Consider the following 125174-nt stretch of genomic DNA (forward strand, 5'->3'; position numbering starts at 1 on the left):
GCTGTGACCTGTCCCTGCCACCCAGCGGCAGTCGCGGCTGCTCTGCGGGCAAAGGGCTGTGTTTGTAAGAGGAGCTCTTACTAAACACAAAAATCCAGCTCCCTTCGCCCGAGCCTGTTGTGGTGCCGGTTCTTCTGATACAAAATCTGGGGCTTTTCGTCCATCAAAATCGGTTTTTAAAAAAGCTGAATTCCGGGTTGCCCTAAAAAGAAGGGAAGTGGTCCTCAAGTAGTTTTGACAGGATAAACTTCGTTAAAAAAATGTAGTAGGGTGCCCATAAGAGTAATATGGTAAATTGAGTTTAAATAATTTATAATTTTTAGATTATAAATATTACAAGTTTAAATAACAGGCTATTAGAAAGTGCAATAGCACTGCCCATTTTTCATATATAAAGAATTTTGAGCTGCTAAAGCTAGGAGCTGACAAAATTGTTCATTCAAATCATCCTTCCTAAGCAGCATTTTACTGATCTATTTTCAGGGCTTTCAGGTGTTTTCAAGTTCAGAGGGGCTGGCTGAGATCGCCATCCTGTTGCTGTTAGTGGTCCGAATGCTCTGTAACAAACCTTTATTCGCAGCAGCACGCTGGATCTGATACCTGCTGGAGGCAACGCTCCTCTCTATGCTGTCGTGGTTTGTGATTGCAAGACAAACAGCTTTTATCAGTGCGTTTCAGTGTGTCCTTGAGCCTAACCTGCTATTCCTGCCTAGCTCCCTGAAAAAGCTCTGCAAACGAAACACAGCGTTGGATTTAATACAGATTAAAATCAGAACGGCAGCTGCCTGGCGGTAGGTGGTAGTGTTAAACCTGTATTTTACAGGGATTAAAAACTGTCTAGACTTCAGCAGAAGTTAAAAATGGCATTCAGCGATCATCCTGTGTAGAGTCGTGTGTTGTTGTGTGGATTATCTGCTGTTAGAGTGGCCTTTGGCATTTGCTTCAGGGCAACTCAAGTTAATTGCTGTCAGGTAATGTATTTCTGTCTCCGAGTCATTACTAAAATTAACTGTTGGGATCAATTAATTCCATTTAATCAGTACACAGCAGATAGGAGTTGAAGGTGAGCTGGAAGACCTACACAAGCCCATCAGTTGCAGGTGTATTCTGCGTGAACTGTGCCTAACGGATATGCTTGAGATTTACACTTCTGAGATCCACAGGAAGCATTTTTGTTGTATTGCATTTAAGATTTGGAACCAAATAAATAAATAAAAGATTAATATTACAAAAAATTATCTTTCATTGCATGGAAAAAAAAAAAGATGTCTAGTCCCAGCTGGGTTTTGACCAGGTGTTGGTGAAAATCCCACATAGACTGTGTGGATTTCTGAGTATCATAGAGTAAAAAGGAAAACTCATCAGGGGAGAGAAAAGTTGGATTATTTCTCTAAAATTAGCAGTTGGGAACTGCCTGAAACTGCTGTGGGGAGGGGAGGCGCCCGGACTACATTTCCCATGATGCGCTGCACCCAGGGGTAGCTGGGCGCTTCTAATTTTCTCAGGACTACATTTCCCAGAAGCCCCCGCGCGGGCCGCAGCGCGGCGTTCCGCGCGGCTCCCCGCGCGCTGCCCGCTGGGAGTTGTAGTCCACAGAGTGTGTGTTGGGGGGGGCAGAACGATCGGCGCGGTGACTGCCGTCAGCGAGGCGGCGCCGGGAGGGAGGAGGAGGAGAAGGGGGGGGTGGGGGGGGTGTTTACGGGGCGGGCGGCAGCGGCGCCGCCAGCCAGGGCCAGGCCTCGGCAGGGGGGGGGGAGCGGCCGGGCCGGGCTAGGCCAGGCCGGGCCGGGCCGGGCCTCGTCTCTCCTCTCCTCACCTCAGCCGAGCGATAATGTCCGCCTGCCACTGCTGCGCCGCGGCCGCGCGGCTGCTGGGCTCTGCGCGGAGAGGTAACCCCTTCCTCAGCCTCCCCTTCCTCCCCTCCCTCCTCCTCCTCTCAGCTCGGGCCTCCTCCCCGCAGACCAGCCCGGCCGCCATCAGAGCCCTCTGCCCCTTTTCTGGGTGTTTTTTACCTCATGAATCCCGTCCCGGCGGCCTGGGAAGGGGCTGTGGGGGAAAGGGGCTCTCCGTGGGGTGTTTCTGGGGGGTGGCAGCGCGCAGCGAGCCTCCGAAAGGGGTTTTTTGGGTGCGGGTCGCGCTGTGGGGCTGCGGAATGCAGCTGCATGGGTTGTTTTCAGCCTCAACTTGATGGATTTTTCACAAAAACCTGCGCTCAGTCGGCCAAAAATAGTTGCGACCAACTTAATAGAGAGGTGAGGCTGGGAAAGCAGGAGGAGGCTTGCTGCTTTCCTCCTCGTTTTACCTTTTCTGCCCTGTTTCTGTGTGTCGTGAGCATTGACAGGCTTCTTGTACGCTTCTTGTAGCCAAAGGCAGACCACCCCGGAGTTGGGGGGGGAATTTTTCCTGCTGCCACCTCTGCAACAAGTTTTTGAATGATCAAACCCTCGGGAGGGGCTGAGCAGTCAGGGGAGACGATTTATTGCCTTCAGGAGGTGAGGCAACTCCTTGCAGGTGATTTTTTATCGGCATCTCTGACATCACCTGTGCTGAAAGGGTTTGGACAAGTCCTTTAAAACAGGCAACGATCAAAATTTACTTTGGAACTGTTTTTTGTGTCATTTCTCTTTTTTAATAACTAATAGATTTTGTGTTTTTTAGTCAGACCTAAGATTTCAAAGGGATGTTTACAAGAACAAACGAGACTAAAACACAGTTACGGGACAATAAGATTTTTACATGAGCTTTCTGTAGAATTTATTTTTAAAGTTATTTTGGTGCATTTTGGTTGTTAGAAGAGATCCTATCTTGCGATACAGTTGATGGGTCTGATGGTGGGGTGTTGCCTCACTGAGAGGGGAGACTTCTCTTTTGTCATTCTTCTGATGTCTTTGGGCAACAGATTCTCACAAAATATTTGAGGCTTGGCCCAGAAGTCAGTATTCCTTTCCTCAGCTGTCAATTTAAGGTTGATATTGCGTAAAGGAACTCCTGTTTTATCATAACCTGCTAACCTGAATGCCCTGGATAGAAAACATTGCTGCTACCAAAATTCGTAGGTTTGGTGTGTGTTCTTTAAGCTGTATTTCAAAAAAAAACCGGCCAAGCCCTGAGTGCAGCTCGTGTGTTTGAGGAGATACTGCCGCGCCAGCCAGCTGCTCTGCCTGAACACTCCCCGGTACCTATCAGTCGCTGGAAGTTGCCAGGCGTGGGGCTGGGATGGCTTTCGAAAATTTGCCTCTGGGCTCAATTATGCAAGCAAGCCGTTGCGATAACTTTCTTCCTACTTCATTCTTTAGCTGTACAATGAAGTTGTCCAAAAAAAAAAACACCAGAAAAGTCACACCTAGGTTGGCCAAACAAGAAAGCCTCGTCCCTGTGCCTAAATCTGATGTAGCAATAATATTTTTTCTTCTGGCTTAGCCTCTCCATACCCTCTGGAGCTCAGCAGATGTGGCAGGGTGAGTTTAACGCTGTTCCCTAAAGGCTGACCCACTCAGGCTTTCGTAAGAGGAACGGGAGAGAGCTTAAGAGCAGCACACTCGTTGCTGACTAGCCCGGGTCTGCTGCCAGCAGCCTGTCAAACGCTGGAGGTGAAGTCGCACAACTGCAGCCTTCGGATCGATAGTGGCACAGTAGGTAACGTAGCACCTACCAGCCTGGACACTTGTGAAGCTTCATAGGTCATCTGATAAAGTTTTCAGGGCGTTTTCTGTGTCATTCTCTTAAAATTAGCCATCTTTGGTACTTACGCAGTGCTTAGCAGTAAAATGTTTGGTGAGGCTTTGTTAGGGCTCTGTTCATTCTCCATAGGCTGAATGTCTCCTTGCAGCAGGAGAGTTGGGATGTTGTTTGTCACTCAGGGAAGTATTTCTTTTTTTTTCCCTCTTTAATTTAGAGGTCCTGTCCCAGTTCCCTTTAGAAGTGGTGACACAAATCCCTGTAAAGGCACCGTTTATGAGGACTGAACCCCCAAGACAGGGAATTACTGCAGAACACTATAACATCTTGAATGCTCGCCACAGTTTGTTCTGTACTGACAAGTAAATTTAGCACTCCTGATCCTTGGAGCTCCCTGGGCATATTCAGTCAACAGGACACAACAGCTTGTGAAAACGAACCCGTATTTTAAGATTACTTCTGGCATGTAGCAAGCCGTGTGTTTTCACAGGTTCCCCTGTGTTGTAATCTAAGGTGTTTACCTGTGTGGTGTGGCACTCGGCAGCGTTTAAAATTGGAAAATATGCTGATCATTAAACATCCCTGACACAATTAATAACCGCAAATTATCTTTAAGTTCAGGTATCTTAAGCAGCATATATCGTAATAAATAACTTCAACTCATTTGACCCTGTATTCCTGGTTATGACCTGGTAGAAGTCTGAGGGAGTTTTCACAGTCAATTTGGGCTTGTCTGTAGTGCTTTGCTTCTTTATTCTTTTTTATTTATTGTCTTCTAGTCATTCTTACCTCTTCCAGTGCAAATTAACTGTATTTCTCTTGCAATTTTTATTGTTTTATTTCTTTTTAGAAGACTTTTTTGGGCTTTCTGTAGAATTCTGGCACTTCTGATTTAACAGATTAAAAAAAAACAAGCCTGAACAACAAGTTTTTAATTATTTTTGCTATATAGTTCTTCTGTGGGTAGCAAGCAAGGAGCTCCTGTTGAGCGCATAAAGCAAGTAAGAAATGTGGCAGTTTGAATGAAAGAAAGATAAAAGATACGGATTCCAGACTCGTCTGTTTACGTTGAGAGATGTTGCAATCACAGGCATGACATCTGCTGATTCACATCATACCTAGCCATGAAATGTAATCTTACACGCCCGTTAGTTTCTCAATTAGGCTTTATTCCTGTTGGCAATAAGCTGTTTCAACAAAGGTAAGGTTATGCTGAATTCACTTGTGCCTGTCTGCAAAGGGTCAGTGTGTGCCAAATGCAATTCTACCCTTTAATTTTTCTCAGAACAACTTTTTTTTTGGTCAAGCATTGCTTCAGATTCCTGGAAATTAGTTTTCAGTAGAGTTCACAAGGGAAAGCCAAGTCTGGACGTGTGCTCTGTGTCTCTGAGACACTTCTTTGTAACTTTCCCTCGACGAGGGAGCATTTCATTGATCTTTTTCCACTTCAGTGTTGGAATTATTTCACGGTGCTAGGTGTTGAGTGTTCATTGTTCTGAGGAGCTGGTTCACAAGCGGGATATTCCCAGTCCCATGATGCAGTGAAACCATGCCTGATATTAGAGGACATGAAATTACTTTCAGGTCATTTTTGGATGATCCAGGCAACATTTAATGAAATAAAGGTCATCACATGGATTTATTTTGGATAACAGAAATTTGGGTGTTCAGAGTTAAGTTCTGCTGCTGCAACTTTTGAGCTCTATTTCATGTAAATCGGTTCTGGGGTTTGGTGACATCAGGGTTAGAACTAGGGTATTTTTAATTGACGTTCCAAAATTTGGGTCCTTATAGGTAAATACTACATTTTGAACAGATTGCACATAAGGAAAACACTGGTTTGGGGTTTTCTTAGTGATTTCCCTAAAGACTTGGATGAAAATATAAAGCAGTATATCGAAGTTATGTAAGTTCTGTATATGTAGTCATAGCCAGAATGCTTTTTGGCCAGATGCTATCTAGGTGGTTCTGTTATCTGACAGTGATATCAGCCAAAATGTTCCTACAGTGTAACGGTTGACGAAATTAATATTTTTACTTTCATGTTTTCATTTGTAGGTATTACTTGCGGTCGTACACGTGTCCCTGTTTTAGGAAAGCTTGGGACTTTTGAAACTTGTTCCCTCAAACGAATTCCTCTTAGAAACTTTTCAGAAACACCAGCGTATTTTGCTTCAAAGGATGGCGCAAGCAAGGATAGCTCTGGAGAAGGAAGCAAGGTAATCTCCATGCATTCATGTTTTTCTTTCATTTTTTTTTTGAAAATGTTTCTTAAATGTTTTTAGTAGATCCTTCCTTACTTAAAATTAGAATCTTGAAATTCTGCTAACATTTGGCACTTCCAATCCAAATTGCTGCAGCTGACAGCAAAGAAAAAAATGTATTGAGTTTGTTAGCAAACTATAGAAATGTTCCATAATGCTTTTCCCAGCTTTATTAATCTTGCCTACCATAAAGGGACACTTGAACTTTGTAGAATATTATAAATTCACAACAGTTTTCAGGAGCTCAGGAAAGAGTAGTAATCAGAACTTTTCTCCTCCAAGTCTGCTATTCCCCAGTAGGCTTTTAAAAGTAAGTACAGTTTCAAATGTTTTTGTTGTCTTAAATACAACTACCAAATCAGCGCTCACAACTTTATGAGGACACCACCTTTATTCTTGCTGGTAAATTTTAATCTCTTTCCATCCTAGTCTTTCTCTATAATTACGGTTAATCAACAGCTTCTTCAGATAAATGATTACCTGAGAATAAAATTGCTCTTCAGTCAGTAAACAAGATTTTGAGAGTTGAGGTGATAACTTCTGCCTTGGTATGGCATGTCATCACATCTGAGGCACTTTCCAAAGAGTTTTAGTCTTTTGTGCTTGAGAAACAAGTAGGCAAGTAAGGTTAAAAAAAAATAAAATAAAATATGGGAAAGTATCTTGGAAGAGGGAAGAAATCTTGTGTATGTTTCCTGAAATATAATAGCTTTTGCTACTAGTCAAGGTGTAAAGGCACAAAACAAATACAGATTTAAAAAATGTTAACCGTAGACCCCACTAAGCAGCATAACGTGGAGAAAGACAAGTAGGACTCTGTCAGGGAACTCTGCCTTAGAAGTCAGAAGAGAATTTTTCCAAACGATGTCTGAGATACTTGTTTTATAGGTCAGATCTGCCCTACAGCCATCTGCCAGCATAGCTACATCTGTCAAGGACATGCGGAGAGTTGTGACATCAGGCACACTTAGAATAAACACGGCTGTGATAATGAAAGTACTCTCCATAAGTATGATTTGTTTTCTTATGTAGGGTTAAAATAAGCTGTGTCGGAATGTACTATTAAAACATTCCTGACACGGTTTAGCTTGTTAGTTCCAGTGCAAATTAAACAGTTTTAATGTAGATATGGGATGCCTCTTCTGTGAGCATCCAGAATTGGTAGAAAGGGGAAATGCAGATGTGCAGACACTTCAGAATGTTTGTGTTGTGGTGTTGTCCTGACAATATTTACTTTGTCGTTCAGGTATTACAATATTCACACTACTGGCTTCCATAAACACACTGCTAAATGCCTAACGTAACAGCTCCACTGTTTGGAGCTAATTGTCTGGAAATCTTTTTTTAGAAGTCCGTCGGAGAAGGGGGTGGTAAAAAGTCAAGCTCTGGAAGTTCTGGGAAAGGAGGGAACCAGCTGCGCTGCCCGAAGTGTGGTGACTTGTGCACGCACGTGGAGACCTTTGTCTGTAAGTTTTGATGGATACTTTGCTTTTTAAACAGCCTCACGTGTAATTATATTAATGATCTAATACAGTCCTGATAGCTAAATTTTTAAAAACACATTCTGTGATTATTTGAAGTTCTACATAGACTAAAAAGGACAATCTGGCCACATTGGTGTAAGCAAGTATTGCCTCTGTTGATATATTTGTGTAATTTCCTATGATATGGTGGAGCAGAACATGGTGGTAGTATTTGGACAGTGACTGTAAATATGCATTTTTATAATTGTTGTTACACTTCATGCAGGGGAAGAGATGCTCATGTAACCGTTACTACTTTACTAATTTTTTTTTTTCTATTACGTATGTCGATGTCTGTAATTTAATGTTTCCTTTCCTTGCTAAATAAGTCAGACTAATCCTGCATGTACTGTAACCAAAATGCTTACACAGCAGAGGAATTAGTATATGACAGATGGCTTCCTCTGATGTTTTATTTATGGCAAAATCAGATTCATAATATATTCCAAATAGGAAACAAAGCCCAAATGGAAAATCCGAAACGTATCAGATGCCTGATGTCCAGCAGCGGTAGCAAGCTTTTGTTGAAGTACAGCCCAAATTAATGCCAGTTATGCATTTATGCACCTTTAGGTTTTCCCATACTCCCTGTGCTAATGAGAGCAGCCTAGAACATAGCTGGCAGAAGGCAAATGTCCCCTGTCAGTTGGTGGGGCTCAAGGAGGAAGTATCAGGCCATAATCAGGCTTGTGCACTGAGAAGCTTAAGAGCAGGACAGCATAAGCTTGTTTAATGGTTGTTAATATCGTAGTTGGTGGAAATGAGCAGGTGTGCTTTTATTCACTGCTACCTGTCCAAAACATATTATTAAAATGATTGGGCACTGTGAATCACAAGACAAATCTGTAGTAACAGTATGCTTAAATAAAAGGATCAGTCATCAGTAGCTACTTTTTTTTTTTTTTTTTTAATAAGTCTTTATTTGAAGCTGTAGACAACAAGCACTTCTGAATAACGTAACGCCCACTAATGTAACTAGAAATATAGAAATATAATCCTCTGGGATGTTCTATGCACTGGTCTCTTCCTGGACTCCATGTGGTTGAAAGCAGTGGAAGTAATTTTAACCTGATTTACCTTCCTGTGAGGTGATTCATGGGTAGACAGAGTCATTCTGAAACTGTCTCACTTCAGCAAGTGCAGAGAACGCATCAGTGGAGGTCGTGCTTTTATCTGCAAATACCATTCAAGCATTTCCCTGGAGTAGAACAGTCACTGGGTCCCTATACGGCTGAGATTCAATTTAGCATGTTTGCATTAGCACTAGGAATCTTTAGGCGTGCCTGAAAACTGTCATACAAAGAAAACTTACTCATACTAATACCATGGGAAAAAATGTCTGGTTAATACAGTCTCAGCTTTAAAAGTAGCAATATGTCACTTGAATCGTGGCATCAGAATGGCACAGGTAACGTTGAAACTGGTCAAATTTATCAGCTTGAAAGTCAAAATATGAAGAAGTCTGCTAGTGAATAATTGAACATAACTGCTTCTCTCGTCCTTGCGTGCTCTACTTTGAGACTTCAGGATTTTACAGCCTTAATTTAAAGTCTGTTCAAACTAAGCTCAGTGACACTCAATAACGGAGTACAGTGGACTTTCTCACTCTATTAATTGTTAACTTAAAATCTTTGTTGTCAATTTTATTTTCTTCATTTGCTCTAATTTCTCAGAAATTCCTCTGAGTCATAGTCAAGCTTTCTCTGGATGTGTTTCTTTCTGGCTTGGTCTGTCACTTTGAGTACACTGCTTCCCAGCCAAATCAAAGAATATAAAGCATCTGGAAAACAAAAGGGCTGCATTTAAGTCTCTTAAAAATACAGATGTTAAAAGGAAAAAATAAGTTCTGAAATGAATGGGTTGCAAGTTCTATTACACATGTTGTAACTTGATTTTCAGTTAAACATTTGTTGCTTACTTAGCAAAAATGATGATTTCATCCAGTTCTGGTTTGAATTACAGAACTCTGGAGCCCTAAATGTCAAAAGCCAAAGAAAAATAAGGAATTAGCATTTGTTTTGATTTTTAAATATTAGAGTTTTAGTCATTTTGAGAGGAGTAGGGAAAGAAAATACTGGATAAAAGCCACATTTATTAGTGAATTATTTTGCAGTTAACCATCGAGTGGACAAATCTTGCATGAGTAATTTTTTTTGTCTATGGTTTTCCAGTAATTAATTACTGAGGAAGAATGAAACATGTTAATAAATATGCCTTTGCCACATTTTTGCAGCAGTTCCTGTATTTTGGTTTGTGGAACTATGCGAGGCGTTTTGTGATCAGTGAACTAAGATGTGAGCCTCAGATGCAGTGAAATCCAATAGCTTTAAAGTTGCTTGACATAAGAAGCTTTAACAGGGAACTGCTTTTGCTGTCTCCAGCTGATGCCTTTAGTTCCCATCCTCAAAAGCAAAACTTCCCTGCTACTGCAGGTACCTAACAGGCTACACGCTTCCCTGCTCTTTTTTCCTGATGTCATTTTACCTCATCCGTTTGGTAGGCCATTGACACAGCCCTACAATTGTTTTCAAGATTAATCCTCCTCTTGTTTTGCCTTCCTGTGTGTGTTGTAGAAGCCCAGCATCTCTCTTTGGCAAGGTCAGCTTGTGGGGACTTCAGGAATCTTTATACAAATGCAGCTTCTGGCATGCTACAGTAATGTTGTCTGAATCAAAACCAGCACTTGCTTCTTTGACTATGTCATATGTATTTGCAGATATATTAATGATGCTGAGCTGATTTGACCTGAAAGCTCTTTTCCGTGTTTTTATGTGTCTGGTAACACGACATACGAAAACATGCCAGTAATTTAAGAATAGAAAAGTTGCTTGAAATTTTGAGTGTTCACTTCTGGGAAGATAGCAGTACTTGAACCTGGTTTCCTTCGATTTTGGAGCAGAATCTCAAAATTTTTGGCCCACAGCAGGAGTTCTGTTAAAACTCATTGATACTTGTTTCTAAGATGCTATGTAAATGGTAGAAACTGGCTGTTTTCTCAGTTATTTTGTTAATAAGTTATGAAGTTTGCCAGGGGCACCCCATACATCAAAGTTTCTCTAACTATTGACCCTGTTGGTCCTGCTGAAAATCAGAAAGTTCTTTTATAACCTTCCTGTGTGCTGCTTGGAGTAATTGATACAAATGCACTCTGCACAGTGATTTTTTTCATTGATTGATGTTTTATGAATGCATAAAGTTCTTATAACCTGCTGTTTATTTTCTTTTTCACCATCCCTGTAGATCTGTAAAGGGGGGCAAGTATTCTTGTGGCTATTGCATCCTAAAAAAGCCATTAGCATTGCCTAGGGAAGGACAACAGCCTCGTGGCACTGTAGCCAGTAAGGATACCAGGGGTCTTCTGAGTATTTTCATGTGATGCTCTGACTAAAAAATAGTTCTATGAGACAAATGTGTGCAAGCAGTTCTCCACTGCAGTCCCGTCAGGCAGATAACACCGATGTGTAGTGTTGCCAGGAGAATTTTCCAGCTGTTTTACAAATTTTCTTTGGAGCAGAGCTAATAACGTTGTGGTGGTCACAGTATTACGTGCTGCGGTATTAAATAATCTGTTACTCTTATTTATTCAGCCATAATGTGTATTCAGTATTAAAAAAGTAAAATGCTGATGCCAGCTCTATGGAAGGCAAAACCAAGCTATAAATAAGCAGCTAGTTTATTGCTAGAGGCTGTTAGTAACTCAGCTGGTACAAGACTCTACAAGCCATTTACTAAAAGATTTTTAAGACTTCAGAAGTTCTGACATTGAAGTTCTTCATGTGGTTGTTTTGCTACATTTCCTTTACTATTAATTTAATAAATTTTTTAATATATTTAGTTTTAGTCAGTGTTGTTGCACTCAATTTGTATTTAGCAGAATATAACAGTATTGTTAGAAAAGATCTATTTCAGACTATAAACTTATTTTTCTTTATTTTAGATTACTTCAACTTGGGTTTTCCCAAAGAAATAACGTAGTGCAAGTTCTAGTTTGCGAGTTTTGAAACCAGCCTTTGCAGCCCTTGCTTCTTGAGAAGTGATTCACAAAGTCAGCAGTAGGAGCGTTTGGATTTTGAAAGAAATGTGTTCTGTTCTTGACAACAAAAATAAATACGCAAATTCTCCAAGTCCTGACCACCTGCTGCATACCATAGCTGACTCCTGGTGTGTGATGCTGCGCTCCATGTCCTGGGCTTAGGTGACCAATTCAAGCATGCTCCGGAGCCTCACACAGCCAGGGGGATGCAGAGACCAGGAGCTGCCTTTCCCTGAACCTGCTGCATGCTGCCTTTGAGATTTATATCGTAGATTGTTTTCCCGCACTGTAGAATAGCCTGGCCTTAACCACAACATTTTTGCCTGCAGGTTTGAGCTATTAGCACTTCCTGCATAGTTAGAAGCCCTCATTAATTTTGCATCTCTCTGAGGTGAAGAGTTTCCTCTACTGAGCTTAGCGCTCCTGGAAAAGTACAAAATAGTTTTTGCTTTCCAGCCCCTTGTTTGGTAGCCATCCTGCATTGTGACTTTGGGCAAATTGCATTCCTTCTGTCAAATTTCTTAGTCCAAAAATTGTTCACCTTAGAAGCTTTAAAAGCAAAGGGAAAGTGTGTGAACAGAGTTGACTGTACAGGTGCTTGTCCTGTGTACTAAAACTCAGGCAGCTGAGTGAATACTGAAAAATTTCTCTTACCGTTTCATTTTGTTTTTTTCTGCAGCTTCCACTCGTTTTGTGAAGTGTGAGAAGTGTCACCATTTTTTTGTTGTACTGTCAGAGGCAGACACAAAAAAGAGCATCATTAAAGAGCCCGAGTCAGCAGCAGAAGCTGTGAAATTGGCATTCCAGCAGAAGCCACCTCCTCCACCGAAAAAGGTACAGTTCTTAATGCCACCCTGATGTTTTCCTGTATTACATCGTGCTAGAAGACTTTACTTCTTAATCTGCATCGTGTGCAATGGTCTGCTGTGACACAGCAACAAACAATAAAGGCGATTAGTTCAAGATTAAACCTTTTAGAGCTTTGTGATGCAGCAGACCGCTGATAAAGGAATAAGTAGATCCCATAAAAGTAGTTGGGCTTGTTTTCCTCTGGCTTTGTCCTGTGACTGAGGTGCAATACCTTAATTTCGGCCTTGTGACCCTGAGGCAACCTCAGTCCTTGCTAACCATGGTATCTTTAATTTCCTGCTCTGACCTTATTTTCTACACCCTGATTTTGGCAGCTTCTTGCCGTAGTTGCAAAACCTTTTGTGTGACCTCTTTCTGGGTGAGAATTGTGGCTGGATGGTGTGTGGCTGCAACCTGTCCACTGCTGCCTCCGCATTAAGTCACTTGGTTTCCTTCTTCCAGAAGGAGAAGAGGAAGCTTACTGTGTTCTGCAGTTCCCAGTGGATTGCAATGGTTTCTAAAGCTTCATGTGGCTTCTGGATAGGCCTCTTGTAAGAATTTAAATATACTTGAAATTTCTGTTTCACCCAAATTTGCAAAAGAAAAGGACAATGGTTTCAAATGTTAGTAGAAGAGAACTTGCAGACATGATCTAGTTATATAAGTCCCACCTTTTTTAGTAACCTTATCAACAGGAATCTATTTTGTGTTTTAAATGTTGGTTTTCTATTTCTCTGTTCTGTAATGTTCTCCAGGTTTTGTTACAGACTGAAATAAGTCAGAACTGTTTAGTCCAACTTTGGGGGTTAGAGCTTGTGCTTATATCCTGTTTTATCCCAAAACCACAGGGTTCAGCTTTGCTTAGTTATCAGGATTTCAGAACATATGCCAGAATCTTTGCAAACCTTCACAAAATAAAACAACGCTCAAATTTAGTTTTTGAACATCCTGTGAAGTCTTAGCTTTGTCACAATCTACTACTTTTTCTTGCTACAAGGTTGTTTAGAAATGTTACTAATACTGAATCATCTTTCAGATTTATAACTACCTCGACAAATATGTTGTTGGTCAGTGTTTCGCGAAGAAGGTGCTTTCGGTAGCTGTGTATAATCATTACAAGAGGATCTACAATAATATTCCAGCTAACCTGAGACAGCAGGCTGAAGTTGAAAAGCAGACTTCTTTAACACCAAGAGGTTTGTCTGATGTTTGGTATTCTTCTGGTCAAATAAAATTCACCCTTTCAGTTCCATAACTTACATTTTTGGATCTCTAATAGTAGTAGTTTATCTGTCATCCAGATCATCAGATTTTAGTTTAGTCATGTTTCCCAAAGGAAATGCTGACGGTCCCTAAAATGATGTTTGATAGACTTGAACGTTATTAGGTAGAACGCAACATTTTCAGAAACCCCTATATATATGCAAATTCACTGCATTCAGAGAGTATAGCCCAAAAGTGGACCAGTCTGTTCTCACTGCCTGAACAAAGTAAAGTTGGATAAGCACATACTGCATCAGTAAGTTCAGAAAATCTCACCTGAGAAACATACAGTTTTACCTTGACACTAGGCATTCAGTAACTGAAATGATTAAAATATTTCTATTAAATTTGAATTTCACTGTGTGTGAACTTCTGTGATTTATCTAAATGGTAATCCAGCAGGTTTATGATGCCATGGATATTGTCTACCTGTTACATAGGGTAAACAATAAAATATATAACACTTTTTTACTGGCATGTGTTAGGAGGTGTTTTCCCTTAAGTTTATAACGTGAGCCTCCTAAATTTTTCTTTCTAATCTCCTTTACTGCTTAATGGCTTAATCTGCAAGCAACAATGCAGATCACAAAGACAATATTTTGCATAGTGAATTTGATGAATAGCTGCCTTTCTAAACTTGCCTGTTGCTGGCAGCATCTGTTGGTCACCATAGTATTGTTCGATATCTAGCAGGTGTAGTTTGAGCTACTCTTGGCAGTACTTTTGCTGCTGGCTAAGTGTGTAGCTATGTTGATCTAATTTATTTTTAGAAGTAGGATTAAGTTGCTGTCTCCGATTCAAAGTGTACCTTGATTTTTTTTCTTAAGGTGTTTTGTTCCATATTCCAATTAATAGTACACTAAGCAAACAAATCTTGTTCTTTTTTGAATTTACTGAAAGAAATAATTAACTGGGGGGGAAAACCTCTTCTGGTAGTGGTAGGAGAGCAGTTTTGTACCTGGTAGAGGAAAGTTCCTGATCCTCCACAAAAGATAAAATGGTGTGCACCCAAAGAGGCTGGCAGTGAATGTTTATAGCTGAATGTATCTCAAAGTATTACCAATCTTATTTAGTAACACTCAGCTATAAATGCGTGAGTTTAAGGAAGTCTTTTCAAAATGAAGTTGTATTATAGCATTTTTTTCCTCCTATAAATGTAAACAAAAATCTAATTAGAGGTAATAGCCTGTAAATGTTTTTAGTAGTCATTTTACAAGCATGCAAGTTGACTTTGGGGCTAAATTTGACAGCAATAAAAACTAATTCACGTGGGGATTTTGTGTTAGAAATACCTTCATACGCAGTTAGGAAATGTATTCAGAAGAGGGCAAGAGGTGGAGAATTTATAAGCTTTTATAAACTTACTTTTTATTACTGTTTTCATCCTCTCTCTTAGAATTAGAAATCAGAAGACGGGAGGATGAGTACAGATTTACAAGTAAGTGAACTCTCTCCTCATGTCCTCCTCTGCAATATGTACTCTTTTGGTGTTAATGTAGAGTAGTGTTTAGCGACCATTAGTCAGAAATGCTGAGTAAAAAATCTGTTTTTCTTCTGTAATTAAACTTAGCTGGTGGCATTGAGCATATTTTGACCGAGGTGACTAGGATCTGACTCTTTATCACATTGTAGGCAGAAAGCAGGTAGAATGTAAAGTTACCTTTTATAAAGTTGGTTCAGTAATCACCTGTCCATTAGAATCATCCTCAATGGAACAAGTGAATGTTGAGATTTTTTTTTTAACTTAGATCTCTGATGTGATTGTATCAGTGCCGTACAAAGTACGATGTGAGGTAGATAATAAGGGAAGTTCTGTACCTGTTTTCTGCAGGGTATCTACACTTCTAAGGGGTACCATCACCTTGAACCTCAGTACTATTTCTTTGTCCAGGTGATGTCAATCACTTATTTTTGGTCCACCAAAACTCTTTCTGGTTATTGAACTCTGTCCTTAGTCAAGAGCAGATCAGTTTGTAATTCCAGTTACACCTCTTCAGACCATTTTTCTTAATCTTCAAAATTCTACTCTTCATGCCAACTAAAATAATAGTGCTATGGAAAAAGAATATTCAGCTCAGATTCCTTATCCACATATGAACCCACAGCCTTTAACAGCTGAACTAAGACAAATCTTTAAGTCTTGAGAGCAGGCTTCTGCATTGCTTTTGTAAATGTCAGTTCTTGTACTTTCTTGTCACAGAGATCAGTGGTTTGGGTTTATTTCCTTTTATGTGTTTATTAAAAAGAAAAACTGCAATGTAAATGAGTCAATTCATGTGAGGACTGAAAATTTCTCTAGCAGTTTTTTTAAATAATCCACTGTATCATTAGAAATTCTCTCCATATATGTAGATATATACTTCTGGAAAAATATGGTTGAAACTCGTATTTTTGTAATAGTTGCAGCAAATTTGTGTTGCTGACCTAACTCTAAGTTTTTGTACAAATGGGTGGAATTCACAGGAGAAAAAAAAAAAAGCTTTTATTATGCATTTAAGTTAATGATTTTATTATGCATTTAAGTTAATGACAAACCGTGTCAGTGCTTCAACTCTACTGTTACTGTTCTTTTCAGAGCTGCTGCAGATTGCTGGGATTAGTCCACATGGTAATGCATTAGGAGCATCGATGCAGCAACAAATGAACCAGCAAATACCTCAGGAAAAACGGGGAGGAGAAGTACTAGATTCACCCAACGATGACATAAAACTTGAAAAAAGTAACATTTTGCTGCTTGGACCAACTGGATCAGGTATACAGCTGCATCATTTATCCGTTTTTTATATTTTTTCTTAGAATTGAGTGATTTTTTTTTTCCTTATTCTGTGATTATTTCAATTTGGTCTTTGTAAAGCTAAACTGTAAATTCAAAACTGTGATTTTATGCTTTCATGTCACTGTATCAAGCTGAGCTAAATGGCCTTGAAAAGGAAGGAAGTCTGGTCATATTGTTTGGGGATTTTTTTTTTTTTGTGCCATTGAATACTGACTGATAAAAAGATGTAAGCTTCCCTAAGCTGAAATAAAATAAATGTAAAGTTTGACTGCTTTTTAGATGTCAAGTTGAGATGCTGTGGTTAGAAAGTGATGATGTGTCACACCTGGGACAGATCACTTACAGGTGGTTAAAAGAAATGATACCTGTGTGTTCATAGGCAATGGGAGCGTTTGTGCTGTTGTGATAGCGTTTTGCAGACTATTTGGGAGAATATTCACTAAATGACATTGGAATTCTGTTTCTCCCCAACTTCAAAGCAGGAGCAATGGCTCATTGCACTGCACCCTTAGCACAAAGGACTCCGTATTGACTAATATATGCAAGTAAATGGATTTTCTTTTGTGTATTGTATGACATCTTATTTGTGGTACAGTAAGTATTGGTCTTATTCAGAAATACAGCTTGCTGACATAAGCACTGTTTGTGAAAACTGGCTACATTGGAAAACTTTTATATCATTGTATGAACATGCTGATATCATTTTAAATGTCTAATGACAGTAATAATGATCCTATGGTAACTACTTAGGTTTGCGTGCTCTGAAGAACTATATGGCAGTTTTAACATGCAGTTTTTGTTTTACCAGGTAAAACCTTGCTGGCTCAGACTCTAGCTAAATGTCTAGATGTACCTTTTGCTATCTGTGACTGTACTACCTTGACTCAAGCTGGCTATGTTGGCGAAGACATTGAGTCTGTCATTGCAAAACTGCTGCAAGATGCCAACTACAACGTAGAAAAAGCTCAGCAAGGTAAACCTTTAAGTTTCCTGAAGTTCTTGAATAGATTGTTAACTTTAGGTGTTCTAAACCTGGAGATAACCGGTATTTCTGTAACTTAAGGTTTTGTGTCACATCTCTGGATTGCCACTTTGAAATCAGAAATAATAAATCTGAAAAGAACTCTAAATTTATCTTGTAGTTCTTGCTCTTGTTCATAGCTTTGTTTATATATTCGGGTCATACATTTTTGCAGTCTGAAATAGGAAGGTAGAAGAGATTGCCATTTAAACTGTGTGCTTCCCTGCTTGTAAACTTTTGCCTCTTAAAAAGTGGAACCTTCCTTCAATCCGTTTTCTGTAACTGCAGGAATTGTTTTTCTGGATGAAGTGGATAAGATTGGCAGCGTTCCCGGTATTCATCAGTTACGGGATGTTGGAGGAGAAGGTGTTCAACAAGTAAGTATTTCCGTGGAGTGGCTTTACTTAGTCCATCAAGTCTGCTATGTCAGATAGCATGAGACTGTAGAGTTACAGTTCTTCAGTTTCTTAATTATTAACCTTTGAAACTGTCACCTTTCCTGTTTACTTTCTTCATTCCAAAAAAAAAAAAAGCCAAGAGCAACTGAGGACTGTATTGCAGAAAAGTCTTAGTTTAAAAACTTCTTTGCAGTATCAGATAGCAAGTTGCATAACAGAGGCAAGAATAGATAACACTTTACGTTTCTGATGAAACCCTCAAAGCAGTTCATTACTCAGTGCAACTCATCATTTGGGTGGGAGTTGCATTAAAAGATTTTTGTCTGTCCTGAGAACTGATTTCTTTAGACACTTACAATTGGTATAAAGGCATAAGGAATTAAAAATTGAAGGAAAACCCATGAAGATATACACAGTATACTATGTGCTTTTATAGGGTACTGCACTTCTTTTTTTTAAAAATGTTGTTTATTTCTTCTCTCCTCCTTAGGGCCTGTTAAAATTGCTAGAAGGCACAATAGTAAACGTTCCAGAAAAGAATTCCCGTAAGCTACGTGGAGAAACGGTGCAGGTGGACACAACAAACATCCTCTTTGTAGCTTCTGGTGCTTTCAATGGTCTTGACAGAATTATCAGCAGGAGGAAAAATGAAAAAGTGAGTGTATCAGGCTGAGTTTGAACTGAAATTTTAATCCTGATCACTGTTCGCACAGTGCTGACTCCTGAAGGTCTTGCTATAGTTGTAAATCCACAAAGACTGTGTGTAGAGCAGTGGTTTTCTTTCTGTTATCTGAGGACCTGAGGTCAAGGAGCCTAAAAAAGGTAGCAAAGAGCAAGCCTGTTAGTAGGCTTAAGTAGCTAGCAGTGGTCTCTGCTTCCAGAGAAATTTTTAGCATATGCAAATAGAAGAAAGTTCAAAACTGTTGGTAGTGCGCTTACTGTGCATCCTTAAGTGGTTGCTTCTTAAACTTTTGTAAAGCCCTGTGTTTCTTAAAAACGGAGTAAGTGACACTTAGTTCTAGCAGTGATAACAGGATATATTTCAGGTGGAGTGTGCCAAGTATGGAACTGAGAAAACCTTTGTATGTCAGTAGAAAAAAGCTTTTACTTTTTTAATAGATAGTTGGAAATCTTGCGTAAATGGTGTTAAAAGCTATCATCTCATGAAAATGCTTAATCATACATTTTTTAATTGTTTTGTATACTAATATTTGGGAACAAAGTGTGTACCGTGTTTCTAACTAGAACAGTGACAAAAATCCAAATTACTGTTCATGATGATTCAGGTGTCATGTAGACATTCTTGCACGCATTTGTGTTGCTTCTGTAGAGCACTTCTTAGAGTCACTGTTACCTGGAAACTTCTTAAGATGTGTAGTAACCTTTTTATTTTAAGAATAAACTTTTATTCAGTCTAACATTTCATTCCCCCAGTGGGGTATTAACATATAAGAAATGGATTTTGTGCAAGGGAGATAATTTTACTCAAAGTAATTTCTTAAGCTTAAATTAATATATAAATGATGTAATCAGTCACTCCAGTTTTTATACACCTGCATCGTGACTTAGTTACATAAAGAAAACTTTATGTAAGCACAACATGTTTGTTTTGCAGTATCTAGGATTTGGGACACCATCCAATATCGGAAAAGGCAGAAGGGCTGCAGCAGCAGCTGATCTGGCTAATATAAGTGGCGAGTCCAATACACACGAAGACATAGAAGAAAAGGATCGCTTGCTGCGTCATGTGGAAGCCAGAGATCTCATTGAATTCGGCATGATTCCTGAGTTTGTGGGACGTTTGCCTGTTGTGGTTCCTCTGCACAGCCTTGATGAAAAAACCCTTGTACGGATTCTTACTGAGCCACGAAATGCTGTGGTCCCCCAGTACCAGGCATTATTCAGCATGGATAAGGTTTGCACTTCTGACAGCTTTTCAATATTATTCTTTATAAAATACAATATTAAAAAGCTGCCTCACTCTAAAGATACCGTGTTTTGTGGCTGAAGAAAACGATCTTACTGTACGTAGCAGCTTTGCAGGAAAAGGAATAACACTGACTCAGATGTGTATAGCCCCTGCTTTAAAGACTGAAATTGTTCCTACATCTTGCTAGATGACGAGGGGGGAAAACAGGCAACCAAACAAACCAGGTTTAACCTGACAATAAGCTCTAAAAACTTGCACATTGATTGCTGAGGCTGTTGTTCTATGAGGAGTTTACATGCACAACACCAGCATTGAGTAAGAACTTGGAGCTCTTTTGTTTTTTGATAGGACAAAATGGACAAAAATTTTTGAACGAGATTTTGTTAACTCAATAGCACGTTAAGAATTAAGTAGTTATAAGTGAAATAATTAACTAAACTTACTATTTTTCTGTATGTAGTGTGAATTAAATGTAACTGAAGATGCATTGAAGGCTATAGCCAGACTGGCCCTGGACAGAAAAACTGGTGCAAGAGGTCTGCGATCTATAATGGTAAGTAAATCAAGTTTCATCTTGAGTAAATGGTTTCATCTCAAGTAAATGAAGCTACCCATATTCATGTATGTGGCCTTAATCATAACAATTTACAGATAAAGCCTTACTTGGTTTGGGGTCTCAGATAGATACAATAAATCTCTTCCTAGAAATGTGTGTATTCAGATTTCTTCCATCAAGAAAAACCTTTATCCCTGAGAATCACTTGCTAACCATTTTATTTATTTCATTTTTGAAAATGAAGATGATGGCATACAGAATTTTTTTTTTTTTCTGTTTCCTTGTAGGAAAAGCTGTTGCTGGAGCCCATGTTTGAAGTGCCCAATTCTGACATCGTATGCGTGGAAGTTGACAAAGATGTTGTAGAAGGCAAAAAAGAGCCAGGATACATTAGGTAAAACCGTAATGGGAGTATGAGAACAGATGAATAATACAGTTAGGGATCCTGATGTTTGCCATAGGAACAAGTTTATAAACACAAAACCATGCACACAACCTAAATAGGATCCAATATCTGTATACTGTACACAGTTGACTTAGTGCCTATTCTGTCCTAGAGACTTTGGGTTTGTATTTCTTCAGTTTTTAAATAGAAATTAAAAAATAAACATACATGAAGTTACTTTAAACCTTGTGCGTGTGTGTATATGCCTGTAGAAATAAAGTAAATGATCAGGATCAAAAGATAAGAGTAAAAATCAGAAGTTTTAAATGTGCTGAAGTTTCTCAAGTAGAATCTTTCCTCCTTCTAGCTTCTACCACACTAAGGTATACTTTTACGCATGCTCCAGGCTGCAGCAGTTTTCTCCTCCATTACTCTTACAGCTGTGGAGAGCCAAAACGAAGCATCTATTGATTTGCTGAGCACTAGCTAAAATAATCAATGTGGTAATGATGTGGTAGAGCACTGAAAGCACTGGGCAAGTCTACGTTTAAAGGAAAAAAAAAAACTAATTTTAGTGAACAGGCAGTGGAGTAGAGAGGGAATGGGTCAGGCTTAAAAAAAAAAAAAAAAAAAAGAGGAATGATGTTTAGAAACTTCAGCTTGGTTTCTACCTCTGCTAGAAACTTTTGAGTGACTTTGTCCACTGAGATGCATGCTCTGCGTTTATCTGTGTCTTTGATGAAGCTTGGCTCGGCGTACCTCATTTCTCAAAGGGAGTGGTGGAAACTGAAGGTGTTAGTCTTACAGTGATGGTTGCTTTCTGTTATTGTGCAGAGCGCCAGCACTCGTGTTTGCTGAAAAATTAATATTTACAGCGTAAATCAGAAAATTTAACTGAATTTAACTTTTTGATTGATTTGATTGATTTCTTTTCAGTAATGAGACTGCATGCTAGCAGTTTAAGTGCAAAGCACCATTTTCAAATCAAAAGGTCATTAAGCAGATGGCATGCTTGTCAGAACATTTTTCATCATGGCACTTTACAGGTGGTGTATTTACCACAAGCTATGGAAACTGTCTCCATTTTTTCCCCCTCAATTTATAAAGTATCTGATCAGTTCGTTTTAATTATAGGGCTCCCACTAAAGATTCATCTGAAGAGGAATATGACTCTGGAGTTGAGGAAGAAGGCTGGCCTCGACAAGCAGATGCTGCAAACCATTAAATACTGTCAGAATGCTCTCCTGCATAAAGCGCACTTGGTTATTTCCTTAGGATTTGCCTCTGGCTTCACAATCTGATACTAACAGCATTGGATCTATCTCGGATATGATACGTGATGAGGAACCTTATTAGATAAATCAGATCGTGTATTTTACTGTGACATCACATTGATTTATTTGATGGACATTGTGTGGACTTGAATGGCATAATGTTCAAATATGAATTGTATATTACATTTGTTCAATTAAAATGTATAGCAAATATAGCAACACCTGAATTGCTTTTTCTAAAAACTAAACAGCAATGCAGGTACTACCAGTAGTTAGATTTTACAATAATGTTACTCTACAAATGGGAAAACAAGTTTAATAATTAGTAGAGGGTGAATAAACTACTAGCTCCTCATGTGACTCGCACGGGGTTGTGTTCAGGTCAGTGTTAGACTTCTGCTGGTGTTTGAAACCCAGCGGGTGCTGGAGTGACTTGTTACATGTGGTGTGGGAGGAAGCCCTTGCAACAGGATTTTGAAAAAACTAGGGGACACTTTATGGACACTGCTGGGAGACTTTGCTAAATGTAACACTAGCTTGTTACGTTAATTTGGATGCAATATCAAATACATCCTATTGCTCACCTCTCCATTAGGAGTCAGTTTTAGTCACCTGGAGAACCGTGAAAGAAGGTGAAGTTGACAATTTGCTCATTTTTTCCAGAAGGATAAATAAAATTTCCAGGAATTGGTAAGCCATCTGAGTTTGGAAGAGAACTTGGCATAAATTTTTAAATATTAATGTTCTAATATAGTACATTTTGTTTAACGTATTGGAACTATCATGCATCAATTTTTTGGTGCCAGGTATTTGCCCAACCTATCTTATAATGTTGAGATGAAAGAAGTAAATGTATAATATTTTTGATGTAATCAGTAGTGATTGTTCACATGACAGTGCTTTTAAGTTATATGCTCAAATGCTAGTATTGCATCTTGTGGTTTTGTCTTTGATTTTTAGTCTCACAGCAAGCAATCCTCCCTCTTCTGTTTCACATCAAAATAAATTCAATCCTTTAGGAAAGTCTTTGTAAAAAAACACTAAAGGACCTGTATGTTTTTTATTTGTTCCAGGAATTAAAATTGTTGCTTACAACTTGGTTTTGTCCTTCAGTGATACACGGATTTAGGTTTTACTGGGCCTTTTTAAATTTTAATTCACGCTATTTAAATAAAACTTGCATCATTCTTTTCCATCTAGTAGATATTTTCGGTAAGGAAAGGTACTGCAGATGTGTTGGCCCTGTTCTTCGTTAATTTTTGTCATGTAAATTTTAGGTGATGGTCCTATAATACTTGTGTTCCTACACAGAAAGCAGTTTTAGCCAGATGCAACAAATGCTTGTTAGGATTTCATGTTTTTTTCTGGTTAAATGACCTGTTAATGGTTCAGAAAAAGCTGCTTTTAGAATTGAGGACGTTTCTAAGAGATGCTTAGTCACCTCAAATTGAAATCTGTGGTGATCTGCCTGTAACTTTATCCTCATTTTCCTTTTTGTAGAGTGAAGAACATAACCAACTGCTTTTAACTCCAAATTCTTTAACTCTAATCCTTTTTTAAGTGGAGCTGGGGGGGGCGGAGAAAAACATTTTAGGCAAAACTGTTGAACAACTTAGTTTTGGAAGTTGTTTCGCCTTATGTAACCAAGAACTGTTTTTAAGGAAACAAATGCTGTGTAACTACAGTTTGTACTTCACTGCTGGCGTTTGAATAAAACAAAGTGGAATACGACAGAGAGAGAGATGTGTCCTCCGTGAGTGATGCTGGGCTGGACAGGAGTGGTGGTGACCCACGTGTGGCTGGGGGCTGTCTATATTGTTGTTAGACTTAAAGGTTTGTTTTTTTTTCCAGATTTTAGCTTTTTTGGTTTTAAATTGATGCAGATGAATGAAGAAAGGTGATGCTGGTGTGACTTAAGGGACTCCACAGTCCGTAAGATGGTACAGTAGGTGCTTATTCAGCACGGGGATAGTCCTGCCAAAGCACCTGACGTGGCAACTCGCCTTGGTTATATGCAGTAAAGAGTTATGTATGCATGAAGCTTCACAATACGCCTGTACGTCCCCATAACCTGTCCCCGCTTTTATTAAAACCAGTCCCAAGGAGCTCTTTCCACAAACTCCTCCTGTCTGAGGCAAGGGCCCTGCGCTGCTCTCCCCGCCCCGCTCCCGCCCCCGCCTCTCCCCAAGATGGCGGCCCCGCCGCCGCCGCCATTCCCAGGCCGCTTCGCGCCTCCGTTCCGCTCCTTCCCCCCGGGACCTTTTCCCCCCGCTCCTCCTCCTGCTCCCTCCTCGTCCTTCTCGGGCCGCCCGCTTCCCTTCTCGGCTGTGTCGGCGGCTCCCCCGCCGTTCCTGCTGCCCCCCGAGGCCGCTCCCTATTTCCCTGCTCCTCGCCCCGCCGCCGCCCCGCCGCTCTTCCCCCCGTGGCCCTCAAGCGAGCGGCCCCCGGCCGGCCGCGGGGCCCCTCCGGGCGCTGCGGAGGCGGAGGAGGAGGCTCAGCAGCGGCAGCGGGACGAGCAATGGCTGACACAGTTCCTAGCCCGTCACCGGGCTCCTTTCACTGCTCCTCGTCCTCCTCCGGTGTCCCTCGGTGCCAGCCCCGAGGCCGGGCGGCGGCTGGCGGTGATGGCGCTGGGGCTGGTGGCTCGCCTGGCCGCCGCCTGCCGAGCCCTGAGGCGGCTGGAGGCTGAGGGGGATGAGGAAGGATGGAGCGAGGCGAAGCTGGAAGCTGAGGCGGCGAGGTCGGAGCTGCGGGAGGCCGTGAGGCCCCTGAGGGAGCCCGGCTATCTGCAGGAGCTGGGGAGGAAGGCTGAGAAGGCGAGGAAGAGGAGGCAGCGCCTCCAAAGGAGGAAGCAGGAGGCTGAGGCGGCCAAGGAGGAGGAGGCCGCCCGAGCTGCCGAGCGAGAGGCTGAGATTGACCGGTGGAGAGCCAAGTGCATCCAGGAGGTGGAGGAGAAGAACCGGGTACGGCCTCGTCCTGCTGTCCCCTCACACCCCACGGGTGCTGAACCAGCCTCAAAACAGCCTTCGGCCGCATGGCTCCTGCTGGCACAGGATGTTCAGCAGCACTCACAGCCCTTGGTGGCTTCTGGAGAAGCCCTTTTGGAAGTCTCGGCTGTGCCACAGCCGTGTCCTGGCCTGGCGGGTGCGGTTAAATGAGCTCAGGTGCATGCAGAGGTCTCGGTTTGTGGTCCTGAGCTCGCAGCCTCCCCGTGCCTCAGCGGCTGCCGTGCACCCACAGCTACCCAGCGGCGGTCAGCAGGGTTTGGTGCCTCGGCCTTGCCGCCTGCTTTGTCCCTGCAAAGCTCGTTCGCGAGGTTTTCTGTCTCGTGGGGAAGCAAAACAGCTCCAAAACAAAAAATAACCAACCAACAAAGCTCTGAAATTAGGCTCGATGTGAAGTGTTGCAGGCACCTGTTGGTTGGCTGCTGGTCAAAGATTCTCTGCTCTAGGGGTGCTGGGCCGGTTGCTCTGGGGGTGCAGAGCAGCTGTAGTGAAAGGTTTTGCATTCAGACTCTGCCATGTTAATGGGCTGTAACCACACAGCTGTAAAACCTGTGCGGTTTATATTTATTGTATGTTTTTGCTAACTTTCTGAAGCTAAAGGCTGTTGGGCTTTATGAATTCAACAGCCATTCTGGCCCAAATTTATGAGTGGCAGAGCATTTATTTATTTTCTCCTAAAGTCTATTAGGTTTTGACTTTGATAAAGGAGATCAGATGCTTGACTGACTTGCTATGGTTGTGTTACTAGGAAGTTATTTTGATCTCCAGGGCTTTGCTCATCTTTTTAAAAGTACCTTTTCTTGTCTGTGAGGGGTATTTCATGCATTGCTGTTTTTTTCCTTTCCTTTCAGGAGCGGGAACTTAAGGCTGCTGCAGACAGTGTCTTATCTGAGGTCAGGAAGAAGCAAGCAGACACAAAGAGAATGATGGACATCCTGCGTGCCTTAGAAAAGCTTCGGAAACTGAGAAAAGAGGCTGCTGGCAGAAAAGGTTAATTAGGAGAATTTTTCCAAACTTTTCTACTTGTGCTTGCAGGAAATAATGTGATGTGGAAGGTGCAGTTTGGAAAAGCTGTTTCTCAATCAGTGGGTTTAGTTACGTCGTTATGTGAGAATAGTTATAAAATGTTGAACAGCAAATTGGATGCAGTGGCTGCATTCCTACATTTCCAAGCTCCTCCTTACCAGAAAATTCTTCTGTCAAGATAATTGTTAGCAAGGTTAGGCTTATGCTTCTCTGACGTGTTTTGCCAGCTCCACTCTTTAGTCTGCTAACAGGGCCTCTTCTGAATCTGAAAATTTTAAATTAATTCTTTTTCTCTTTAGGTGTTTGTCCGCCTCCCTCAGCAGATGAAGCATTTGAAAGTCAGGTAGAAAGTCTCAAAACGTTGCTAAAAGACCGGACAGAGCTGTATGAAGCTGAGGAGAGAGCATTAAGAGTTATGTTGGAGGGAGAGCAGGAGGAAGAACGGAAGAGAGAAATGGAGAAGAAACAGAAGAAGGAAAGGGAAAAACTTCTACAGCAGAAACGTGAAATTGATTCCAAGCTGTTTGGGGATCCAGGTAGATCCTGCGTGCCATACGTCACTGTATTTGTTTGTCTTAGGCACTGGGTTTAAATTACAGGAGCAAAAATAGCTGGGAAAGAAGTTATCTGAAATAATTTATGCTTAGAGGAAAAGATGGGATAAACAGAGAGAAATAATTTAACTGCTTTTAATAAATGTGATGCAAGAAGAACTGTTGAGCTCTTCATCATAGGCTGCAGTATATCTCAAGCTGACTCCATAACATTTTGCAAGAAGAGGTTGTAGATGAGCTGAAGTAGGAATAAACAGAGTAGATTGAAGACTTCCTGCACCCAGTGGATGCTTTCATTTGATGACTTGGTGATTTGTGATTCAAAAGATTCAGTGCCCATATGTTCCCCTTATTTAGAGGATGGAGGCAGGAAAAAGTTTTGCTAGCCTTGACTTTGCTCTGACAGCTATGGGAAGGATGAAGAGATGTGCAAAGCATCTAAATAGTCCTTAACACATTGTGTAAGTGAAGATCCCAAGTTAGGTTGGGGAGTAACAAATGAGTTGGCAAATCTAGGGCTTCTAAGACTTCTTACAATCAAAGGTGTCTCTGGTTTATTGAATGATTTCTGTCTGTGTTTTAACAGATGAATTTCCTCTTGCCCATCTACTGCAACCCTTCAGAGAATATTACTTACAAGCCGAGCATTCTGTAGCAGCTCTAATCCAGATCAGGTAGAAATAAAGATTTTATTTTAGTGTCTAAAGTGACAAGTACTGTTTGTTGGGACTGTAAATTTTTAGTTCTGTCATTAACTTCCAAGTATGATTATTCCTATTCATAATAATTAATTCATAATAATCAATTATTATTATGATTCTGCTTTTTTTTTCCTTTCTTTTTTGGTTAAGTATCTACCTTCTAGCTTGATGAAGTTGTATCCAGCAGACACTCTTGCGAAGTGGTGTGCACTTTCATGTCTAACCATTGCCTTTACTGTATCAGTATATTAAAATTTTCACATTTGTGCTTTGAAAAAAATGTTTCAGAGCACAGTTTACAATTGTTTTGTGCATTGGTTGGCGTGAACAAATATGTATGTAGGTGTATAATCTTACTGCTTCTCTCAAACAAGACTTTCTCTCTTAAAGGCACGAGTGGGATCAGTACTTGGTGCCAGCCGATCACCCCGAAGGAAGCTGCATCCCTCCAGGATGGGTTCTTCCAAGTCTCCCCACAAACGACACTTGGGCCACTGCTGTCAGATAATTTAAAAATAAATTATTTTATCTTTGAAGGACGATAAGGTCTCATCGTTGGGTCCCGTTTCTGGTTGTTAAGCCTGTGGCCAGATACTGGAATATCTTGACGAAAACAGTTAAGAGATGTTTTTGTTTTCTGACTCTGGAGGGAAATATCTGAGCAAGTCCAAAGCTGTCAGGCCTCTTGTGGCACAGAGTTACAATCCTGCTGTGAGTTTTTGTTAACAAATCTCTATCTTAATAAAGTAACATTGCTGACAAGGTTATTTGTGCTGGTATTCACGTGCTATTTTTAGTAACTTTTATCTTTATAAGCCTAAATCAAGATGTTGAAATCTCCAGAAATAAAAACGTTGTTTAAAAAAAAAAAAAAAAAAAAAGATCATTAGTAACATGTTTTTCTTTTTAAATGAAGCATGTCAAGCATTGCTTTCAAAATAGTTTCTGTATTTCTGTGCGTAGAAACGAACATAGTACAAGTTTAAACAAATTCTAAGTACAAACAAGATATAAGTTCTTAAAGCTTGATTAAAGCAGCTGTTGACATTTTGCTTTTGTGGACTAAAACTGGTACCACAACATGGAAAATATTACCTGTTGTGTTGAAATAAGTCAGTCAGACATGATTATATATAAATCTGATAAATAAGCCTGCTGGAAAAAAAATACAATCTGAAGTTTAACCTATTTAAAATATTTTTACCTCTATAGCTATTTTCTATAGAGACAGATCATTTATGTAACGTTTGATTAAAAATGCAGCTCTGTTTTCTAATTCTTTTTTGTACAGAATAAACAGAGAAAAATGGATTTTTTTTTCTCGTTTGAAGTGTTTTTGCTCCTAGGGAGAGATTTGTTCTAGTACTTGGCATCGAATACAACCCAAGCTATGCAGAGAGTTGCTGGCAAAAGGTTTGTATGAAGGAACTTCTCCCTCCTACAAGGTGACACAGGCTTATGGTTTCAAAGCCTTCCATGTCCTGGACAATTTGCTTAAAACAGCGATGGCCCATATGGTTTTGGGGCTCTGCTTGTCTACGCAGATTGCTGTGGCATCTTTCCAGTGTTGCAGTCTTATTCTCACTTAGCCCTAATGTGTGGGAATGGATTCAGTTATTCCAGTTCCTTACCTCAGCATCACAGCATTGTGTAATTCCTGGAGGAGGCAGCACATCATTGCCTACTCTGAGCTGATAAATTCAGCGCTTAACTTTGGGCTTCTGTGTAATGTCAGTGGCTGAAGCTTGGCATTGATTTCTGTTCATAAGGGAGCACTAACTAGTAATTTTTGACGGATCTAGGATTTGTCTAAGCACAGAAGTTTGCAATTCTTGCTCCAGTGCATATTGCACCACAAAATGCAGATCACCATGAAGTCCCCTGAAGATTTGGGTTCTGATTTGCATGTCCATACTTCGCCCCTTTCCAACTATGACTTCCAGCTTCATCTTGCTCCAAGGTCTTTATGGCTAGGTCAGGTCCTGGGGGTCTTATTTGGCCAAAAAAAAAAAAACACAGAAGTTCAAACAGCATAAAAACTCTTGCGGGACCAACACTTTCAATTCAAGAAGCTAAGTGACCAGAGGATGCTCTGCTTAAATAGTTAGGCTCCTTATCCCCTCAACATGTCTGGTGAGGCAGGCTATCCGCCTAAGCTGCAGTAATCTTGAAGCTGTCGAAGTCAGGTGCTTGTCTGACTGTGCAACAATTTAAAGACCCAAGCAGTGGATAAGCAGGCAGGGTAAAAGCAACCCTCTTCTCCCTGCCGTGTGAGACGAGCTACGTGATTGCATCCAACGGTAAGGATAACTTTATATGATCAATAAAAACAAGAATTGAAAATGCCAGCAAGTCATTAAGGTGTAATTCAATCTTACAGGCTTGCTGTGGTTTATTCTGTGTATTTGCTCTTGTCTAATGATGTCTGCATTAAAGCATTTTATATTTTAAGAGAGAAAGAACTTGAAGCCACAGCTGGAAGAGGAGTGGTTGAAACCTCAAAAAACTTGTAAAATACATGGGAGGTGGGGCATTGATTCTTAAAAAAAAAAGGGGGGGGGAACAAAAACAAACCTTTGTGTACTCAGATTCACTCTTAAGATTCAGATTTGTCTGAGTATAGTAAGGTATTTACTACTACTGTAAGTGCAACAACAAATATCCCACAAGAAGAAGGGTTTGTTACGAGTTTCCAGGACTCATTTGCATCCTGTTCCTTCCTGGGTCTCGGTGCAGTTTGGGTTTCTTGTTCTTGTAAGGCTCACCCTGTCCTGATGGGTGCCTGCTCCTTTGCCAGCCTGCCTGTAACGTGAAATTGGGCAGGGCTGGTTCGAAGCAGCAGAGGTCGGAGCGATGGCAGAAGCTGCTTTCTAGTGTGAGCTGTATTTACAAGTGACCCCATCTGCTCTTGTCTAGGAGCGTTTCCACAGTCAGTGCTCCTCACCCTGATGGATTTTTCCCCCTTTTTTTTTCTTTAAGCAGCTGGTTTGGGAGTTAATATCAGTGGGAGCCTTTCCTAGTGCCCGCTGTTAGCACAGTACCACAGCAGCTGAGGGCACCAGGGGCCTGTTCTGCTCCTGTATGAGGACAGCAGGACTTTGGTATGGCTTTAACCACGTTGATGCTGCACTCCACAACACAGCTTTTACTCTGTAAACGAGCCTGGGTCTTTTGGAGACCGTTCCAGGTGCTGCACAGCTGTCAGGATGTGTGGGTTCGCACCAAACCGGGCCATCCGCGGCCGGCAGGGGCCGCGCCGTGACGTTGACGAACTGGGGAAAACGGGGACAACGTGGCTTCGATGACAGATGTTTCCCTGCCCTCCCTTCGTCAGCACTTGCGTGGATTGTAACCTGGGCTGAGCCCTCTCAGGCTGGGCAGCAGATGGCTCCCGGCACGTTGCACGGCGCGGGCTCGCGGCAGCACACGTGCGGGGCCGGCCAAGCTGGTTAGGGGCTGCGGGGATTTGGGGCTCCTGGCATCAGCAGCTGGGCGACAGCTTCTCAGAGTTGTGATCAGAGCAACAAGTGGTGCCAAGCTATTGTGTGTTTTGCTCTTAATTCGAAGCAGTTTGTCTCATTCCTTTCCGAAGGTAAGGAGCTGCCTTTCTCGAATGCCGTTTCCCATTTTCCTTATTTTTACATTAAATTAACAGGCAGCTTTTTTGTTTTGTATACATTCAGCCACTTATTTTCTTTTTGTGGAGTGTTTATCTTCATCGTCATAGAGGCCATTCCTTTCTAAAGGGGAAAAAAAAAAAAAGTAAAGACACTTCCATGGCTACAGATGTCACACAAAGTGTTTGCCTTATGACCAGCATGGCTGGCGAGGACTGGGACAAACAGGCTGCAGATTCCAGAAGTCAGACGAAGACTTACCATCACTGCAGGTTTTTGCCAGTCGACGTTATAGAAAGGAAACTATTTTGTGCGCTGTCATCGCTGGGGACTTGGGACTAGATGTAAGAAGTAGTGACTTATTTTTTACTAAACTGAGTCATTTATGCAGAACCGATGGCTACACGATCGCAGTAATATTTTCCATGCCACCATTCCCAGTTCATCAGAAATTTTTCTCTCCCCAGCCATTCCTAATCCTAAAACACATCACGGTGCTTAAAACGAGCAGCTGGTTCTTAGAAGCTAATCTCCCCTTAAAATGGCTCGTTCAGCATCCCTCTAACACCGTGGCTTTCACCAGCATGAACCTTGGCAAAAGCTACTGAAACAGAAAATAGGAATAAAGGTAGGAGATAGGCATAAAGGTAGAAAATAGGAATAAAACGCAGGTGCTTCTGTAGCTCTGTGTTGGGGAGAGCAATGGACACCAGCCCAGTAACACAGCGACACGGGGATGGTTCCCCTGGTGTGACAGCTCCACGTGATGGCTCGGAGTGGTGTGGCGGCCACGTGCCGTCTCTGCCGCCCAGCCCAGGTCACTGGGAGGTGATCTCCTCCTCCTCCTCCTTCTCTTTCACCTCCTCCTCCCCTTAGGAGGAGCTGGCAGGAGCTCTACAGAAGCTTCTGTAGAGCGGTTTCTGTTCTACAGCTGGGAAAAGGGCTCAGTGCCTTGCTTGGGGAAGCAATGAGGCATGCATGGGGGTGGCAAAGGGGTGGAAGCGGAGGAGAAAAACGCTCAGGATCTCTGCTGAATGAAGCCATAAGCTTGGTCAGGAGACTCAAGCTCCAAATGGCAAAGGATAGTTTGGAGAAATCTTCCTGCTATCTAGGAATTAAGACTTTGCAAATCTGGGCGGTGTGCACAGAGTTATTCCTCTCTCCAAAAGATCGCTTGAAACAGCTCAGTTTTCTCTCCTTCCCCACAAAAATTGCCAGTGTTACCTCACTTCCTCACAGGTGCCAGTCCTTCCATTGACATTTTTAATCCTTCCCCTTTTAGACAGCAAGAAATCGGTGGTGATAATGAGCTACCTGGACGGAGTCCCCTTCCGGACAGCCAAGAGCCTTGAAGAAGACCTTGCGGGACAAAACACCTTTATTGATGCGCCGGCCATAGACCTTCCCGACTGCACCGACATCCTCATGAGCACCATGGTGGGTTGGCCTTTCCATGTCCCCTTCCACTGGGATGCTGACGGGGATGCTTGTTTTGGGGAAGGGGAGGAAGGAAAACCTCCGAGTTGGTGTTCTCCCCATCGGTTGTTGTTCAGTAGGAGCACGAGGAGGTGAGGACCGTGAGTTTTGGGGGTGGGAGGAAGGGCTTTGGTTGTGTTTGGGCTTCCTTAATCCCATCTGAGCCTGAGGATGGGATGGATGGAGGGTCTTTCCTCAATAGGATGTTTCATTTGCTCTTGAAAAAGGTCAATTTCATGCCCTGGTCTGGGAGCATTTTGTGGTCTGTAATCATCACAATCTCATTAATTTATAATGCTTAATAAATATTAATAAGTCTATCGGAGATGTGACCAGGCAATGCTGCCTGTGCTGGTAACTTGTTTCCTCTGAGGTTTTGTGATCTTCCTCATCAGCCAGTCCTACACTGCTGCCGAAAACACCCCTGGTGCTGTAGCGGCCTTGGTCACTGGGACATCACCACAGCACAAAATGGAGCTCGCAGGGGGTCAGAAGTCCCCTCACCCCCTGCTGCTGTGTGGCTGTGCCTCGAGCAGTCTCACCCGTAGATGGGGTCAGAGCACTGTGCTGGGGCACCCTGGGCCTTCTGCTTCCTGCGGCCTGCTCCAGCACGAAAACACCATTTTTGAGATTTTTCCATTTCCTTCGGGATTCCTCAAATCTCGAGCAGCAGGCAGGTGGCGGTCTGCAGGCCGAGGTGTTGCTGAGCTGTGTCCATCCCCCCGGCCCCACCTCAGGGGGATCCATGGGGACACGTCCATCTGTCCTGGAGGCAGGCGGTGGTGGGACAGGACGACATTCTCCACATGGTGTTTTCCTCGGGGAGGGTGGCTGGGGCAGGGCACAGCAGTAGCAGCAGCATTCCTGGGCCATGAATGTGCCTGCCAGGGCTGGAGGAGGCCTTGTTTGGAGAGCGCTGGGGCACGCAGGGCTTGCTTGTTCCCAGCAAGTGCCCTGATGTGAGGCTCGGACATGTTCGAAGCCGGGTGATGCGGACACGACCCCTCTGCCCTGCATAAAAAACCCTTTCCGCAGAGTTTTAAATATGACTGTAAGCAGTAATAACGCCGCAGCTGGATGTTTTCCAAGTGAAAATGTTGAGGGTTCCTCATAGGGATGAGGCCGGCGCTGCCCAGCCCTGCAGCCCTGCTGCCCGTTGCCATCCCCAGTGGGGTCTAATACAGGAACGACATGGCCTGGGTGAATTATTATGGGGCTTGTCCTGTACCCGCTGAACCATGGTGGTGTTTGGGGTGTGCTCACTCTCTTCTCCTTGCTCTCCCTCAGCATGACTTCTCACTGGAACGAAAGGTGCTCTACTGGCTGGAGGCTGCCTCTCAGCACCAGACCTCCCGGCACCGGCTCACCACTGACACCGTCCCCACGGCCCCACCATGCTGGCTGCTGCTCGTGGACGCCGCCGAGGGCAGGGAGACGGCTGGGGGCAGAGCTCGGGATGGCGCAGTGCGGCGCTGCATCAGCCTCAATGCCGCCGACCAGGGCAGAGGCAGAGCCTCCGACACGGAGAGCGAGGCCACACGCCCAGAGGAGGACGGGTACTTGGAAGATGATGAGTATTCCTCCACCTCCTGGGAAGAAAATGACCGGGATGAGAACATTTTCTGGAGGAGAAACCAGCATGTCTTTCAGCAGATCCGACCGAAGACATCGCCCGGCTTGCTGGAGCCGCCTCCGGAGAACGGCTTCAAGACAGCAAGCCCGGATACGGGCAAGCAGAGGCGGTCTTTGGTTTTGTTCAATAACATGAAGAACGAGCTGGAAGCAGCCAGGAGGAAGCTGGCTGCTTTGGTGCATCCTTTAAACAGAGCCACGGCCGAGAACGGAGGGCTCCCAGAGCCACCAGCACTCCCCCAGCGCTCCCGAAACAACAGGAGCCTCAAGTACGGGCCGGCAGCGGCCATATCCTGCGCGGGAGGCTTGGTGCCAGCCCCCCCTCCAGGGCCGGCTGCCCCCATGCCCCCCATCCGCAAGCACAAGCCCACGGTCCCGGTGAGCTGCTCCTTTTTCCTGCTGCTTAATTTTCAATTGATTTTTCTTTTTTTTTTTTTTTTTAAAGTAGGCTGGGTTTGGTGGCCTCCCCCCAGAGGTGCTCCTGGGTGCTGATTTCCCTGATCTCTATCTGTAGCTGGGCATGGATTTATTTAAGTTTGGTCTTTTTTTTGAGAGAAAGTGTGTGGTTAAATTGTTGTACGTGCCCCCAAACCATGTAATAACCACTTATTTGGGAGGTGCGCGTCCCAGCTTCTCCAAGGCTCCATGGGCATTGCTTTCAAGCCGCTGGGGAAGCACCGAGGGTCCTGCTCCCAGCAAGCTCACCCATTTCTGGGGAAAAAACAGATGTATAGCAGGGAAAGCATGCACGTGCCTGAAGGGGATTGCTCTATTTATGGGAACTTTCCTTGTGGTGCTCTAACTAAAACAATGACACTTGATGAGAAGCACTGGAGCAATGCTCTCTGCCGCCTGCCTCCACCGTGCTGGCTTGTGGACAGGCAGGGGGTTCTCCTGATGGCCATCTCGCATGGGTGCCACGGAGGTGGCCCCATCCCGGTTGTCCAACACGAGTTCCTGTCTGATTTTGCAGTCCCTCAGCCCCTACACCTGCCTGCCCCCGGCGCGGCCGCTGGCGTCCCGCAAAACCAAGCCGGATTCGGCGACCGACCTGCTCGCGGCGCTGAGCCAGGAGGAGCGCGACCTCATCGAGCCCGTCATCGCCTTGGGCTACCCGGCCCGCAAAGCCATCCTCACTCTCCAGAAGACCGGGAGGCAAAGCCTGGGGCAGGTTGGTGGAGCTGGTGTTTTTTTTGGGAAAAAAAAAATCATCTTTCCATGGTGAGAGATTCATCTTTGCTGCTTCTGCTCTGAGTGGGCTCCCTGCAGCCCTGTTCTTCTTTGGGGAAAATGCGGCCATATTATCGCATTTTGGTGTCAAAGCAGGGTTTTATGTTAGCTGGCATGCCCACAGCTTAGCTGTAGGAAACGTGCAGCGAGTGGTGCTCAGCTTGTCAGCGAGCGATAGTGGCCGGGTGCTGCCATCCTCCCCATCTGGTGTGCGGAGCGCAGCGTTCTTCTGTGCAGATCCTGCCCCCGTATATGGGAACTTTTTGCACATCGTTTTTTCTCGGCTGTTAGCTCGGTGTGACGATTTCCACACAAACACCCTGGGGATTTGCCTGGTCGCTCTCCAAAGCTCGAGATGCCCACGCTGGAGCAACCAGCGGCTCCGCGCAAGCGTCGCGTTCGGGTCACCGTGCGCAACCACCGAGCTTTTGTGAGAAACCCACTGTCCTAACCTGGAATTTAGTTTAGATAATTAACGTATAACCTCTTCCTACCCTGGTATCTGAGTCCTGTCTTGTCTGTGCCCCCAATTCCTGAGTCTCTGCCAGGCTGAGGAGCATCACTGAGCATTGTTGGTGGGTGTCCCTGGGAGCTGCCCGTGTGCGGGGCTGCGTGGGGCAGCTCCATCCAACTCACGCCTCTGGTTGCCATACAAAGATGCTCTGATGTTGGGTCTTTTCCCAGCTTCTGGCTCCTTCTGAGGCACCTCAGCTCCCCAGGACCCCAGGAGAGCGCTGCTACGAGCCCAGGAGGGAAGGGAAGCTTTATTTCATCAAGATTAAAGGTTTCTATGTAGGCAGGGAGAGGGAAATGGGAGAGCACAGCCCACGGTCGTTGTGGAGGGCCATCAAATATGTCTTGTAGCGATGTCTCTCTTTCCTGTGAAGGAGAATTTCCTCCTAAAAACACTGCAGTCTGCTCCCTTCTGTGTGAACACACAGGCTACCACTCTCTTGGAGAGGTGATTGATGCACCAAAATACCGGGTCTACCTTGTATCCTGGTCTCTCCACCAGACGTTCCCATCTTTCCCATTTAAGCCCAGCATAGCCAAGATGAAGAGCAAGGCCTAGCTGTTCAGGCAATCGTAACAAGCACAGAACTACCAAATTAGGCCAAGACCTTCCTGGAAAATATGTTTCAAGTTAAAAACAAGGGCTGTGGACGCTCTTCATTGCTTGCTGGTGTCACACGGGGTTTCAGCGTGTGACGATGACAGCTTCAAACACGAAGATTGACTGTGGCACCAGATGGTAGCCAAAAATTGTTCCGTTTCTTCGCAGTGTCAAGCGAAGCTGGCAGAGCCCACCCTGGGGGAGCTAGCAAACTTTTCTAAGTCTGCTGCCTTAACGAGGCGATGCCTCCTCAGTTTTGGTGGAAAAGCTTCTCCAAAAGGCTCTGTCAGGCTTAGGGTCGCCCTGACGTGATCTTCAGTGCTTCCTACAGGCCTTTCACCCGCTGACCCCATCCGGCTGTGGCTCCCCAAGGCTCACTGCCACCTGTAGAAGCTGTGTCCTTAGAGGCTCAGTGCTGGAGGAGTGGCACCAAATAACATGTTCACACAGCCCTGGCCATGTTTCCCCATTCCTTCACCACAAAATTGCCACTGGGGAAACATTTGGTGCTCGGGTATAGGAGGCTAACCCCTGCTTGAGGCTTTGGCTTCACGTCCAGGTGGGTTATAAGGACCCTCCTTGAGGCATCACCAAGAGCTGCTGCAGCAAGGTGGCAATGTTACGGGTGTGCAGAAGCTCCCTGCAGCTCTGTGTGCCCATCAGATGTTCCCTAGCACGTTCTTGCACTGGAAATCCAAGCACCGAGCTTGCTGGCCCTCCACCATGCTCCTCCTAGGGCGAGGAGAGCCTCCTGCTGCTTCCCCAGCGAGCCATCAGCCCCGCGCTGAACCCGGGAGGTGAGCAGGTCGAAGTATTTAAAAACCTGTTTTTGTTTAGTCTTGAGGATATAGATGTATTTTCTTTAATGATAAAAATCGCGGAGTTGACAGCGGGACAGATTTCGAGCAGCGTGTCGGATTGCCAAGCCTGGCTGCATTAGGCTCTGAACGTGGGGAGCATCTCTCCCTGTAACAGGGCAAGAAAATGCAGCCACGGTCTGTTTTTTTAGTTAGTAAGGTAGTGAGGAAAATTTAACCAGGTTATGAATGCCAATGACCAGTGAATAACTTGTGTCTGAGTTGAAAACCCACTCTTTAAGGCTTACATTAAAAAAAAAATCTTACCCTGCTGCAGGGGGACTAGCTGTTTAGCCAAGCTATATAAGCTCAACATTTGAGGGACTTTTTTTGGCCTTTTTGTGTGTTTTATGGTCTTTTACTGCATCCTTCTCCTTGGCTACAGCACAGCTGAAGAGGGTGGAGGTCTGGGAGATATGAATCAGCCTCTCCTTGGATGAAGCAGACACGGTTTTGGGGAGACCCCTGGGCTCCTCACCATCTCTCCAAGCAGCCATTTCCATATATATTTTTTTTCCACTATTGTATAGCTCATTAATTATTATCTGTCACGCATGTTTTTGGACAGTGAATGATTCTCGTGGTATTCCAAAGATACCGCTGGGAATTGTGCTGTCAGCACTCCAAGAACAATGAGGAAAGCCAAAAATAACTGTTTGCTTTCGGTAATGACAGCACACAGCCCTCCCCTGGGGCTGGGGGGGTTCGCACGGGTCCCGCAGGGGCCCAGGGCTGGGAGCATCAAAGGGAAGCAGGGGTTAGGGATCAGCGTGCACCTGGCATTTCACCCAGATGGGCTCTGCTTAATGAAAAAATATATATATATAAAAAAAAAAACAGCTTTCAGATGCTTGCTTGGTGTTCCGGATGGTTCAGATGTTTGCTCTGCCCCCGCGTCCCTCTGTTCCCACCCTGGGTTTAACCCTCCTCGTCTTCTCCTCCAGTTCCTGGGCTACCTCCGGGCCTGCGACCGGCTGCTGAAGCAGGGCTACGAGGAAGGGCAGGTGGAGGAGGCCATGGAAATGTTCCAGTACTCGGAGAAAAAGGTCAGAGCGGCGCGGTGCCCAGCCTTTTGTCCCACCTGCCTGCCTCCTGTGCAACCTCCTGCCGGGTCGGGGCTCGGTGCCCGGCCAGCAGTGAGCCCACACACCCTGCAGCCCGGGCTCAAGCCCCCAGGATGATGTTGCATGGCCATAAGGGCTCGCAGAGGATTGTCTCCCTTCTTGTTCTCTCCCTGCTGTGCGAATATGATGCTTGCACAGCCCTGGTGTGAATCCCATCCCCAGGCACACCACCATCCGTGCTCACTCCCTGCCTCCTGGCTGCCCATCGGCGTGTCCCAGGTGCAGGACCACGCGTCCCCTGCTCTGTTCTCCACCAGCATTCCCATTTCGGCTGCTGGCAGTTAAGGTTAGAAGGACCTGCACGGTGCACAGAGCCAGGTAGAGGAAATCCCTGAGCCACCTTGGTGCTGTCGGACGTGATACCGGCTGTCACGGCACATGGCATCACCCTGCTTGCCTCCGACGAGGGGTTCAGCACCGGGATGGTGCCTGATTCTTGGATCTGGGAGGTTGAGGCTTGCTGAGGACAGGGCCCGGGTGAGGTGTTGCAGTGAGGCCCAGGCTGAGCAAGAGGGGAAGCAGAAGAAATGAATTGCAGGCTGCTTTCCTCGGTCTGCTGCGGTAGTTCTGCAACGCAAACACGCGGCTGGAATTCATATTAAACTTTATAAGGAATAAGTGAGGTTAGAGGCCGACTTCATTAACTGTTTCCTATTTTTTAAAGTTGCCTAAAGAAAGACTTTGTAAAACTAGCACTTGGCCTGCTCCCTTGGTCTGCTCTGGCAGCGGGAGCTGCGGTGCCCTTCAGCAGTAACACAGCCCTGTGGGATCATCCAGCCCTGCCCGCTGAAATGGTGCACTGAAGGCATCCTGACAATAAAATCTCCCCTTTCTCTTCCTCCCCCTTCCAGGCAGCCGAATTCCTGCACTTGTTAGCTCAGTTCAACGACATGGGCTTCCAGCAGAACGAAATCAAAGAAGTCCTCCTGCTCTGCGGCAACCAGAGAGACAAGGCGCTGGAAGAGCTCATGATGAAGAGGCAGTGAAGGCGCCCAGCACCGACGGGCAGCTCCGTCCAGGACACCCAGCACTCATCCTGCTGCTCCATCCCCTCCCGGGCAGCAAGCAGCAGCTCACCAGCGTGGGTTCTCATCTCATCCGGGGACATCCATCACGCGCCAGTTTGTCATTGCGCCGAGGCTTCGCGTCGGCAGTGTTTATCTCCTCACCCACACACATCCACCCTCGAACAACGCTGCTGTTTAGATTAGGGGGGGGTGAGATCCAAGCTGCCTTTCCTTTAGGCTGTGTGAAAGCAGAAAGCCAGCCTTCTCCCTGCACCTGGGGAACGCGCAGCTCCTGCGGCTCGTTTCGGCAGCGCCATGTTTACAAATGGAGCCACGCACGGTGATATAAATCATCAGGAGAGGGTGTTTTCATAAAAGCCGAGTGCTTTCGCAGAAACACCGCTTCTTCCTTTCTTGGGAAGATTCTCAGCTGACTTCATGACGTTTGGGTGTTGTAATTGAAACCTAGCCGGATCGACTTGGTGTCTCCTTCTGAACAAGAAACTTGAGAAAAACGCACGGCTCGGTGAAGGGTTTGGAAGGGAAACAGGCTGCCGCTGAAAAACGGCTTGTGCAAGGCTTCATGCTCAGGAAACTTCACGAAATCGGAGCAGGGAGATGAAGGACTGGCTCAGCTCTGCCTTTCATTAGGCAAATTCAGGGGATGCTTCCCTAAATTGCGGAGACAGTGGCTCAAAATTAGGTTAAGTACAAACATTGGGATCAGGAAAATCTGGATGCCTGGGGGAGTTTTTGTGTGTAACTAAGTACAGAGACTGGGAGCTTCAGCTCACCATCGTACAGGATGTGTCTCGTGATTTGGCAGTGTAATGATGGGTAGTGTTTTCATATAAAAGAACATTATTTCCCCGTGAATTAGATACAGATGCAATTTCTTTGAGTAAAGGTGCTTGGAGGGGTTCTTATAAAAAGGTATCGGTGTCTTTTCCTATGAAAATGCCAACTGGCACAACGTATGAGGGACAATTCTTATTAATTAGTTGCAAAGTATTTACCACTTTTCCATTGTTTCTTTCCAAGCAATCTCCTTGCCCAGTGCATTAAAATGCATTAATCAAATTCAAACAATGTGTCCCTGCTCCACTCTTCTTTGGGTAGCTCTCAAAACAATGCATGCAGGTGTAGCCCTCCATGAATGCCTCCATCCTTGCCCAGTGGCAGAGCGAAGAGGACACTTTGCATCCAGATTTTGGGGGAACTGACCTGTCTGTACCCAAGGATGGGCGTTTAATGCCTGCAACATTGTGAATGTAAGTGAAAAGCAAAGTGAGGCACCTCCTTGTGTGGCCCCAGGAGATATCCTGCAAGGAAAAGGACGGGGAAATTGGTTGATGGAGCATGGGGTGGTGATCCCATCCCATCCCATCCCATCCCATCCCATCCCATCCCATCCCATCCCATCCCACCCCATCCATCCGTGGAGGCTGGCTGCGTCTTGCCTTCCTTGCAGCAGGTGGGAGCTCCCATCCATTTTTCCTGCAGGAGCCTTTGCTCGGGTTACACAAGCTTCTCTTTTCGATACGGCCCTTATAAGGCAAGTCCATTCTACAGACAGCTTTTCCTTACGTTCCTCCCTGCCAAGATGATGTCACCTTCAGCAGAAACTTGCAAAAGGTTAAGCTGTGATTAGATAGATCGCCTCGGCTCCGGCTGCAAGCTTTGGCGGAGCAAACCCCATTAAGATTCGGAGGGGCAGATAACGGCGCTGCGCTCGTGCCAGCACCGCGTAACATCGAGTGCTAAATTCTGGAGCAGCAAAGCAGATCTGCAGCATCGTGCCCACTCACTGTGCAAAGGCAGAACAGCCTCTCACGCTGGCTCATGATTTTTTTTCCCCCCTGCTTGCAGAGGTACAAACAGCATCTTTTTTCTGCCTCTAAAAATTGCCTCGTGTTACGCTCTGTACCGCGGTCTGGGTGGACGGATGCAAGCAAGTTACTCATCTCTTGGGAACGTCCATGCCCCGCTCCCCGGTGCCAGCCAAGGCTTGCCTTTTCCATCAGGTGCTCCACTTAAAAAAGATCTTTTTCCCTTTGCAAACCTGTGAACTGTTGGGAAAACAGTGCCCGAAGGTGGGGGAGAAGTTGCACGGCTCGGTTGTTCCGGAGCTGGAAGGAATGGGAGAGGCTGCCAAGTTAAACTATCTTGGGTTAGTCACAGAAGCTGCCATAAATATTTGAGTAACAGAAATGATTTTAACTTTATTTTAATGGAGGCTTTAAGCCCGCTCTTCAGCTTAACGTGGTTTAAAGCAGCGTGCTCCCGTGCGCTGCTTCCAGTTGGGAGAAGACAGCACGAAATGTTAATTGGCCTCGTCTGGGAAGGGAGCAGGGATTTGACTCGATGGGATTTATGCTTGCAGCGTGCTCAGCTCTTCCGAATTCCTCCTGGGGTAACACAGGAGGTTACAGAAAACAAACCCGAGGGGAAGGAGGGGGAAGGCAGCCTTGTCGTGGGGAGCCAGCGCAGGGCAGCTGATGCTGATGGGTGCTGATGGCAAGCTTGGGTTTTCTTGTTTATTATTTATTTATTTATTTATTTATTTTTCTCAAATGCAGTCTGTTTCAAAAATGCTGAGAACTTGGCGAGGGCCAGCAGTGTGAGTGGTGGAGTCGTCCCAGTTGGTGTGCCCTGACCCCAGGGGAGGGGAGCAGGAGCACCCTGGTGCACGGGAGCCCGGATGGGCGATATTTGGGGTCTGCTGCCAGCTTAATTCCCTGTCCCTATCCCACCCGAGGGACAGCAGCACGAAGCATTTGCCAAGGGAGGCGAGGGCAGCCCTTCTCTGAACATCCCCAGAGCAAAGCCACGAGCTGGCAGGGGTCTGACAGCCTCCAGCATTTTGGGATTGTGGCTGACCGGGATGGCTCAGCTGGTAACGGAGCTCTGCCAGCTGAGGACACCTGGGCACCTCTCCTCTCCTTCCCTTTTTCACACCCTCTGTGTCTCCGAGGTTTGTTATGTCCTAAAAAGCCCCCTCTGGCTTATAAAAGAGGACAGCTAGCCCCTGTCTCTGCGTTGTGTCTCCCTGGAGGAGTCAGCAGCTTGCTGGTGCCCTCGAGGACAGGAGGGATGCTTCCCAGAGAGGCACCCCTTCACCCCAGAGCACGGCCTGTCCCCGTGCAGGTTTTTGGAGAGAAACCCCAATTCTGAGGTCTCTCCCCTCCACCACCTCATGCCCCTTTGTCCCCCTATCCCGGGTGCAGCCGGTGCCTCCCCGGGGAGCTCGGGGCTGCCTGGGAACCGCGCTCCTGCCAGCAGCTCTGAGCGGAGCCGCAGCTGAGAAAGCATTTGGTGTGTGGTCGGATAGCAAAGGGGACAGGAGGGAGCGCTGACGTGGGTCCCCCCTTCGGAGGTATTTCCCTTTCTGAAGGGAAAAAGGAAAAAAAAAAAGCCACGAGAGAAGAGTAATGAAAACCACAGGGCTTTTTACAGCTTTCCCTTTAATTCCAGGATGTGAAGACTGATTTCCCAGCGGAGCAGAGAGCAGGAGGGACGCTGCGCACCTTCAGAGCGGGGCCAAAATCGGTCAACCTAACGTCTGCACCTCTCCAGAACCCGTCCTCTGCAGGAGCCACAGGGCTCTGCACGCCGTTGGCTCACATTTGGTGGGACTTGGCGCACGGCTGCTGTGACATCCTGCGGCCCCTTCCCCTCTGGCAGGGCCAGCGTCACCTCCAGGTCCAACGCGCCACCTCCGTGGACCCGGGCACAGCTCCGCAGAGGAGGAGAGGAGCCCAGGGGAGCGGCCAGGCGCGAGGGGAGCACCCTGAGGTGGGCCGGGGCCGCCTACGTGGCGACGTCGTGGTCGCGCCGCGGCAGGCGCAGGAGGAAGGTCTGCAGGGAGCCGCTGCGGGGGAAACCCGCCCGCTCCTTCTTGAACCTCCAGGTCTCCTCTTCCACCGAGTAGAGGAGCGTCAGCATCTTGTTGACCGTGTAGACTGTGTCGCCCTTGATGAGGGCGGTGAAGAGGGCTCCTTTGCTGTTCAGGAACTGCCCGGGCAGAGCCGTCCACTGCCGCGAGGTCAGGTTGAAGCAGTCGATGACGCAGCGCAAGAAGTCGTCCGAGGGGCCGTTGCGCATGACGTAGAGGTTGTCGCGGTGGGCCACCATGCAGTGCCCGTAGCTCTGCTGCCGCTTCAGCTCGGTGACGGGGAGCCAGGCGTCCTGCTGGCTCTCGTACTCGTAGATGACGGTGGTGTCCAGCGGCTTCCACAGGCAGACGAAGATCTGCCCCAGGGCTTGGGCGCAGGGCGCGGCCGAGCTGGGCTGCGGCAGGTCGGAGACGAAGGTCCAGGTGTTGGAGGACACCTCGTAGCGCTCCACGGACTTGAGTGAGATCTTCTCGTACTCGCCGCCGATGGCGTAGAGGCAGCCCTCGTGGCCCACCAGCCGCACGTCGTAGCGCAGCTGGTGCGGGCTGGGGAACTCGCTCCAGGCGTTGGTGTCGGCGTCGTAGCAGAAGCTGCTCTCCACCACCTGCTTGCTGGCCCCGTAGACGCCCCCCACGATGTAGATCTTGTTGTCCATGGTGGCCATGCCGGCTAGGAACGTGCTGGCGCTCAGCGGCAGGCACGAGAGGGTCCTCCACGTGTTGGCCTCCTCGTCCAGGTAGCAGATGGTCCTGGAGAGGTCCTCCAGGAACTCGAAGGTGGGAGTGTGGGCTCCCACGGCCACGAAGGAGCTGGGCAGGAGGGCTTCCACGTAGGCCAGCAGGTCGGCGGAGAGGCAGTCCAGGTAGTCCTCCAGCTCGGCGTAGCTGTCCCTGATGTAGAGCGCGGCGCGGTGGAAGAGGTCCAGGAGGCCGAAGATGGCCGCGGCCTGGTAGAGCAGGATGCAGTTGTCGGAGTTGATGGTGTTGATCAGGTACTTGGCCAAGGGCTTGGCCTGCAGGAAGGCGGCGCATTCGACCGCCTGGAAGGTCTCCTCGCCCCCCAGCACCGGCCGCTCGCCCGCCAGCACCCGCAGCATGGCGAGGAAGCCGGCGGCGCTCAGCTCCCCCAGCACGATCTCCTCCTGCTTGCTCTCCTTCATGCCCGAGCGGAACAGGGCACGGAAATACTCGCTGCTCTCCACCAGCACGGCCTTCTCCACCGAGAACAGCTGCCCCTCCACACGGATACGCACGCTGGCCGGTGCCCGAGCGCCGTCCTCCTCCGGGGTCATCCTCGCCCGGCTCTCGGGGGGCAAGGGGACAGCCCCCGATGCTCCTCCTCGCCGTGCCCGGAGGCCTCCTCCACCCTTGGGCGTCTTTGCCGTGCTGCCGCCGCTCGCTTGTAATATAAATCCCCTCGGCTAAAGATAGCCCGGCTCGTGATCGGCCCCGTGGGCAGCCAGCGGCCCCTTTCCAAGGCATCCGCCACGCTCGCCGCCCACCCTAAAGGCAGGGGGGTCTCCGGCGGGGGCTGCGGGTCACGGTGGGGCTGCTGGCGATTTGGGGCATCCTCCCCGTGAGACCCCAAGGGGCCGCTTCCCACCGCAGGCGCCGGGCATCACAGGGAGGGCTCCACGTGGTTGTCGTCCAGCTGGGCCGCGCTGCCGGGAAGAGCAGGGCTCTGTACTATTTTTTCCCTCGCAAACATCAGTTTTATGGTCACGGGGGGGTAAGGGACGTCAGCAAGACTCAGTGCCTTCCAGCCCGGCCGTGGGAAAGGGGCTCTGCGTGGCCAAGGGCAGGGAGAGATGTTTACGGGGGAGCTTCCCTTTGCAAACGGGCTCTGGGTCTCCCTTAGGTAGGAGACACTTGAGCAACAGGGGCAAAATTCATCCCTGGCACACGAGCAATGAAAACGTGTGCTTTGTCTGGGGACCCCGTGGCAATAGAAATGAAGTGCACAACTGCCCGAAAATGAGAGCCCCCTGGGGTTCGCCCCGCAGCACCCAGATGCAGCAGAGCCTGGAGGGGCTGCAGGTGGAGACAAAGCCACCTGCGACTCACGTAAAGAAAAAAAAAAAAAAAGAAAAAAAGAAGAAAAGTGTCGTTTGTGGCATGTTGCTCATCTGCGTGCTGTTCACAGCTTTTTCTGGTTAGAAATCCCGTTACGCATCCGCTGCGGGGTGCAGAGGAGGGCAGGCACCACCTGCAGCCCCTGATTACTTCAGAGCCATAATTTAAGGCAAGCAGCCTGCCCTGCCCCGAGGCATTTTGTCTCTTTCTCTTTATTCTGGCTGGTTTGGGTGTCCCAGCATGGAGCAGTGGGGTGCCAGGGGGTGGCAGTGCTGTGGCCCTACTGGGTTCCCCCCAAAGACCCCACACGGGCAGAGGACAAAGTTCCACAGCACCCTGACAGCAGGCTGCTTTATGGCAACCTCTGCCAGAAGATTGAATGGTTTAAAAAAGAATAAAAATAATCTGGCTCTGATGCCTTGAAGCACACTCCACCTGTGCCCAAAGGCGATTTGGGGCAGGGGGGTTGCTGCCATCCCACCAAAATCAGTCCCTGGAGGGGCTCTGCTTCCCACAGGGGACTGACCCTGTCCGTTTGTCCATCCATCCAGGACAGCAGCGATGCTTGCAGGGGCTTCCACGGTCACAAACTATTTTGGGAAGGTTTAAAAATATCCTCCGTGCGCTACCGGGCAATCATCCCAGCGGCGCAGAGCCCCGCACGGCCACAGCAGCCCCCGTGCCCCCCAGGGCGACCCCAGCCCCTCCATGACCCCCCTGGGGGGACGCATCCAGCCCGGGCGGTGCCGGGCGCTGAGCCCCATCCCAAATGGCTGCGATTGCCATGACAACGCTGACTTCAGCTCCCTCCTCCTCCTCCTCCTCGCTTTTGGAGCCCGTTGGGCTGATGGCTCGGCGCGGTCAACAGCGGCGGTGAGTCCTCCCCTTGGGATCGCGTCTTTTTGGGTGGAAAAAGGAGATTTTTTTTCCCCCCGCTGAGCCTGCCAGCGGCAGGCGGTGCCCGTGCCCGAATGCTTCTTGCAGAGAAGGAGCCGGGGAGGACGGCGGCCGTGCTGGCACCGCGCTCCCGTGCGCTGCGTCTGCCCGCGGGAGGTGCAATGAGTGTGCCGGCCTCAGCCTGGGTGCTGCAGGGCTCTGGGGGGGGGGAGCCGGGCTCTGCTTTGGGGTTGTAGGGTCCCAGCGAGGTGCTGGGGAAGGGGACGTGTAAAAGTGGCCACCGGGAGCTGAGCTGGGGGGTCCCCATGGAGGCGATGCTGGCGATGGTCCCCCCGCCAAGCGCCGCTGGGCACCAGCAGGCACCCTGCTGCTGCTGGGGGTCTGCGGGGCTGCCCTCCCCGGGGCGTTGCACCAAGGGGACAGTCCTTGGGGCGGCTGGGGACGCGTGTCCAGCCCGGCCCCGGCGCGGCAGCTTGCCTTACAAGGAGTTTGGCTGGGGCGCGAGCGGTGGGAGCAGCACTCGCCTCCGCCTGCCTCATTCATTGGGAGCGCGGGCGGCGCAGGGGCCGCTGCTCCCCCAGCCCCGCCGTGGCCTCCACGCACCCGGCGAGCCTCGGAGGCACAGGTGGGAGGCTGCTTTCCTCTCTTTCTCCGCGGGTAGAGGGTGGAAAAGGGGGTCCCTGTCTTGATTTTTGGCCCCAGAGGCTGCGGCTGGAGGCGAGCGCATCCCCTCACCGGGTGGCGAGAGCGGCTGCGTCCCTGCTGCCCGGCGGGGAGGTGGCTGAGGGTCCCCACGTCCCCCCTGCTCTCTCCCGCAGGACCCAGGATGTCCTCGATGTTCGGCAAGCCCCGGGCTGGAGCCGAGCGGCCGCCCCAGAGCCCCCTCGCCGAGTGCAACGTGGCCATCCTGGGGTGCCGAGGGGCTGGCAAGTCAGGTGAGAGCGGGCACCGACGCGCCCCCCGGGCTGCCCAACGCTGCCCTTGGCTTTTCGGCACCCTTGGGTGCCCACCCAGCTTCAGCTCCCAGCACCCTGCTCTCCCGGCTCCTGCCCCATTGCAGCATCCCTGCCCCGATGCTGTGCACCAGCCCCGAGAATTTTTTATTTTTATTTTTATTTTCCTCATGTTTGGGAGAGGAAGAAGTTTCTCAGCAATCTTCCCGGAGCGGGTCAAAGCCTTTTGGGTCAGGCCCACGGCCGTGGCTGGGTTCGTTTGCTTTGCATGCAATGCCTGTGGGTTTTTTTTTAGGGTTATTTGTGGACGTTTAGGGTAGCAGCAGCATCTCTGCTTGTGCAGATCGGGGCCAGCAGGCGGGGGCTGAGCGGGTCCTGCTGGGGAGGGCTGCGTGGGTCCCCAAGCATCGGAGCCCAGAAACCCTCCCCGTGCCCCACCAGTGGTGCGAAAACCTCCCAAAATAACCCAGAATGGCTTTATTATTTATTATCCACAAGGCTCTTGTGGGAAAGGCGGGCAGGATTTGGGGAGAAGAGGTGCATTTTGGCTGGGAAGGGGGGGGTGACAGAGTGAGGGCACCATGGGGGCACACGGGGCGCTGCTTCGAGGGGTGACCGTGCTGTCCTCACCCAGCCCTTCCCCTCCCGCAGCCCTGACGGTGAAGTTTCTGACCAAGAGGTTCATCAGCGAGTATGATCCCAACCTGGGTAAGGCACCATCTCTGGGGTTCTCTCCCCTCCCTGTTTTTTTCCCTGCGTGTCCCCGATGTGCTCCGGCAGAGCACCCTTCCCACGTTTCCCACGAATATGGCATTTAAGGAGAAAAGAAAAAAAAATAAAGACCTGAAAAGCAAAAGAAGGGCTGGATTTGACCCAAACCAGCCTGTAAAAACAGCGGTGAAAGCGGTGCTCGCCCCTTGGGCACATCCCACAGGGAAAATCAGCTCCTTGCATCTCCATGCCAGAGGCAAAACCCAATTTTTGGGGGGTTTTGGGGGTACCCGTGCCTCCTGCTCACTCTTTGGGGTGTTTTGCAGGAGAAGGGGATGTGTAGGAGCCGGCATCCCTGGGGGCTGTGCTGTGCAGCAGGAGGGTCTGGGCATTTTTTTCTGCTCCGTTTGAGTAATTAATAACTATTTTCGTAGGCCTGCCTCCAGTGCGCAGTGAAGAACTGTAAATGATTTATCAGGGACATTAGGGAGATATGGACCCTGTCCAGGAACTAGCTCCAGCCCCTCATAACTCTTAAGAAAGAAGGAAAAATCCTTTATTCAGATCTTGTTTGTGGTTTCGCGGCGGTTCTGCCGTCTTCCCATGGCAAAACCTTCCCCAAACGCATCCCCTAAGACCCAGCCGGGAGAGGGCAGCTTCCAGCTGGGGCACCCCACGGGAGCCCCCCTGTTCCTAAAGCCCTGCACCCATTTCTAAAGAAAGGAGCTGCTGCTTTTGCCTGATTTCTCAGAAGCCAGCTCCATGGCAAGCCTCAAGCAGGGGCTTTATCTCGCTGGGTCGTATTTAGATAAGGGCTGAGCCAGGGCGCAGCCACGGTGGCCATGGTGGGTTGTTTCCCGTCCCCATAGGAGCCCACAGAGGGGACAGGGGGTGATCAGCCCACCACAGATTTGGGGGAAATCTCATGGGGGTGAACCCTGGAGGGAGCTGAGGGTGTTAGGGAAGGTTTGGCTGCTGTGGTTTGGAGGTGCTGAGGATGCTGCTGGTGTGAGGCTGGAGGGGGACCCAATTTCCAGTGAAACGAGGGCACGAGGTGCTGAGCTGTTTTGTCCTAAAGAGCAAAAATAAATCAATCCCATCTTACTTTTTGCATGCAGTAGGAGAAAGCTGCCCCCTACCAGGTTTGCCGAGCGGCATCGCCGCTGCGCCCACCTCCGGCCACCCCAAATAACGCCCGTGTAGGAAGGAGCGAGGCGAGAGGACGCTCCTCACCAGGAGCTTTGCCCACCGCATCCCACCCAGCCAGGGCTTTGCTGGGTGTTGGGGAACGTCCACCCCATCCTCACGGCCCCATTTCCCTTGCAGAGGACACCTACACCTCGGAGGAGCTGGTGGACCAGCAGCCCGTGCTGCTGAAGGTGATGGACACCGCCGACCAGGTGAGGGGCCGGGCAGCTCTCCCCGTGCCTCCAGCTGCACGGGGCCGGCTCTCACCCCGCTCCTCTCGCCCCCAGGACGGTCCTGGGAACTGCGAGCGCTACCTGTGCTGGGCCAACGCCTTCCTGGTGGTCTACAGCATCGACGACAGGGAGAGCTTCGAGGGCTGCCGCCGCTACCTCGACGTCCTCGCCCGGCATGCGCGGGGCTGCCAGCACGAGAGCCCCGTGCTCCTGCTGGGCAACAAGCTGGACATGGAGCAGTACAGGTACCCGCAGCCCCTCTTATCCTGCTGGGGAATTGCTCGCAGATCCCTCCCACTTGGGTGAAAAGCTCAGATTTGAGGGTTTGTTTTTTTTTTTTTTTTTTGTGGTTATTTCCACCCGCGTTGGCATTTGTCGCATCCTCGTGCGTATCCGGGGCGGGCTCTGCCGCCCACGGGGGGGATGCGCTGGCACGGAGCCCACCCCTGCTTTCGGTGGGATGTTTTTTCAGCTGTGTCATGAGGCAGCGTCAGCATGCTTTGGGCTTCGAGCTCCGGCTCCTTGCGGGCCGTTTGTGCTGCTCTGGGACACTCTGAGCTTGTGTCCTGCTGGCCCTCGACTCAAACTTCCTGATTTGGCCATCCCCAGAAGGTCCTGCTTGTGGGACCTGCCCTGTCCCCTTTCCACAGGGATGTGCTGGCCCTGCCATCACCCCCAGCCCCCTTTATCCTCCCTTGGCACACCTTTTTGTCCCCTGCGTGCCCCAAGACACGTGGACTTGCCCCTCTCCCCTTCCCATGCCATCACACCACCAAGACGAGCGCCCCGAGCGAGGCTGCGCCCATCGTCCCCCGTCCCCCTTCCGCAGGCAGGTGACCAAAGCTGAAGGCACATCGCTGGCCAGCAAGTTCGGGTGCCTTTTCTACGAGGTGTCGGCGTGCCAGGACTTCGCGGCGGTGCAGCACGTCTTCCACGAGGCGGTGCGGGAGGTGCGGCGCGAGGCGGAGCGCAGCCAGCCCCTCCGGCCCCTCTTCATCGCCGAGGAGCGGCCCTGCCTGCACGTGGCCACCCCGGCCACCTTGGCCACCCGGCAAGGGCTGGCCAGCTGCACCCTCAACACCCTCTCCACCGTCAACTACAAGGAAATCCCCTCGGTGGCCCAGGCCAAGCTGGTCACCGTCAAGTCCTCGCGGGCTCAGAGCAAGAGGAAAGCGCCCACGCTCACCTTGCTGAAAGGCTTCAAGATATTTTAAGGCGCTTCCCCGCGCAAGGGAGTGGTGAGAGATCCCCGTCCCCCGGCTCTGCGAGGGGCTGGGAGCATCGGGAGAGGGGACCTTGTCCCGTAGACACGTGCACAGCCCTGCCTGGGCGATGCATCTGTGGATTTGGGCACCTCCCGGGGCCGGGGAGCATCGCTGGGAGGGCGAGGGCTGACCCCGGGGCCGTGCGCTGGATGGAGTCGGTCAGGCAGAGGTGGGGAGCCCAGGAAGGATGAAGCAATCCCCAGACACAGAGGAGCCCGTGTCGTTCACCTGACAGGTCCCCTCGCCGAGCAATAAGAGGAATTTCTTTTTTAACCTGAACAAGAAAGTGGCGGATAATGTTACAGCTGACCAAAGGTCTCAGGTGTCCTAAAATTGATTCCCATGCATTGAAATAACTCGTACCAAAATAGCTTCTTTTTTTAACCAACTTTTATACGACAGCGTTCCTTTTCAAAGGCTTTGCACGGAGAGATGCTTCACTGACCAGGACGCGTTCCTAAAAGCTTTTTGTCTAAAAGACTGGTGTGATGTACTTCCCAAATGTCTTAAATTATTTTGTGGCCTCTGCATGCGCCCTGTGAGGGGCGTGAAGACAATCCTAACAGAGAGCACCGTGCGCCGTGACCAGGCTCTGTCTGTGCCCAGGCCAAGGGCTGTGTGTTGGAGCTCATCTGCTGCGCCAGGACAAATGTTCTGCTTCTCCCTGGAGTTGCACGGATCTGCAGAGTGAAACACCCCCCTGGACGTTTGTACATATATACATAATATATATATATATACGACCTTAGCGACGTAGAGAGAGATTCGATAGGGGATTTCGATCAACTTTGGCAAATATTTTAATAAAGGTGACTTTTTGAAAAGAGCAAACCCTCCTCTGCTTCGGTGTCGGTGTTTTCCTGAGGGCCTGTTCCCCAGCTGACCGTGGCGAGCCCCCAGCCCCTGGTGCCTCAGCCCCCAGCCCTGCCAGCGCAGGCGGGCGGCATCTGGGCGAGGGGGCGATGCTGGAGGGAGGGAAGCCTGGAGGCAGCTGAGAGCAGCGGGTAAAGAGCACCCAGATGGAGCTAAAATATGGGAGGCACAGCTCTGAGGGTCCAGAGCTACTTCTGCTGATGCAGCTCTGCTGCTTCCTTTCTTTTTTCTTTTTTTTTGTTTTTTTTTTCCCCTCCCCAGGCTAAACTGCATTGTTAAATTTCCCCATCTTCAGTGTGAATCGAGACATTTTGATGCTTTCCTTTGAGGATAAATGCTTGGACCCCAGCCGCTGTTACATGGCATCCTCTGAGCTCTCCTTGTACAGCGTGGTGACCGTCCCGTCCTTCCACTGAACCAGCACCTCCCCTGCCCTCTCCTCCTGCAGCGCCGGCTCCCGCGGCTGTGGGCTGCCCGGGTTGTACTCCTGCACCGGTATCAGGGCCTGCTTGGCTTCCAGCTCGGCTTGCTGGGCAGCTTGCACTGCTTCTTTGTACATGTGGATCTTCCTCTTCCTGCAGGAAAAACATGAAAAAGAGATAAGGAGAGAAGCAGCGAGCTCGGCCCACGTTTGGGGCACGTGCCCGAGGTGCTGTTACATCCATCCCTTTGCGTGCTTGGCCCCGGGAAGGCGTTAGCTGCTTAGGGGGAAGTGCTGCCAGCCATGCTGTGTCACCAAAGTGCTCTGAAGTGTCTGAGTACACACAGCCCCAGTGTTTACACTTGGAGAGCACAGCGCACCACGCTGCTTAAAGCAAGGCAGTAACACCCAGCAAGCTGTCGTTAAAATGAGAGGATGGCCGGGCAGACCTGCAGCATCACTTTTAGGGTTATCTCAGGGTGAAAGCTCGGCCCCTCGTGTGTTTTCTCGCTCCAGAAGGCAGCGAGTTACTCCTCAGATGCAGGGCTGAAAGCACTGTGGGATCGCAGATGGCTGGGGAGTTCTGCTTCAGTCCTGTGTGCCCCTATATTTATGGGTGGGCACCCCAAATACACACATTTAGCGGCATTTTCCTCCCAAAACCACTCTTGGGCTGGCCAGTGCTTTTGCACATGCTTTACTGGTGAGGATCCAGGGCACAGAGAAGTGAAGGTGCATGTTCTGAGTGGCACATGAGGAGAGCAGGAAGGTAAGGAAGGTTTTATGGTGAAGCAGGGGTCAAAGGAAGTTTGTCTTTGCTCTTCTCTCCATCCCTCAATGCTTGTTCCTGCCCAGCCAACCCCCCATGTCATCTGTTTGAGGTCCTTAGTGCACCACCACACCCTGAAATTTCCTCACTCACCTGTTTCGTGTAATGTTAATGCCCAGGAGGACAAGACCCAAAATCGTGGCCACGAAGGAAAGCGCGAGGACGGAGTAATTCCACGATGATGCTGGGGGAAGGACGGAGAGGCAGCATTAGCATGCACAGAGCAGGGGTCTGCAGAGCCCAGCCAGGTGCTTTCCAAGCTCATTAATCTGCCCCACATGGGTTTTCCACTTTTGAAAGCTGTGAGAGGCTGTGCCCGAGGGTGGGAGCAAGGCCGAGAGGTGCAGCACCCCACCACGAGCACTGCTCTAAAAAACCCTCCTCTCTTGCAGCCTTTCTCACCACTGCCACGCTCAGGAAGGTGGATTTTGCCCCAGAATACGGGATGTGCAGTGTGGATGGCAGCAGATGCTCTGCCCTTGAGTTTTGTGGCTTTGAAGTTGACCCTCGGGGCACTGACCCACTCATATTGATCTCCTCCCGTCACCCTGCCAAAATCACTGGTGATCTCAGACCTTTGCTCTTTTGGCAGCACATGCCTGGAAAGAGGCTGAAGCCCTCTCTGGGAGAAGACCCTGCCACAGCAAAGCCCCAAGCCTGACTTCACCCATGGCCTGCTTCTCTGGGAGGTGAGGCCGAGGGTTTATACACCTGGGGTAAATAACCTCCTCAGATAATTCCCTCAGGCACCTCTGCTAGGCAGGAGGGTTCCCGGCCAAGGACTGTGCATTTCTGTTTGGACTCAGCCCAGGAACATCTGCAGGACTTACGGTCTTCTGTGCGGAAGAACCACAGCAGATTGCTCAGCTCTTCTGGATCCATACCCGCCACGAGGGTGGAGTTGTATGCTGTGTGGTCGTACACCTGCGTGCTGGTGAGGGCTGCATAGAAGTAGCTGTCTTGCACTGCCCTGGCTGTGGAGGAGAAGAACAGAGAGATACAGAGGTCTTTCACTGCAATATTTCAGTCAGGAAACGGCCCCCGGTGCTGCCCACGACACCTCTCCAAGCAGGCAGAACCAAGCTCAGAGTGCACAGCCTCATTTTAGGTACTCAGAAAGCAGAGGGTGCCTCTGGCTGTGGTGTTTCTGCAGGTCCCATCACAGTGGGCTTTTCCAGGGCTGGAAAGCCCCCAGGATGCTGACTGTGCCCTCCCACCTTCCCTGGCAGTGCAGATGCACCACCAGGACCTGGTGGGCAGCACTCACCTGCTTTTTCCTCACAGACGTTCCGCTCCGTGACACCTTGCCACCACTGAGCCTTGAGGCCTCTCACATTATCGAGACTAACTCCTTTCCTGCTTGCCACCAGGTAGCTCTGGCTGCTGCCCAGAGGGGACAGCAATGAGTTGGAGCAGTCCCAGCCCGTGGAAGCTGTGCTGTCACAGGGGCTTGTCTGCACCCCGCTGTCCTCCAGCACAGAGAGGCAGCTCTGCGTGCCGTGATTCTTCAAGGAATCACCCTGCCAAGACCAGTTCTGGAAATTTGAATCTGGGTCACAGTCCTCCAGCAGTAAACTCTCGTCCATCGGGCTGGCTTGTAAACACAGCTTGATTTTGGCATTCTTCATCAGAAAAGCTTCTGTGTCTGCAAAGAAACCAGAACGTGAGCGTGGCCACCCTGTCACAACATGAGTGTGTCACCTCCGTGACCATCAGGTGTCTTCCCTGGTGTCAAAGAGGTTGCAATGCTGCTGTGAGCAAAGGCTTAGGGTGTAGTTTTCCCCATGGTCAGGCTGCTGCTGACTCTCACGTGTGTGCCTCCAGCTCCTGTGAGCCTGCCCTGCACACAACGCTGTGTCGTGGCCCCTGCTGAGCTCAGAGTGGGTGAGAATCTGTGAAGAGGCTCAGCCTTGGCATGTGTCTCTTCCTTCACCCACACTGCTGTCCTCTAAGCCTTTACCTTGCAGCAGGAAAAAGGGGATTATCCAGAGTATCCTCATATTTGTACGTGCAGCTCGGATGGATCACGACTTCACCAGCGTTCAGTGTGCAGATGCCTGGGAAAGAGAGAGGTGAGAGGCGAGGAACAACCTCGCAGTACCTTCCTGTAGCTCCCACTGTGCAGTGCCATGGGTTTTATCAGTGGTGCCCTGACGTTATCATGCAGAGGGAGTGGAGAGAGTGAGCCAGCATGTTCCTTTTCTGGTGTCTACAGAAGACGAGACAAGAGTACAACTAGAAGCGACGATCTTCTGAACAACCCTGTGCTCATGCTGATGCCCCTCCCTGCTCCAGCTTTGTATTCAGAAAGGGGACTTGATGTCCCTGTGCAGCTGGGCAATCTTTTTATTTCTGCAGATGTGAGTTTTTGCTGCCAGGATGGGGTGCAGACACAGGCAATGGCTCTGGGAGCCACTGGGGTCTGGCACAGGGTGGGTCTGGCACAGGGCTGGGGTGGGACCCCTCGCCTGGGTGACCCTGTACAGGTGGGAGCTTGGTGCTAGAGCCAGCCCCTCCCCAAATAACCTGGCTCCTTCCTCGCTCCCCTGCCATGATCCCAGAGAATACGTATTTTGTGGGCAGTGATGATCTGCTGACGGCCCAGGGATGGCAGAATAAGGGTGTGGAGACGAGGAAGCAGAGGGCTCAGCTCCAAGAGGAGGACTAGCCAGCTTGCCGTTGAGGCAAAGGTATCTCCCATCCCTCAGGGAAGCAGAAAGCTCCTCCTTGACCTTTAGTCCCTCATTTGTCAATGGCATCAGTCCAGCTTTTATAGCTGCTTGTCCAACTCAGTTCCTCAGCCTCCTTTGGAAGGACCTGAGCAGAGCAGAGGGCTTCCCAGCCCCCCTGGCCCTGTCCCCATAGCCTGGCTGTGTCTGCACTGCCCTCCCAGTGCATGATGCAGGCAAGGCCAACTGAGCTTGGGCAGTTACGTCCACGTTGCCCCTAAAAGAACAGCTTGGGCGTAGGCGTTTTGACACCTGAACCCCAATATGTGGCCACCCAGCTGGTGGTCCCCGAGCCGAGCTACTTGTGGGTGGAAGAGGCTTGAGCACAGGCTCTCAGCAGGGGCTAGCACTGATGACTAGGGTGTTCCCCGGAGGACTAATGACTGCCAAGGGAAGGAATGGGCTCAGGGACAAGGAAAATCGTCCACTGCAAGTTACCTCGTGACCGTGAGGTTGGACCTACCCAGCCCACTGCTCAGCCACGAGAGAGCAGAGCTGCTGTCACTGCTCGCTGGCCTCATCTGAACCGTCACCCGCTCGTAGGTGAAGAACACGCTGGCCCCACAGGCGATTAATTATTATATGAAGACCAAGACCTGTGTGACTGCCTGATACTCACAACTTTCATTCTCACTCGTAGCATGGCCCCGCACTGCCTAAAACTGTTCCCTGGAAATCGCTCGCGAGCATGTTCCGCGGCGCCAGGCGTGTCAATAACACTCCTGCTGACTCCTCAGGCAAGCGTTCGTCCTATCGGTTATAGACCTAATGATTGCTACTATTTCCACCCCCCCTTCTCAATGTCTTCACAATTCAAAGTTCACTTTTTATAGCCAACCAGGCATGCAGGCTTGCTCCCTCCTGCCAGAAAGCTGCCTGTTAGCGATGCTTGGAGGATAGGGCTCTGAAATACCTCACGTGCCCCCCTCTGGTTCCGTATTTCAGAAAATATGAATAAAGCTGCTCCCCGCAGTTAGGTACGCCAATTACCTTGCAGTCCAGGTAAGCTTTAGCTATTGACATGGATCACTCCACAGAAAGGAGGAAATAGAGTGCTGATGCCAATGAAACCAACTTACAAGTCTGCTACACCCTAATAAGAAGTGCCACTTGAACGTGTAAAGTCTTCCCGTGCAAGGCTTCTGTCTAATCATTTGCTCGAGCAAGAACATTTGACATGCAGGTTGCTCGTTTTCTCCTGAGGTGCTTCACAACCTGCAGGCTACCTCCTGGTATCTGCACTGCCGCTGTCGTGCACAGCAGGGACACACGGGAGGACTGCTAAAAGCAGCGCCTCAGGAAGAATACAGTGGCAGAATGGGTATCCATCTCGTATTAATAGGAAATATAGGTAAAAGCCTTTACAGGAATCCTGTTTTTGTAAGGATCTTCGATACCCACGTTGAGCTGACCGAACTACTTTGGAAGTTTCATTCACCAAAGTGCTCCCAGGTCGGTGTGCCTACCCCAGCGGAGAGCTTGCTCCAGTCCTCCACGTGTGGCTGACCCAGGTTCTCCAGTAGAGAACGAGTAACAGTGAGTCCCACAAGGCTGGGCACCCACTGGAGAGTTTGGATCTTTTAAAGTCATCTCCTCCTGCCATCCTGAAGAGCTGCTCTGCTTTCCATATCCCAGCTTGGGTGAGCACTGCTCCAGGACACGAGGTAAGAGGGTGATGCCTTCTCCACTGTTGCCCTGCCCATGTCTCAGCAGGCACTCTGGCCTCTGCTGGATGGGGCAAACCCATAAATTCAGGCCTTAGACATCTCTAAGCTATGGGATTTGGTCCCTCAGCCCTGTGAAGACAGAGGGTGCTTCCCAGCTTGGGTACAGCATGGAGAAGTCAAAGAAGAGAAAGTTCATGCATTTTAGGCATGTTTGGAAGGAGGTGGAAGGAACAAACAGGCCAGCAGCTCTCAAGAAAACATTTTGCCCATGCTATTTTGAGTTATATTCATTCCTGAACAATGTCATCCTTTTTTTTTTTTTCTTTTTTTTTTTTTTCCTTCCTATTTTCAAATGGGATGTTGACGTGCAAGTTGCAGCTCTATGCTGCATGTACTTCATAAATGGAGTTACTCGCCTCTTCCATCCCAAATCCTCTGGTTCAAAACCAGGATCTGTGGAATTTGGTGTCATCCTATGATACCTCAAGAAAATACAGAAAAATGGCAAGAGACTGCTTCTTACTACTAAGATGGAAAAAAAAAAATCTGGAAAGATGATGAAGCACAGCCTCTGGTAGGATGACAACGTCCTGCTGGTCCTCCTACTCTGTACTCATTACACTTTATGCTTACGGTGTCCCAGTCTTTGTAAATTAGTGTCCTCTTGCCCTCCAGGCTGTCTCTCTGATAGTTATCTTAACTGACTGTGTTAGAATGTGACAGTTACTCCAAATACTCTATCCAACTGGGATGCCCTGTCTTTGGGATTCATACAGGACATACAGTGTCACACCGTGGAGACACAGATGGACAGGTTTGTGTATGTAAAGGTACATTGAGGACTGAGATCACTTAAAGAACACACTACAATTGCTTAGCATTTAAAACATTGAAACAAGAAAGCAGACTGAAGTATTTTTCAACCTTTGTAAAGCCAGAAGTTAAAAAGCAAATCTAAGTTATATTAGGTATTTTCCAGGCTGTTTATATGCAGGAGTTATCCCAGCCTGCTTCTCCCTTCCCATTCATTCTCTTCTTAAATATGTCACGCAGCCTTTACTTAAAATTATGAGGAGCTGAGCTTCCTAACCAAAAGAAACGAACCCATTAACAATAGCTATAAATTAACCCACCAGCTAGCGCACCAGGAATGTCAGCTAATCTCAGCCAACTCACCAGAAACACGCAGTTCCCAGGAGAGGGGCAGCTACATTTCTTCTGCGAGCCCTGCCGTCTGAAGACGTCTGTCCTGAGCACCCGTCAGCGCCTTCCTACGGTGACAAGGTTGCCCGTCGTCCTCCTCCTCTCCGAGTGCTACGGGCTGTGATTCACTCTGCTCCTGAGTCATGCATGAAGGCTAGTCCAACAGGTGAGGTTTGCTCCGGTCCCTGAAAAAAACACACCTCTTTAGTGGGTCCATTTACAGCACAGGGTGAACGACCTTTTCCCAAAGAATGAACCGTAGGAAACATGCAGTTTATTTGCTCAAGCTATTGGCATTATCAGTATTAAAAGAGCATGCCGAGTAAAATGGCACTGTAATAAGTTACCCCAGGGGTTAAAATAAGGGATACTGTTCGTTCTGCCTGGCTCCGTCCTCACTGCATAAAGGAAATGTGTCCTGATAAGCAGGCAATCGCCCTTTTTTTTTTTTTTTTTTTTTTAAAGTGAATAGTCATTCTAAGGAGCTTGGAGCATCTTAAAGAGTGCTTGGTTTTGCACGCAAACGCAAAGCACCCATCAGAGATTGTGCCATCTGTGTTAAAGGTAACAAGCATCTGAGTTGGCCAAGTTAACAGACTGCCAAGAGGCTTTGCAGCTCGAGAAGTCTTGTGTGGTGTCTTTCTGTGCCAGACACATTTGGGGAAGAGGATTCATTTTCAATACAGTCTTGGTGCGCTTCCTGATCCATGGATATCCAAGCTGGATCCCTCTCAGTAATGGGCTTTGTGCACACAGCTAGCACTGGTTAGCTTCAGCTTAAGGGGAGTCTCCACATGTTCACTCTGTTCTTGGTGTTTTCCAGCTTGAAATAAAGTGCCTTTGGCATTGCAGCCCTGCTCCAGAATGATTAATCTTTTGAATCCCACTCTACATCCGACTCAGAGCTTCCCCTGGCTACCCCTGTGCAACGTCACCCAGAGACAGAAGGGTTTCACTGGTCAGTGTCAGCCTGGCAGGGCTCGGGTCAGGGCTCGCACTCAGAGACACATCCTCTTGGAAATGAGGAGGGACAGCACACCACGCTGCATATCATCTTCTCTTCCCTCCTCATTTCATTTTGGGTCATTTAAAAAGACACCTGGCCAGCGTAGCACAGTCTCCAAGGAGAAGGATGGAGAAGCTAACCATGGCAAAGAAGGGGCTGGATCAGGACAGGACTGCAAAGCCCCAGCAGGTCCCTTTTCATCCCAGGTTCCTACATAGCTTGACTTAATAGATAATAATTTAGAGATTTTTGGAAGCTGGTCGCGATGGTGTTGGGCATTTCCCTAATCCAAAGCCTCTGAAGCCATGGCCAGAAACCTGACCAGCAGAGGCAGAGTGCCTGCAGCCCCTGGGAAGTCAGGGGCAGCTTCAGCAGCTCTGTAGCACAGAGGTCTGGGCACTGTCCTGCCTCGGTGCTGCTCAGAAGCAATCTTTTCAGCAACCAGTGTGAGTGTTTTATTTCAAGCTTCCCCTGACAACACTGGCACTCTTTAATGAGAGATATCTCTTTACTTCTTGGAGACACTTTCAGTGTCTTTGGCTAGGAAGCAAAGTGTAGATAGGACGTTGATTTGTGTTCTGCTTCCTCCTAAGATTTGTCTTTACTACTCATAGGAAGAACTCCTTTGACCTTGACATTTTAATTTTGCTTATCTTTTTTGATCCCTTCTGTGTCTTTGACCCGAAATGCCTGGTTACAGAATAACTAAACATTCAGAGTATTTTTTTTTCCATGTACAAAAGCAGAGTTCAAATCCAGCAGGAAAGCTGCTTTTCTTTTTTTCTTTTTCTTTTTTTTTTTCTTTCTTTTTTTTTCTTTTTCGTTTTTCCCTTTTTTTTTTTTTTTTTGAATAATTTATTGCTTTCCCTGCTGTAAAAAACGCACCCAGACAAATCTTTAGTTAAATGTCATGTACACTGTGGACAAGGCATAGAACAACAATAGACTGTTTGAATTATATGGTTGCATCAGAGCTGAGGATGGATTACTTGGGATTAAGTTATGTTAGAGTGAATTTAAGTCCACTTCATAAATGTAAGGCAACTGAAATATTAATTATTTCATGAGTAAGCCTGGCAGAAGCCCAGCATGGACTTGAAGTATTTCCAGGAGCCTTAACTACAGACAGAACTGAGAATACCTCTCCAAGGCTTAAATTCACCTCACTTCTGTTCAGATAGAAGGCAAAGCTCCTTACACAGTGCAGATGTGCCACTGGCACTTTTCACTTTTCATGTGCTTGGATCTAAGAGCAAAATATTAATATTGAGCAGCACTTGAGTGCTGGGTTTAAACTGCCAGCTTTTGGATGGTGCTTGTGCCTTTTAAACACGCGTGGTATGTTCCTGGCTGTTCTGAAGGCCACGAAGTGTTGGTGATAAATCCAGGGTTTCACCCAAGATCTCAGCGGATATTTTCCTGCACCACACAGAACATTTTCTTCAGTTTAGTCCATGCAAGGGCGTAATGCTAGTGATGAGAACAATCAATGTTCTCCCACACCATCAGCCTTTGCTTCAGGTCTAAGCCAGCCACTGCACATCTAGCCACGTCCATCAGTCAATTCTTTCCCGAATTGCTCCCTCTGCTTTTGGAAAACATGAATATTTTCAGCATCTGAGATAATTATGTGGTCAAATTACACACTGTGTGAAACACTACTTCCTCTCTTGTGGAGCCTGATAGCAGTAAGTGCCTGATAATACTTCTTGCAATCTCTTAGTTTTGTGCAACAACTAATTGTTCCTTGTTTACCAGCCCCGTACTATTAATGATCAGACAGGCTCCCAGCCTGCCCTTCTCCTCACATCTGTTTTGCAAGCAGAAATATGCAGGTTACTGTAATCTCTTCTTGAACAGAAGCCATTCCTGCATCCTTGTTCCCCTCTTGTTTATCTTTTCTTTTTTTTTTTTTCTTTTTTTTTTTTTTCCCCAGAAATATACACACCCTGACATGAGCTGACTGGAATTGCACAGAGTGGCCTGGATGTTACAGAACTGAGGATTTTCATGGGGCTCCACTAATAACAGAGCATTAAGCTTTTTGGAGCAATTGATTTTTATGCGTTGACACTCAACTATGAAATTATCTTGGCATTTAATATTCTCCTTTTCTTGGAATGTATGGGACATAATCACCACATTTAGGATTGTTTGGCTCTTTTATTACCTTTCTCATTTACACTTTCCCATCAGTTCTCCTATGTTTCTACCAGTGGAGATGGAGGCATACTCTGTGTCAGAAGGGAAAAAGCCCTGATGATGGCCAAACAGATAAGAAAGAGGGAGTAAAAATGCATAGTGCTATTTAATGTGGCACAAAATCTCATGTTCCTTAATAATCCTTCCCTGGTGCATCCTCCTGACATGAACTGTCCTCTTATTTCCACATAATTTACATGTTTTCACTGGCATATATAAATTGTTCCCAGATTCTCATGTACTCTGTTTGAGAAATGCCTCATGTCAAAGGCACTAGGCTATGTCGTCATTTAGATGTATAGGGAATTGCGTGTGTAATTTACACTAAATGAACATCCACACAAATAAACCATCTTCCCATGGGGGAAAAGAATGTCCTCAGCAGAATGATAAAATATTTTGTTTCTTATGTTATGGGAGAAGACAGTTCTTTAAGTGATTATCCTGACCTCATGACTTACAAGAAAACATTCTTCAAATTATAATCACTGTTAAAACAAAGCTGTCTGCTGGGCCAGCCACAGAAATTAACACTGCAGCTGCCCATCTGCGTTGGAGAAAGGGAAGAACCAGTGGCTGCAGTGTTAGCACTCCTTTTTGCCTGGATATTTCTTTGTGTTAACTCAGCACTGATGCCAAGCAGTAAATTTACATGAAGATGAGGGTGGAGCAGCACGGAGTGGGCTTCTCACTACAAGAAGGACATTGAAGCCCTGGAATGTGTCCAGAAATGGGGTACGAAGTTGGTGAAGTGCCTGGGACACCAGCCCTGTGAGGAGCGGCTGAGGGAACTGGGGGTGTTCAGTCTAGGGGAGGCTGAGGGCAGAGCTCATTGCTCTCTGCAATGACCTGAAAGGGAGGTGTGGGGAGCTGGGGGTCGGCCTCTTCTCACAGATAACCACTGATAGGACTACAGGGAATGGCCTCAAGGTGTGCTAGGGTGGAAATTAGGACAACTTTATTCTAAGTGGTCAGAACGGGTTGTGCAGGGAGGTGGTGGAGTCACCATCCCTGGGGGTGTCCAAGGTTGGACGTGGTGCTTGGGGACACGGTTTAGTGGGCGACATCGGTGGCTGGACCAGCTGATCCTGAAGCGATTTCCCAACCCTAATTACTCGGTGATCGCACCATAAAACCCCGAGGCGTGGAGGCGGCACCTAAGGCTGACAGCCCTCCTCCCCGCCCCGACATGGCGGCCCCGCCTCAGCGGCGCCATGTTGTGACGTCCCCCCGGGGGCGCCGGAAGCGCCGCCATGCGGGGCCGGCTGCTGCGGGCCTGGCGTGAGGGGCTGAAGGCGGCGGGCGGCGGGGCCCGGAGGGAGCCGCCATGGAGGGTGCTCTTCTTCGGCACCGACCGCTTCGCCGTCACTGCCCTGAGAGCCCTGCAGGCCGCCAGGTACTGCTCGGTTAGCGCCCGGAGTCCTGGCTGCCGCCATTGGGGGGGGGTGTGGGGAGGGGCTGGGGGAAAGGGGGTGAGGGGGGTGAGGGAGGGCGAGGGCTGGGGGGGCACTGAGGGGAATGGGGGAGGGCTGGGGGTGAGGGGAGGTAGGGTTGGGAGAGGGTTCGGGCTGAGGGGAAGGAGGGAGGGCTGGGGGCGGAAGGAATGGGGAAGGGAAGGGGCTGAGGGGGTCGGGGGAGGGGCAGGGATGGGGTTCAGGGGGTGCTGGGGGAGGGCAGGGCCCGTGGGTTGGTGTGGAAGGGAGGGGAGGTGCCATAGGGTGGGATAGGGACCGTGGAGATACGTGTGGGACCGTGGAGAAGAAGCAGGGATGGTAAGGGGACGGGGTTTGGAGGGGGGGTGAGGATTGTGGAGACTGGGGACAGGGTTTGGGATTGAGAGGGTTTGGGGTTGAAAGGGGAGGCTGGGGTGGTGAGGGGGCTGGGGACCATCTAGTGGATAGGACTTGAAGAGGTGGGCATTGTGGAAACGGACCGCAGCAAGGGGTGGGTGTGAGCCAGCCTTTGTCTCTCCTTAGCTCTGCCTGCATGAGTCCTTCAGTGCTTTGTCCACCTCAGGGAGCCCAGCAAGGACTTGCTCGTGTCCAGGTTGGAGGTGGTGACCCTGCCCTCCCGCCTGCCCAGAGGCCTGCCCGTGAAGAGCTGTGCCCAGGAGCTCCAGCTGCCTGTTCACGAGTGGCCGCACACGGGGCCTGTGGGGCAGTTTGATGTTGGTGTGGTGGCATCCTTTGGACGGCTCCTAAGCGAGGACCTTATTCTGCAGTTCCCATAGTAAGTGGGTTGACAAGACATCTGTCACTGCTTCATTAGAAAAAAAGAGGCTTCACTTCTGAATGTCACTGTAATCAGTGCCCGTGATTTGTAGCAGGCAAGGTGAGCTTCTTCCCAACGGTTATCTGCTTAGCCTGAGTCCTGCTTCTATCTCTGTGTTGATGGAGAGCTACGGAGATGTTCAGCATAATACATTTACCTTATTTCCTTCTCGTCTCCCTTTCTGTCTTCACTGAGAAGCTGAAGATTATGTAGTGTGAATTTTCCTTTAAGTGCATAAACCAGTAACACGTCAGAAAGTCTGAGCAAATAATTCCTAAGGTAGCCTCAGTGTAATAATCAATGCTGCACACCCATTTGTATACATTTCAGTTCTGTTCCTGTTCTAACTTTAAAATACTCCATTTCAGTGGCGTGCTGAATGTCCATCCCAGCTTTCTCCCGCGATGGCGTGGTCCTGCACCGATAGTCCACACGATTCTTCATGGTGACAAAGTGACTGGGGTGACAATTATGGAAATCAGACCAAAGAGGTATGTTAGACGTGTTTCTCAAAACAACTCGCTGCTGCTGTTCTGTGTAATCGATAGTTTCTTTAAAACGTATGTGTTGAAGGGTTTCAAACTTGAATATTGGAAACTTTAATCTGACCGTATCAGACTTCCCACAAATACAGTATTTAATGAGTTCATGATTTGTACTCCAGACTGCTGTATTAAGGGCTTTTAAGAAATAGTTTTTATTGATGGAAGTACTCAGTAGTCACGCCAGGCAAAATGCTGCTCTTTTGTAGAAATTGATTCCCAGTAATCTTGTTTCTTTAAATGTGTAGCCAATATTAAAGCTGTGTCTTTAGCTTATTTCAGAAATAAAGTATAATAATGTAAATAATAAAAAGGATTTACCTTTTTATTGTAGCAGTGTGTAGCAGGTTTGGTAGCACCTTCAGCCTGTTTAGATTGTTGCCAGCAGCAGCAATCCCAGCCCTGTTCTCTAACTTTTAGCATTATTACAGGGAGCAGACACAGTACAGATAGTCACACAGCTGGATTAACAATTTGGTGTGATGTTACAGAAAAGAGTGAGTTTTCAGACTTCAGAGTTGCCCGTAACATGTGACTGTAAGAGAGAGCAATAAACTGCTTGCCAAGGGATGAGGGATGTATCATCTGTTTTTTAGCTTTAGCACAAACTCTCGCTTGGATGGCTTGTAAAAACACGTTGTCATAGCTTGATCTTTTCTTTGTTAGATTCTTGACTAACAGTAGATCTCAGAAGTGTGAAAAATTCTTCCTGAATATCTCAGGTTGTTTCTTTTGAAGTCTTGTACTTGTGAACTGTAAACTTGGCTTTGTTGAAACTTGAGTATTGCTTACCTATATAAGATGTATCCAGCTTTCTTTTGCCATGTTGGGCCAAATATTAAAATTTAGTTTTCTTGCACTGTCAAATAGATGAACGAAAGGTAACGAGTAACGGAGTTAATGTATTTAATGTATGCTTTTGAACTGTTAATAGAGTTTTTCCTGCAGTACACTTGTGTGTTTTCTGCCTTGTAGGTTTGATGTAGGTCCAATTATTAAGCAAGAAGAGTTTGCTGTTCCTCCCCACTGTACTACAAAGGAGTTGGAAGAGATACTTGCAAAGATGGGTGCAAACATGGTAAAGTCATGCACGCTACTTGCCACTTCTGATGAATACTTTGCTTTTAACATTTGTAACCTACTATTTTAATCTTGTTCTGCATTGACTGTAATTGTTAGGAGGAGAGTGATCTGAAAATTAGTGTTTGTGAGCTCTTTCTTGTAGTAAGAGGAAAGCTGAGTGGTGTGTAATGAGTCATCGGTGATGGTCCTGTGTGTTGCTCTTCTAGTAAGTGAGGAACTTGCATGCTTTGTGTGGAAACACTGCAGTTGCTTCTTTTGTTGAAACAAATATGTGTTTTTCAGCTTAAGTATCAGCTTCCATGCTGTTCTAGGGTGAACATCAGACTGCTGATCATCCAGAAAAGAATATTTGTTTGTTTAATTGTGATTCAGTAGAAATAATGTATTTACTGTGTTTGTTTATATTACATAAGGCTTCTGAATATAGTGACACAATTTTCCTTAGAAATTTTCCCTTATCTTATGAGGAAGTTTTACTGATGAAAAATTAAATCCTGCATTTGTATTTGCTAAAATTCTGTACAAAAAATATTTTGCAGCTCCTGTCAGTTTTGAAACACTTGCCTGAAAGCTTAGAAAATAAAAAAGAACAACCAAAAGAAGGAGTAACATTTGGTAGGTACACATTTTATCTAATACAACTTGTTCGTTTTTTTTCTTTTTCTTTTATAGCTGAAGAACTGATTATTCCTACCAGGCTGGGTTTTATTTGTTTAGATACTTTTCTCAGTATGATCTTCCCGCTGCTGCCTCTGGCTTAGTCAGAGGGAAACTCCCCTCAGAATTCTTCAAATTTGCTACATCAATGTTTGTTCTTTCCCAGATGTTTCATGTGCAACATCAAATCTCTAGCAATGACATGAAATCTGATCTGATTTATTACTCTTCATGTTTGTAATACCAACAAAAGTGCTCAGCTGTGCTTGTAAATATGCATTGAGTTTGCACTGTGTACTTAAGAGGGCAACTGGGAATAAAAGATAAGTAAGCCAACCTGGGTTGTTACAAACAACAAATGGAGAAAAGAACTTGTAAAGTACTTAGGGCTAGACTGTGAACCTTCCATTTATCAGGATGAAACCAATACAGCTATTTGTGTGCAAAAAGATGCAAAACAAAGTACTAAATCTTTTCATTTCTTATTCTTCTAGCTCCTAAAGTATCTGTAGCTAAGAGTTGTATAAAATGGGAAGAGCAAACAGCTGCACAAGTAATTCGGCTGCATCGTGCAATAGGAAGCATGGTAAGAGTGGATTTTTGTAACCCCTTTTCTGTCCTCCAGCAGATCTGAGTTTTAGATATTTTAACTGATGGCTGAAACTCAAGTTGCTTCTGTTTCCAGTTTCCTTTGCAGACACTCTGGAAGGGTAGTCCTGTTAAGCTTATGGATTTTGTGGAAGTGGATAATATTCCTGGTTTTGCTGGTACGTACTCTTAATTAAATCTGTAAAGTTAAATTCTTGGGTCTTTGTAAGCATTAGCTTTGTACAGATTGTTAGTACAATCTTGTACAATTTTGTACATTGTACACAGTTGTACTAAACAAATACTGCTTCCTGGGACTCCAGTAGAACTAAATTTCACATCTGTTCAGATTCTAGTAAGTTTGTGAGCCCAAAGACAAGCGTAAGATGAATTTTAAGGACAATCCTGCTTTGTGATGATGTTGAGTGAACAGCAGGCATAGTCCTGTGAATCCTGATATTTGAGGATTTTAATCCTATAATGAGTTGAGAGATCCTCTTCTAATGCCATTGTCTGTGGATCTCTCAAGAGGAAAGCTATCCCTGTGTGTACTGCACTTAAACCATTTTCTGTAGTCGCCAGTGAGTCTGAGAGCCTTGTGTGTTCTGAGTGCTGATGTTTGGCTACTTGTGGATGAGACAGGGAGCAGTGCTTGAGAATGACTGTTCTGATGCTTTCCAGCTCATTTCTATCTAATAAAACACAGAATACAATAAAGTATTTTCAAGCAAAATAGTAATTCAGGGTAATTCCGCTTAAGAGGTGTGTTTCAAACTTTTTGCTTGCTTATATAAAAATGCAAGATGTTCTTGCTTTGCTTTTAGACCAAGTATTAAATGATGATGAAGCTGTTCCTGGTTCACTACTATACCATAAAGTGTCCCAAACGCTGATAGCTCGTTGCAAGGTAGGCTTCTGCTTGTTTTATGTGAGGTTTTTTTTAATATTTTTGTGTAGCTTAGCTTTTAATTGTCTGTTGTTATTCACTGAACTAGTTTAGCTTAGCATCATTCTTTTTATTTGATGCCACAAAGAACTTTTAATTTTCACAAAGTCTTCTTGTTTGCAAGTGAGAATTTTGACTCATAAAGTAAACTTGATGGCAGTAAACAAAATGTGTTTGTAAGTCAATGTGGTAAACTAAAGATTATTATATTTAAACACTTCTGTTTTTATTTTTAGGAAGGCTGGGTTGGAATCAAAACAGTTGTGCTAAAGAAGAAGCTTAGAGCAGTTGACTTCTACAATGGGTACATGCACTCCTGGTTCCAGCAGAGCTCGAGAACAGTTCATCAGGAATGCAGATTTCAAACACTCAGACTTAGCCCAGCAAAAAAGACTCTCAAAGAGCGAAATACTGGTGCAGGATATAAAACAATAGATGTATCTTAAAAGATGTCTCTAAGTTAATAGTAATATAAATATATTTCAATGCCCATCTATAGTGTTTAACTTGGTTTAGGGTTTTCCTCCCCAGAATGTTTGATGTGACCGTCATCTGCGTATTTTCATCGTGGTGCTGATGATGTTCATTTCTTTTTCCCCATTAAGGAAGAGGATCTCTGAACGTTGAAGACTGAATAAATTTCTGTTTGTGCTGTTGGGTAATAAATTTATTTTTTTACGGTGCTTTCAGTTTATTTTGGGCAAGCTGTGCACAGTTACCTTAATCTAGAAATATTAAAATCCCTGTCTTAATATTTAGTTTCACAAAAGCAAGATTCTCAGAACAGAAGCTTGTTTCGTTGCAAAATCATATTTGGAGCAGTGTAAAGTTGGTTATATGCCTCTGTCCGTTCTGTTTGCTAGGTGGGATTTTCTGGGAAGTCTCATATTCCGTGTGATCAACCATTCATTTTTTTCTATTGAACCAGACCAGATTAGAGAACTAATCTACAGATAGGTCTTAAGAGCTGCTGCAGCCTTATTTGCTCAATTTATTCCCTTCTCTTAGCTTCATTTTTATGGCATTGTCACAGAAATTTTGTAAGCCTAAGAAGAAGAAAAAAATAATTACAGGACATGCCCTCTTTTGCATGTACTTCTGGCTCTTTAGATATTTCAGGGGATTTGTGTCTTTTCAAACACTCCTGTCTGAAAGTTAAAACTAAAGTCGTGTTGAATTCATGAGGTTTACATCAAGGTGACAGGAGCTTGACATGCTTGAGTGTGACTCATTCAGAAAGAAACCAAATCTAAAAAAAAAAAAGTTGTTACATAACATGGATTAAAATGCTTCTGAAGAAGCATCTGTTAAAGCAGATGCTGCAGTATTCCTCTTTCAGTGCCATTGGTTCAACAATTAATCTGCCTCTGACAGGTTTTCTGGAACGCGTGATCCTCCAAGAAACCCATGCCTGTAAATGCGAGTCAAAAGCTGGAAACAGCAGTAAGGTGGGAGTTGGAATTCTCTACAGAAAGCCCCTTTGTCTCTGACCACAGATTCAAGGGTGCAACTTATGCTGCAGTAATTTTAAAACTTTTGAGAAAATTATTTGGAAGTTCTTGTAACTTACTTGCGTCCTTTCCTGTTTCTGAACCTGCTCTGGCATCAAAATAGCAAAGCTTTATCTGTATCCCAGTGTGGGTCCAAAGAAAGATCCTCTGAAATCACTTCAGAATTTACCAAAAATACCATTCCACTCTTCTGCTGTGTTTAAATTATTCAGAGAGCAAAACCCTTTGATCAGAGTGGTGTGCACCGTGTAGCTTTGCATGCGTTTCCAAAGTGACGTGGAGCAAAGCAATGTTATTGCTGGGTGGCATTAAAGCTGGTAGCTGGAATATCAGTTTCCACCTAGCAGCGTCTTAAATGTTAGCATCGGGGATAATCTGTAGGGCAATTTGTATGTCTCTTGCCAACAGTTTTAGATCTCGTGTGAGATCTGTTGCTGTTAGTCACTGGTGGCAGGTGGTAATTTCTGTTCTAAAGCACATGCCAACAGTGAAGAGTTTGTGTTTTACAGGGAGTTTGAGATGGCATGCACTCAGAAACCCACTAGATGGGGCTCACTGCATCTCTTAAGGGGGAAAAAGAAGGTCAGCTCGGCAAAAGATCTTGAAAAATCAGATTCAGAATGTCTTCAGCCACTTGTTTAATATCAAATAATGCCTAAACAGTGAGGTAGCCAGGATACCTATAGCTTTTTAATTTAATTTTCTCAGAGTTCTTTTCTATACAAGAGGTTTTCAAAGATTAGACAGTTCCTTGTAGCTTAACAGTTAATTGTCCTAGCTCAAAATATGCATGGCTTTACCCCAGTTGTTTTTATGGAGGAAAAGAGACTAAGATTAATTTATTTTTTATGGAGGAAATCTTTGACGTGCTATTTTTGACATGGTAGAGAAGCCTTAAAGGGAATTGGTGTTCCCCAGGCAGCCGTTAGCCAAAATATCTCTCTGGAAACTTTGCCTTCACCTAGCTCTGTAGGGATTTAACCCAGTAGGTAATGAAAATCTGATTATTTTTGCAGAACAGACAAAACAAAAATGGGGCATTCACTGATGAGGTGTGGAATAGCATGTCAAGGTTGGCTCTGGAACATAGGCAGGGTGATTCAATCCCCAGGACCACTGCCGAGGTCAAGCACAGCCACCCTAGCAATTGGAAAGTGATACTAATGAAATAAAACAGCTGTCCTCCTCTCGGAGAGAGGAAACATAGCAGAGGTATTCACAGACCCAACATCCGCTACGGCTCAGTTTAAGATCAGTGAAGCCAAATTGCTGGTAGAACTGCAAAACTTTTGGATACCAGAAGGGCTCTGGTGTTGGACGGGGATGATTTCATCTTGAATTTCAAGTGAATGTTAAGGGGAATGATGTTTCCTAGTATGCTGATGACTAGCAGTTGGATGCATCTGTTCTCTAACCAAACCCTACTACTCCCTCTGCTTCCTTGGAAACTTTATTCCTGTCTTCTGCTGAATAAATTTCAAAAAGTGTAGGTGATTAATCAAAGGAATACTCAAGACTTAAAACTGTTGTTTGTAACATCCATGAATAATGTGAAGGTTGAGGCTAGATGGGAATCTCACTTCTTGTGTTTATCCTAACTGCTGACAGCCTGGTAGCTTCTGGGAGGCAGAATTTTCCCTTTCTTAAAAACAAGGGGAGGGATAGGTCATCAGGGTTGGAAACCAAGTAACCTTAATGGAAGTTTCTGTGCCATTAGCCCCAAACTTACTGATGTTTAGGAGCCAGGTCTCCTGCTCCAGACTGCTTCTCGAGGTTGGTGGTCTGAAAGTTAATGCACAGGGAGGAGCTGAGTTACAGCCTTCCTGCATTCCTGGGGCTGATGCTCTCCTTTGATATGTGGGAGTGTGCCTGAGGTTTCAGGTTGCAGAGGGGACACTGCAGAGCACTGACCGTAAACACAGCGCCAAGGAGCTGGAAGTCAGAACTCACTATAGCATAAAACTTGTGAGAGGGGTGGACGCTAGGATCTGTTGTAGCTTTTCTCCTAGAAAAAAAAAAACTCTTGATGTCTTTGGCGTAGTGACTTATCAGTGGTGAAGAAGTGTTAGCACCGAGTGGTGTTTTTTGGCTGGTTTTCTCTTAATAGCACGTCAGTGCCTACATTGGAAACCTCTGTCTTGCTTTGCATCCAATGCACTCTGCCAGCAGCCTCCTCTGAGAGCTCAGGGACTCTGAGCACAGAGAGGTTTGTTCCTCCAAGTTGGAGTTTAGCTGCAGTGGGGGACTGTCTGGGGAAACTTGGAGAGCTTCTTGCTGTTTGATGGATGGGCAGAATTTCAGGTCGTAGGTCTGTGACCATTTAATTGCTGCTAAACAGAAATTTCTCCCCAAGAGACAGAGCCCTGAACTCTGCTGTTTGGTTCTGCTGAGCACCCGTGCGGTGCAGGGACCAGCCCCTGAGCCTGCTTTCCTCTGTGGAACTCCTGGGTTGGTCTGTAGAAGTCATTTGTGTTACTTCACCCTCGAAGTGATGAAACCAGGGCCAGGATTTGGCTGGCTGGCTGCGGAGGAGGAGGGGAGCGGAGAGAAGAGGCATTTCTCTGCGAGTCTGCAGTGCAAGCCAAGAGCTCTGTGGGAAGGTCCGAGCTAATGCTCCCCACTGGCTGCCTTGGCCCGAGCCCGCGCCAAGCTCTTGCAGCAGACTAGACACAAAAGAAAACACACGCAGTCTAAATTCATTGGTATGAGAAGGATGTGCCAGAGTATTCCACAGCTCTTTTCTCGTTTCTCTTAGATAATTGTCAATTTACATAAAAACATGGATTATAAGGTTGTTTTTTTTTTTCTTTTCAACCATAGTTCAGGCTGCGTTGGCACTGCACAGATCTATGTTTAATACCTGAGATGCTCCATGACACACCTGAGAGCCTGTTCCAGAGCTTGCTAAAGGCTACTGAAACATTCACCAGACCCTTCATGAGCTGTAGGTAAGACACAGAAGAGATCTGTAGCAGAACTGTCCTCATATCTGTAGGAGAGGATTGAGTGATAAGAGAGAGGGAAATCCACACTGGAGCATGTTTGAATTCAGCTTTAATTCAGGAACACTGCCCACCTTTTTGTGTTCTCTCCGTGAAGATTTCAGTGTTGGAGGCTTAGAGGCTTGCCTGCACCCAAAAAGTGTATTGACAGGAATACATTTGGGTGTAAACACAGTGTATTCTGTGCTGGTGAGGTCCTCAATTGCTCTCTGGAAGTAGTGGGGGGGAGGCTGTAGGGGTTTGATAGGGCAGTGATGGGTCACTGTCTGTCTGACCCCTTCTGTGGCCATGTGTGCTTTCAGCTAGGAGCAGCTTCTTACCCAGCAGTGTGCCGTGCACTGCTGCTGAACATGGAGGGGAACCGAACTGTTTCTGTACTTCCTAGCCATGTTTCCACGTTCCCTGACTTGCTGTCATCCTTAAAGCCCTTTCCCTCCCATCTTGTCCCCCCTCTGGGAGCCCTGCTGCTCCCTTTTAGTGCTCATCCCTGCTGCTCTGCACCCCCTAACAGTCGCTGCCTCTCCCCATCTCACGGTTCTGGTGCTGCTTGCGGGTCAGAGACTGGAGATTCCCTGAATGCAGCGTGCTGTGGCAAAGCCCTGGACTAAAGGGAGCAGCAGCTACCCACCAAACCACTTTCCCATACCCAGGATCAGTCTTGCATTTAAAAGCTTTGACCCATTTTTTGAAAAGAAACTCTGCAGATTATTCTTCTGTCAGCTCTACGCATGGTTTATTTACTTGGGCATGTCAAACACAAAGGGAATACAGCATTGTCAGAATTACAAAATGACTTTTATTAATCTACCCTATTGTAGAGCAAGGATTTTCTTCTCAAATAATGCAAGAAGCAAGAGAGAGACATAATTTTATCCATGTGGAGCCTACAAATCCACATGGCTTCCCTGTGCTGTCAAGCATGTGAGTTCTTAGAAATGCAGCTGCCGGTAGTTTAGCTTGAATACAGTCATCTAAAACAAGCTAGAAATAAATAAAATACTTACATTTCAAGTACAAAACCTTGCAGTTGAATTCAGCACGAGGAAATCAGTTTATTCCTTTTCATGTTATCAACTACTGTACAGGTACTTTGGCTGGCAAAGTCTGCAGATGCAGACCAGGAGAATGTCTTATGTACACGTCTTAAGTGAGCTGTGTGTTTAATCCTCTCTTTAGGCTACCGTGAAGCTTTTTAAAGTCAGGCAGAACTTTTTTTTTGGATGCTTTTAATAAGGCAGAAACCCACTACAACTACTGGCCCCCAGTTTTGGCCTTATCTTTCCTTTCTGGTGCAATGTAAGAAGAAAAAAAAGAGGCACCTTAACCGCTTCTCAGAAATAATGACATCTACCTACTTTGAGTGAAGTTACTTGCAGGTGGATGTGCCTTTCAGGCTATCTTGAATCAAATGTGATTGACTTTACTGAGACTCCTGTACAGCTCTAGTACGAGGAAGGCCGTTGACCTCTCATCGGGACCCTGCTTTGGGGGATTTGGCGGATCCCCAGCGGCCTTTGGAACGCGGGACTCTCCCTCGGGGGTGGTGGCACCACTATGGACTGCTGGCCCGAGTTCCTCTGGGACTCAAAGATGCTTTGCTCGGCTGCGCTCCTCTCCGAACAGGTGAAAGTCAACGCGACGCCAATATCGCTCTTCATGATTCTGGAGGTGCCGTCGGACGTGCCATCGAAACACCTGCCCAGAGCGATTTCCTTGGCAATCCTCGGGTCCTGGTCGGTGACGGTGTAGATGCCGTAGTTGTGCCCCAGCGGGTCGAGAGGTGCCAGCATCGTGTACTCACTGGAATCGTTGTTGGTAGCCATGGGGAGGTGGTTCACCAGGTACTCGTGGAGCATGCTGTTCACGCTCTCGCGGCGGCAGCTACCTTGGGGGACGACTTTGACGAGCGTGCGGTCCACGCGGTCCTGGTCGAAGAGCATGCCGCTGCACTTGAACTCCAGGCAGGCCGCCGACACGTCCCGCTGCTCTGAGTCACGGATGCTGCGCACGTCCCTGATGCCGTAGAGCTTGCCGATGGTACGTGGATGCGTCCCGCCCATGTTGCGAGACCTTATGTTCACTTCCTGGGGCCCGTTAATTTTTACTTTAATGTAGCAGGCCCTAAATTCCATGGGCTTAGGCCACCACGCCAGGTAGTCGTCGGTCCAGCTCATGAGGTCGTCCTCGCTGAAGGGGACGGTGTTGTAGTCGTACCGGTCTCCCTCTATCCTGTAAAACCTGAAGTGAGCAGCGCTGTATGGAGCTTCCTCGCATTCTTTTAGGTTTTCGTAGGCATAAATAGGGCCATTGTTCTCATCGGCGGAATTGGTGCTTGGCTTGGCCATGTTAATGCTGAAAGCGGTTTTCTTGGTGTTCGAGTCCTCGTGGTCCGTTCTCCTGTAGTTGAGCTTGTTGAGATATGGCTGTGGGACCCCAATAGCATTAGGGTTAAGTTTGGGAGCGGAGGCCACGGCTTCAAGTTCTTCACCCCCCAAGCTTGCCAAAATATAAGCTGCGTAGGCCTCTGGGTTTTGCTCGTCACAGAAAGCTGGCACGCAGGCGCCGTTGGGACCAGTAACAACACTGTCAAAACGACCCCATGCCCTGGGGTTGGAGGAGAATCCTGGTTCTGGCTCCGTGTTTATAACAGAAATCACTACCCCTTGGATCTGCTCACTTGGCAGAAATCTCTCACTTCGGTACGCTCGGACTTTGACGTAGCACCGTCTGCTCTCTGGGACGTCCAGGTTGAAAAGCCGCCTTTCTTTGATCTCCATGTTTCCCACCAAAAAGGTTCTCTCCTCTCTTTTGCGCCGCCTACTTTTCTCCAGGTTGAAATCCCCTTCTTCCTCCCATAATCCTGTCTCGGGGTTCAGCGACCAAAGCTTCATCTCTTGCAGGTGCTCAGGCATTTTGATCTGAGCAGCGTCCAAATGAACCTTCACCTCCTCTGCATTAAGGGACTCGGTGCCCTGTTCATCAGTGAAGTCCACAGAAAACATGCCGTATGTGCGGAGCGGGAACACATCTCCCTCCTCATCTACAAAGTTCAGGTCGCTTTGTGTCACAGCAGCTGCTGAGATGTTTCTTGGGTCCAGAAAAGTCACGCTGGCTTTCACTTTGCCTCTGTAAAGTTCTCCGTTCTTCCTGTAAAACGAGTCGGGAGGAATTTCTAATTCGGCAATTGGATCATCATCTTCCATTTCTCCCAAAGAAATCACGTTGGTTTCAGTGGATTCCAGCGTAACAGGGGCTTTCTTCCTTAGTAACTTAATCTCGTGAAACACAGCGCCTCCGTTTTCCTTGAAGGGCAGAACCTTCGTTGTGTTCACGAACTTCTGCAGCCGATCCACGAAAGTCAGAACCAGCCTCTCGGTGTCTGCGGGGATGGGGATGGAGAAGGTTCCCTTGTAGCCGGTCATGCTCACTCTCTTGTTCCCCATGTAGATGTGGCCAAACCTCAGCGGCTCGCCGTTATCTGCTGCCGTGGCCCTGCCTCGAACCGTTATTCTGGTCTCGGTGCATTTCTTGCAGCCGCATTCTACGGTGACCTTGGTGGGCAGCGTGTACCCATTGCATGAGATCTCTCTCGTTTCCATCTTGGCTGCCCCGCAGCAGTAGGCAACGTTGTCCTTACACCGCAGTCCTTTATCCAGCTTCCCAACGCAGGTCTTCGCCGGGCATTTGCCCACGTCGTAGTAGAACGAATTAGTTGCCTTCTGGAAACAGTCGTGCGGAAGACGGATGAGGTGGCTTTGGGGCTGGGGGTTGCAGGCTGCCTCTTGTCTTCCTGTTGGATAGGATTTCTTAATGAGCAGCAGGAAATAATTGTACAGTCATCTGTACGTGGTCTGAAGCCCTCAGAGCTAAACATCGCTTCCCCCTCGCAGGTTTTTGCAGCGATAAAGCATATGGTCTGCAGAATTTTGTTTAGCTGAGTTCATCTGGCCTTTGTTTCAGTGGAGCAGGTGCTCAACTGTAACTCGAGGTACGTGATTAAGAGCTCTGCTGGTTGCAGGAGTGTCCCAGCTCCTACTTCCCTGCCACTGCCATCAAACAGCCTCAGCTAGATGTTCTGCAGCTGCCCTGGCTTTGTGGCTACGGACAGACCTAGGTGGGTCCCAAGATTTCAAAATAAATAAAAAATTCACACGCCAGGCAGCAGTTACAGTGAGAAATGACCGTGCCCAGCAAATGGAGTTTGGCAGGTCATCTGAAATCCAGAGCTCCAGTCTGTGGAGAGCATCTGGCTGATAACCAGCTCACTCAGGCTTATCTGCTAGCGGATGTGTGAGATAAAGGCTGAATATTTTTTCCTGTGCCTTTTCTTTCCCACGTGTGTGACAATTTCTGAGCACTGGTTTCTGCACCCCACTGCCTCCCCAGCTGTTTTGGAGTGCATCGTGTGCGTTTTTCTTACCTATTACAGAAAGCTTGGCAGACTGGGACTTTGCTGAACCCCCATCGCTGCTGGCCTTGCAGAAATACTCTCCCGCCTGGCCTCTGTTGAGGTTCTTCAGAATCAGGTTGTTCTTATATTTGTATATGGAGGGATCCAGCAGTGAGCCGTTGTGGTACCTGCCAGGAAGAGGCAGAGAGTTAATGGGATGGAGACTGATTAAATGACTGGTACAAAGCAAAGGCTGGATCCTGCCCACTCTGCATGCTGCAATACGGATTTTGCCAGACCTTTTCCATCAGCTTCACCTCTCGTATCACAGAGCAGCTACGTCCCAGGAGCTGCCCTTTCAGTATTGTGGTCACACTTAAAAACATCACTCCACGGCATTGAAAGGGGTGCTAGTCAGGCTACAAATCCTTACAGGGACTTCACCTAAAACCAGTTCCAGACACAGCTGCCAGTCACACCTGGTGAGATTTCTCAAACCCCTATTTGAATGTTTTTTCCATTAAGTCCCTGTGCAGATTACATTACTGCACCTGTGAGAAATGCCAACTCTGCAAATCTCCAGGAACCCATCAGTTGTAGCGGTGGTTTCTCTGTGTATTTAAGCACACTGTTTTATAGCTTTAAAAAAAAACAACAACAATGCCTTGATGTAGGACAGTAAGGAGGTAAAAATCAAGTCTGTGCACCAGTTAAGACTTCTCCCTACCCTGAGAGTATGGGATCAAACTCAAGTTCCTTACCAGAGGTAGCGGTCGGGGACTGGAGTCCCCACAGCATCACAGCAGAGCGCCACGCTCTGCCCCACTCTCCTCGCCTTGTCATCAGGACTCTTGACGATGTAGGGTTTGCCTGCAGGACAAGGAAAGGCCACCTCATTAGTCTTATTTCTGATAACTGCATAACGCCTCCTGCTCTCAGCTGTGCCGGACTTTCCCCATCTCTTCAGGGCTACCTGATCTTTGCAGCTGCACTTGGAGCGCCAGGTTTCTTCTGTTGGTCTCGGGCACGGTGACAGCAGCCGTGGCGTATTTGGCTTTCTTTATTTTGAGGGTGTTTTTGCCATCGGGACAGACCCCGGGGATCCTAAAAGTGCCCTTGTTGTCAGCTGTCGTCAACAGCTTGAGTTTCTTGGCTTGCAGGTAGACCCGGGCATCGGCAGCGGGCGAGCCATCCTCGAGGGAAACCTTTCCATGCAGGGTCACATCCTCACACATGCAGGCGTCGCAGTCGGCGTTCACCCGGCCCATGGGGCACGTGATATTGCAGGCTGGAGGGGAGACAAGCAGGTCAGAAAGCAGCCCCAGGCCCCATCACGCTCACAGCACGGTCTCGTGCCTGCTTTTAATTTAGATGCAATAAGGCAGATAGGGCATAAGGAATAAATTGTATCCCAAGCATATTTTTTTTTACCGATTATCAACAGCTGCGCATTAGAAACACGGGGGTGGTGTAGTGCTGAACCTCACAATTAGTAGAAAGCAGCCACGTGGATATAATTACAGCTAGCAACTTTTATTTACCGTCCCCAAAGGGCTGAATTTCAGGGAAACCTGAATCCAGATCTGCACGTGAGCTCTTAGCTGAACCCTGGCAAAATCACAAATCCAAAAGCCTTCCACTTTGTAGGTTTCTGTTACCAACTCACCTAAATGTCACAGCAATGGTGTATTTTAAAAGCTGTCTCCCCTTACTCAACAGTATCCTGACTTGTTCAGGACACAGGTTACTTGCTAAATGAGCATTATCTGATAGGTCTAATGAGTGGTCTCCCAAACAGTGATTCTGAAACGTTGTCGTTGCCTATAGCAGTTAACCCTAAATAATTCCCATTTCTTCCCTTTTGCAAGGGTTCAGGTCATTCCTTTATGATCACAGAGCATCCCTGTACAGCAGCTCTGTGATTTTTTTTTAATTGCTCTAAATAAATAAAAGAAATCAGGGAAAACCCGAAACAACTTTCTTGGAGAAAAAAATAGACTGTTTTCAGAGTGATTTGCTAAAAAGGGGGATATAAGAATGATATAATTAATTATAAGCTGTGAGGCTATAGCAATTCAGTATTTCCTACTCCTCTCCTTCCTGGGCCTGGGTGCATGGAGGCAGCAGGCTGCAATCCCTGACTGCACTTTGGGAGCTGCTGCTGTATCAAGACTACAAGTTTTTCCTGTATCCCCAGGATCTTGATGGGTTCCTGTTGCTTCCCTGCATCTGGATCCCCCTCATCTTGCTGTTTGGCTATCCAGTCTCCGTGCTCTGCTCCCTTGGTGTGTTCCAGCCCTGCCTGGTTTTGCATCCCTCAGAACTCTGGCAAGGAGAAAGATGGAAAAAAAGGCCACGGAGGGAGAAAACCCCCCGTGTAGAGGTAAGATCAGGAGGTAATTGATGTTATAGGAGCACCTGAGCAAACGTGTCCAATGCAGAGCCGCCCTTCCTCAGTTGCTTCATTACAGTGCACGCCCCAGAGGCGTTCAGCTAGGCAGGATCTGGTACGCTTCTGCACACCGGTTTGGCCACACTTTGCCGAGCACTCGCTCCATTTCGACCATGGAGACAAAAACCTTTTTGAGTCTTGCACCAGCGGACCTTGAATAACATCACGGGTGTGTTACTGACACGCACGTTACATTTTGGCTGCCCCAAAACAGGCAGCTTTCTTAACAGCTCCTATATAGCTCCGAGTATGCGCTTGTATTTGGGTATCACGCACCACATGGATTAAACAAACTCAAAGCATGGTCAGGGAGCTGGGAAATAAAGCACGAGAAGGCGCCTGAATGCTTCTGACTTAATTCCCTGCAGGCTACCGAATTCGGGATGATTAAGATAAACTCAAGGGGTGCAGAGTGCACGCAGCTCATGCTTAGTTTTGAATAACTTTGGCTTAAAGGAAATCAAACGCACATTGTCATTTAAATGCTGTCTGAGGGGCAGTGCTCACCTGCGTTTCAAATGTGGTTAAATAAAAAACAAAAAAAAAGGGTAAAATTGTTGGTATGCTCGTATTGAATGTCTTTAAGCATGCTCCAGCATATGTTCTCTACAGGGGAAGCGTGTGTCTTGTTGAGATCCCCAGCTTTACTGTCTGCAAAACAGAAGCCTGAGCACGCTGAGCATTTTGGGGACCAGCTGATTCGTAAAATACAAAGGGGTTTACAGAAAGTTTAGCTTGCGGTTAGATGTTTAAAGGAATTTATTTAAAAGGCTACTAGATGGTATTAGTCTAAGCTGCCTGAATGGATGAGATCCACTCCAAGCGTGTGGTTTGGGCTTATTTTTAAATGACAATGTTCTAATAATGTTTACGAGGGTGCACTTGTGACTAAAGTTTCTAAAAATGAGGTCTCTTGGAAACGCGTGCGGGTACCACGTCATCTCCCACACCTACTCTCCCGCCAGCTTTGTTGTAACCCAGGTTAGGTTATTTGCTAGAAAGACAGACGGGCTGAACTGTTCGAAAATGAAACTGGGACGTACTGTGTCTGGCATAGGCGAAGGTCGGGGCTCCCCGGCGAGAGCTGCTCCTCGTACCTGCGGGCAGAGGACGTGCGCTGTGACCCTCGTGGCTGCACTGAGCCCAGCTGAACAGCCCAGGGAGTCCTTGCACACCGACTCCCAGAGGTAAAAACAGAGCTGCTGGCTCCCTGCTTGCAGCCAAGGGCAGGTGCTGCTTTGGCGTTGGCCAAAACCTCAAGGTTTTGCTTTATTTCTCCCTAGAGCAGCACAATTTAACACCTGCTCTGCGAGCTCTAGCCACGGCACGACTGGGAGCCATCCACTTGGAGGGGAAATTTGGGAAGCTGCAATTTTCCTGACAGCTTCCCTAAAAACCCCTCTCAGCTCACAGAAGGGAGAGGTGCAAACCCTCTGCCTGGCCGCCCACGTCCATATTTTCTGAGCTTCCAATCTCCCCTCCATCCACGGCTCAGCCCCACGGGAGTGGGATGGGAGAATGAGAAGCCCACGAGCCCCCACCCTGGGATGCAGGACAGACGGACAGGCCGCTGGGGGGACAGACGCCTGCCGTGGGGTGGGAGGGCTGGGTGTAACGCGCTGTGCCCTCGCTGCGCCGTCCCCAGCCTCCTGGGCCAGGCTGTGGTCATGCACTTGACCTTCAGCTTTCCAGGAGAGGAGCCAGCGGCGTGTGTCAGCGAGAGCCCAAACCCGACAGGAGGTCACGAGTGATTAGCATTTATTCCATTGCCTCAATGTCCCACCTACTCCCATGAACCGATTTGGTTTAAAATTCAGGTTGGGGAAAAAAAAATAAATACACGCAAATATCATTTTTCCCAGCAAGGGAAAGGCACCCGAGGTGGGAGACAACTCACTCTCTAAGCTGAGCATCACCAGCGGGCTGAAGGTTTTCTGTCCTATCTGGATCCTGCCGAGGTTTTGCCTCAGAAGCCTTTGACCTAGGGGTCAACAAATTAACAAATTGGAGATTAAAACAGATTAATAATAAGTTAATTAGATGTGAGTGGTCGGGCATGGCTTGGCCGTGCTCAGAGCCCTCCCCGTGTCCCTCCTGCTGGGATTTCCCCCGGTGCTGTCGCATTTCAGGCTCGCTGCCCTTTGTGTTGGAGCAGCTATGACCAAATCATCTTTTTATATCTGGAGGCATAAAGCACATCCTGCCTTTCCCTACATGGGGGAGAAATGAACCCGAGGGGATGAGCTCGGCCTTAAACCGGGGAGCTGAGCCCAACGCTGCCCAGCGCAGGACGGGCTTTTTGGGCACGTCCCCGCTAAGCACTGACCCTCCCTGTTCTTATCCCCTGGGCATCCGGCCAGAGCACTTCAGGGCGAAATTCTTGTATAGCCTCGGAAAACAAATCCAAAGAGCCTGCAAGCACGTTTCTCTGCAAAACCCTCCCGAGCAGAGCGGGCAGGGTCCTGATGGCTCTGGAGAGGAGGATGCGGTGCCCGCCCTCGCCGTGCCCACCCATGGCATTGCCCGTGTCCCCTGGCTGGGGACAGCACGGGGACAGGAATAGCAGGGGGTGACCTTCACCTAGACCGGCCGTGGCTCCCAGGAGGAGCAGCAGCAGCAGCAGCCATCCTCTCGCAGTGACCATGGTGGTGTCCGGAGCTGACCGGGGGCTTCCTCGAGTACCTGCAGCCGTCCTGCGCCTTCCCCAGACCTGCAGGGAGAAGCACGGCCGGGTCAGGGCTCGCTGCAGTGCCAGCCACCTGCTTCTGGGATGCTTCTCCCAGTGAAACACCCTGCAGGGCCACCACCTCCCGGCCTCATTTGGCACCCACCACCCAGAAGAAATCGCAGAAGAAATCATAGGGGCAGCCCGTCCACCCGGCCAGCAGCTCCTGTCCTCCTGCCCCCCGGCGGAGGTGGCACATCTGTGCCGTGCCCCGCTGCTTCTCACCATCACATCTCAGCCCTGCTCCCCAAATCTATTCTGCAGAGCTCTGCTTTTTAACGACATCTCCTTGCCAGGCCATTTCGCAGGCTAAGTGTTTCTGCAGAGAAATATTTCTTCCCCTCAGCCCCCACGCCCCACTCTGCCCTGTCCCACTGCTTGCGGCAAGTCCAAGGAGGGGAAGGCTCCCGAGCACCTCTGAGAGCGTAAAACCCCACACACAAGCCAAGCCCTTACAGCCAGGTGCCAAATATTTTCCTTTTTCTTTTATTTTTGCATGCAGAGGTGAGGGGTTGAGGCTCTGTGTTTCTCTCCCCCAGCCCGGCTGCTGCAGCTGGTGTTTCATAAATCACGTAGCCCTGTGGTTAGCATTTGATTTCGGAAGGTACCCGGCATCAGGGCTGCTCTTATCCACACTGACACCAGCTGCAGCTACAGGTGCTTTGTTTCCACACCCAAAATTAATGAATTTGGGGGAAAAAGCTGCTGTCAGTGCTCAGTGCCTCAGTTTACCCATAAAATGAGGCTGTCAGCAGCAGCAAAAGCACCTTGCTGCTTGCAGGCAGCGTGAACGAACCTCTCGGAGCGCGGGGGCTCTGGGGATAGGAAACGCTTTGATTACAGCCCAGCGGCTCCCAGTCAAGCACAAATAACGAGCAACACATGAGCGGGATTTTGTGGGCTTACGGCGGGGTCACGAACTTCCAGCCAGACAATAACCAGGAAAAATGAATGCGGGCGGAAAGCCCGATTCCCACTCGCAGGCTATTTCAGGAGCTGGCCGCCACTCCTTCGGCGCAGGGTTTCGTGCCGGTGCGGGAGACACGTCCTCCCCCCGGGGCAGGTGGGCTCAAGCCCAAGGCAGTGCAGCCCCGTGGGAGCAGAGAGCCTTCGTCCTGGAGCCCCGTGCCAAGCCCAGTAAGCGAGCAGGAGGTCGCACTGGGATGAATGGGAGCCCCGCGATGCCGCCGAGCGCCGACCCGAGCACGCCCCGCATAGACCCAGCCATCAGCCACCCTCGGGCTTCCCCCAGCGAGGAATTCCCACCTCCACAGCCACAGCCACTTGTAATTACGCCTTAATTACCCAGCAGAGTTATATAATGCCTGCTACGGAGAGAGGAGGGGAAAAAAAAACTTAGCAGGATTTTTTTTTTTTTCTCCTTTTTCGCTCTTACCTACAAAAAACCATAAAAGTACTCAAGGAAGGAACGTCCCGTCCTCTCGCCGCCAGCCACGCTGAGGTCCGGGGGAGCGAGGGCTCGGAGCAGCTGCGGGAAGAAGGAATTTGCAGAGGAGGAGAGCAGGAGCAGGAGGAGAGCAGGAGCAGGAGCTTCCCTGGGGCTCGGTGCTGCCGCTGCAGCGGGCGAAGCGCAAGCCTCCCCGCAGCCTGCGCGCCGAGGTGGCTTATATAGCGCGGCGTGCGGCTCCGGAGGTGGCACCGCGCCACGGGCCGCCAAGCAAAAGCAGATCGGACGAGAGGGGAAGCTGCAGGCTGGACAGCCCCCGGCAAGGTGATGGTGAACGCAGAGCTCGGGGGAACGGAGCCCTGCCCCACTGCAGGAACGTGGCTGTGGCTCAGCATGGGGATGTGGGGGCTCCGTGCCGTGTCCTGGGGTGGTCCCGTGGGTGACGGTGCTGTCGCTGTTGTTAATCTGGGCTGTGGGGCTTGTACTGGGTCCGGACACAAATGGGATGCTGGTGGTAATTCTGCGCGGGGATATCTCACAGGTGGATATCTCACAGGGTCCTGCCCGTGTCTCGCTGCGGTGAGGATATTTTGGGGGTCTCGCCTGGTCTGGGGCAAGGCGGTGCCCCCCTGGTGCCTGGGGGCTCCCCACACTCAGTGGGTTTGGGGCAGGGCTGTCCCCCTTGCTGTCCTCTCCCCCCTGTGCTGGATCTGGCCGGGACCAGGTGAGGATGCTGTGGGGTTTTGGGGGTTTTGGGGACGTGGAGGGATGCATGTTTCAGACACCTTGGGGTAGCCCCGAGCTGCAGAGGAGGGATGACAACCTTCCCGGGACCCTCCCTGTGGATAAATCCAACCACATCTCGCTTGAACCATGGGCAGAGCTAGCAAAGACCCTAAGGAGAGCCCCCCAGAGCAGGGCAACCACATTTTTTCCCCATATAACTCTGGAAATGAAGCGTGGAGCTGTGCAGGGTCACGCCTGCCCCGTGGCATCGCACGCACTGTGTTGTGCTGGGGATGGGGACAGGCAGTGGGGTGTGGGATGGGATGGAAAGGGATGGAATGGGGTGGGATGGGACGGGACGTGATGGGACAGGCTGCCCGCTTAGTAATGCTTCCCGGCCCCGCTGCCAGAGGGAGCGGTGCAGGAGGGACATCGATCACGGGGTCACATAACAAAATAATCGGAGGTGCCCGGCGCCGACTCCTGTTTCTGTTGACGAGGCAGAAGTAGCAAACAACTGGGATGTGCCAGAAAGTGTCAGGAGGTTTCTCCGCTGGGTGAGGGATGTCCAGCGAGCCGGAGGCTCTGAGATACAAACACGGAGCTCGGCCACGCTCAAGCATCTTCCCCTGGCTGTGCCATGCCAAAATGTGCTGGGGTGCCACGAGGAGAGGTGCTGCAGCCCGGCCCCACCTGGTTCTGCGTCAGAGTAGAGGAATTTGATCAATTAGCACCAGATTTAACAGCATTTCACCGCGGCAGGCAGTGGGTCTCCCTGGGCTTGGCTGCTGGCAGCCCTGGCTTCTGTTCCCAGCCGTGCCTGCATCTGGGTCTGGTTTGCACAAAACCCACACCTCCAGAAAGCCCGGCAGTGCCAATTCTCAGCATCCTCACTGCGGCCACGATGCCAGCCCCAGCAGCTCCTCAGCCTGCTTCCAGCTCCGACCACAGCCGGGAGATGCTTGGAGGGGTCAGCGGGATGCTGCCGTGCCCCATGGCCGGCAGGGAAGGATGCAGCAAGCCTGGACAGGCTCGTGTCTTCCCTTCCATCACTGACGTTTTCCTGCATGAAGCCAAGGTCTTGAGAAGCCACGTTCCCCTCCTGCTCCCCTGCCATGGAGGAGCCCCGGGGAGGCTCTGCTGGCTCTGTTTTTTTCCATGACTGTCTCACCGATGTGTAATTAGAAGACAATAGTGCATTTATGTGAACACGGCCGTGCTGAATGCTTCCCCCCAAACCGGTGCCAAGATCTCACCTCCTCCCTCCCCAAACTCCTTTGCTGGATGCCTCCATCGCTCCCCTCCTGCCCCTCTAAAAAAAAAAAACAGGGGAAAACAGGGCAGTGATGCTCGACCTGACTACTTGTGCCTCCTGCCCTTTCGATACAACACCGGCACAGCGACCATCACCAAAATCACCATGCTCAGGGCTCCTATGGGATTTGCACCCTGCGGGGTCCATGGGGCTGTAGTGGAACCAGCAGCCCTGCTCCTCCCCGCCCGCGCCCTCTGCGCCGCACCGAAGGGAGCTGATGCTTTTTTTCCCCTGCTCCGTGTTCCTGGGCTCGCTCCTGTTTACGGAGGTGGGAGCTCCAAGAACTGATTGATGACTTTGTTCCGTCCCGGGCGCGCTGGGGCAGGCTGCGTGTTGCAGGGGGGCGAGCTGGGAGCCGGGGTTTCGCGAAGCGCTTGGCTCCCAGCGCTTCCCCAGCCATGCTCCAGGGGTGGCCGGTGCCGAGCTGTTGTTTTTTAAGCCCTGTTTTTGACATCCCGGGACTTGGAGCGGCCGCTTCCAGGGTTTGGATGGAGACGTGGAGATGCCGTGGGTCCCCGGGGCTCGCCCTGAGGTTTGAAGCACCAGCGCGCCCGCAGCCGCCGCGATATTGTTCCGCTTAAGCCCTCCTCCACCGCTTCGTCAGCACAAAAGCAAACCCCAGCTGCCTAAAAGCTTTGGGAAAGGGCCCAAAAAATGAACTACTGTAGTTTGTTTTTATTGCACGGATGAGAATTTATGGGCTGTGGCTGGGACAAAAGGAGCGAGGCGGCGTTCCCCCCCCTGGAAGAACTTGCTCAGAGGCTAAACCCTCGCCCTCGGCCCTGCGGAGCTCGCCTCCACCTGCAGCATTTACGGAGCAGACACATGAGGGATTGCCCAGATGCTTCAGAGAACTGATGGCAGAACACAACTGGGCCCCCTGGGCTGGAAAATAGGGGTGCCAACTGCTTTGTGACCAGCAAAAGGGTTTCGGTGGCGCTTCTGCACCTCTTTTAGGAGTGTTTGGGGACTGAGCAATCCCTGCTGTGCGCATCCCGGCCTGGCTGGTCACTAGCTGGTCTCTGACAGCACCAGGAATGCCTCCACAGTGAATCCCTTTTTAATTACATGACCGATCTGGGGAAATTAAATCAAGAATCACAGCTCGTTTAGGCACGGCCAAGCCCTTCCAGGCCCTCTGAACACCACAGGTCCCGTGCCACCCCTGGAGCGCTGACTCCCAGGGGACCCCGCGGTGCCACCTGCCACCACCACGCCAAATTTTGCCCACCCCACCCCGCTGCAGGTGAGCAGCAGGGCATGAATTATTGCCCAACGCCAGGTCGGTGAAATTCTTGCAAACACTGGGTAATGCACAACGGGAGCACGGCGAGGTCCGAGGCAGGGCAGCGCCTGAAGGGGGGCATTTAAACCGCGGAGGAAGAGCAGGGGCAGAGCTCCAGGCCGCAGCCCTCCGGGTGTTTGGTTTAGCTGCCTGCTGGACAAAGGCATCCTGTGTGGAAGCACATGTTGGCTCGGGCAATTAATTAATTGCTGCTGAAGACATCTGTAATTTATTGCTCTTATTTACAGGCATTAGCTGCGGGCTCGGATGCGCTGGGAGCCAGGCTGTGTACACACACCGGTGGCACGGCACGGTGGCTGCCTCTGACCTGCCCTCGCTTGTGCCTTTTCCTGCTCCAGATTTTGCTGATTTTCTGATTTTTTTTTCTGTTTTCCCAATCAGGTCGAGGCGGGCAGGGCTGCAGCTGATTTAAGCTGGTAAAGCACCACCTGGTTTTTCCCCAACTTGAGCATGGAGCTAAAAGCTGCTCAGTGGCGTGCAGGTGAGGCTCTGCTCGGGACTGGCAGCAAGCGTGCCCTTTTGGGTTGGATATTCACTCTATTTGTGAGGTGCTGTAAAAAATGCTCCTGTTTTCATGACTACAAAGCCCTGATATCAAAAAAAAAAAATATTTTTTTTAGTTGATCTCATTATATGCAATTATTTGCAAGTGTTGTTGAAATAGCAAGATTTTGTGCTTTTTTTATTGGTGATTTTTATTTCAGATTAATCATTGCACCAAGCTGTGTGGGGCTGAGATGGGACAAATGAGGCTGCTGCTGGCTTGCAGGGGACCAAGTGTCCGCGCTCCAGCTTTGGAAGAGTTTGCCAGCAAGTGAGGGTGCAGAAACACCTGCCTTTCCCAACAGCATCTTCTTCCCGTGTAATCACAGGGCAACTGGAGCCACCAAATATCCTGCAGCCTCATCCTTTCCCAAAAGCATTGATATCCTTGCATGAAGTTCACCCAAGGACATTTTTAAACCCAGGAAGCTGCTCGGAGAGGCAAAGGTCTGAATAAAACAAGGGGAAACAGATGCTGGGGGAGGCTTCTCCTGCTCCTCCCTCCCACGGGGCTCTCAGCTTTTCCCTGCACCGATGTGAGAGGTGCTTGGGATGGAGCGGGTCAACACCTGGATAACCTCCAGTGCCCTTTGGGAATTGGTTTGCAGGTGGTGAACCCTAAAAAAGCAGCGAGGGGCCCCAGGTCCTCCCCAGCAGGGCTGGAGGAGGCAGTGGGGAGCGCTGTGGCTCGGCTCCATCCTGTCCTCACTCCTCGGGGCATGAGGAGCTGTGGTTAGAGTTTTTCCCGTAAGAAAAATCAGATTTGGGTCCAAAGACGCTTGGGAGCATGGGAGAGAGGAGGGTGTTTGGTGAGCAGAGCAGGGTGATGTGCGGGGAGAAAGCCGGGAGGTGACGGAAGCGAGGCGTAAAAATAGAGAGGATGAAAGCGGGCACAAAAGGCAACGACAAGGACAGCAACTAAAAACCCATCCAAAAACAAGGGCAAACTTGTTCGCTTCCGTGGGTTAGTCACAATGAAAACATTTGGATTTCATAACTTGTTCCACCCTAGGAAAAATACCCAGGTTGGGCAGCGAGGGCCTGGCCGGGTCAGTGCCGGTGGCGCTGCGGCACCGAGGGGGACCCGTGGCACCAAATCCCTGCTGCTGCTGGAGCTGAGCATCGGGGTTTGGCCTCAGGAGGTAAATTCATCCCTCTTGCCCACTTTAGGGATGGGGAAGGGTGTGTGAGAGAAGAGAGCATCCTCCTTTTTAGCCTGCTAAACTTTCCTTCCATCCTGCCTGGCTCCCTATGGGTATCACGGGGAATTCAGTTGGATGCCTGGGGAGGGAGAGAGAAATGAGTGGCCTGAAGTCACAGACTCCATCCTCTTGTCTTCCCATGTGATGAAGAGGTTTCCTGAAGGCAGAGAGCTGCAGCACAGCTCTGGGCTCTGCTTCGTGAACGGGTGGTGTTGGGGCTTGGTGGTGCGGGTGGGTGCAGGGCATTGCGCCCCAGTGGCGATATGCTGGTGAAAACCCCCAGGAGCTGCTGCTGCAGGCAGGACGATGAAAATCTGGACAAACATTTGGAAAGGGCACTGTCAGCATGGGATCTCACCTTTCCATGAGGTCTTTAACCATCCCAGCCAGGCACGTGCCTGGGGTCCCCGCCACGACTTGCTGGGCTCAGCGGCACCAGGACCACCGGGTTATCAAACCTGAGAATTGCCGTGGGGCTGAGCATCCAGAGCACGTTTTTCTCAGCTCCGGGGGCAAAACACACCTGGAGAAGGGGCTGAGTGCTGCAACCACTGAGGCTGAATCCAGAAACGGGGCATTATTTCGCAAGGAAACATCCGAGGGAACCCGGTGGGTGACAGGGAGCCCTCCTGGGTTATTGCACGGGGGATGCAATTTCCCTCCAGGCTCAGTGAGGACAGGCACACACACACACACTCCCCCCTTGCTTTCTGCAGTGAATATTTATCCGAACTGAGGGTGATGCCCTGCCACAGCTGGTGCACAGGACCCGTCCCCAGCCCTGGCTCCGCGCCGCAGCCCAGATGTGTTTTTAATGAGCAGGATGAAAACGGGGAGCTGCGCGGCCGTCTGCTTGCCTTGTGAACTTTGGGTAAGAACAGAAGCCGTTCCAGGGCTGAGCTCATCGCTAACCCCGGGAAATGACTTCATGGACGCTGGTATTTACTCACAAAAACACTGCATGTCAGATGTCCCTGACTAGACTTTCTGTTTCGGGTCCAGTATGAGACAAACATTTCCTTGGACGAGCTGCTCCAGAGACAATTCGAGGCTTGGATTAGGAAAAGGAGAATTAGGGGAAAAATGTCTGCATCTGAGAAGTCTGAAAAGGGGAGTTTTTCGGAGCAAGCAGGGATTTTTGGACACCCAGCCCTGCAGAAGCACCTGTAAGGGAGCTGGGGACGTGGGTACGGGTGCTGGGTGCCACCGCGGGCTGGCTCCGCTCGCCACATCCCTCCTCCTCCAGGCAAAAAAAAAACAGTCCTTGTTCTTTTGTAAGGCCAGAGGCCAAACAGCCGGAGTTGCTCCTGGGGGCGGACAGGCAGGTTGTTCCTGCTAGTGCAAAGCCAAGGCCCTGACAGTGATTTTTGGGGATAAGCAGCCGCACACCCCATGTTTGTGCCGGGTTAGCAGCTCAGGGGTGGCATCCCGTGCTGCGTTCCCTTTTGTACGAGTTGTCTGATGTGAAATGCACCTCTCATGCTTTTCTTTTTTCAAAGGTAACCCCCTGCAGCTCCTGGGAGGCCCCAGGGCAGCGTCCCAGCCCCAGGAGGATTTGGGAAGAGCAGGGGCCAGGGGCACGGAAACAAGCCCTGCCTGCCAGCGCCGTTTCCTAATCCCGCAGACCGACAATGTGATGGCTAAACCAGTGCTGAGCAGACAGCATCCAAAATGACCTTTGAGGAGACAGGCAACAACAACAACAAAAAAAAGAGAAAACACAAGAGGTTTACTGTGCAAACACGGGAGAAAAATAGTCATTTTTAACAAGGGGCCACACCCTTAAAATAAGACTTATTAGTAATGCATTCCCAGGACATTTCTGCATGATGGCATGCTACAAAAATGCTCTCTGAACAGGGACCAAGGGCTTTATTGTGGCATGAGCAAGGCTTACATTTCCCGGGAAAAATCCTGTCCCTCTCTTGCATCATACAGTGGGGGACAGGCAGGACATTTCCAGACAGGGAGGCAGCCAGCTGGGAAGGAGGACAAACAGGGAGCAAGCTCCTGGCTTGCTGTTTAATTGCCTCAGTGCAGGTGCAAGGAGCTCAAAGAAAGGGAAAGGCAGCACGAGGATGGGGGGCTGGATTCCTCCCTGCTCCAGCCAGGAGGAGAACACGAGGAGGTGGCTGGGGCTGCTGCAATAAATGGGCTCCCACCCGATTCCTGTGCAGTTTCTGTGCTTTTTTTTCCCCGTCCCCTCCTGCTCTGCCTGTGGTGGCTCTGGGGGTCCCTGGGGACAACCTCCCGAGCTGGCACTTGGGGAGGAGGGCTGGGAGAGCTGGGCTGGGTCTGGTTTTCACCATTCCCTTGGGTGCAGAACTGATGGGGGGGCTCAGAGGGCTGTGGTTTTTGGTGGTCCCTTGGGTGCTCCGGTGGCTGCGCATCCCCTGGGTCTCAGGGCTCTGCCGCACGCTGCCTTCACCCAAAGCCACCTGCCTCTGTGCTGTGCAATCTGACTTCTAACCACATAGGGGAAACAAAACAAAGCAAACAAAAAAAACCAAACAACTCATTTTTTTTTTCCTGTGCCCAGGAGAGCTCCAGCAAGCAGGGGAGGCTCAGTAGCGCCTGGCCCATGCAGAGCAGGATCCCAGTGGTCCCCAGGAGCCCTCCTCTCGTAACCACTTCTCATCACCAAGCTATTACCAGTCATCCCCCAGATCTTTTGCTTTTCTTTTCTCCCCTTTTGCTGGATGGAGAAGCAGCGTGCCCCGTTCCCCATCCCCAGCCTCACGGTGCCTTTTAAGTTTCTGTGAGCTCCGTGTCCATCCCAGGGCTTCGTGTCGCTCCCACGGCGTTACGCTGAAATCAACGCAAGAAGAACCAGATGGGAACTGAGAAAATTGAGAGAAAAGAGTCGATTTATTAAAATGGCAAAATGACCTAAGTTCTTCTGTGGGTTTAATCCCCTCCTTATGGCATTTCCAGCCTGGGCACATAGCTGTGCTCATCACTGGGGCTCACGGGGAGCCGGCTGGTCCCGGAGCATCACCGGGGTGTGTGCGTGCCTGTGTGTGCTGCGAGCCTCTCCGTTGTCTGAGCAACAGGACGTTCATCACCAACCCCAGAGATAATTAACTCATTTTCCTGTATTTATAGCAAACCAACACGGCGAGCGTTGGCACTTCTCCCTGACGGGGCCACGCTTGGCCACCCCACCAGAGGCACCAACCTGAGCGCTGCCCATTTCTCGCAACCCAGCAGCTCCATCCTCTCCCCGCTGCCTGCTCATTAAAGCCCAAAGCGGGCAGCTCGTTAAGCCCACGAGGGCAGAGGTGCCCACCCCTGCTCGCCATGCTCGGGGTTTGCTGCACGTCGCCGGCGCAGGGGCTGTTTGTGTCGGTGTTGCCTGCTCCAGATGCCAGCGCCTGCATACGCCTGTGCTAAAAAGAGCGTAGCTGCTGGCGAGGGAAGGTTTTTGCTGCTTTGGAAGGGCTCTCCGCAGGGCAGTGCCGCACGGATGTGCTGATGCTCGGTGCTGGAGCAGCCTGACGTGCAGCCACGGCCACTGGAGAGGCAAGGGGCATTTCGCTTCACTTCGGGGCATGTCTGTGCCAGGTAGGTTCCTGTCCACTGGGACAAATCCTAGCGTAGGTTTCTCCCAGCCAGCCAGCAGATCAGCACTTTTTACTGCTTTTTCTGCTTGTTTTTTGGGTTTTGGGGAGGGAGGGGATGGATGCGGCAAAGGGGGCTGGAGGAGGGCAGCTGGCTGCAAGGCATCGGCGTCTCCATCCCATGGAGCTGGGGGGAAGGTTTGGTCTCTGCGGCTTGTTTTATTTGTGCAAAGGCAGGGAATGTGATAATTTGGTAGCGGCAAGCCAGAAGGTGCTCAAAATGCTAAGAGAGCTCCTGGCAGGTGGGAGCGTTAATGTTCGAGTGCATGAGAGTTGGGAGGATTTGCCCTTGAAATGCGGGCTGTCCCCAAGCTGGTTTTGCTCGGGAATAAATGCGCGATTAAACCACACCCTGGGGGACCATTGTGGTGCTCATCACCCCAAAGCCACCCCAAAATGTGCCCACGTTTCTGCCTTCACCTCCTGCTTCTCCTCCCAAAGACAAATCCCTGTGGGACAGGGGCGTGGAGCAGGCTGAGGGGCACCCGCTGTGGGGCTTTGCCTGCACCCCACAGGGTGCTGCTTGGGTCTGGGGAAGGTCCTGGCTCCCAAATACCACCACAAGCCTCTCCTGAGAGCCTCTGCCAGTGCCTGGGCAGCACAGGATGCCCCTTGTCCCCTCCTGACCACCCCTAGGTGTGGGGTCCATTGCAGGAGATGGAGGCAGACCACCAAGCTTTCACCTGCTAATGGAAATCGTGGGTTTTTAAAAAAGATGTGGTCTGCTTGCAAAGAAAGACATGCCCAGCCAGGCACTGGTCCCATGGCCCCAGCCACCGCTCCACAGCTGCTCAACAGCCTCGCAAAGAGCTAAAAATACGTCTGGGCAGGGCACACGGGCAGCATCACCAACAAGGGCAGCACGGCACAGGCAGGGAGCAGAGAGCCTGGGGGTGCTGCTGGCACCTCCGCCTTGCTTCCAGCCCTTCACATCCCACCTTCTCCCCATTCCTCCCCAGTTCCCAGCTGCTTTCCTTGAAGACACACCGCATTCCTCACCCCCAAACAGGGGGTCCCTTGGCCACTAGCGTTTCGGCAGGGCATGAGCCAGCCCCACGCGCCTCCCCGCCACCTCCCCGCGGACGGGGACCTCAACGCCTCAGCCGCTCGCTGCCCCCAGCACTGGGTCGAGCCCCGGTTCACGCAGGCAGCCAAGGTGCGCGTGGCCATCACGGCCGTCTTCTTCTTGCTGGCGGCGTGCAGCAACACGGCGGTGCTGGGCAGCCTGCTGAGGAAGAGGAGGAAATCCCACGTGCGGCCGCTCATCCTCAGCCTGGCGCTGGCCGACCTGCTGGTGACGGTGGCGGTGATGCCCCTGGACGCTGTGTGGAACGTGACGGTGCAGTGGTACGGCGGCGAGCTCTCCTGCAAGCTCCTCAACTTCCTCAAGCTCTTCGCCATGTACGCGGCCGCCCTGGTGCTGGTGGTCATCAGCCTGGACCGGCACGCCGCCGTCCTCCGACCCTTCGCCCGCGCCCGGCGCCGCAACGGGCTGCTGCTGCGAGCCGCCTGGGCGGGCAGCGTGCTCCTGGCTGCTCCGCAGGTAGGACTGGGCAAACCCTGTAGGGTTTGGTTTTGGAGAGGGGCTTCACCAACAAGTTTGTCCCAGTCTGTGGGTTTCGCCTTTGCCAGCTTGGCTTTGGTGAGCAAATTGGTGCAGTTGCTGCATTGGTTCTGCACCTTGCTTATAGCTGGAGGTCATTGTACCCCATTAGGGTACTAAATTAAACCTAGGGAATATTCAATTTTCCATTATTTTTTTTATTTCTTATCCATGCGGCTCTCAGCTCCCCAAAATGCATCCCTGCTCCACTGCAAAATGTGTCAGACTGAGCCAAGACAAACCTCAAACCTAAGCAGTTACTGCCCAAAGTAGAGTGTGGTGCAGCAGAAAGCAGAGAGGAGGGCACCTGAGGGTAAATCCCACCTCTGCTGCTGAAATGATGAGATAGAAATGGGATCTCACAGACCCCAGATCCCACCAGTCAAGGCCAAGCCCAAGAGCCAGGAGCCCAGAGCATCTCCAAGGGTCCGACAGCAGCAGGGAGGTGCTCGCTGTGCACAGCCAGGAGCGCTGCCTGGATGCGGTGCTCTGCCCCCAAACCTCCCCACCTTGTTGTTTGGTTCTCGGTTTCAGCTTTTCCTCTTCCACCTGCACACGGTCCCGGGAGGGAACTTCACCCAGTGCGTTACCCACGGCAGCTTCCGAGCGCAGTGGGAGGAAACCCTCTACAACATGTTCACCTTCACCACCCTCTACATCACCCCCCTGAGCATCATGATCATTTGCTACACCCGAATCATCTGGGAGATCAGTAAGCAGCTCAAGGTCAACAAAGGTAAGCAGGCCCCAGCCCCTTGGGGTCCAACCGGTGATGGGACCAGAGGGAACGGCCTCAACTTGTGCCAGGGGAGGTTCAGGTTGGAAATGAGGAAACATTTCTACTCAGAAAGAGCGGTCAGGCACTGGGATGGGTCGCCCAGGGAGGTGGTGGAGTCACCGTCCCTGGGGGTGTTCAAGGAGAGGTTGGGCCTGGTGCTTGGGGACATGGTTTAGTGGTGACGTTGGTGGTAGGGTGGACCAGATGATCTTGGAGGTCTCTTCCAGCCTTAACGAGTCCATGATTTTATGCCTCTGTCACCAGGTCTGGTAAGAAATCAAAACGACCCCATCTCCAAGGCGCGCATGAAGACCCTCAAGATGACGGTCGTGATCGTCGCCACCTTCGTCATCTGCTGGACCCCGTACTACCTGCTGGGCTTGTGGTACTGGTTCCAGCCCGCCATGATCCACAGGACGCCTGAGTACATCAACCACAGCTTCTTTCTCTTCGGCTTGCTGCACACGTGCACCGACCCAGTGATTTACGGGCTGTACACCCCCTCGTTTCGGGAGGACGTGCAGCTGTGCCTTAGGGGCCTCGAAACGGCAATCACCAGGCACGAGAGACACAAACCTGCCTCAGCCTCGGAGAAAACCATCAAGGATGGGGCTGGAAATGGCAGGGGGGCTTCGGGGGGCTCCAACGGGACAACTGTCAACACGGTGTGCTGAGGAGAGCCACCAAAAGGGGACGGGAGGCACTGCCTTGGGGCTGCTTTGCCCCACAGGGGCCTTTTGGAGATGTGGGTCTCTGGCCAGGAGCAGGGTGTGGGGGGTATGGGCAGGAGGGGCACGAAGAGCTACAGTGGGGTGTTTTGGTGTGGTGTGGGGTTTCTTCTGTTTTCTGGAGACAGACAGAAGGGAAAACAGTCCTGGCTGCCTCATCCTGGTGAGCAGGGTTGGTATGGATGTGTCCTTTGCCTCAGACCCCATGCTCAGCTGCCACAAGCAGCTCGCGAGGGCTGATGGAGCAAAACCCACTCTTTCTCCTCTTTTTTTTCCCCCCTTTCCCATTAATACGCATTTGGTTTGCCCCAGCACCAGCATCCCACCTCTGCCCCCAAGCAGAGACCCCGCAGGTGCTGCCCATCTGCATCCCCAGGAGGAATGTGCTGGGGAGCAGCAGTGGGTGGGGGGCCCATCAGCACCCATGGGTGCCAGCTGGGTGCAGGCGGCTTCAGCTGCATGGCAAGGAGAAGGAAGGAGCTGTGCTGTGGTGAGTAAATTGGGTTTTATTTTATTTTTCTATCCACCAGTGTGCCAGAAGTTGCTTGTGGAGGTGGAGGCCTCTTCTCTGGGTGTAGGCTGATGAGTTGGGTTTATTCAGCTGTGTTGTTCCCTTCTGTGCAATTAGAGATAATGGATCATTTCTTTTCATCACATACTGATGGGCGTCAAATGCGTTTTTCTGCTTTTGAAGACAAACTTAGTTTGAACCAGGTGGATTTGGGGGTTTTTGTGGAAATCCTTGGACCGTTTGGGAGCTCTGGACTTGGCAGGAGGCGATGTCCTGGGTATTTTTGTGGCCACTGTGGTTTTCAGCGAGCATCTGGATTTTATCAAGGTGAGTGAGCTTTGTTGTAATAACAATTCTTGACTTGTGGTTGTGACAAAGCGTGGTTGCTCACAGAGTCAGTGGGGTTTCAGTCGGAGAGGTGTAAGTGGTGCTTGCTGGGTGGCAAGGGTATGGGAAGCCAAAGTGCTCCGGGTGACACCAGGCTGGGGACAGGTGCTGGGCACTCGTCTTTCCCTGTGCTAAACATCACTTATGCTAAACATGCTGCCCGAGGAGGGGAAAAAAAATCAATTAGAGCTGCAGGAGCCCAGGCTGGCTGGTGGGGATTAATGTGAGCCCTTTAGAAAGAGTCCAAACTCCAGCGAGATGTGTAATTGCCGTTTGGCTTTCCTGGGCTCGTTCTGCTCAGGGTTAATTAATTACACAGCGCTAATGGAGCAGGGCTTGTGGATGCTGGGCTGTCTTGGCTTGACTGGTGTGAGAAGGAATTTCTTCTATGGCGATGGGGAAGACAACTTATTTGTCAGACCCTCCCTTGGTCTCACTGCACTGCTGAAGATCCCTAATGGGCTCAGAGCCCTTCTCTAAGGAGCAAGAAGTCTTTTTTCCCTTCATGGCCCATAGTATGGAGGGAGGGCAGAAGCAGGTTTGGCTTTAGGAGAACCATGGCACAGTAGGGAAATACTTCTCCTTGGGGTGCTGGAGAGGACACCCACCTTGCTCCTTGGGCACGGTGCTCGGGATGCTTGCGGGCTCTCCAGCGCTGCCCCACCATGCCCACTGTGCACTATTCCCTGTCGTTCCCTTCCCTCCCTTTGCTGGAGCTCAAGGCTGACATTTCGGGAAGCCCAGAGCATGGGCAAGACGCCCAAAACAACAGCTTTCACGAGAGAAGGAAAATGTCACTCGCAGAGCTCGGTGCCAAGCAGCGCGCCCGGCGCACGCGGGCAGCACCGTGCCACTGCCGTGTCCCGCGGGGATGGGCTCTGCTCGCGGGCTTCTGCTGGGGGTGGAAGCAAGCCCTGGCCTGGCTCGAAAGCTCAGGTTGTGCTGCCTGTTCCTGCATCTGGTTCTGCCTTTTCTAAGCGTGTTTGTAATGTAGGGAGCAAGAGGGTTTTGCACTGCTTGTGGGGGCACAAAGCTCGTAGCCTCGCCCCGCAGGTGCTTCTGTAAGCCGTGGCTCCCTCCCTGCCCACTTCACTCAGGTGGCTCCTGAGATCTTTCCATACACGTCTATCACCCATTTCCCCTTACAGGAGGAGAGTTCTTCCACTTCCCTAAATCCACCCTGCCAAAAACCGCTGCCACGCTTCCCCTTGCAGGGTTGGGTTTGTCCGACTCCAGTAACAAAATCTCAATACTCACCGCTATAATTTAATGACCGTGTTAATGCACGCAGGTATTTTGGTAATTTTACCACTTCTCAACCTCATCCCGGGCTGCCTGCTTCAGACAGGGCATTCCTTTGTTCGGGAGGCAGCTCTGATTCATCTCCCATTAGCGTTTTTATAGTACCGTGCGTGTCCAAAGAGCCGCGCAACGGGCTGCAGAGGTTAACGAGAACCTGAGGTTAATTCATAACATTGTCAGTTACTCAGCACAACACTCGCATTAATTCAGCTGACTGCCTCTTGCCACGTTGGGAAACACATGCTGAAATCAGCAGGGAGCGCAGAAAACAAGCACGAGAGTAGGGTGTTCAGTATTTTGCTGGCCAGCTAAGGTAGGACGTGAGCACCTGACACGAAATTATTTTCCCGTTGCCTTTGGGGTTCTCCCAGTCCACTGATGGGGAGATAAAGCACCAAGGAGCCGTCAGAGCCTGGTTCCCTGCCTGTGGCCACCTCTTTCCTGTGGGTCTGTTTGACCTGATCAAATTTGAGTGGAAAAAGCCAATCTACCTTTGCCTGCTGGTTTAATGCAGTGCTGGCTCACACGTGAGGTCCCCCGGTGCTCCTCTCCCTGAGGATACAACCTGGAGCCCCCAGTGCAGATCAGCTTGGGGCTAGCTCCCAACACAGACCCGTTCTCCCCCACTTTGAAAGTGAGTTCAGCTCTCCGGTTAAAAGCCAAAAAAAAAGCCCAGCCAGACATTAGGAGATAGCGCTGAGTGGCCATCACACAGCAATTCCTTTTGCTTATCCTTCAGAAACTTTCCTATGCAAGGAAGCCTCCCAAACCCTGCCACGTTTCTCCCCATCTGTTCCTTTTGTCTGACTGGGGGGCTCCCAGGCTCACTTAATGAAACAGCCATCCATCAAGCAATTGCTGCTAAACCTCCTCCTCTTCCAGGGAGCCCAGGATATCCCATCTGTTCCAAAAGATGTCTCATTTCCAGGCGAACACCGAGCCCCTTAACAACACCAAACCTTTTAGGCACTGCCAAACACCTCTAGGTTTTCTGCCTGCCCTGCTACCTACCTTAAAACCCCTACACGCACGGCACATTTAAATATAACATGCTGAGGGGGGCCAGAAATGGGCAAAAACCTCCAGAAATACACCGTGCGTGCTTCAGACCCCAAGTCTCTGCACTGAAATACCGGAGCGAGCTGCTGGAAAGTGGCTGAATCTGCTTTGCAATAAATTGTTAGTTTGCGTACATTTTAATTGCAAATCAGCACTATAATTAGCGCGTGCGTTTCTTGGGCTGAGGAAATGCAATGTGCTGTAACAGTGAGCATTATTAATGGACTGTAAAAGGCAATGGGGAATTGGATTATAATGTTCTTGTTTTGCAAGCTGTATGGTGAATAAATAAATTTGTTCTGGCAGCAAAATTAACTGGAATAAATGCTTCTAGCTCCATCCACCAAGAAGAGGGGCTGCTGTAAATGAACTTGTCCTCTAACTTTAGTTAGAAAACCTGATTACCTCGTCATTATTTCTGGCAATTAGGTAACAGAATATGAGAGAAAGAAGAGATTTTCTTTGAAATATTTAATGAGCGAGGCGGTAATCATAGGCTCATTTGCTAGGAATATGTGATGAGATTTTATTTTATTTTGGTTAGGGTTCACTGTGCAATGAAAGCCTGCATTTATCAAGTCTGCTGCTAAATGCCAGGGCTCGAACAGCAGCATGTAGCCAGCTTTTCTTCACCTAGAATCCCTGGGCTTTTATCGGGCTTATCCCATGCCCAGTCACTGATCAGGGGATAGTCCCTTGCTTCTTGTTCTGTCAGTTGTGGGCTGCTCTGTAACAAAATCTGAAGGACAGAATACATAACAAGTAAATGTGAAGGAATTGGGCAGAAGGCGTATGATGTTTCCTTCCATTGACTAACTAGCACATACCTATGTGTGTGTTTTCAAACAAGCTCCCAAAATACAGTAAGAATGCCTTTCTTTGAGGTTAGAAAAGATGAATCTGAGATGTAGTGAGGTTGGATGCCTCAGCATTAAGCCAAAGCATTCTGCAAACAGTGCAACTGCCGTAATTCCAGCCACCAAAAATGCCACTTCTGTGTGAAAAATGGAAGTGGACAATCTACCTTACACAATATTAGGAATAAGCTGTCACATGAAGGCCTGAATGAAGTCTACACGAAGTTAATTACAGCACCAATGTTCAGACATAAAATAAACCCTACTGCTTCTGCTGCTATTTTACTCCATTCCTTAGAAAACCATTTCAGGAAATTGTTGGTATGCTACTGTTAGTTGGTCTATTTGTTCACAAAGTGAGGCTGAAAACAATTCAATGCAACTAAAAATGTTGGATCAGATCCAGCAGCTGCAACCCTAAAAAGCCTGCCAGGTGGCAGCATAAGTGAAACCTTTCACCTTCCACCTTTTTGCTGCAGAAAATAGAAGTGGAAGGCAGTTTAATAGGAAAATGCATCTCCAGTACTGATGCTGAGGTGCCTGAGCCTGTCTGATCTATGCACTAACCAAAGGACAAGGCAGGTCACAACTGAGAGCACAAACGTCGTACACATTTTATGGGGAGAAAGAAACGTTAGTAGGAGCCACTTAATTTTTTCCATTTTGGTTGCTGTTTTATTTCATGTTCTTTTCTTACAATCATTATGCTCAAATATAAAAATTCCGGGTCAGAAACAAAGTTGGTTTTAAACATGATCCCATCTGCGCTGAGACGTGCCAAACATCACTAAACACAGTTTCTGAAAACAAATTGGTAAAGACCCACTGACATACAGAAGAATCCTCCTTTCCAACTTGTGCAAATACTCCTACCTCAGTTTGACAGAAAATAGTTACATCAGAGTGTTTCCACACTTAGCTGTCATTAATTTTACATAACTTTTTTTCCCATGGCCCCTCAACAATTGGTTCATGCTAAGCTGCACCATCGTGATCCTTTTCAGCTGTGCCGAGTATCCTCATGAATCACAGGAATACAGAAACAGTAAGTGGAAAGATGCCATGAGGATAACATAGCGGAGACAGAACTGGAAAGCTCCAGGCACCTTTATTTCCAGAGCTCTGGAAGAGATGCAGTGCATTGTGGATTTGTTATTATTAAGGCACATAGTGAAATAACAGTTTATCTTCTTAGGCAACTCATCCCTCTGAGTCAAACATTCTGTGCCAGTAGTAGAGGAAGGCTGGCGAGTTGCTGGCCCCAATCACCATTAGCAGCAGGAGGTACAGCATCATCATTATGGCAAAACGGTGGGTGGAAAACCAGGAAGATTGACCTGAAGGGCTGAAAAGGGAAAACTGCATGAGTTTTGTGAGAGATGTACAAATACCTTGACAGAGAGTATCTTAAGGTTTGTTATTTTAAATAATTTAAGCTAACACAACAAAAACAGTAAGTCGTTCCACAATCCATGTAACCAACAAAGCCTCTTCTTCCCTTTTCCCTATTCCTTCTCCTATTTCCCAATCCCTTTTCCCTAAGTCACCATGCACAGCCCTATTCTTTCTCTCCATGTCCACACCTCCCTCTGTGACTTGCCTGGAGCTGTGCAGGGCTGTAACTGCCTGGGCTGTACCTGCATTTGATTAGCTGGGTGAATGCTGCCTCTTAGAATCGGTAAGAACAGAGTTGAGACTGCCCTAGTTTTAAGAGCAGCACTCAACTGAGTTTCATTCATATTTGTTGATAGCAGGAAACTATTAGAGCTCTCTAAGTATCTTAGTGATGATACTAAGTGCTTACAGGTCTGGTGAAAAATAAATTTAGCTGAAACTGAGAGCATTAAATTAGCAGGTAGAGGAAGAATGATGACAGAGGCAGTAAGGCTTATTTCCACAGGAAACACGTTAAAAACAATCTGGCAGTGCAAGCAGGTCTTTGCAGTTTGTTTCCAATTGTTCTTTCACAAATGGGATATGTTTATCTATCTGTTACAGCATGCTCATTGCTCTAGATAGCTGAACTCTTACCTCCTATGCTGTTTCTGTGAATATACTAGTAAGTATTTAACTCGTAAAAGCTGATTATTTGTGACGACAAAGTATTTCTGTGGTACATCACCCCCTTCACTGTTTTTCACTCTTGCTCTTTTTCTGTCTATTTCTTCTGAATCTGTATGGGAAGAGAAAAGAATAGGTCTTTTCGGGAATAGAAAAGCAAAAAGAGACGCACATCTTCAAGTATAAAAAAACCCACCATCACCACCCTCACATACACACACGAGTGGGAATGAGATAATCAAAGATCTAGTCTGGGAATTCCCCAGAATCCTTTAGCATCCAAGAATAGACTGAAAAGTTTGCTTGAGGCTATACCACTCCTAGTCATCCTTGGTATGGATGGTATTAAGTCCCAGAGCAGGGTGAAAAGGAGGCGGGTTTCACACACAGCACTTGAGCAGCTGCTAATATTAACAGGGAGAGGAAAACAACATTGAAGGACTGATTGAGTCTGGCAAGCAGGAAGCAGTCATAGGAGAGGACAACCTGAGCAGAGGGTTCCCAGACATCAAATACAGTTTGGTTTTGATACACTTCTGGTGCTTCTGTTCCACCACCACTGATTAAATGGGCAGGCATTATAGATGATTTTATCATATTACTGAAACTAGTAAAAACAAACGATGCAACCAAATTATCTTCTATCCTTTAAATATACTATCTTAAGAGAAGTTTCACAGACAACGAGGCACGTGTGTATTTGTTGAGGGGTCAGCTGTAAAAGAAATCTGCAGCCAGTTTCTGCTGATGAGTATCCATACACTACACTTTGTAAAACTGCATATATGCACAAGGCTGAAATACGAAGGGCCCTAAATAAGGGGTACGTGTAGTTGTTATTGCAACAGGCTCACCTTTCTTTTTCACCTGGCACTTTACATCTGGGTGGTCGATGATCTCGCAAACAGCTACGCAGCTAAGGATAGAGCCCAACGCGCTTCGCTGCCAACCGAGACCGTGAGGGCTGTAGAGGAGAGCCAGGCTCAGGTCACTGGTGAGATAGGTACCTTCACCAAACAGGGACGTCTGAAACGGAGCAGAAACATATCCTAAAATTCTGTAGTGCAAACTACAAAAAGCAAACAAGTGTTGTTTACGTTTAGGCTGGCCTTTCTGTTTCTGAAGGTAAATGCAGAAAGGCTCTTCTTACCCACATTTGGCCAGATCCATGCAGAGTTTTTTGTCCTGGCACTAATTCCCTGGGGTGGGGCAGCTGCCATCCCTCAAATTGGCTGTCTGGCACAACCCTTGGTGTGGACAGATTCATGATTTCCCGGATTCGGATTTAGTTTGCCAGTTAAATATTTTATATCAACATGACTGCACTGCCGTCAGGGGCATTTCTCTGATTTATTGAGACTGCCGTCATTCAAATAACCCAACCTTCACGTACAGACAAGGCTTTACTCACATTTAAACCCCTGCTTTACAGGAAAGGAAGGAACTATTTTTCAATTGTGAATTCCTTTCAAAAATAACTGTTTTAGTAACTTCGTATCAGAAGATTTGGCCAACTGGCTATCATTATTAATCCAGTAGATCCGGCGTAGCTGATGAGCCATTACTCATAAAGAGAGTGTGGGGAGGAAATCATGGTTCAGGTTGACAGGAAGGATACGCAGCTGTTGTGTCAGAGCTGCTTTACAAACAACACAAGGCGAGGAGTCCCAGCTTCTCTTCTGTTGAAATCAGAAGGGCTACATATCCTGGGATATCTCCCTTAGCCAGGCAGAAAGACAATGACACAGGCAGAGTCTATCTTCCTCTGTGCGTGTGCATTTTCCAGCTGCAGGGTGTTAAATAGTTGAGTGTTTTCAGAGTGTTATGCTTTCTTACAAAGAAATAAAGGACAATCATAATTTGTCACACTGGAGAAAAAAATGTTTCTTGCCACTTCCAGTTTTTACCCTGAGGCTGCATCAGAAGATCCAATACAACCACACACAAAGGCCTACGCTAAAGTGAAAACAGGAGTAAAAGGAATTACACTGTAAGAGGAAAAATACCAGAAAGGAATTTCAGGTGTTTTTTTTTTTTAAGTGTCACTGGCTTCAAGCAGCCAACAAAAGATGTGGTGTCGATAGAGAAACACCAGGAGCCTCACCCTGTTCAAGTGGCAGTGCAGGCCGTTGTGCAGAATGGAATGGAAGTTCTCGAGGCGGCTACCGTGGAAGGCATAGATGAGGTCCCGCTCACCCTTGGTCTCGGCAAACTTGGTATTCAGCTGATCGCAATACACGACCTCAAATAGGAAGTCCGGAGCAGGAACAGCAGCACCAGACATCCCCGTGAGTTCTTGTATCTTCTCATACTGGAAAACAGGGAGGAATACGGGTCTTAGTTTATGAGGTTAGACTATTCACTGAGAATTTTGTTTACTATCCTCTAAGTTTTCCAATTTCTTTATGTATTTTGATCATGCTTCCTGGTTAGAATTCAACACTCCCACAATTCAGGAAGAATAAGTCTACAGTGAGAATTCTGAGTTTCTTGCTGTCAAAGCTAAATCTTAATTCATCTTTCCAGAAGGCAAAGAAAAAAAAAAAAAAAAAAAAAAAAAAGACTGGCGTGCTACTACGAAATAGAGATGTAAGGAAAATCTAGTAATTCTACAGTGCTGTTTTGGCTACTAAGATGACACGTTCATCAGCTGATCCTGGAAAAGGAAAAAAAAAATGTGAACCCAGAAGTTGTTTTCATCTTGCTGCTAATCTCTACAACTATTTTGATCCCTATTAGCGAAGTGCCTTGGTGGCTCTTAACCTTACCTCTCCATTTTTGGGCCAGTATGTAGACATACAAATTTGTCTTTCAGTGAGAAGCAGGACCCAGCCCCATGAAACCCGAGGAGGACTATCTTGGTCTAGTACACGCATGTACATGCTCTGTTAATGGGAGCTACAATCATTGCCCAATCATCAGCTACTGACAGTGATAACTAGTTCTTCCAACCTGTTTTCCTAGAATAAAAATTAAGAACCCCCTTCTCTATATATAGAAAAAATTCATTCACATTGAGCTCTTCCAATAACCAGCTAACTTCTGGCAGGAGGGAAATACTTTCTGAAACGCAAAATTGCCTTAAAAGACAAATTTTTACCAAGACTTTCAGAATGTAAAACTTACCTCCTGCTTCTTAGTACTTTGTATCATTAAGACCTTAGATGATAAAATCCAACTAAATAAATCCCAGGTCCTTTTCTCTGTGTTTGGAACGGACTCCAGAAGTTCTTTCAGGCTTGGTAGCGCATTGGTATCTGCAAGCTAACAAAACAGACATTTAGCGTATGCTCCTTCTTTTCATTATGATTAAACAGAGACCTCTAGTGAAAACAAAACAATATTTCACCCTAATAGGTTGTAAACAGAAAACCAGTTTCAGTTCTGAGATACAGACATTTGTACCAAGTTTGTGAAAGTTTGTTGCTTCTTGTAAAGCCATTTATACTTCTGTTTATCAACAGTGTTTGCACAGTACACACAGGAATGAGCAAGCAAGCTCCTGAAAGGAAACAAGCCATCAAAATGCAGTTTCAAGTGGGATAAATGCAAAAGGTATCCAGGCCCTGCAAACTACAAACCACCCCAAACTGCTTTTATTTGTATGCAGTGCGAGGTCTTTTAACTCTCTGCATCTCGATATCAGATGTGGAAATTTGCAAGTAGTTTACTCACCAGAATCCCAAACTTATTGTGAAACCTGAGGGGATATATAAGGGGTAAACAGAGCCTCGTGCTGTGCTGGTGGCCCTGAAACGCCACCTGTGCTCTCACCTGCTTGTACCCCACGATGTTCCCACGCGCGTTTGCCCTGAGCTCGCTCATAAACTACAGCTTTACGTGGCTGTTTCCTCACTCCGGAGGCTGAGCAAAGCATTCCTGCTCCGGATATAAACACCCAGCACAAGTTCAGCTGTCTGGATGATTTTTAGAGGTGTCTCTACCCCAGGACTTGGACAGACGCCGCGCCTGGGCCCTCGGTGAGGGCTGTGAGCGAGCTCCCCGCAGCCTGGCTGCAGGCAGCGCCCGCACCGAATTCACTCCGGAGCCGCCTCCCGGCCTCAGCAGCGAGCAAAGCGGAGCTGGGGGCCACTCACCAGCGCCTCGAAGTCCTTGGTGTCACCGCCGGCATAGCGGCCGGGGAAGGGCCTGAGCGCCGAGTCGCGCTTGTAGCTCTGCAGCGCGGCGGCGAAGAGGCTGCACCGCAGGTCGGCGGCCAGCGGGTCCCTCCCCGCCGCCTCCCTGACGCGGCCGGCAGCCTCACCGGGGCCGGGCTGCGGCATGGCCCGGCCCGGGGTGGCGGGGAGGGAGAACCGGGCTGCAGGGCTGCGACCGCTCCGAGCCGGGGGAAGGCTCCGGCCCCGCCGCCTCCCAGCGCCCGCCCGCCCGGCCGGCGTCGCCCTTCCGCCTCGCCCCGAGGCCGCCGCGGCTCGGCTCGGCTCAGCCCCGCCGCTCCGCCCCGCAGCGGGGCTGTGCCCGGCTCTGGGGACGCTGTGGCAGCTGCATGGGGACTGGGGACGCTGAAATGGGGAGAGGCATCATCACCTCAGCCGGGGGGGGCATGGGGAAATGGCGGCTGCCCCGCGGGGAGTGGAGGGAGGGGTAGGGGGAAATGGCGGCTGCCCCTCAGGTGGAGGGGGGATGCGAGGTAATGGCGCTTGCTCCTCAGGTGGAGCAGGAGGAGAGCGCTTCTCTGATGGTAAAACGCTGAGGGAGAGAACAGCTGCCCCTACAAAGAACCCAGACAAGCGCATCGTGACCCCAAAGCAGGGGACGGTGGTGGCAACATGCTGGGGTGTGAGCTGTGCAGTGGCCCTGTGATGCTTGTGCTCTGTCCCCTGCGTGTTATCGGGGGTCCCAGGTGGCCCTTGTCCCCCGCCGTGTCCCTGCTGGGGTATGGCGGGGTGCTGCTCCCCTTCACGTGCCCAGTCCCATTGCGTTCAGCCCAACAGCCAAGGTGATCAGCCCCTATGGTCATCCAGGGAGACTGCTCTTTGTGTAAAATTTGGCGTCACATTGCTCTAAGTAAAGTCAAAAGCATACATGCAAATACAAAAGCGTTACTCCTTAAATGTTACCTTTATCATCCAAGCTTCTTGTAACCTCAAAGACTGAAGCCAGGTTTCCACAGACTGGCACTGCAGATTTAAGGGAATTTAAGGGAGAGGAATTTCCTTTTCATGGGACATCTTAGCAGTGGTTTCTACAGGTTACATTCACTGTGTTGCCCAAGATTGAGTCCAGGCAACCAGCCCTTAAATCCTACCTCTTCTCTCTGTAATATACCGTAGGGTCAGTGCTCTGCAGTACTCTGAAGCATCGCTCCAGTTTCAAGGTATATCAGAAGTCTCCGTTGACCACAACTCGGTGCAAGATATTTAGACTGGGGAACTGTATACTCAGATCCTCAGAGACTGCTTTGCACCTTCTTCCGAGCTGCAGTTTCAGCCTTACTCATAGCAAACAGAAACACCAGCTGGATTAAATACCAGCTAAGGCCAGGCAGGTATCAAAGCAAACAAAAGGCAAACTTCCTTCTTAAGTGCAGAGTTCATATTGTTACTCACCCACTCGAATGGCTTGGCAGCATTAATGGAGCTTTCATGATTCTGGGTAGAACCAGCTGTATCAGAGGCTGTGCACAGTTACATTAAATTGAAAATGATTTCGTAATGATATATATAAACCAGTTTGAGTTGCAGGTTTGTTTACTCGCTTTTTACCATTTTATCAAAAATGCAGCTTTAAGTAACAGCTGCATGAGCAAGCCTGCAATATGAAGCCATCAGTTCTAAGCACAAAAACTTGCTTGGGTCTGACATATTTAGTGGCAACGTGGAGACAAAATGATTTTAATGATAGCTTTAGTTTAGGTTACTCAAGTTACTTGCTGCATGTTTTTCTCTTTAAAACCATCCCATAAGGTCAAAGCTTTTTTTTTCTTTTTTTTTTTTTTTTCTTTTTTTTTTTTTTTTCCTTCTTGATGTGTTGGTAATTATTATTGTGCAGATTTTGGAATAAATCTTGAAGTCTGGATTCTGCCTGCTCTTTTTGGACCATGTATAGTCACACAAGCTTCTGGCAGCAATAGAGGTTTGCCTCATAACCGGCACATTTTGGGTAATCCCAATGACAGCAGCATGCATGGGCTACTTTTAAGAGGTCTGGCACCACACAGAGCTTTTTCTCGGGAGTTATGTAAATTGCCCAGAGTTGAAATGCAGCCTGAGATTCCTTTCCATATTTCTATATCCTTGAGAGGATGTATTTTATTTTATCTGATGTGGTGGCTTATTCTGCTGTAAATATCTGGTATCTCTGACAGTCTGTTAGCAGCATCTTTCAGTGCATCAGTTCAGGACATGTTTATTATCTTGTATTATATTAAATTGTTCTGTGCAATCCCTTTGAAAATCAGTCATTGACTGTCTAATTGGATGATTTTGTTCACTAATAAATCATTAGATGTAATCATTTTCTTTTCAGTGCCTATTAAAGAACAATATTGGAAAATGGTAGAGGTGTCTCTTTTAATGTCTTTGAAATTTTACATTGCAATTCTGAGCTCTCAAATCAGTGTGATTCCAGTGCCTTCATCTAAAATACTAATTACTGTGGCACAGAAGAGATGAAGGGTACTGCTCCTGCTAGTCTTGGGACAGGTAAAGACATTTCACATAGCAAAAAGTGTGTTGGCCTCCCATTCAGGACTGTAGCATGACAGGCAGCATGCTGTGCCTTTCATCTCACACCATCCCTGGGGCTGTGATTTTGGGGCAGTGGGTAGGACACATCTGGCACTGCCAGCTGGGGCTTTTCTGTGTGGCGTGGGGCTTCCTGGCTTGTGGTTTCACAGTGGAGAAGGGCAATGGTAGCAGTGGAGAAGCTGGAAGATGAGGACAGCATGGTGAAATGCAATGGGAATTTCTGTGAAAGCGCGTAAATTCTGGAGATGCTGGCATCACTGTGCCACCACTCTTCTATATATAAAGCCTTTCAAAGTGAAGTGAAGACATCTTGTTGGCTTATCCTGGCGTGAAGAAATTAACCCCAAAGAGATCTAAAGCATCGCTGGCATCATAATAGTTAATGGAGACTGTGAGAGCATTGATCCCAAACCAATGCCTACCTTTGGGATTTCAAATGGATGGCGCTTCCATTACGGCAGCTCAGCTGAGTTAGGCAATGACAGATATTGATGAGATAACAAGTTTGCTGTGTCAAAGCTGACTGAGAGTGCTGTCTGGTCAAATTCATCTGCTACTGGATTAAAATCCTGTTTTACAAAGCAGCCACTAAGCCGGCGATGAAGTACTGAAAGCTTTTGGTGCCAGTTTTAGGGGCGATACATCTCCGTGTGCTGGTGCTGCTGGACATCAACCTACTGTAGACTTGGGCCTGTAAAATGCGTGAGGATAAGTCAGGATAAAGTCATTATTCATGCCATTTGGAGGGGAAGCACAATTCCCTCCTGCAGTGAACACCAGATAAGGTCTTCCACCGGGAGCTGCACTGGAAGCCCCGAGCCCAGAAGATCCCAACTAATCCCTCTCCCGACAGCTCCAGCAGGCACGGTGTTGGCAAGGCTTTGGAGCCAGAACAAATACGTAACAGCTGCTGCCTTAGCTTCTGCCTTGCTGCCTTTTAATTAAGTGCTGTGAGCAAGAGGCTGAGACTCAGAAGCAGCTTTCCAGTCCTCTTAAAAAACAACCCGAGCAGCAGCCTCTGACCAACGTGCCGTGCATCTCTTACCTCCTGCGTCCCTTTTCCAATTTTATTTTTCTAGAGATAAAGGCTGTCCTCGGCGATTTGCTGTGACTCAGTGCAGAGATGGCTTCGTGCAAGGTTCTGAAAGGGTCACTGCCGGCGGAGCAGTTTGAATAACAGAGCTGCAGTGCTTCTTATGAAATTGAAGATCTGATTATTTAACATAGACCGTAATAAAAATAGTTTCTGGTGTCTGTGGATGCATTTCAGCATAGAAATGCGGCTTAAATGTCTTCATTTAATTCCAGTGTGTTTAAAATTGATCTCATGGACCGGAAAAGAGATTTTTTTCCTCCTTAACTAGGGTCTGTGAAGGAAATTAATATAGGGGAGGGAAAATAGAAATACAATACTACACTCAGTAAAACAAATGCTTATGACTGAGAGGTTCGTTACTTGCTAGCAACACTGGAAAAGCCAGCTGTATAAGGTATGTTTTATTATAGAATTAACCTTGACCCAGGGTTCAAAGAGAAAGGTTAGATTGAAATAAATCAGTAGTATGGTCAGGTCACTTCAAAGAGTCTAAAGCTGAGCTTGAAGATTACATGCTGTTTATGTGTATCCAGTTGGAATAGAACATATGGTAAAGATAATAGAAGTAAACTATTTATCTCTCTTTTTTTCCCCCCCTTCTCCCTCTCTTAGGATTTAACGCCTTTTTGTCCTGTGCATATATATGCTGCAGGGAATGTTTTTGTCCTGGGAGATTTATTGAAAACAGAAATGTGGAATAAAACAACCTCCTTAAGTCAGCTGGGTAAAATATTCCTGCCTCTAACATTTTCCAATAGCTTGCTCAGATAAAAGTAATGACTGCTTGGGAAATAGTCATATGAATGCGATGAATCACGTTTCTCTGTCACTTGTATCTCCACGTTCGTGTGGTCGTAAGGAAATCAAACCAAAATGTGCTCAGCTCCGAGTTACTGTGGTTCTAATCTAAAAGCAGGGCTCTCTTTAATTGTTACAGGGATTTAGGAGCTTCCCGAGCACCAGGTAAGCGTGCCAAATGGGCTCGCATATCCCAGCCAGCACAGGGAGTGGGAAGGGAAGAGAATTAAGCCATTTAGCCAAAGCCACTCGGTCTGTAGCAAAATGCAGGGCAGTCCTCAGGCTGTGGGGGATTTCAGAGCTTTCTGGGGCAGAGGGCCAGAACGTCACCTAAAATTTCCCAAATACCAGGCCAGTGCTCCAACCACAACAGCATTTAGCCCATGCCCCCTTGTCCTTTTGCTCCCAGGAAGATATCAGGACCTGAAAAGTGGAGTCTCTGCCAGTTACACAGGCACACCTTCAGCTTTGTGTAAGTCACTGCACGGGGGAAATAAAGGAAGTTTTCACTTCACCCAGACGCATCAGAGGTTACGAAGTGCTGTCAGTTAATTTTTACTAGATGGCAAATCTCCAGGGCTTTCTGATGGCATCTGTCTATCATCAGGTAGCCAGCAAAACCCTTTCCAATTTTCTGGAGAAATTCAGGAACGAAGCTGATAAAGCAAGCATAGTTTTGACTAAAAAAAAAAAAAAACTCGAGTGAAGAGGGCCAGGTTCACAAAGTATCGGAAGGAATAACCTCTCTAGATGGGTAAATGTGATGGCAGAAGCAGTAATGAGCTGCTGTGCATTGTCTCAAACGCATAGGTCCTGCTGGTGTGACTTGCTGCGATGTGCAAGGATAACACCGGGGTTTGGCAGCGCTTCCACAGACGTGGTGGGAAGAGCAGGGCTCGTGGTGTGGCTGGGGAGCAGGGGGTCCCCTGCTGGGATTAAAACCAGCTGCTGAGCCCAGACACGGTCACTCTGTAATAGCTCTGCTCCACAGATTGTTTTTGTTTTTCTCCCTGATGTGATACATGCAGTGTGCAGATAGTAGCACATTTTAAGATTTACAACCGCCCGATTCTTCCCATTAATAGGGAAATCTGATAATTATCCATTTTAAAGCAATTGCTAAACAATTGGTAGGAGCACGCTAGTTAGAAGTAGCCATAAAAGCGAGCTGGGTCCCTCTTAGGGTGCTGAGCTTTTGATAGATTTGCTCCTTACAGCAGCCTTTGATCCTCCACACTGCAAAATAAACTCGGTGGGAGACTGGGTGTGGGATAAAGGCAGTTCACCCCTCGGTCACGGGCTCCAGGCTGGGTCAGGAGCGTGTGGGTGACACAGTGACACAAAGCCCCTCCGGAGCTCGCCCGACGTGCCTCTCCAGACCGCTCTTGGCAACGTGGGGATAACCAAAAGTGCAATTCTGTCCCCTGCTCCTGCTACAGCCAGGGCAGAAATGAGAGAGGTCTGCAAGTCTCGTGTGGCTCTGGCCAAAATCCCGTTATCTGAAATAACTGTGGATCCGATGCTCCGCCAAGCCCTGCTCCCCACCAGTCTCTCAGCACCAGACTGGAGCGGTGGGGATAAAGCCAAGCCCTTAGAGCAAGACCCAGACCATCTGCTGGGGGACTGCACAGCTAAAAAATGCATTTCTGGCCCCAGAAGAGCAGCCTGGGCTGCCTGCAGTCAGGTCTCAGTGGGAGATGTGCCTTTCTGCTGGCTGGTCACTGGGGCAGGGTGTGACAGGATGGGTCCCATCGTGTGCCAGCCCCTGGAGAGGACTGGGGTCCCCTGGGGAAATGCTGAGGCTCTTCCCATAATATTTTTACAAATATTTTTATATTTTTTTCACCCAGCAGCAGCTCAGAGAACCATGGCAGAGACGCGATGTCAAGGTGCAGGGGGCAGCTGGGTGCCACCAGCTCCTGGCACCAGGTCCTGGGGACCTCTGCAGGAGAGGGCAGAGGACAGGAACTAGAAGCTAGAAAATGGATTATATAACAATAAAAATAAACATTATCATTTATTTTTTATTTTTAAAATAAACTGCATCGATGCAGAGTTTTGCTTTGAGACGCCCAGCCTCCCCCAGCATCACACCTGCTGCATCGCTCTTTTTATTCGATTTATTTATTTCTTTATTTTTTGTGCTGAAGGATGCCTCTTGGAGTGGAAACAGCTCGAGGACGGCTCGGGGTGTGGAGCAGCGAGTGTTTGGTGTGGCTGTGCTGCCTCTCCTTGCCCCTGTGCTGGGTTCGGGTGCCGGATGATGGCAGCAGTGCATCTGCACTGGAGGCAGCGCTGAAAGGCTGGGAAGGTTCCTCTGCCTTCTCTCCTGCCCCTTCCCCTTGCTGCTTTGCCCCAAAAGTTGCAGTTTAGGGTCACAGAGCAGCCTCCCCCTGCCCTGCTGCCATCCAGCCCATGCATCGGACCGCAAAACTGCTGCGCAGAAGCAAGGCTGCTGCGTTGCGGGGAAAAAACTGCAGGAAACTTTTCTTGTCCATGCCCCCACCCTCCGATTTGTCGCCTTCAGGAGCAACAAATCACCTCCAAAACCAAATGCCGGGCGCTGAGTTGTTCCTCCCCTAAATGCAGGACTGAAATCACATCCTTGGAGGCTGGGGGTGACGGGTGGCTCCCTCCCCATCCGAGGGGCTGCGGGTTTGCTTGCAGGTGCCCCAGTTTTCCCTGGGATTTGTTGGTGCATTAAAAGGACAAAAATATTCCCCTTTTGCCCTTGCACCCAGCACAGCTTTGTCCCTGCTGCCACGGAGGATTTGGGATTTTTTTTCCATGTCTCCAGGAGCGGTAACGAGCACGAGAGCTCTCGCTTTAGGATACAAGGGGGAAGAAGTCACCTGTAGGGCACCCACTGGGTGCCAACCAGCTGCCCCCTGCACTACCCCATCCCAGGCACCTGCTGCTCTTTTTTTCTTCTGTAAATCCCCCAAAGCAGCTGCTTTTGGGGGATTTACAGAAGAAAAGGGTGCTGGGCACAGAGCGAGCCTCTCCGAGCAGCTTTACGCTGGCACATTTGGTGCTGCGCAGGGCACCAGGTCTGATCTGTGGCCACCTGGGAGGAGCTGGGTATAGCCGAGTACCAGACACAGGGGGGGTACACAGGGGGTCAGGATCGTGCCCTAACCCCCTGGAGTTTTTTCTTTCCCTTCCCCTGGACTCATCCAGGCTGCAGGGACCTAATTTGTCTTGGCACGCTGCGAAGCCTCGAGGCTCGTCCAGGTCCTATCACCCAAACCGTACCCCTACCCCTATCCTCATGAAGTTCAAGGGAGGTTTTTATGGCATTTTAACGAGGTTGCTGCTCAGAGCAGGACCCCTTTGGTGTCGGGTTGAGTCCCTCACAGCTCCTCAAAGAAGGGAAAAGGAGGCCAGAGGGACCGAAAAGCGTGCCCCCCCCCTTCCCATGAGGACACCTTTATACCCCCCCTCAACTACAAAGGTGAGGCTCTTGATGGATTTGGGATTAAAAGGAGCAATCCGCCTGCCTGAACATCTGGCCCATCGTCAGTGGTGACATTAGGAGCTGTCACACCGGAATTGCCATCTGTGATGGGGTCGGAGGCCTTTCAAAGGGAAGGAAACGGAGCGGGGAGGGGGATGCAGGAAGGGTTTGCTGCAGGGGGAGCGACTTCCAGGCACCGCAAGGAGCATGTGCCCTTCCACCCCCACCCGAATCACTCTGTTCCTCAAGGAAAAAGTAAAAAAAAAAAATCTTATTTTTCAGGAATAAGCGTGCCTCAGCTGCGCAGACAGAAGCACGGAAACCTCCAGGCACCCAGGGATGCTCTTTCCCTCAGTTTCCCCTCTTTCACAGCATTTTGGGCTGGGGGAAGCTGTTTCCAAGCAATTTGGCTCGCAGCTCCACAACAAGAAGCGTGGCAGGTAGGAGCTGCTGCCCGTCGCCCTTCAGCTGCTCCTCATCATGCGAGCTCTGGCTTCCATCTCCCCGACAGTCCTGCTAAAAGGATAATAACGCTTTAAAAATTAGAGTCAGCCCAACGACTACTTCATAAATTCATGGCCTTGCCCTGATCCTTTCCAGAAGTTTTTCTTTCGGGTGAAGCCCACGTCAGGCCTTGGAGGCCTCCCCCCTTCGGAGACGCGGCCGCTGCTCTCCTTCCACCCAGCTGTGTAGGGGGGGTTCCCAATTAGCCATCATTAGCTCAACACAAATGAGCCTCGATTTGGGATCATCTTGTGATCTCTCCTTTAGATAAAGCAGGGTAATTTCCCTGCAATATTGTCTCATGGTGGGATTTTGCCCTTGGTAGACAAACTGCTCCTGAAATCCTGTCAAGAGCCGTTCTGCCTCCCCTGAACAAACTCCTGGCCAACTCCGAGGAGCCTCAGCTTCATCCACCCGATGGAAAATGGCCCCCTTTCCACCTGCACCTCTCCTGGAAGCAGTTTAGGTTGTAACACAGCCCCCAGGGGGCTGAAGGGGCTCCTCAGCCACCAGTCCTACACCAGCGGTGCCGAGAGTTCCCGCGGTGCCGGCATTACTGCTCTGCGTCCTACACCCCAGTGGGAAGAGTTAGGGGATTTTAACTTGGTCAGCGAAAGTCATCGGGATCCCTGAAGCTCTGTTTTGTAGCCTGCTTAAGCTGGGGATTCATTAAGCACCAAATTATTTCCCGTTACTGCAGCTCCTCAGACACGAGAGCCATGAAGCCCTGCGGAGCCCTCTGCAAGGGGCGCCGCTGGAGGCAGGGTGGGCTTTAGCCCCGGTTTCTCCCACTTTTGCTCTTTCATCAGGGCTGGGGGGGTTGTTTTAACCCTCTTATTTCACCCTCTGCATCTCCTTACTCCCAGGGACATCCACGGGTGGGGATCGATTGAACAAACCGTGCATTTTGCTGCTGCACTGGGGGACTCAGCAAGCGGTGCCAGCCAGGGTCAGGTGCCTGCTGCATGGAAAAGATGCAAAAAATTCATTTTTCGGCGCTGCATCTGAGAACGTCGATGTGTTGGCTGGTTTCCCATAGCAGGTTCATGCCTCTCGGCTGACACACAGACTTCAAGGTGCAAAGAAATATTGGCGTAGCAGGAGCCTCTCAGACAGCACTGCTATAAATACACGTTGTGTGTTTTTGGCAATCCCTGCTTGCTCTGCAAATTTAGGGCCTTTATGTCTCGGAGAAAGTTATGACAATAAAGGAAAAACAAACCCGTCAGCCACAAGGGGAGTTTGGAAATGTTTTTAAAAACCGTGCATGGATTTGATGAGAAATATCGAGTGAGGTGTAAAAGTGAAATCGCATCCTTTAGAAATCTGACAACTCCAGCAAAGTCAAATTGCTTCTCAAGGGATGCCAACAGGAGGATAGACACTACCAAAGTCTGGAATTTATAAAAAAGGAAAGAAAATTGTCTAAGTTGTCTTGGATTTCTTTTTTTTTATCTTATTTACCGAGAGCCATTCAGCCATGAAGGGCTGGCTGTGCACATGCACTGGGGTCTCCCCACAGCTGTTTGCATCTCAGAAAGCAGAGAGGGCAATCTGAATCCCTTGGGTCCTTTCCTTTCCCTGCAGTTTGCTCTTGGCCCCCCCAGGTCTTTGGGAGGCAGGGATCTGCTTCTCCTCGGGTTGTCCTTGCAGAAGAGATGCGCACCGAGGGCTCCTTCCAGCAGGGAGACACCAGGTCCCAGCAGCCCAGCCTCCCCTGGGGCCATCAGCAATTTCCATCACTGCAAAGATTTTTATTTTTATTTTATTTTATTTTTTATTTTATTTTATTTTATTTTATTTTATTTTATTTTATTTTATTTTATTTTTTTCCCAATGGATTTTAATGGCTTTTCCAGTGGGTTTAGTCCTGGAGGTTCATTCTGCGGAGCCTGGGTCTCCAGCAATAACCCAGCCCGGGGCAGGCAGCAGATGAAGCTGCTGCAGATATAAAGGTCACATCCTAAAGGCCAGCTCAAAATGTGCTCGTAGGGAATGACAGCTTCTAAGTGCCCTGTTATCTAATTACTTGTGTCAGGCGGAGAAGCCTGGGCAGCAATTATTTGTAACCTAAATCACATGAGCAACTACTGTTGGGGCTTTCCTGGTTCTCTTAATTATGATTTTTGGGCAAAACACGGAGCTTTGCAGGACAAATATCTGTCTGAAAGGGTTGGGTTTTGCTTCTCTGGAGTCTGAAGGAGGGGATGTTGTTTTCTTTTTTCTTCATTTCCCCAATGAGAGAGAGGTCCCATGGTGAAATAAACTTTTCTTAATTTTATTTCACCAGTGCAGCAGTGCTCAAAGGGATCTTTGGTTGGCAGTGAGCCGATGGTGGGCCTGATATTGCTGTCGTTGGGGCACGGAGGTGGGTGCCCTCCCAGGAGCTGCCCACAGCGGGGCTGGGGACAAAGCCAGGAGGGAAGAGTGGCCACACACCTCCCGGTCCCACTGCTCCAGAGCCATGCAGGAATCAGTGATGAGCAGCTCGTTCAATCTTTATAAAGCACTGCAGTGCCACCAGTCCCCACCGAGAGCCCTTTTGCAGGCGCCGCAGCTCCAAAGGGCCGCTCCTGATGGAGCTTTTCTTTTCCTCCCCCTCAATTTTTCCCAATATGAATATTCGGGATGAAAAGCACATTACTCCAAATGCGATTAAGCCGTTTGGAAGAGGATTATGGCGTTTTGGGGAATAACAGCCTCTTATTCCACAAGGAGATCGGTCACACAGGGCTGAGCCTCCGGCCCCACGCCGAACGCGCGCCCGCCGCGCTCAGCACCACGCCTCATGTCGCAGAGGCAGCAGCCACACGTGATTTCATTTTATTTTATTTTTCATCCTCTGATATGTATTTATTACTGAAAATTAAAGGGTTTCCCAAATTTTCATTTCCAAGCACACAGCTTAGGCACAAGCGACGCTTATTTATTTGCCGCTCGAGCAGGAAAAATATAACTTCTTTCCTCGTGTTTCTGTAATTTCTTTTCTGTGCATATGCAAATTGCCGGTTTATTTGTGCAAGATTTATGCAGCTAAATGATGGGGAATTATAGAGGCAATTCAGCGCTTAGAAAGGAGAGAGACAATTGCTGCAATTTGCTTGTGCCATGCGCTAATTCCTTCAGAAAATGCTTTTTGCTCATTTATTTGCACCAATTTCTGCACCCCTAAGCAAGCTGGAGAAATTCCCTCCAGGGTCAATGTAGAGCAAGCGGCGGATATTTCTTCCTGCCTGTGCCGTCGCCTCCCCGTAATCCTTTATAGCAATTAGCGATGATAATGAAATGTAGCTGGGACTTCTCAGCTCTGGCTGGAGGAGCAGCTCATGCTTGGGAAATGAGCACGTTTTCTGGTCAAATCAGCTGTACGAGCGCACTGCTCGGGAAGCTTTGATCCAGCTCTGTGAGCTAAGCTCAGTGGGGGAAAAGCAGCATCAGGAGCAGGATTTTTCCTGTTCCTGCCCCCGATTTTGTCACTGCTAAAAAGGTTCAGCCATGGGATGCTCACAGGGTTGGGAGCAGCATCTCAGCATGCTCCTGAGAACCCCTGAGCGTCCTCGCAGGTGCAGCAAGATGCTGGTTTATAAACCAAAATTTGGGCGTTTCCCAGGGTTTTTCCAGGTGTACCCATGGGTGAGAACGAGCAGGGCAATGCCATGGGGTCGGGACCCATCCGGACATGGGATGGGGTCGGGACACAGGGCTGGAGGAGGCCTTGCTGTGGCTAAATGCCACCAGACAGCTGGTGCCCAGCTCTCGGGGAAGGGGAAGTGATTTAGGTTGGGCCATTACCAGAAAAACGTGTGCGGAGGACGGGGCAATGAGAGGAGCAGCCGTTTTCTATTAGGATAAGAGCAGGTCAGGTGTAGTTAAAACTGGGTAAATGGAGCAGGAAATGTGGCTGTATATTACTCACCCAAGATATATTGCACACATTAGCTTTGTTTGATCGGGTTATTCCGAGATCCCGTGCCCCGAGTGGTGTTTTAGGGTGGCCGAATCCTGGCTTTGTACTCTATTAAAATAAATACATTGCTGGTGTTTAATAAAGTCGCCGAGTTTAACCGCAACCAAAAGTCTGCACGCGGGCCCTTCTGGAAGTCTGTGCCCTTAATGAATCCATGCCCACGACGTGCTTTTGAAGCTGGAAGGTGTGATATTAACACCGGTTACACAGCAAAATAATTTATGAATATTCATTTAACCGCCTTCCCGGCTTCCAGCGTGTTCCTGCTCTCGGGAGCGCTCGGGGTGTTTCAGAGAGCTGAAACCCAGCTCTGAACACAGCCGTTTTTTGCAAGGAGGATTAGGAAAATAACGCACGGTTTTGGTTAAAAATCCACATGCAGCCGGGCTGGTGGGGCACGGGGTGGCTGCGCACCGGACTGAAGCGCGGAGCTCCTGCAGAGCATGGGCTGCTGGCGGGGCCCAAATGGTGAAAATAATAATAATAATAATAAAAAAAAAAACACCATGGGCAGAAGGTGCTAGTTTTGGGGGGAGCTGCTGTCGCCCCGGGGAGATGCCGGCGTGTCCTGCGCGCATTAATGAAACACTTTCGTTCCGGTTAGGACTTGAACGATGCTCATTGAAAATCAGGCTGCCATGGAAACCGGAGGTGTTGGGTCTTTGGGGAGTGCTGCCGGACGGAGGCACGGGGAGGGGAGGGGAGGGGAGGCATTTTGGCAAAGCCCCGGCTTGCAGAGGGTTTTGGCAACATCCCCCCAGCGGGTGGACGCGGGGACAAGAGAAGGGATGGAGGGGAGGAGGTGGCCCTGAAGCCCTGCCACCACCAATACCACCACCGTGCCGCTTCCCAGCCCCGTCCCATGACCAAATTTTGATTTGAATCATCTTTTCCTCATTGCACATGAGGAAGAAACAAGCGATGCCCTCAGTGGAGGAACTGGGGGGATTCTGCAGAGGCTGAGACCTCGCACTCCAGGTGCACGAGCCCGGGCAGTCACTTCTGCAACCCTGCTTTTTCCTTTCTGTTCGTGCTTTGCTCGTGAGTGTTTTACTCCTCTGGGGCTCGGATGTCACCTCTTGGAAGTATTGGTGGTGGGGCTGGCCAGAAGGTGACAGCTCTGCTTCACGATGGGCTCTGTGGGCAGAGCCGGTGTGTGCCGCCCTGAGAGAAACCCTAAATCTCCCTGCACTGGGGACCATTTCCCCAGGAGGCTTTTGAGCTCTCCCCAAAAAGTGCAGGTTAAAAAAAAAAGCTTAAAAGTGACTCGGAGCCTCTCCCGGTCACACACACACCACATTTTATTCTCTGCACACCCCCAGCGATTGCTGAATGATGCTCACACCTGGCCGGGTGCTGCCACCTCCCAAAAGCAGCGCAGGGCCTGTCCCGAGCTCTCCCTGGCTCCGTGCTCCGCACCCTGAGCCCCAGCCCAAAATCACACAGCACAAAAAGGTGCCCTCAAAACCAGTGTGCGGTGACTAAATATTTCAGATCTGGAGGATTATTTTCTCTATAGGAAGCTGTTGGCTCGATGCGTGGCTTGCCTCATGTCCAGGTCACCCCACACAGGTTTTTTTGGGCACCGTGCCCTTGTAGCTGCTACTGCAGAGCCGCAGGGTCCACGGTGTGCGTCTCCACGTAGCCCTGTTACAGCCTACACAGAAATAACTGGAGGGTTAAAAAATAAAAAAAGTCTCGAGGACGGCATTGTTCATGCTGGATAAAATTCTGTGAACAAAGCAATTGGCGTAATTTCACTTGCAAATTGAGCAGCGAAGCAAAATAGCATTTATGAAACCGTAATTTATTCCTGGGAAATCAAGCACTTACAATGTCTGCTTGTCGCAGGTTAAGTTACAGAAAGGGAAAAAATAGATTAATGATGAACGTGACAACATCGCAGGCTAAATCATCACAGCCAAAGCCTTTGAGAAGCTCGTGCGCTCTGCACAAACTGGATTTTTTTTTTTTTTTTCCCAGCAGCTTTAAAACTGTGATTGCTTGGGGATGGAGATGTCGGTGCCACCGGGCCAGCAGTGGATGGGAAAGAGGAGAGAGTGGTGTCCTTGGCCCCATCCTGCTGGTGGGTTTGTCCTAACACCTCTTGCTCAGCTCCTTGCCAAAGGAGCTTGGTGGGGACATCACCAGAGCCACCATCGTGGTACCAATGCTCTCCCAGAGGAACCTCGGGAGATGCTCCACGACCTGGTTCACCAAAGGAGGTCTCCTCAGGGCTCTTTTCTGCCCTGGCTTTTGCTCCCCATCCCTCTCAGCCCTTCTTGCTGGGGGTGCACTCGGTATGTCTTTGTTAATGGACACACCAGGGACCGGTCCTAATCCCCTAATTCTGACTTCATCGACATCTCCTACAGGTCTCACCCAAGCGCTGGATCCCCACCTCTGCCTCGGGAGGAAATTCCTGGTCTCAAAGTGAAGTTTCAGATAAAAAAATGAATTAAATGCCCTCAGACTGGGGGTGGTGACCGTGCTGTGATGGTACCCGACACCCCAAGCAGTTTGGAGGCATCAGGGGCTGGGTTTGGGGCTGGGTCCTGCTGACCCCATAGCACCGTCTGCACGCATCCCAGTACCTGGGGCGACTCAGATCCAGCTTTTGGGGCTTTTGGTGGTCAGAAAAAACTGAACCCACTGGGCTTTGGCAGCAGGGCTGGGCTTTTGGCACCGTAACACACACAAACACACACAGACGAGCAGTGATAAAGCGGAGTTCGTGACCTGGGGAGCGATTGCTGGCTGTAATAGTGTGTCACGTATTAAGGGAGCATGTTTGAAACCACATTATATTATTAAAATTCATAGGAGTGATTTATAGGGGGGTTTAAAAACAGCAGCTTGCCAATATAAATTGGCTTAGGAAAGTCAACTGTAATCCACACAGGTCCAAATAATGACATTTCCTCCAATACATCCAAAAAGCTGAAAAGCAGAAAATAATATCCAGGCTCCAGAGATAAGGCGAGCGCCCAAGGGAAGGAGGGCTCTGAAATATTCATGCGGTTGGAGATTGGATGTCGGAAACGGCTGTTCCCGGTGGCTGTGTTTGGGGACTGATGAATTTAGTTACTGTACCTTTATATTTATCGCTCGATAAACAAGACAAGCTCCTTTACAACTGCGAGCAAGACTAATTTGGCCGTTTTAGCACGGAGGAAACGGCTTTCTGGACAGCGCGAGGATTTGAGCAGGAATCCCCTATAAAATTAGGAGAATTTTAAGCCAGCCTGGCCGGAGGCGGCCAGCAGCAGAGGGCTGGGGGGAGCCATCCATAACGGGGCTGAAAACCCAAATTTGAGGTCTCAGATGATTAAAAGCCAGCAGGGTGGGTGTCAGGACTCCCTGGCCATGTGTGCTGTGGTCAGGGTGCCCGGACCCCAATTTTTCCCTTTGTGGGAGCCCCGCGAGGTCGGGATCAGCCCAGCCTGCGTGGTGCTGATGGAGATGTTCCAGCTCGTGGTTTTTAAAGATTATTTTTCGAGGCAGAGAACAGCGCTGTAAAGGTTTTACAGCGGCTGTGCTGGAATTAAAGGCGGATTCGTAAAAGTGTCAGCAAATGAAACCGTAATGCCCGAGCTGTATTAGCGCTGAGATGACCTTTTGGCTAGTTAGGGGTTTATGGGATATTATAAATTCTCCTTGTGCTGGCAGGGTTATACCCAGGGCATCGTTTCCACCCGAGGCAGGAACCCCGTGATCGGTGCCATTGGCCACGAGCTGGGGGCTGGGGGTGTTTGGGGACTGCAGGATCCCAAAATACTCAGCCCGAGCATCCTGAGCGCTCCTGAAGCTGGAGAGGCAGTATCAGGTGGTCCCAGTAGCAGTGGTCATAAGGAGATTTCTTTTCTTTTATTTATTATGAGTTTTGGACGCTCAGTTAACTTTTTCTTGAGCCTGCTAATAATTCCAACAGCCAGAAATCAAAGAGATTTAAAAGTATTGCTCGGCTTCTTTTTATTTCCTTACCCTCTAAGACTTTAGATTAATATCGTCGAGGCTTTTTTTTATTGCTCTGAAGGCAGGGAAAGTCCTTTTTTAATGAAAGCCGAGAGCTTTATATAATACCTTGGCTCCAAAGCTGTGATTTGAAGCTCCGCATTTCGCAGAACTTACAAGAAAATCCCTGGAGTTAACCAGCTCTGATCTTTCTTCACCTCTTGCTTTGCCACCGGGAAATAAACCCAGTTTTTATGCCCGTGTTTATTATGAAGTGTGTGTTTAGCCCTTCCGTGCTGCAATTTACCCATTCTGGGAGCTTCAGGGAGCTGTTTGAAGCGACACTGCTCGCTCACCTGCTGACTGAAAGGCTCTTTAGGAAGAGCTGAGGGGGCGGCAGGGTTGTGGTTGTGTCCCCACTGGGGTCAGCTGAGTCCCTAAAACAAGCCGCGCTCTGCCCGCTGCTGGCTCCCTCCTCCCCTGGGAGATTTGGAGGCTGAAAATGCTGATTTTCAGCGTGGTGGAGATCAGAAGAAGGGGCTCAAAGCTCTGCTGAGACAAGGAAGGGACCGTGGTTAGCGGGACACCCTGGAGGTCTTCATCATCCAGCACCGAAGCTGCGCTGCCTCCTCCTGTGCTCGGTTTCTCAGGCACATCCCCAGTGCCCGACGCCTCCAATAATGGTTAAAAAACCCAGCCCTCAGCCCTTAAAACCTGCGATTTGGGAGCCGCTGGCTGGTGAGAGGAGCCAAATCCTCCCAGCTCCCGAAATCCCGGAGCGCCGCGCGGTTCCCACGCTGCGGCCATTCACGCGCTGCGGCAGGAACAAAGCACGGCTCGGGCCGGACACTGGAGCTATTCTCGTTTATTCTAGCTTTATTTTTCTTGTACAAGTAGCCACAGGCTAAAATCTAAACAGAGCAAACTACAAAAAAAAAAAAAAAAAACTTTTTAATTTTTTTTTTTTCCTTTTTTATACAGAGCTAACAATCGTAGGATCAGTGGGATTTCAAATATCACGAGAGTTCAAAGTAAGGAAGGTAGAAAACAAACAGTAGAAAAGTGCTTTGCAATTTGGGTTTTTAACATTACTCTTAACGGCGGATTTCCGAAGAGGGCCGGGACAAAGGTTCACCATCAGCTTTGTTATTCCTTCACGACACACACAAAGATATTGCAAGTTCCTAGGATGTAACCGTGACCAAAGCCAAACCCCTCTTTGCTCCCTAAGACCCTGACCCAGAGCCCCATAAAACCCGGCAGTTCCCCAAACCACTGGGTTTTGCCCCAACCTCCTTGGCACAAAATCCCGATGGTCGAAGGCTGCTGCGGGGTAATCCCAGAGCCGCTGCCCCGACACCGCCGCCGTGGTGGATGCTCCTGCATAATTGTTTCTAGAGGTGAGGGCCAGAAACTGCCCCGACCGAGCCCTTCCCTTTTCCCCTTCCTTTTTTTTTTTTAATTTGCTGGGGGGAGGAAAATAAATTAGCAGGCATCATGTTGCTGGATGGGAGCTTTAACCTGCCTTCAGTGGCCCGGCATCGGGAGGGATCCGTTCCCAAGCCCCGTTTGCACAGATGAAGTCAGTCGGTTGCTCCCCCCGTGCCACCGCTGTTTGTTTTTGCAGGTTTTTAATTTCCTTTTTTTCCCCATTTTCAAGCCGGGAGAGCTGCCAGGTGGCTCGGAGGGGGCTCAGCTCCCGAAGCTGGTGGCCGAGGGGTCGGGGCTGTTGGGCGGGCAGCGGGGACGGTGCCAAATGTTGGGGCAGCGAGAGGTGAGGTGGGGTATCCACGGCCAGCACGGTCACACTTGGTTAAGGGAGGGGTGGTGGAAACATCTTTTAATTGATCCTCTAATTACCGGTGGGCTCGTGCACACCCGGACCAGGACCAAAGCCGTCGATGCAGTTAGGAGCATCCCGCTCGGCTTCGCGGCATCCCTCGTCCTTCGTTGTGCACAAACCTGGGGCTGTGCTGCGTAAAAATCACGGGTGGAAGCCTGAAAAGCCCCAAACTGGTCCAGCACTTCAAGATTTCAGCGTCTTTACCGAACGAGGAAGAAGAAAGGTACGTTAGACAAATAAATACCTGAATCCAAGAGCGTTGAAAATACCCTGTCACAGCATAAAACTATTCCCTGTCCAACTAAACACAACGTGGATCCTATCCCTGAGGTAGCAGCCGTCTCTGGTAAACTTGAGAGCTCCAAGAATAGGTTGTGCCCATTATGGGTTACCGAAAAAAAATCAGCTTTTGGATACTTTGCTCCTTGCTGCAAATTTCATCTCACCACAGCCAGAAAAGCGAGAGGGTTTGGGGATCTGCCCAGAAAAGGCAGCAGGGTTGGATGAGTGGAATTAATTTAGTTGGGAAAAAAAAATCACAGGACGCGATTCCGACCCGAAAACGGGGGTGGTTGCCAGCAGCTGGCTCGAGATCCAGCACCTGCCCATTATCCAGCAGATAAAACGCTCTGATCCCTCCTGGCAAGGGGGGAAAAAGAAATAAAAAAGCCATCGAGCTTTCTCCTGAACACCGGGGGTGGGTGCTCCGGCCCTGGGGACAGGCGAGGATGAGCAGGGCTTGTCCCACAGCTCCTGGAAAAGCAAGAGCCCAACCTGGCATGGGGATGGAGAAACTTCTGATGACAAAAAAACGGGAAAGTGAATGGGAAAGACCCGGGATGAGCACTTTGACACCTGGAAACCTCCACCCAAGCCACACGGGGACCTGCAGCCCTTGTCTGCCCTGTGACCGTACAGAAATCCCACGATTTCAGGCAAAAGCAGGGCAACAGTTTGGCTGAATCGAGGCCAGACTTGAAGCTCTGCCACAATCTGAAACCAAACACAAGCTCTTTCTTTTTCCCTCCATCCCACTTCACAGATTAAAGCCCAGACTCGCTTCAGGTAACATTTTCCCAAGCTTTTTCGGGCACGGCTTTGCCTCCAGCCTGGCCCAGGTATCACAGAGGCAAAAACACCAAGAGTACTGAAGAGTACAGATGGACTAAAGCTGGAATTGGATGTTTCAAGGGCTTTTTTTGTCCAATTTTGCAGACTTGAGAGGTTTCAGTAATTCAGGGAAGGTTGCATCCCCCTCCAGCGCCTGCGGATCGGTCCCAGCGGTACGGATTGACAAGAGCGTAAAAGAAACCCCAAAAAGAGGAAAAGCTAAATGTCTAAAAATAGTCTTTAAAGATTCACATCCACCTTCAAGCGTCTCAAACCAACCCACAATCTGCATTGGTTTAAGCCATTACATTTCTGCATAATTATTAAAAAAAACAAAAAAAAAGTCTACTCTCGACATACTATCGCATTTTCAGCTAGTCAAATGGCACAGCATTTCCCTTTAATAAAAGGAAGTAGTGACAAATACTTGTTACTATTACAATATCACAATAATATGATATTAAATTAATAGCATGTTCGCAGCTCCAGGGACTCTGAGCTGAAAGCTACTCTACATCATGTGTTCACTTTGGCAACAGTACTGATCCGGCGCGAGCTCCGCCGTTCCGCACGAAGACAGCGGCACGAAACGCGGGAGCAGGGTGGGAGGAGGAGATTTGGGGTGCTGTGGTGTGAGGTCAGGACCCAAATTTAGGAGATGGGGCTCAGATCCATCCCCATCTCGATGTCTGGGGGGCCAGGAGTGAGCTGAGCCTCCGGTCCTTGG

At 48.8% G+C, this 125174-nt stretch overlaps 10 protein-coding genes and 2 long non-coding RNA genes across 18 annotated transcripts; 8 read left to right on the top strand and 4 right to left on the bottom strand.

Annotated features, from left to right (window-relative positions):
* Window positions 1–1710: 1710 nt before the first annotated feature.
* Window positions 1711–23685, top strand: CLPX (caseinolytic mitochondrial matrix peptidase chaperone subunit X). 2 transcript variants are annotated; one of them, XM_082769307.1, is made up of 14 exons: window positions 1711–1889; window positions 5737–5897; window positions 7291–7408; window positions 12178–12332; window positions 13384–13543; window positions 15007–15048; window positions 16186–16362; window positions 17195–17359; window positions 17696–17784; window positions 18296–18460; window positions 19421–19720; window positions 20196–20288; window positions 20579–20685; window positions 21811–23685. In XM_082769307.1, exons 1-14 carry the CDS (start codon window positions 1832–1834, stop codon window positions 21899–21901), a joined length of 1881 nt encoding a protein of 626 aa, XP_082625433.1. In that variant the 5' UTR covers window positions 1711–1831; the 3' UTR covers window positions 21902–23685. The 2 variants fall into 2 exon arrangements, with proteins under 2 accessions (XP_082625433.1, XP_082625434.1); XM_082769308.1 differs by lacking the exon at window positions 15007–15048.
* Window positions 23686–24131: 446 nt separating this feature from the next.
* PDCD7 (programmed cell death 7) lies at window positions 24132–28494 on the top strand. The gene is made up of 5 exons (XM_082769313.1): window positions 24132–24913; window positions 25807–25945; window positions 26281–26517; window positions 27122–27209; window positions 27627–28494. The coding sequence occupies exons 1-5, from the start codon at window positions 24140–24142 to the stop codon at window positions 27742–27744; spliced, it is 1356 nt and encodes a 451-aa protein (XP_082625439.1). The 5' UTR covers window positions 24132–24139; the 3' UTR covers window positions 27745–28494.
* Window positions 28495–32158: 3664 nt separating this feature from the next.
* On the top strand, window positions 32159–39272 carry UBAP1L (ubiquitin associated protein 1 like; the record flags this gene model as incomplete). Its single annotated transcript, XM_082769314.1, has 5 exons — window positions 32159–32290; window positions 33617–34339; window positions 34935–35132; window positions 38107–38208; window positions 39138–39272. 5 exons carry the CDS (start codon window positions 32159–32161, stop codon window positions 39270–39272), a joined length of 1290 nt encoding a protein of 429 aa, XP_082625440.1.
* Window positions 39273–42752: 3480 nt separating this feature from the next.
* KBTBD13 (kelch repeat and BTB domain containing 13) lies at window positions 42753–44853 on the bottom strand. The gene has a single exon (XM_082768832.1). The coding sequence runs from the start codon at window positions 44478–44480 to the stop codon at window positions 43104–43106; it is 1377 nt and encodes a 458-aa protein (XP_082624958.1). The 5' UTR covers window positions 44481–44853; the 3' UTR covers window positions 42753–43103.
* A 1162-nt stretch (window positions 44854–46015) lies between these two features.
* RASL12 (RAS like family 12) lies at window positions 46016–50461 on the top strand. Of its 3 annotated transcripts, none has more exons than XM_082768834.1 (6): window positions 46016–46134; window positions 46977–47093; window positions 47763–47819; window positions 49149–49222; window positions 49298–49488; window positions 50073–50461. In XM_082768834.1, exons 2-6 carry the CDS (start codon window positions 46985–46987, stop codon window positions 50455–50457), a joined length of 816 nt encoding a protein of 271 aa, XP_082624960.1. In that variant the 5' UTR covers window positions 46016–46134; window positions 46977–46984; the 3' UTR covers window positions 50458–50461. The 3 variants fall into 3 exon arrangements, with proteins under 3 accessions (XP_082624960.1, XP_082624961.1, XP_082624962.1); XM_082768835.1 differs by lacking the exon at window positions 46016–46134 and adding an exon at window positions 46343–46783; XM_082768836.1 differs by lacking the exons at window positions 46016–46134; window positions 47763–47819 and adding an exon at window positions 46343–46783.
* Window positions 50462–51723: 1262 nt separating this feature from the next.
* On the bottom strand, window positions 51724–58337 carry SLC51B (SLC51 subunit beta). The gene is made up of 6 exons (XM_082768833.1): window positions 58204–58337; window positions 54592–54688; window positions 53899–54276; window positions 53462–53605; window positions 52725–52815; window positions 51724–51956 (listed from the first exon to the last, which is right to left on the bottom strand). Exons 2-6 carry the CDS (start codon window positions 54629–54631, stop codon window positions 51737–51739), a joined length of 873 nt encoding a protein of 290 aa, XP_082624959.1. The 5' UTR covers window positions 54632–54688; window positions 58204–58337; the 3' UTR covers window positions 51724–51736.
* On the top strand, window positions 56596–61809 carry LOC309882127. The gene is made up of 3 exons (XR_014318237.1): window positions 56596–57024; window positions 58164–58396; window positions 61173–61809. It is a non-coding gene; the product is annotated as an uncharacterized lncRNA (long non-coding RNA).
* An 874-nt stretch (window positions 61810–62683) lies between these two features.
* On the top strand, window positions 62684–68262 carry MTFMT (mitochondrial methionyl-tRNA formyltransferase). The gene is given in 10 exon segments (XM_082769647.1): window positions 62684–62834; window positions 63455–63667; window positions 64078–64200; window positions 65227–65329; window positions 65874–65949; window positions 66486–66577; window positions 66677–66758; window positions 67404–67486; window positions 67762–67928; window positions 67930–68262. Coding segments are annotated over 10 exon segments (1113 nt in total). The 5' UTR covers window positions 62684–62691; the 3' UTR covers window positions 67961–68262.
* A 4465-nt stretch (window positions 68263–72727) lies between these two features.
* Window positions 72728–83208, bottom strand: CILP (cartilage intermediate layer protein). Of its 4 annotated transcripts, none has more exons than XM_082768741.1 (9): window positions 83002–83208; window positions 81455–81590; window positions 80778–80861; window positions 79924–79977; window positions 78847–79032; window positions 77402–77716; window positions 77190–77298; window positions 76459–76616; window positions 72728–75828 (listed from the first exon to the last, which is right to left on the bottom strand). In XM_082768741.1, the coding sequence occupies exons 2-9, from the start codon at window positions 81522–81524 to the stop codon at window positions 73481–73483; spliced, it is 3324 nt and encodes a 1107-aa protein (XP_082624867.1). In that variant the 5' UTR covers window positions 81525–81590; window positions 83002–83208; the 3' UTR covers window positions 72728–73480. The 4 variants fall into 4 exon arrangements, with proteins under 4 accessions (XP_082624867.1, XP_082624868.1, XP_082624869.1 ...); XM_082768742.1 differs by having other exon boundaries at window positions 72729–75828; window positions 81461–81590; window positions 83002–83207; XM_082768743.1 differs by lacking the exon at window positions 78847–79032 and having other exon boundaries at window positions 72729–75828.
* Window positions 83209–86753: 3545 nt separating this feature from the next.
* LOC309882070 lies at window positions 86754–90224 on the top strand. The gene is made up of 5 exons (XR_014318232.1): window positions 86754–86841; window positions 87065–87350; window positions 87916–88045; window positions 88822–88976; window positions 89605–90224. It is a non-coding gene; the product is annotated as an uncharacterized lncRNA (long non-coding RNA).
* A 2543-nt stretch (window positions 90225–92767) lies between these two features.
* LOC309882263 (gonadotropin-releasing hormone II receptor-like) lies at window positions 92768–94781 on the top strand (the record flags this gene model as incomplete). The annotated part of the gene is made up of 3 exons (XM_082769168.1): window positions 92768–93268; window positions 93863–94064; window positions 94371–94781. 3 exons carry the CDS (start codon window positions 92768–92770, stop codon window positions 94778–94780), a joined length of 1113 nt encoding a protein of 370 aa, XP_082625294.1. The 3' UTR covers window position 94781.
* A 4826-nt stretch (window positions 94782–99607) lies between these two features.
* On the bottom strand, window positions 99608–105430 carry PARP16 (poly(ADP-ribose) polymerase family member 16). The gene is made up of 6 exons (XM_082769648.1): window positions 105109–105430; window positions 104138–104275; window positions 103116–103322; window positions 101866–102037; window positions 100982–101123; window positions 99608–100295 (listed from the first exon to the last, which is right to left on the bottom strand). Exons 1-6 carry the CDS (start codon window positions 105292–105294, stop codon window positions 100151–100153), a joined length of 990 nt encoding a protein of 329 aa, XP_082625774.1. The 5' UTR covers window positions 105295–105430; the 3' UTR covers window positions 99608–100150.
* Window positions 105431–125174: the final 19744 nt, after the last annotated feature.

This window comes from Aythya marila, assembly GCF_965140915.1.
Source record: "Aythya marila genome assembly, chromosome: 11".
Taxonomy (NCBI): Eukaryota; Metazoa; Chordata; class Aves; order Anseriformes; family Anatidae; genus Aythya; species Aythya marila.

Coding starts and splice junctions, on each gene's coding strand:
- CLPX (XM_082769307.1), top strand. CDS start 1,832: ATGTCCGCCTGCCACTGCTGCGCCGCGGCCGCGCGGCTGCTGGGCTCT. Junction 13,544..15,006: donor GACTTCTTTAACACCAAGAG/GTTTGTCTGATG, acceptor CCTCTCTCTTAG/AATTAGAAATCAGAAGACGG. Junction 16,363..17,194: donor GCTTGGACCAACTGGATCAG/GTATACAGCTGC, acceptor TTGTTTTACCAG/GTAAAACCTTGCTGGCTCAG.
- PDCD7 (XM_082769313.1), top strand. CDS start 24,140: ATGGCGGCCCCGCCGCCGCCGCCATTCCCAGGCCGCTTCGCGCCTCCG. Junction 25,946..26,280: donor AGAGGCTGCTGGCAGAAAAG/GTTAATTAGGAG, acceptor TTTTCTCTTTAG/GTGTTTGTCCGCCTCCCTCA. Junction 27,210..27,626: donor GCAGCTCTAATCCAGATCAG/GTAGAAATAAAG, acceptor TCTCTCTTAAAG/GCACGAGTGGGATCAGTACT.
- KBTBD13 (XM_082768832.1), bottom strand. CDS start 44,480: ATGACCCCGGAGGAGGACGGCGCTCGGGCACCGGCCAGCGTGCGTATC.
- RASL12 (XM_082768834.1), top strand. CDS start 46,985: ATGTCCTCGATGTTCGGCAAGCCCCGGGCTGGAGCCGAGCGGCCGCCC. Junction 47,094..47,762: donor CCGAGGGGCTGGCAAGTCAG/GTGAGAGCGGGC, acceptor CCCCTCCCGCAG/CCCTGACGGTGAAGTTTCTG. Junction 49,223..49,297: donor TGATGGACACCGCCGACCAG/GTGAGGGGCCGG, acceptor TCTCGCCCCCAG/GACGGTCCTGGGAACTGCGA.
- SLC51B (XM_082768833.1), bottom strand. CDS start 54,631: ATGAGGATACTCTGGATAATCCCCTTTTTCCTGCTGCAAG. Junction 54,277..54,591: donor CCCCTTTTTCCTGCTGCAAG/GTAAAGGCTTAG, acceptor GTTTCTTTGCAG/ACACAGAAGCTTTTCTGATG. Junction 51,957..52,724: donor ATTAACATTACACGAAACAG/GTGAGTGAGGAA, acceptor TTTTTCCTGCAG/GAAGAGGAAGATCCACATGT.
- CILP (XM_082768741.1), bottom strand. CDS start 81,524: ATGGTCACTGCGAGAGGATGGCTGCTGCTGCTGCTGCTCCTCCTGGGA. Junction 77,299..77,401: donor AGTGCAGCTGCAAAGATCAG/GTAGCCCTGAAG, acceptor CTTGTCCTGCAG/GCAAACCCTACATCGTCAAG. Junction 76,617..77,189: donor GTCCCCGACCGCTACCTCTG/GTAAGGAACTTG, acceptor TCTTCCTGGCAG/GTACCACAACGGCTCACTGC.
- PARP16 (XM_082769648.1), bottom strand. CDS start 105,294: ATGCCGCAGCCCGGCCCCGGTGAGGCTGCCGGCCGCGTCAGGGAGGCG. Junction 103,323..104,137: donor AAAGTACTAAGAAGCAGGAG/GTAAGTTTTACA, acceptor CCTGTTTTCCAG/TATGAGAAGATACAAGAACT. Junction 100,296..100,981: donor TCACAGAAACAGCATAGGAG/GTAAGAGTTCAG, acceptor TTCCCTTTTCAG/CCCTTCAGGTCAATCTTCCT.